Raw genomic sequence first — 144,179 nt, 5'->3', positions numbered from 1 at the left:
ATTTATTAATCCTTATCAGTATTTTCACATGATTTATTAATGACCTCCTAAAAAGCCTTGATGATACTGTCCAGATCTTTATTCCCTTCTATGGGTGAGGGGGAACACAAGCACTGTCATCAGCAGTTGGCTCTCATTCAATCCCAAACAGCACTATATAAAATTAATTTGAAAGGCCAAGAGCTACATATAAATATAACTTGTGAGGCAAGATGTATGTTTTAACTGATTGGTTTTACTTTATTATCTAATCTGCCTTCTGTTTTGCAATACAGGGACGGAAGAGTGAGGTCCCCAATCTTGCAAAGCCACCTGACTTCTTTGTCTGCTAATATGCTCTTTGTCTGCTAGCAGAGCAAACCATGAAACATGTTTTCAATGTTAATAAACTGCTCACATGTGGTCTAGACTGCAGTATGAAATGAAGCAAGATAGTGACATAATCCAGTTGGAAACACTTTCTGTGCTTCAGGGGCTCGGTTTCCCTCTGCCTCATGTCTTTGGAAAAAGACAGATTGATTAATTTAAAACTTTATGATTATGATTAACAGTTTGAGCAAGGCCTGGAGAACAAGAAGTGATCATATTATACTGCCTTCCATTGTGCAAATGTAACCCACACACTTGCTGGGTATGGTTCACTGGCCCATGTAGTGGCACTTAGCCCACTTAGAGAGAGAGAATAAGTTTCCTCTCTAGCCTAAGATGAGCATCAGCTGGCTTTTAGCTCAAGCTGCAGAGGCTCATGCATTAAACTCCAATGGTTCCAGGTTTGATTTTGCCTTTTGGTGTTACACAAACACAATTCCACATCTTCCATTATTGTTTGCAGTACTGCAGTTGTGTTTGGTCCCAGGATATTAGAGAGCCAAGAGTGGGTGTGGTAATATTCTTTACTGGATCAGCTTCCATTGGTGAAATGTGAGCTTTTTGTGTTACACATAGCTGCTCTTCAGGTCTGGGAAAGTGTCGGAGCTAACTACAAGGTGGAGTGGATAATTTAGCATAAGTAGTTAATACATATTCTAAAGGACTATTCAACATGAAGTGGCCAGTTAATACCTCTGTCATTAGATGCAAAAGAAGGCTAGTGAATTACATATGCTTGTATAACCGATAGAGTGTTTGTTAAAACCATGATTTTAATGTATAGCTACGTTATGAATTTAAGTTCTTTGGCTTGTCTCTTGAAGATATTATGCAAGTTTCCTTTGAGGATGAGGACTGAGAGATCCAGCTGTGGAATAATAATCTACAGGTGATAAGGTGATTTTTATCTTTTTGTATTGGTTTTTCTAGAGCATAGCGATTTGGGACCATAGTGATTGTCTAGCTTTCCCCTCGCAGTTCTTGGGGCATGAGTGCCTAGGGTGACCTATATATTAACTGCTTAAGCTAACCAGTCCCTTCCACCTTGTGTGTAGCTGTGACACTTTGCATACCTGTTCTACATCTGAAAACAAGCTCCAAGTAGCTGGGAAGCTTGTCTCTCTCACCAATAGGAGTAGATCTAATACAAGATTTTACTTCACTCACCTTGTCTTTCTCAGTCCCATGTTAGTTTTGTATGCAAATGTAATCTAGATGAAGTTACTATATAGTGGGAGCACAAGCAGTAGAAAGACTATACTTAAATAATAGTCATCAGTGGTTCACTGTCAGAATGGGATGGCATACCTAATTGAGTCCTACGGTGATCAGCCCTATGTCTGAAACTATTCACTATTTTCATTAATGATTTGGATAACTGAGTGGAGAGTGTGCTTACCAGCAGTGAAAGTAACTTCAAATTTCTTACAGCTAGTGTCCTATTGCAACTTACATCCCTGCCAGCTTTTTACATAGCTCCCTCCTGGCTTTTGCCACAGCTCAGCTAGCTCTTGCCAGAGTCATGCACCAGAGCACACCCCCTTACTACTTACACAATTTGCAGATGATAACAAGCGGGAAGCTGTGGCAAGCACTTTGGGGGACAGGATTACAATTCAAAACAACCTGGATAAATTGGAGAATTGATCTGAAATCAACAGGATGAAATTCCAAGTAAATGGCTCAGGAAGGAAAAATGAAATATACAGCTGCTAGATGGCAGTACTGCTGAAAAGGATATGGGTGTGATAATGGATCACAAATTAAATATGAGTCAACAATGTGATGCAACTGTGGGGTGGGGGGAAAGCCAATATAATTCTGGAGGGTATTATATGTGACATTCTAGTTAAGATGTGGGAGGTAATTGCCTGCTGTAGTCAGGATTGGTGAGGCCTCAGCTGGTGTAGTTTGTCCAATTTTGGATGCCACACTTTTGAAAAGATTTGGAGAAAGTCCAGAAGAAACAAAAATAATAAAAGGTTTAGAAAACCTGACCTGTGGGGAAAGGCTTAAACCTCCCCAGACATTTTAGTCTTGACAAAAGGAGGTTTGAGGGTGGTAACTACCTTGAAATATGGCAAGGACTGTTATAAAGAGCATGGTGATCAATTGTTCTCCATGTACTCTGAAGGTAGCACAAGAATAATAGGCTTAATCTGCTGCAAGAGATATTTAGGTTAGCTATTAGGAAAAGCACTTTAACTAGAAGGGTAGTTAAGCTCTGTAGTTAAATTAGCAGGCATAGGTGATGCATGGGGGTGGGTGCTCGGGGGGCACATGCACCCCCATGGTGTGGGGCCAAGGCCAGTCAGCAGGGGGTCTAATGGGCCAGAAGGCTGGTGCTGGTGACCATGCTGCGCCTCTCTCCACCATTCACTAGCAGCAGCGATGGGGAAGGTGCAGGCTAGGCAGGTCTGGCTGTGCTGCTCTGGAGGAAGGGCAGGACATCCCCAGCACTTCGTGGAAGCAGTGTGGCCAGAGATGCCTTCCCTGCTGCTGGGGAGTGAGTGGGAAACAGCTTGAACTCCTGCTACCAGTGCAGCCTGCAAGTCCCCCGTGCATCTGCATACGCCCGCACTCAGCAGAAGCAGTGGTGAAGTGCAGGAAGACATCTTTGGCCATGCCACTTCCACTTCCTGAGAGTGCTGGGGCAGCCCTACCCTTCCCCTGGAGCTGTGACTGCCAGCAAGTGTGTGTGTGTGTGTGTGGGGGGGGGGGGGGTGCAGCCTCCTGCTGTTGTTGTGACCCCACAGCCCTGCTAGTCCCTTGAGCTGCCTGGCTGGGGAAGAGGAGGGGCAGAGCAAGGACAGGGTGGGGGCAGGACACAGGTGGAGCAGGAAGAGGTGGAGTCTGGGTTGGAAGGGGGTTGACCCAGCCCTTCCCCAGGTTGGGGACACATGGCTGATGCTCCCTCTCTTTCCCCTGTCACCAGTCACCTCTGTGGGGTCCCCTTTATTGGAAGTTTTTAAAAAGATTGTACAAACACTCATCAGAGATGGTCTAAGTTTGTGGCAACTTATTTAGGTCCCTTCCAGCCCTCTCTTTATTTTATGTTCTACGGCTAGGCATTGTTCACAGCAGGTGATAAGCAAATTTTCCTTCGTCCTTAAACCTGGCAGTTGCCCTTTCTGTCACAGGTTTAGATATGTCTTATTGATTCAAAAATGTTGATTGAGGCATTTCATTTACACCACAATGTTGTGCAAACACAGGACATCTTGCAGAAGGGGAAAACTGAAATACAGTTCAGTTCCTACATACAGCAATTAAATGCACAAATGTCCAATTCTTGTTTTGATGGAATTCATGTGTCCCTAGATCTTTATGCATTGCCACAGGCAATCCACATCATTCTACATATAATGTGATGGCAAACATTTTTATTTTTTGTCTTTTATATAAACATAAAACATATTGAATTGCAAGGTAATAAAAACTAGTTTAAATAAAAGCTATCATAAAATGGAACAGTCCTATCTTAATTTGAGGTTTAGTAGAGTGAGTTCTTATTTTTCACATAAAAAGAAAATCCACACAAATCAAAATCCAAGCTGGATAAAAAAATGTTTTCCTACAAAATGAGAAAATTCAGTTGTGAATTAAATGTCTTTAATGTCTTCTCCAAACTCTTCTACCTTTTTATAAGGTGTTAGTCAGCATGACTTGTAGAACAGCCTTCTTATTCAAGCTTCAAATGGTGAGTCAATGTGGCAGCAAAGTTTTTTTTTAAAGCAATGTAGTTATTCTGAAAGCAGATCAGAAGTATTATTCTATCATTGCTTAAAGTTTTTTTTTAATAGCAATTATTTTGAGTGCATGATAATACTTGCCAGTGATTTGTATGCTTTCAGCTTTCCACTCCTTGATATGTTCTTGAACTGCTGCCATTTTTTAGTAGGCATTGAATCAAAGAGAGACTGGAGTTGTATTCGAGAGAGTGGCATAATAAAAATAGTGTGTTCTGAATCTCTGTCCTAGCCCTACTTTCTTGTAGGCAGGGTCACATTGTGGAGACAGAATCTCATCAACAGACAGTAGAAGAAATATCTACAGGAATCAGAGTGCTGTCTTACCAAGCAGCTGCCAAAAGTCTTATATTTTATATTTCCATCATTAAAGGAAGACTATTATTGTGCCTTAAGATGTAACCTATTCAGCAGGGTCAGGGGCGGGGCCGGGGGAGAAAAAATTATGAATGCACTGAAATACAGCAATGTATACATAGGTTTTACAGTACCCTCCACTGGTAGTTGTAGTAACTATTTATTTGCACTGTACCAACATTTTGCTCTCTGTACAATATGTAATTAATTATCACAGCACTTCCTGGTGTATACTACTTACAATCCTTTTAAAAGAGCTAGATATATTTACTTTTAGAGAGTGAAAAAGCTTAATGAATTGTTAGTATTATCATATGTGTATAGTGCCCACATTATCCTACTGTAAGTACTTCACAGAAAAAAAATATGAAGATGAGAGTCTTGCTAAGAATCTGATTGCAAGCTTTATGGGGAATCATAATATATTTGAGTAGATATATCCTGTAGGTAGCAGCTCACAATTTCAACAGTGAACAAAGGTTACTTTGCATTGCCTCCAGCTTCTGCAGTGACATGTGTCTCAACTACCAAAGCCTTTCTGTAAAGATCCACCACCTTATCCTTGCAGCTACATAGAATCTGTAACATTATTTGGTAAATCCCAATAAGATAACAAGTTAAATGATCCATACAGTCAGTGAAAGTCGGTGTATTCCTTTAGCATGGAAGAGATCTCCTTAGCTCTGCTTTAATTTTACTAGCCAACATTTCATATATTATTTCTATATGTCCATCTTTTTTGCAGAAAGCAGGGCTAAATATTGTATGGCCGAAGCCACAATCATATGCATCTGTAATCCTTCTGCCATATAGATCCAGCAGCATCTAGCACCAGGTTGAATATCTAAGGGGTTCCTCTCCATCCATTCAACACAGAACTGGCTTGAGCCTTTACCAAGTAACTTGGGAAATCCACAGCAACGCCTGAGTCCTTCTGAGAGGTGATGCTTCCCCACTGGCAAGCACAGAGGCTGAGTCTAGAAAAGAAATTTTTAATAAAAGGGAGGAAAGTAATGTGGCATTAACTTGGGAAAACATCATTGAGTTCATAAACAAAATGAGTAAAAATCCCACCCAAGTAGGTTGGGCAATGTCCTTTGCCTTGAGGGTTCTTAAGTTTAGCAACCTAAATGTCCCTTTCATGTGTTTAACCTTTTTCTGCACCCTACTCACAGTTGATGCCCTCAGTCAGGGCAGGCTCAGAGGTAAATCTGCAGAGTTCATCTTCCATCCTGAGTGGGGGAGGGGAAGAAGAATCTTACTCACTCTGTTGCTCATTGGCCATCCGTCTGCTCATTGCTCACTGCTCACTGCTGCTGCCCTGCTGGCTGCTTGTTGTGCCACCATCGCTCTGCTGCTTCCACTGGCTACCCTGCTGGCCACCCGCTGCTCCTGCCATCCGTGTGCTGCTCCGACTGTCTGCTCACTCATTGTTGCTCCTGCTGGGCCACTGGGCTTGCTGCTTCCACTGACTTGTGGTGGATCTGGCTCTGGGCAAAATCAGTGACTTCAATTCTCAGCCCTGTTCTATACTAGTGCTTTATTTCAAAATAACCCCCCTTAGATCAAATTTATAGGCAGAGTGTCCACACTGCTAAGCCTGTTATTAAGAAATAAGGAGCTGCTTTATTTCAAAATCTGTACTCCTGCTTTTTCTCAGGGCATGTCTACACTGCATTCCTCTTTCAAGAGAGGAATGCAAATGCAACTCTCGATCGATCCACATCTTGACTCACATGCTGTGCTGACGACCAGTTGAGCCAGCACAGCGTGGCAGCCATTTTTATTTTAATGAAGCCAGGGATATTTAAATCCCTGCTTCACTGACTATGTCGGGTAGCCTATTTTACATGCCTCTGTCGGCAGAGGCATGTAGTCTAGACACACCGTAGCAGTGGAGCACTGGTTCAGCCATGGTTCTTTATACTATGTGGTCTGATTTTCTGAATTCCCACAATAATTACAAGCATTGATGATCATATTTCACAATCCCTGCATTTTAGTATTAACATTATTTGTGGCCCAGCACCAGCCAAGTTGATTACAATGAGTAAAACATCACTCCATCAGCTGAATATTTAACAAATCTAAACAAAGCTGGAGCAAACTGTATTTACATAGATGAACCCAGGGGCTCTCCCCACTTCCAGATAAATGCAAGAGATACATTCCTTCAGCTCCTGCTTTCACATCTTTTTTAATTTGTGCTTGGCTTAATTCCATAGATATGAGTAGAGCCCTGTGCAGCTGCAGATATAAATCAGTAGTTACAGAGATGCAGGGTCTAGCGAGACCCACAGCAGCTCAAGCATTAATCTGGTGGGCTACTACTTCAATGGGCAGTGCCTCTTTCCAGCAGCTCCTCTGGCCTGGCTGTACTACCATCAGGCTATGTCTACGCTGCTGGCTTCTTGCACAAGAAGCCTTTTGCACAAGAGTTCCTGGATGTAATAGTTTACAATTTTCTTTATTAAATCATCACTGAATCAACAAGAGGCAATTCCATTTTAGATTTGGTTTTAGTAAGTAGTGAGGCCATTGTAGAAGAGCTGGTCATAGGAAACAACTTTGGATGAGTGACAAGCAGTATCAGATCAACTTAAGTAGAGGGATAGTCAAAAGCAGTTAATCAGATATGTTTTTTATTTCAAAGGGGCAGACCTCATGAAATTAAGGGAATTAGTTAAAGAATTCAACTAAATTTAAGAGCTCAAAGCTATCAAAGTGGAGGAGGCATGACATTTCTTTAAATCAGCTATACAAAAATGATCTACAATTTGCTTCCCAAGCCAGGCTCCAGACTCAGCCAGATGAATAACCTCCTTAAAAGGATTATTGGAAATGAGAGTATAGAAATAGAAATCACCAAATCTGAGGTGGAAAAAATACTCCAAGAGCTTTCTGTGATCAAACTGGGAGGACTGGATCATTTGCAGCCCAGAATGGCAAAAGAATTGGCACATAAGATTGCTCCCCCCAACCTCCTCCCAGACAGCCCTGCTTCCCGCCGGCCGGTTCCCCCCCGGCCAGCCCCGCTCCCCCAGACCCCTGCTGGCCGGTCTCCCCACCCTGCCTGAGCTGAGATCAAGTGTGTCTGGTATTTTTTTTAAACTATTTGGTAACCCTAGTGTGTGTGTGTGTGGGGGGGGGGGGCATCTCTATACCCCCAAAAGAGGCGTGGTGTTGGGTGAAAGGGGCGAAGCTGAGGCCAATCAGCCCTTAGTGCCGCCCAGACCACATTTCACCCTCCCCAGTCCTCAAAGCCACACAGAGCTGCATTCTGGCAGCAGTTCAAAAGAGCCCAGGATTCCAGATACCTTTGGATCTCCTGGGTGGCAATTGCCCCCTTTGCCCTGCGCCTGTCAGCAGGCCTGGTATGTAAGATTGTGGAACAAATTATAAAGGAGAGAATAATTAAATTCATGGAGTTCAATGGAAAAGGGATGTGGAATAACACATGAATTTTAAGAGCTAAAGGGTAGAAGGCAGTGAGTTGTGGTGAAGGGTTTTGAGGAAGTGTTGCATTAACAGAAGTGTTGTGAGCAAGACATGAGAAGTCATTCTTCCGCTCTACTCTGTGCTGATTAGGTCTCAGTTGGAGTATTGTGTCCAGTTCTGGGCACCGCACTTCAAGAAAGACGTGGAAAAATTGGAGAAGATCCAGAGAAGAGCAACAAGAATGATTAAAGGTCTGAAGAACATGACTTAGGAAGGAAGACTGAAAGAATTTGGCTTGTTTAGTTTAGAAAAGAGAAGATTGAGAGGGGACATGATAGCAATTTTCAAGTATCTACAAGGGTGTTACAAGGAGGGAGAAAATTGTTCCGGTTGGCCTCTGAGGTTAGAACAAGAAGCAAAGGGCTTAAACTGCAGCAAGGGAGTTTAGGTTGGATATTAGGAAAAACTTCTTAACTGTCAGGGTGGTTAAACACCAGAGTAAATTGCCTAAAGGGGTTGTGGAATCTCCCTCGCTGGAGATATTTAAGAGCAGGTTAGACATCTGTCAGAGATGATCTAGACAGTGCTTGGTCCTTCCATGAAGGCAGGGGACTGGACTCGATGACCTCTTGAGGTCCCTTCCAGTTCTATGATTCTATGATTATATTAAGCAGTGCTTTCAAGCATACAGTAGTGATTCTGGAGTGAAATTCACCGAAATCCACTAAAGTCAATGGGACTTTTGCCATTGGCTTCCACTGGGTCAGGATTTCATCCTTTGTAATTATCACTCAGGCTATGTCTAGACTGCCACTTTCTATTGGAAAAAGGGACAAATGCACTCAAATGTGCGCTCCGCAATTTGAGTACCTTTTTCCAATAGTTTTGTTGGAAGAGACTTTTCCGAAATTTGGCCCGTCTCCATAAGGTCAAATTTCAGAAAAACCTCCTCTTTTGGAAGAGCCCTTTTTCCTTGTGGCATGAGGAAGACAGGGCTTTCGAAAGAGCGCATCTGCTCTTCCGTAAAAAATGTCAGAAGAGCAGACGTGATCCCTGAATGCAGCAGAGTTTTTCCAGGATACTTCTGGTATCTTGGAAAAACTCCATAGTCTAGACATAGCCTCATCTGCTTACTTTACAGGTGAGGTAGTGAGTGGGACTGGGATAGACGGGAGATGGTCAGAAAATATCCTGTCATAATGAAGTAGACAAATGAAGGCAAAGTTCTGCAAATGACTGCTGGATTCAGTAGAAGTAATACTGCCTCTTATTCTTCTGTGTGTCAGTAATACAGATTTTTGTTCTGAATTTAACCAACATCCTATTCTGATTTATGCAACAGTTGAATTTCTTTTTAGAACAGGAGAGAGGCTGGGTTTATTAGTATTTTATTCTACAAGGTGAGTCAACACTGCAATGTTAATAATCAAAACCACACCTAGCAACTCTTTTTTTTTAGTTATTGGCACTTGCTATATAAACAAGGAGACACACCTTCCATTTTTTAAATTTTAATCTGATATTTCTATCTCCTTGGAGGTTAGACTTGAGCCAATTTAATGGAACAATCTGAGGTTGGCATATTTTAGGTATTAAGAGCCATTATTTGGTAATACTGACCGTGAAGGTTCTGACCTCTGGAAATCTGTCTCTACCGTCCTCAGCAGTAGAATATGAATTAATCCATTGAATGCCAATGAGCTCTTCTTGGGACTTTAAAGTAGGAGGGTTAATCTGAAAAATGACTCAGATGAAAGAAAGGAGTTGTGTTCATATCAAGTGCCTTACTTTTATGTACAAAACTATTTCCTAACTGCCAGATTCATACTCAATCTGGACTCTGGCAGTCAGACTAGGTTCTTCCCTTTCTCACATCAGCATTAGTAGCAAACATTGAGTCTACTGGTTAAATGCCTGCAATGAGGAAGGCACTGAGTGGTAATCACTGGCTATGTAACTGGAATGCAGTAAAAATAATGTTGATGCACAAATCCAGCTCTCATACACATAGCTCTGTGTAGCTATGTGACCCACCTAACCGGGGCCAAAAGCACAAGGGCGCCATTTTGGGACGGTAGAGGGGGGAGCAGCTGTGCGCTCCAGGACACATCTTGCTTTTCATTCCATTCCTCAGACACTCAGGGAGTGAGAGGAAAGTACTTGCATTCCATACGTGCCCCTCACACCTGGCTGGTGAAGGGAGCTCACTGCTGCTGCCCTCCTCCCACCCTCCCAAAATGCAGAAGCAGAACCTTTTGTCTGTAGTGCAAGTAGATATGTAACTGAAAACACACAGGACTTGTGTGTCCTAAATGGCTGTGTAATATAACTGTGCCATATTTAATAGATGCTGTGTTCAGGAGTTGATTACATTTGGAGATGGGTAAAATGGTTCCTATTGTATACAACATGGTTAATTTGAGTTAAAGGCTCATGACAGTTGTCCCCTTTTCCTTGGATGACCTTGCAGTGTCAGATAACTTAAAGCAATGTCCTCCAAAATGTGGGAAATGCCCAATAGAAGTGGCTAGCTAGAGGGGGCCCAGACAGACAGATTTCACAATTGTTTTCTAGAGTTCTCATTTTTTGTTTTATTAAAACCTATCTATAGGCATTAGAGCTTGTTCCAAGTGTAACTGAGGCACATCTGTCTTGATTTCCTCAGTCCCCTCCCAGGGTGGAGGTTTTGTTTTATAAGTTGCATATTTGACTTTTATCTTAGAAAACTGAAGCCCTCTCTACACTACCTTTTAGCAAGAACTTTCTTAACAAAAATGTACCCAAACTGTCAATCTCACTTTGGGATTAGCCAAACATCATTTCCCACACCATCTGGAAATTATAATCAAGACCACGATGTTCATCCCATTTATTTGAAACAGCTAGTTCAGATGGTAAAATATTTAACCTGGGTTGGAAACAACACATTCTGTTGCTTACCCTGCTACTAATGGTTTTATATTCCATTGTGATTTTTATTCACATTTCATAACTGTGATTATTTTCTTTGTTATCTGGGCCAATTTACTAATGCCCAAAGGGACCTAGGGTATGCAATGCTGAGCATTGCAACTCCTAACCTTTAGGTGCCTTGAAAAATCACTGGAACAATACTGGGATCCACAAAGTCTGAGTTAGACACTTGGACTCCCTATATGGGGACAGATAGGCACCCATACACAGGATCCACAAAATACAGGGAGCTTTGTAAACTGCCCCCCAATGGGAGATGCCACAGAAAGGAATATGTCGTAAGGCCTGGTCCCCAGGGAGCTAGGCTCCTAAGCTACATCTTGTAAAAATGAGTGAACCTCCGGTCTCACCCCACACAAAATGACTGTAGAAGGGCTCACATTGTTTTTAGCCCAAAGGTTAGAGCACTCATCTGAGAGACCCTAACAGAGAAGGGAACTGAACTAGCATTTCCCACATGCCTAGTGAGTGCACTAACCAATGGCTTAAAGTTACAATGTAGACATTGCAACCACCTCCTCCTCATTTTTTGAATGGGGCCCACTCCAGAAGGTGCATTCAGAATATGCCCACTGTATCAGGCCCCATGGTATGCATTTGCCCATCTATGTTCTCCCACTTCATGGGCTATATTGGGAGTTAGGCCTCAGGATGCGTAGTAAGGCAACAGCATACGTGCCTTGAGGAAGAGACTTGGGTGTCTAAGAAGCGTTTATAGGAGAAATTTAGGTGCTAAGGCAGCAGCCTAGAGGGTGGTCTTGTGGATCTCAGTGGTACCTAATGCTGAGAAAGTGCTTTTGTGGTGATAGGCCTAAGTCACTTAAGAGAGCACAAACTGGCTTCAAAGTGTGGAAACCTGGCACGCCAAACTAATTTCTATTTTCCTAATATGCTGATAGACAAATAAGGAGTTAGAACTTGGGGAAACACACAGGAATGTGACAACACACTGTGCTAATGATTAACAATGTATTAACAAGAATAAAAATAAAGAGAACAATTTGTACTTGGGGCAAAATATTGCAGGAAACCTTTTGGGTCATTATCTGTTGATATGGAGTACCTTGATGGCACCCAATCACCACTGGATCAGTGTCATGTACAGTAGTTAAGACTTGTGTAGAGATGTACTCAGCTGACTTTATGGACTTAATAATGGTCCCATTGCTGGGCTCTACAAGTGATGCAGGGGAAATACAGAGCCAATAAATCTCATCTGAGGATCTGTAAATTTAGGCTATGTCTCTACAAGACACACTTGCACTGTGATTAGACAACTATTTATAAAATTGATGTGGGTGTGGGGAAGTGGGACAATGCCCAGTCTCCACCTGCCCCTGTGATAGGACTGCTGTTATGTGGTTGGTTATGCTGCTTAAGAACATAAGAATGGCCATTCTGGGTCAGACCAAAGGTCCATCCAGCCCAGTATCCTGTCTGCAGACAATGGCCAATGCCAGGTGTCCCAGAGGGAGTGAACTGAACACGTAATGATCAGGTGATCTCTCTCCTGCCATCCATCTCCACCCTCTGACAAACAGAGGCTAGGGACACCATTCCTTACTCATCCTGGCTAATAGCCATTAAAGGACTTAACCTCCATGAATTTATCTAGTTCTCTTTTAAACCCTGTTATGGTCCTAGCCTTCACAACCTCCTCAGGCAAGGAGTTCCACAGGTTGACTATGCTCTGTGTGAAGAACTTCCTTTTATCTGTTTTAAACCTTCTGCCCATTAGTTTCATTTGGTGGCCCTAGTTCTTATATTATGGAACAAGTAAATAACTTTTCCTTATTCATTTTCTCCACACCACTCATGATTTTATATACCTCTGTCATAGCCTCCCTTAGTCTCCTCTTTTCCAAGCTGAAAAGTCCTAGTCTCTTTAATTTCTCCTCATATGGGATCCGTTCCAAACCCTTAATCATTTTGCTGCCAGCATGATGTTGCACCATTTCTGGTTTCTTCTATTGGCTGCTATTGTTGCTGCATTCTGCATATGGTTTTTTTTTTAGCCAAATTATCATAAGCAATAGACTATTTAAAAACAGTTATCATCCAGATGTTGATATCATCCCATTTCCCTTTTGCTCATTAATTATATTTGGAAAATTAGGATAATAATCAAGCTATTTAAAAAATAGTTTTGTGACTAGTGAGTAGTATTAATGCATTTCCTTTCTAGCTCTTTTTTTTGTTATATAATCTTAATGTATTATCACAAGAATAGTTTTTTTTATTTATTCTAGGGGCTGCACCTTCTGCTCACTACGTTTGCCTACCCCTCTGTCTCTGGCTGCTTTCACTTCACTGAAAGAGTCTGTGGACATCAATGACATGATGTCATCATTCTGTCACCCAGCATTCTGTTATCTGTCAGGAAAAACTTTTATTGAAAGAGAGAGAGAGAGAGAGAGAGAGGATTTTATTACTATTACTATTTTCATTGTCAAAATTTATATTTTACAAAGTCTGAGGGGGTAGCCATGTTAGTCTATAATGTTAAAATCAACAAGTAGGCCTTGTGACACCCATGAAAGCTCGTCATGCTATATATTTTTATTAGTCTCTAGGGGCATGTCTATACTAGGAAATTATTTTGAAATAATAACTGCAAAAATATCTATTTTGAAATAAGCTTATTCCCCAAGGAAAGCTGGAGTTATTACTTCAAAATAACTAGCCCCTTATTTCAAAATAATGGCCTTGGTAATGCAGACGAGCCACTTATTTTGAAATAACCCCCTTTATTTCAAAATAATAACTTCCTAGTGTAGACTAGGGCTAAGGTGCCACATAACTATTAATTGTTTTTAAAATTTGTATTTGTTGTAAGCTGTAGCTATCAAGTGGAAAGCCAAAAAGCTGTTCATTTTAACTATAGTGAACAACACTGCAAAATTATAACAATGACAATGAATATTTCAAATACAGATCTTAGTTTCTCATTTTAATGTCTGAGCAGTAACAACTAAAGCTGTGGTGTCCAAACAGTTCTGAAGCAGTACCCACTATAGTGGCTATTGCTATAGCGCACTAACGACCCTCAACCAGCCAAATAGCCACGTTATTCAAGCCAACTAGTCACACTCAACTGGCCAAATAGCAATGTGGCTAGTGGCTAGGGTGTTGGACACCACAGAACTATAAGGGTAAGATGAATACTTTAGCTGCCCAGAATTTATCTCAATATTTAGAGTAAAAAAGGTAAGGAAAGAAGGACAAAAAAAAAAAAAAAGCAAGTTTGAGAGAGGGTCTGGATAGCTTGATCTGCTCAAGAACAGATTATGTAAAAGACCTATTTCATCTGGTTTCAGCTGCCTTTTTCACCTGCTTTTATTTCTAAAGTATAGTCTGAAGCATGTTCCTGCTTCCATTTGCTATGTTGAGGGGATTATGGATTTTTCTTGTGGTGATTTTTTTTTAAAGGAGGGTCTTTTTATTTTTGCTACTCTATTTCCACCTAGTGCTCAAACTGCACATTACACCCTATTATGAGTACCTATAGTCCAAATGCTTGAGCGGGGTAGCGGAGTCAGTCTGTAACAGGAAAAACTTAAAAAACAACCAATAGTCTGGTAGCACTTTAAAGACTAACAAAAGATGGTATCATGTGCTTTTGTAGGTACAGCCCACTTCTTCAGATGACTGGTGTATCTAAATGTGTGTGAATATTTTGAAGTTTTAAGAAACTCTTCCCTACAAATCAGGGAGAACAGTGCTGGAGATATTTCCCATTAGACACAGTAGGCATGTAGTTAGGGGCACCAATGAATCAGCAGCATGGGTAGGAATTTTTTTTATAAAGGGAATCAGAAAAAGCTCATGCCTGCTTGTTGTCTCCTGTCTGCCCTCTTGCCCCTTCCCCACGCTACTCGCTGCTTTTAAAATGCCCGCCAGCTGTGGGCTTCTCTCCTGCCCTTGGGAGATCAACATGACAGGAGCCAGCATGGCACAGTGGGTGCTGGGAGCTGTGTGCACTAGAGAGTGGCATCTCCTCCTAGGGCTGGGTGCACTGAGGGTGCTCCTGGTTAGTTCTTCCATCTGCCCCCACAAGCCAGGATGCTGAGCCCTGCTTGTCCTAAGGAGCTTTGGGCTGTGGCCAGGAGTGGGACTGTGAAGGGACTTTGGAAACAGGAGCTGCTCTAGGTCTGCTGGCCCTGGAGGGAGACTCCTGGGTGCAGTGCAGGGAAGAAGCATTCTCACATGTCTCTTCTGCTTTGCCAGGCTCTGATCTGCTGACTCTTACCACTTGCAGCTCTGGGGAAGGAAAAGGGGTTGGCAGATTCCTGTCCCAGCAGCTGGAGCCAGAGCCAGATTCAGACTCTCCAGAGCCAGCACCATTTGAAGTTTTGCCAGAGATGCTTCCTGAACCAGGCACCAGCTCTGTCTGCTCACAGACTTGCAGAGCATGCGGTGGCGTGGCAAGCAGCGCTTCAAGCAAAGTTAATAGAAAGTTGCCTGGGGACACATGGGGTGGGGTGGGGTCTAGACTACAGGGTTTTGTCGACAAAAGTGGACTTTTGTTGACAAAACTATACCTGCGTCCACACTGCCTTTGAGTTATGTCGACATAACGTCGACAAAACTCAGCAGTTTTGTCGACGTATGTAAACCTCATTCTACGAGGAATAACGCCTTTTGTTGACAGAGTTCTGTCGATAGAAGGCGTTATTGCATCTACACTGTCCTTTGCGTCCACACTGTTATGTCGACAAAGCGGCTTGCTTTGTCGACAGAACTGGCTGTAGTCTAGACGCGCTATGTCAACAGAAGCTTTGTCAACAGTATCTGTCAACAAAACTTCTGTCGACAAAACCCTGTAGTCTAGACACACCCATGGAGCTGGGGGACTCCCTTCCTTGTAACTGGAACTCAGGGTCTTCCCCCCTGGAGCCTGCCTGAAGGTAGCTGCAGATTTCCCTATGGAAACTGCCATGGTGGGTTGGGAACTCAGAGCAGTGGAGGTGGACATTTCCCCCCTCCCTTTCTTTTCCCTTCCCTCCACCTCTTTAGCACCTAACTCCCCAGGAGCCAAGCCACCTGGTACCAGCTCCCACAGAGGTGCCCCCTGCCCCCATTGCTGTCTCTGATTCAAAGGTAGCAGTGCTGGGGTGGAGGGGGGACAGGCAGGAGCCAGTGCGTTCAGGTAGCTGACTCTAGCTGGCTCCACACACGCACTGATCTCCCCCCTCCTCTACCCCGACCCACATGTAACCATGTAAGGGCTGAAATTTTCATGGTTACACAATTACATAATTAAACTGCTGCAGAAAGCCACCTCAAACTCTCTTCAGAAATTAGATAGGCTTTCCCAGGAGTGCTGGAACAATTTGTGTAGTGGGGGTGCTAAGAGTCATTGCAACAAAATATAAACCATGTATATCAGGGGTGGACAAAAGGGCCTCTGTGGGCCGGATCCGGCCTGCCAAGTGAGTTGATCCAGCCTGCGGAGGCCATGTCACTCCCCTCATCCCCAGGCCTATGAGGGCCTGAGGGTGGGGGGAGCACGCAAAGTCTCCTCCCACCCTGCCCCATCCTGCAAGGAGCATGCGCTGCTTAGAAGCGCCACACCCCTTGCAGGGCGGGAGGGAACTTTATGCACTCCTCCTACCCCCAAACTCTGGTTGGCCTGGGGCCGGGGGAGCATGCAAATCCTCCTCCCACCCTGCCCCCATTCTACAAAGAGCTTGCGGTGCTTAGAAGTGCTGTGTGCTCCTGGTAGGGCGGGAGAGACTTCGTGCACTCCCCCTGTCCCCAGCCCCTGATTGGCTTGGGGACAGGAGGGAAGTCAACCGCCAGCTGCTGCTGACTTTAAGCACAGTGCTCCCTTGCAGGGTAGGGGCAAGGAGCGAGAGACTTCACATGTTCCCCCTCCCCAGGCCCTGATTGACTTGGGAGCATGAAAAGTCTGCTCCCACCGCCAATTGCATGAGTACCTAGAGGGAACTGCCAGCTGTTCACAACAGCTTGCAGTTCTTTTGGGGGGGGGGGGCAAAGACTTTGTGGGCTTCCCCGCCCCCAGACCTATCAGGGTCTGTGGGTGAGGAAGCATGGAAATGTCCTGGCCCTGCCCCTTCTCCCTGAGACCCCTCCCCTTCTGGGGTGACCCAGGTCCACTTCAAAAATTTCTGAAGTGGCCCCCAGTCAAACTCAAATCCAAATACCCAAATACCCTTGCCCCCACGTCCTTCCCACCCCTTCACTGAGGCCTCACCTTGCTCACTCCACATCCCATCCTCACTCACTTTCACCAGACTGGGTAGAGGGTTGGGATGCAGGCTCTGGTCTTGGGCCAAAGGGTTTGGAGTGTGTGAGGGGCTCCGGGCTTAGCCCAGTGTCAGGAACTGGGGTCTAGGAGGGGTTTCAGGGTGCAAGCTCTGGGAAGGAGTTTGGGTGCAGGGGGACTCAGGTCTGGGGCAGGAGGTTGGTTGCAGGAGGCAACTCAGGACTGGGACAGGGATTCAGGAAAGAGGCTCTGGCTGGGCACCATGTAACTGAGATGGCTTCCAGGTGGTGGAATAGTGAAGTTAAGGCAGGCTCACGCCTGCTCTGGCCCTGCACCACTCCTGAAAGCAGCTGGCATGTACAGCAGTGGCTCCAGGGCACCATCTACAGGCACTGAGCCGACAGCTTCTGCTAGCCATGGCTCCCCGTTATTGATCAATGGGAGCTGCAGGAATGGTGTCTGCAGGCAAGGACAGCATGATGAGACATCCTCCTCCTCCTCCTGCTCCTTCCCCCCACACTGCCTTTCTCAGGGGCTGCAGGGACGTGCCAGCCAATTCCAGGAGCAGCATTTACCATAGAGATAATTACTCCAGCCATGACAGGTTAAGCATTTTAGAACTAATTACTCAAAGTGTAAGAGAGAAATGAAATTATGAAATGCACAGACCAGTCAAAAACCAAAAATTACACACTTTGCAAGCAGTAAAACAAGTAGCAACAACCCCTCATGTACGTGTTGGGTGAGGGGATGAGAGTGAAGGACAGTGTGTGTGTGTGTTTGTGAGAATGACAGACACACACACACACAGTTTGTGAGCGTGACAGTGTTTTGCATTGCCAAGCTCCCTCCATCCCCTTCTCCCTGTGTGGAGATAGTGTACAGGAGTGGGGAGAGGAAGGACACCCTGACATCAGCACCCCTCTTCTTCTCCCTCCCACACCATGCACAGCAAGCAGGAGTCTCCCGGGGGGGCAGCTCCAAAGCAGAGGGCAGGAGCAGCATGACAGTGGGTGGACGGGCAACTGAAGTGCCAGCACTTGATAACTGCCCGGCCAAACCAGTCAGGATCACCTGTCAGAGGCTCCAAGATCTACCGGTAGATCCCACTGACCACTGACCGAGGATGAGTAGATGTCCTGATATTTGGGCCATTGTCTTATATAGGAGCCTTTTATCTACCACCCATGACTGAATTTTTCACATTTGCTCTATGGTCACCCTAGTAAGACCTGTCCAGGAAAGCAGAAGTGGGACGAGAACCCTCTTTTGACTGTGACATTTATTAAATACCTTCATACCTCTGCACTGTTTCCTGACCTCAAAGTCATGAGTCATACCACCAAAATCATGACACTGGCATAAAAATCATGCCTTTTTTTTAAAGGGGGGATTTTCATCATTCACCTTCTGGTTTTTGAGTTCTTAGGGTGCAATCAATGACATTTTCCAACCTTCCTCTACAATCACAAGGCAGGTGCCAATCCTGGTGTGTCCCAATAACCACTCACATACATAGCAAAGTGAAAGAGTATTTTTCTAGGGTCCTCAGGATAGAATAAGTTTGTGGATACCATAGGTATTAAGCCTTAAACAGTGCACAATTTCAGAGTAATAGCTGTATTATTCTGTAACTTTAAAAACATTGAGCAAGCCTATGGCACTTTGGAAACTAACAAATATATCATGAGCTTTTGTGGTTTTTTGTAAAACCAGTTCAACAGGAGCAATAGTGTCATATTCTTTAAGGCCAGAAGGGAGCACTAGATCATCTGTACTGACCTGTATAACACCAACACCATCCTGCTCTTGCACATTAAACACAACAATGGAAATTAGAGGAAAGTAAATGAGACCCACAGAGACTAGACTATTATGTGCTCTAGGAAGAGTATAGGATAATTGAGGTGAACCACTGCTCAAGGCCTCTGAAATGGCAGGGAACTGATTAAATGAGATATACATATTTAATCCTGGCACGTGCCCTCCAGCTGCATACTACAGCGGAAGGCAAAAAACCCAAAACCAAACCCTTTAGAGATCATTGCCAATCTGACCTGGGGGAAAATTCCTTCCTGACAGCACATATGGTGATCAGCTAGACTCCGAGTGTATGAGCAACAGTCACCTAGCCAAGCATCTGAGAGAATGTTTGATTCCAACATAGAGCCTTAGCCTCCCCCACCCAATGTCCCATTTCTTGTCATGGATATTCCTGATGCTTCAGAAGACTATACTGTGAGAATAGATCCCTTCCTGACTCCTGCCAGTGGCCAGTTAAAACCCTGAGGCATGTGCTTTAGGAACACAAGATATAAACTGGAGGTAAGCCCCAGGGATTTGGAGCCCTGCCCACCAGCATCACAAGCAAACCCATCAATTGGACTTATAATTTTGTGCTCTCTTAAATTTAAAAAAGTTGCTTGCTCCAACAACTCATATTGGGAGGCTGTTCCAGAATCTCACCCCTCTGATTAGAACCCCTCTAATTTCCATCCTGAATTTGTTCATGGCCGATTTATACCTATTTGTTCTTGTGTCAGCATTATCCTTCCACTTTTATAGCTCTTTGTCCTCCCTGCTATTTGCTCTCCAGCTTATTTAGAAAATAGAAGGCTGAGGGGATATAATTACTCTCAATAAATAAGCCAAATTCTTCCAGTCTCCTCTCATGTAATAAGTCTTCTGTTGCACTAATCATCCTTAGAGCTCTTCTTTGTAGCTGTTCCACATTAAATCCTTTCTTGGACATGGGTCACCAGAATAGCACTCAATATACCAAATGCGGTATTATCCATGTCTTGCACAATGGCATTAATATTTCTCTAACTGTGCTGGAAATACCTCACTGAATGCCTGCTAGGATTGCATTTACTTTTTTCATAGCTCCATCATTCTGATCAGTCATCCTGTGACTCTCTCTCTCTCTCTCACACACACACACAAGTCACATCCAACTGATGAGCCCCAGTTTGTAGTATAAATTTGTAATATTAGACCCCAAGTATGGCCTTGCATTTCATAGTAATGAATTTCATTCTGTTTCTGTCCCTCCAGTCTTCAAGGTCATCCACATCTTCTTTTACAATGTTCCAGTTCTGCTATGTACTGATGATACATATCATTAGCAAATGTCATTAGGACACTCTTACTTTTTGTGCCATATTCAGAGGGTGTCTGGAACAAGATTTCTTGCAGCATCACACTAGCAGACAAGTGGCACTCTTAGGATGGGTTGTCCCCATCAGTTATATACTACCATAATGAGTATATATAATGTAGAATGACCATGTATGCAAAGAGAAAGCCCTGAGTTTGTACAGTTACATAAAACTCAATTTGCTGAAAAATAACCACCAGAAAATCAAATGAATAACCATCCAGAAACGGAAGTCTTACATATTATAAAGATCTATGCAATGTACTCCAAGTGACCATTCACACCTTTAACAACACATGATGGGGCTGAAAGAAAGTGTGCACGGGTGGCACGTGAACCACTGGCTGGGAGAAGCTAGCCCCCAGCTCTGTCTCTTCCACCCAAAGCCCTGCCCTTTCTATATGCACCAGAGCCCCGCCCCTTCCGTATGCACCAGAGCCTCCTCTTACCCCCCCCCCCCCCCGCCCCCCGATCATGCTGTCTGGTGCTCACCGCCCCAAAGTGCTGGGAGGAAGAGCATGTGGTGCTGCCAAAGCCCCCCTCAGCCCTGGAGTGCAGGGAGGGAGAGCATGTGGAGATGACGCTTCAGCCTCACCAGCCCCCGTAGCCCAGCATCACAGCCAAAGCAGAGGCCAGGGAATATGCTGTGGGTAGGGTCATGCCTGGCTGTTTGGGCTGGCACTCTCCCAACCTCCACCTATGACAGTGTGATATGTTTCCTTTAGCCCAAGGTGGGGCTCAGCTTTTGAATGTTTGTGAAACGTTGCTTTTGAGAGTCAAATGAACTGAACTCAGGCCTCCCTGTGAACTTGGTGACGTCTGTTTAGCAGTGTTTTCTTCAAGCCCTTTCAGTGAGATTTTATTCTTCATTCTTCTCCCTGCTCTCTTATGTTGCTTCATCACTTAATTAAACACGCAGTGCCATCCACACATTACGAAGATAGCTGGTGGAACTATAAAACTAACAGCTAGGCATCATTGCTCATCTAGTTTTCATGCTGCAACACTACCCACTCCATCCCTTCCATCACTTGTTTGCATTTTGTTTATGTGGACTGTACGATGTTTAGGGCAAGGAAGTGTCCCTCTGTGCATGTGAAGCACTTTTATCATTGCTCTTTTATTTTATGTGTAGGGTAGTTGTGGCTGTCTCACCATCTGTCTGGGAGGCAGGCCACACTCCCTCACTACAAAGCATCTGGAGGGGCACCATTTGGGAGGGAGGGGCAGGAATTAGCACTGGGGTCTTCACCATTTGGCAGGCTAGACCAGTCAGTAATCTTGAAGCTCAGGTCCTCAAACAGAGCTGGTCACCAAACAGAGAACTCTGGCCTGCAGTCAGGTGTGCAGGCCCTCCAAAGAGGTGGGCACTGAACAGTTTAAGGGTTCTTGCCTGCAGTCAAGATAGAGTCATGAAATCTATAGGTCTAGCCCCTCAAAACAGGGAAGCTAACAGGAGGCTGTGGCCTGTATTCAGGAAAGAACAGTGAAGTCTATAAGTCCAGGCTGTCGGCAGTGGAACCGACAGCCTGAGCAGGCTCCTGAGCAAGGGCACTCCCAGAAGGGGCAGAGCTAACAGTGGAAGAAGCAGGGCTGAGGGCAGCCAGCCTTCAGTGCTGCCCAGAATGAGGTGTACCCATCCCCTCCCCTGCCAGTCCTTAGCTCTGCCCAGGCTCCTTTGAATCACCAGGCCCAGGAGCAACTGCTCCCTTTCCCCCCTCATCAGTGGGCCTGGCTCTCAGGTAGGGAGAGGTACCAAAAAGTCTAGACCACCCCTGGCAGGTGTCACTTTCTCAATTCCTCTGGTGCTTAAGGCGGGATACCAAGATGGGAGTGAAACATCAGTGCTAATTAAAGCAGGGTGGAAGCGGCTCACCTCCAACAGGGGATGAGAAAGTGGGAGTTTCTGAAGGGAAATTACTTATTGTAATCAGGGAGCCATTCCATGTCTCTATTCAGACCCATTTTGAGAGGGTCAAATTTGCATATGATTTCCATACACAGTCACTAACGTGCCATTCTGAGGTAAAAAAAATAATTAAAAAACAGACTTCAATTTAAAACCACTCAGCTGGAATTCATAATTTGACATTTGAGCATCTGAGGAAGCATCTGTGGAGTGTTGTCAGCAAGACCTTAGAAGTCATTCTTCCGTTCTACTCTGCACTGATTAGGCCTCAATTGGAGTATTGTGTCCAGTTCTGGGCACCACATTTCAAGAAAGATGTGGAGAAACTGGAGAAGGTCCAGAGAAGAGCAACAAGAATGATTAAAGGTTTAGAGAACATGTCCTATGAGAGAAGACTGAAAGAATTGGGCTTGTTTAGTTTAGAAAAGAGAGGGGACATGATAGCAGTTTTCATGTATCTAAAAGGGTGTCCCAGGGAGGAGCGGGAATAATTGTTCTCCTTGGTCTCTGATGATAAGACAAGAAGCAATGGCTTTAAACTGCAGTGAGGGAGGTTTAGTTGGACACCAGGAAAAATGTCCTAACTGTCAAGGTGGTTAAACACTGGAATAAATTGCCTAGGGAGGTTGTGGAATCTCCATCACTGAAGATATTCAAGAGTAGGTTAAACAGACATCTATCAGGGATGGTCTAGACCTTTCTTGGTCCTGCCATGAGGGCTGGGGACTGGACTTGATGATCTCTTGAGGTCCCTTCCAGTTCTAGTTTTCTATGAATACACTAGGAAATTATTTCACAATAACTAAATTCAAAATAACAACTCCCAATTTAACAAAATCAAAATAGTGTGTCCACGCTACAGGGGAGCCTTGAAATTAGTTGGAGGCAGGCTCTGTTACAGACGTACTACTTCAACTTAGAGCCCAGGAAGTACTGGGGAGTAATTACCCCAAAGTACTCTGTGGAGTAGTTATTTTGAAATAGCCGCAGTAGAGCATCCACATTAACGCTATTTTGAAATAAGCATTATTTCCCGAGGAAAGCAGGAGTACAGATTTTGAATAACCAGCCCATTATTTTGAAATAATGGGCTTGGTATTGTGGATGCTCTGCTTATTATTTCAAAATAAGGGGGGTTATTTAGAAATAACTCCCTAGTGTAGACCATGGCTAAGGTGCTACAGGACTACTAGATGTGATATGTTAGTCTGAATTTTGCTATATGTCACTTAATTAAGGAGTTAGTATGCATTCCAGTTTATTTACTGTTTTGGGGACAGAAAATGTTTTTAACTGAAGAGGAAATTAATCAAATCTGGTATGTTTTAAATTTGACAGCATATCTTAAAAATGTACTTGAACCTGTTTTACCCATCCCTAGGTTTTACCACTCCCTGGGAACATGCACCACTAACTATCTTGTAAATCAAGAAAAACCAAACTCAGCAATTTATCATCCAGTTTACTGTAGGCATTTTAATACACACCCAAGTCAATCGTGTAATTAAGGTGCAATGCAGTGTGTCAACTCAGTTTTCTTATTCAGCTTAAAATAGTAAAACTTCAGAAAATTCAAGGGCCTCGAGCATTTCAGGCAGTACTTAACATGTAATGAAAAAGATGCCAGAGCTCAAGCAATTAAATGTAATTTGAATTAGAGTGAATTTAAGAACAACTTAATGAATTAGATTTTTGTGCGTGTTAGGGAGGTGCTGGTCACAGTTCCATAGCTAAGGTAAAGTCCATTTACATTGTTTTGTCCACAGCTGACCAATCCAAACTACAGGCAGTCCCCGACTTACGCGGATCCGACTTACGTCGGATCCGCACTTACGAACGGAGCTTTCTCGCCCCGGAAGTCGGGGTGAGAAAGCCCCGTTCATAAGCTGCTCCGGTGCCCCTGGTCTGCTGGAGACCGTCTCCAGCAGACCAGGGGCACCGGGCGGGTTCCCGCGCTTCTGAGGCTTTGCCAGAGCAAAGCCTCGGAAGCGCGGGAACCGCTGCTGCTGCCACTTGGGTGCCGGTGCCTGTGGTCCCCAGCAGACCACAGGCACCGGGACCCAAGCGGCAGCAGCGGGCGGGTTCCTGCGCTTCTGAGGCTTTGCCAGAGCACCCTGACTGAAGGCACCCTGACTGAAGCCGCAGCCGCGGGGGGTCCCGCGCCTCAGAGGCTTTGCCAGAGCAAAGCCTCAGAGGCGCGGCACCTCGCTGCCGCTGCGGCTCTGCTCCCCGTGTCCCTGGTCTGCTGGGGGGGGGGGGGGCGCAGCTAGTGTGCTCCCCCCCCCCCCCAGCAGACCAGGCTTTTGTTTTGGACTCTGGGGCAGAGCAGCTGGGGCGCTGCCGATTGGTCCTGCAGCGCCCGTGGGCACTACTGGACCAACCCGGCAGCACCCCAGCTGCTCTGCCCCATGTCCTGATTCAGCCACTGCTGGTCAGTTTCAGCAGCGGCTGAATCAGGACGTCTGGGGCAGAGCAGATGGGGTGCTGCTGGGTTGGTCCAGTAGCACCCCAGCTGCTCTGCCCCAGGCGTCCCCAAGTCAGCTTCTGCTGAAACTGACCAGCGCTGACTACAGGAAGCCCCAGGCAGAGTTGCTCTGCCCCGGGCTTCCTGGAATGAGCTGCTGATCAGTTTCAGCAGCAGCTGACTTGGGGACGCCTGGGGTTCTTAAGTTGATTCTGTATGTAAGTCAGAACTGGCGGTCAGTTTCAGCAGTGTCTGAATCTGGACGCCAGTTCCGACTTACATACAGATTCAACTTAAGAACAAACCTACAGTCCCTATCTTGTACGTAACCCGGGGACTGCCTGTACTTCCCTTTGTTTAGCTGAAAGCAAGACCTACACATCACCCAGCAATCACTGCTGGAAAACCTAAAGCTTCCATTTATATGGACAGAATTCAAATCCCTAGAGAATTATTAGATTTATAGTAGAACTTTATCCAGAGATAGAAGGACTGGTTCTTGTGACTTCTCCAGTGGAGGGGACAATGGGATACAAGGTCTGCCTTTTCTTGAGGGTCAGATTCCACAAAGTAGCTGTTTCCTAATCACTTTCTGCTTTTTCCAGACTGTTCTCCTTTCTTCAGGTTAGTTATTCAAGTAATTTGCTTAGAAGGGCAGCTGGTAGCTAATCAGGAGAGGGTGAGCTTATTTTATAACGACACTTCCTCTTCATATTCCTGTGCCAACTATCCTCCAGGACTTCCATTTTCCACTGAAATATGTGAGCGCAGGGGCATACTGAAAAAAAATATAAACAAACAATAATATAAAATCCCCAATTCTTCCATGGCCTGTGTATGGCCTATGACTTCCCTTTGCTTTTGGGTGCTTGATACCTCTGAGAATTCAGAACACACATTTCTGAATTTAGGTACCTAAATCTAGATTTGGGTGCTTCACACTTGGTTCACAAGTCTGGAAAGGTTAGAGGGGAAGTGAAGGCTGTTACATATTATTTTTATAACAAATGAAAGAGAAAGGAAGTTGAGAGTAAGGAATATAAAACACAAGCTAGAAATTCTAGAAAGCTGATGAGGATGCAAAAATAAATTTATGACCAGCAGAATTAAGGACAATAATAAGGAGTCTTTAAGTATATTATGAACAGAAAAAAATCTAGATGATAGTATTGGTCCATTACAAGACAGAAATAGTAAAACTTTAACTAATAAGGCAGAAATGTCTAGCACTCTTTCCATTTCACTAGTAACTCAGAAGGATGTTTAACAGCAGATATTAAAGTTAGATATTTTAAAATCAACAGGGCCAGATAACTTGCAGTGAAGAATTTTAAAAGAGTGGACTGAGAAACTCACTGGACCATTAATACTAATTTTCAATAAATCTTAGGATACTGAGGGAATTTCAGAAGATTGGAAGAAAGCTAATGTTGTGCCAATATTAAAAAAGGGTGAGTGGGATGAACCAGTTAATTATAGGCCTGTCATTCTGATATCAATCCCAGGCAAGATAATGGAGCAGCTGATCTGGAACTCCATTCTCAAGAATTAAAGCAGGATAATATAATTAATGCCAATCAAAAGGGGTTTATGCAGGAGAGGGCAATAAGCAGCTCACAGACGTGATTCACCAAGGTTTGCCCTGGTGGAATGCCTGATGCTTTATTTACTTGAGTGTCCACATGTGTAGCTGCTCACAACTCCCTTTGGCTGGTTGTTCATTGGAATCTCCATCTGTGGAGATATTTAAGAGTAGGTTAGATAAATGTCTATCAGGGATGGTCTAGACAGTATTTGGTCCTGCCAAGAGGGCAGGGGACTGGACTCGATGACCTCTCGAGTTCCCTTCCAGTCCTAGTATTCTATGAGTCTATGGGAGCTGTGGAAAGTGGTGGTCCAACCTGTGCCACTTCCTGCAGCTCCAATTGGCTATGAACAGTGGACAAAGGGAGCTGCAAGCAGCAGTGATGGAAGATGCTCAGATAAATAAAGTGTCTGGAAGCCTGCCAGGGTTAACTCTGATGATCCACGTCTAGCCTGTGAGCTGCTAGATCCTGTAAATCAGGGGTGAGGAACCTCCAGCCCGTGGGCTGGATTCAGCCTCCTGCTGAATTTGATGTGGCCTGTGGCAAGTTTCCATGCCATAGGCTGGAAACCCTGAGCCTTGGTGCCCCTGCTGGAGCATGAACACCAGCAGAGCCCATTTCCACTACAGGCAGGGCAGTATTAAGAATGGGGCTTAAGAGACTACACCCCAGAGCAAAGGGGGACCCCACTAAATCTCCAGTTCACTAAAAATCTAGAACTTTTTGCAAGGCTGCCCTTAACCTGGGGCCCTGAGCTGCAGGCACTAAAGCCCCTGCACATTATCTGGCCCTGCCTGGAGATGGGGGGGAGTCAGCTCCGTGCACTGCTGTACCCCACTGGATTGGACCTGCATCAATGTAAGTGCTGGGGGAAGCTCTGTCTCTGTTCTGTCCCATCCATTCATGGCCAATGGAAGCTGTGGGTGATAGTGCTTGCAGGTGAGGGCAGTGTAGCATCACTCATGCTGAGCCATCTGCTTCCCCTTCACCACCACCAAAGGAGAGCATCCCCAGGTAAGCACCCTTCAGCACCACACTAGGGCACGTACCCCCAGTCGGAGTCCTACTCTCCCTTGTACCCACCCTCCTGCTTCAACCTGCAGCCCCTTCCTGCACTCTGAACCCCTTAGTTTTGGGCCCATCGTGGAGCCTAGAGGGCCCACAGAATCGAATAGTCCTGGGCCCCTGCAAGATTCAATCTGTTCCCGATTACAAGAGTCGAGTGAGGTTTCTTTTTTGCTTGTGTGTGGTCCCCAACTGATTTTTCTGTGGGTCACTGGCCTCTGGCAGAAAAAGGTTCTCCAACCCTGCTGTAAAACTAAGCTGATTTCTTTTTTATGGGATTACAAATATGATTGATAAAGGTAATAGTGGAGAGTAATATACTTAGGCTTCTGTGAAATGTTTGACTTGGTGCCCCATGATATTTTGATTTAAAAAACTAAATGTTATAAAAGTAACATGGCACATTAAATGGACTAAACACTGGCTAACTGATTAATAGTTCTCACTATGTAATTGTAAATAGGAAATCATCATTGAATGAAGGTATTTTTAGGTAGTCCTTCAGGGATCTGTTTTTGGCCCTCTTCTATTTTAAAAATAATCTAGGGAAAAATATATATAATCAACATTAATAAAGTTTGCAAATGACACAAAAAATGGGAGAGTGGAAAATAATGATGACTAGTCAATAAATACATTGTTATCTGACTCATTTGGTAAGGTGGGTTTAAGCCAACAATGTATGTTTTAAGATAACTCAAAGTAAATGTGTGCATCTAAAAATGAAGAATGTAGATCATAGTTACAGTATGGGGTATGGAAGCTTCAGGGGATAGTTGAGTTAGTCTGTACAGAAAAAACAACAGATGGTCTGGTAGCACTTTATAGACTAACAAAACGTGTAGATGGTATCATGAGATTTTTGTGGGCATAGTCCACTTCTTCAGATGACTGGAGTTTTGAGTTTAGGATGTGCAGACCCAAAATAAATAGGAGAGAAAGGTGGGGGCAGGGGGCAACAGAGAGCTAGAGGGAATCAGTAAGTATCTGAAAATTGGGTAGTTAAAACGAAGCACATAAGAATAAAAGTCAGTTGATAGTATCCTTCCTGACATAGGAGTCTACACAAAGAGCTGTTTGCACCTTCAACGACTATTAAGTTGATAGCGCCCCAACCATCCTTCATCACGATTGAGTCCATTAGCATGTGAATTGAATTTGTGGATGAACTCTAATTCCAATGTTTCTCTTTGTATCTGGCTAGTAGAACTGGTTTGTGACAAGACAGCTACTTGAAGATCTTTTAAACAGTGATTAGGAAGATTAAAATGTTCCCCAACAGGTTTCTGTATGTCTTCTTTACGTATATCTGATTTGTTGTCCATTGATTCTTTCCTGCAGAGACTGTCCAGTTTGTCCAATATATATAGCAGGGAGGCATTGCTGGCATTTGATGGCATAAATTAAATTACTGGATGTGCAGTCAAATGACCTTTTGATTTGGTGGCTTATGTTGTTGACTCCAGTGATGAATTTGCTAGTATAGATATGTGGGCAGAGTTGGCATCATGTTTGGTTGCAGGGCTGGGTTCCTGGATGCTTATGATGTGGTTGTGTGGCATGGTTACCGGAAAGAATTCGTTTCAGGTTGGGGGGCTGCCTGTAAGCGAGAATAGACTTTTCTCTCTAGGCCTCTGAGAGTGAGGGATCATTTTCCAAGATGGGTTGTAGATTGTGTATAATGCGCTAGAGGGGTCTGAGTTGTAGACTATAGGTAATAACAAGTGGAGTTCTGTTATTTTCTCTTTTGGGTCTGTCTTGAAGTAGTTCATGTCTGGGTACTTTTTTGGCTCTGTCAATTTGTTTTTTCACTTCTCCAGGTGGGTATTTCAGTTTTAGGAATGCTCTGTAAAGATCCTGTATTGTCTCTGTCTGTGGGGTTAGAACAAATCCAGTTTCATTTTAGGGCTTGGCTGTATACAATAGACTGAGAAATGTGTCTGGGATGGAAGCTGGAGGCATGAAGGCAAGTGTAATGGTCGGTGGGTTTCTGGTATAGGGTGGTGAAAATTTGTCCATTATTTAACTGTACTGTAGTGTCCAGGAAGTGGATTTTTCATGTGGACTGGTCCAGGCTGAGGTTGATGGTGGGGTGGAAGTTGTTGAAATTCTTCAGGATATGTTATCCTGGGAAACAGTGACTGAAAAACATTTGGGGGTCATGGTGGATAATCTGCAGTAATGAATTCTCAGGGTGACACTGTGATAAAAAGGACTAGCACAATCTTTGGATGCATAAACAGGAGAATCTCAAGAAGGAATAGAAAAATACCTCTATATTTGGCATTGGTGTGACCACTGCTGGAATACTGTGTTGAGTTATTTCGTCCACAATTCAAGAAAGATGTTGATAAATTAGAGAGGGTTCAGAAAAAACTAATTAAAAGTTTAGAAAACTTGCCTTATAGTATTAGACCCAAGCATCTCAAACTGTTTATCTTAAAAAAGGGAAGGTTAAGAAGTGAGTTCATTACAGTCTATGAATATCTATGTGGGGAACAAATATTTAATACTTAGCTCTTCAGTCTAGCAAATGAAAGTGTAACAACATCAATTGGTTAGACATTGAAGCTGGACAAATTTAGACTGGAAGTAAGGCATGCACTTATAATAGTGAGAGTAATTAAGCACTGGAACAATTTACCAAGTTTCATGGGGGATTGTCCATCACTGATATCTTTTAGATCAAGACTGGATGTTTTTCTAAAAGAGGTGCTTTAAGAATTACTTTGGGGAAGTTCTGTCTTATGCAAGAGGCCAGACAAGATGAAGATCATAATGGTCCTTTTTGGCTGTGGAGTCCCTGAACACTTTGGATCGTGTCCAGAGAAACTAAGCAATTAAGACAACACCATTTATAACCGGCAATGATATGTGCTACTGCTTGATATTTGTGCTGTAAAAATATTAGCTAATTAATTGAGAATACTAATTGTCTGTAGTATAGTACTTCAGTACAACATGTTATTTATCCATGTTTGTGGTTATATCGTGAACAATATAAATTTAACTTTAGTGCTCAAATTAACTGGTATTCAAAGAGATTAGAGTTAGCTGGAAGAATGGGTGAGGGGGAGTGTGTTCCTTTCAGCAAATTTCAATTTTTTGGCAAAAAACTGAAAACCAAAATCTTTTGGCTGAAAACTGATGGCAAATGTTGCTGCCTTAGGGCAGTTGCAGTATGAATGTCTCATCTCTCCTCTGGAGTCTGGGCACCCTGGTGAGTTTATAGTGATGCATCATAATCTCTTTTGTGGCTTGTCATGCTGCAGTTCATGATCAAAGTCCTTGGAAAGATGCATTACTGGAGATGCGGTAGTTGATCTATTTTCATTTGTTGGGTCTTGTGTGTGGGTATTGGATGGCATCCGTAGTCTGTGATAGGAGGTCAGACTAGATGATCTGATGATCCCTTGTGGCATTCAACTCCATGACTCTGGCTACATATTTTCAAGCTCAAAGATACAAAGATAAACTTTCATGCCACTTGTATGGTTCAGTATTTTCATAATGCCTTGGAAATGAAATGAAAACTATGCTTATCACATTTGAGGATGCTATCAAGATGGGAGGGATTGCACGTGCATTGGAGGACAGGATTAGACTTGAAAAGGACCGTGACACATTGAGGAATAGGCTTGAAATTAATAAAATGATTTTGAAAAATAAAACAACATTCAAAGTACTACATTTAGGAAGGAAACAAAAATCAAACGCACAAGTACAATATGTGGAAAAACTGGTTAGATGATAAGACTGCTGAAAGGGATCTCAGGCTCACAGTGGATTACAAACTGAGCATGAGTCAACAATGTGATGCAGTGGAGAAAAGGCTAATATCATTCTGGGGTGAATCAATATGACTGTTGTTGCATGTAAGAAACAGGAGGCAATTGTCCTGCATGACTCAGCACTGGCGAGGCTGGAGTACTGGTTCTAATTCTGGGCACCACACTTTAGGATGATGTGAGCAAATTGGAGAGAATCCAGTTTAACAATAAGGATAATGACGTTTTGGAATAAGTTTCCAAGGGAGGTATGGCATAACACTTGTTAGAGATGGTCTAGGTTTAGTTGGTGCTGCCACAGAGCAAGAGGGTTGGACTTCATGACTTCTTGAGCTCCTTTTCAGCCCTACATTTCTGTGATTCTATAATTGTCTAACTCTAGCATTTTAAATATGATTAATTTCACTCTCTTGTTGGTTTTAGCTCTTTCCAAGGGCTACCCCCTAGCAATTACACATAGTACCAGCAAATGTTAAGTCCTGCTTGCCCTCTATACACTCACCTTATCCAATTGCAGCTCTGTCACACCCTGCTATTATCTGTTTTGGATCCCAGGAAGGCATCTGTTCTGAGATTTTAACCTGTCTAACCTTCCTTTCTTTAGCCACAGTCTTCTCACATGCTTGATGTTCATTAACCCAGATGGCAATAAAACAAATAAATAAGCTGTTTACTTATAAAGTAAGATACAAAATGGGGTCTACCTGTTCAGCTTGGCTATGTCTACACTGTGGTCTTCTTCTGGAAAAACTTATGGAAATGAAGCATGGAGTGGAATATCGCCACACTTCATTTGCATAATTAATTGGCAGCAGCTTTTGCACATGTAGCTTTTGCACAAAAAGGAGCTGTGAAGATGGCTCCTTTTTGTGCAAAAAATCCCTCTTGTGCAAAAGCCGTTCTTCCTCATTTTTTTCAGGAAGAACAGCTCTTGCGTAAGAGGGTTTTTTGCCGTCTACACAGCTCCTTTTTGCACAAAAGCCACTTGTGCAAAAGTGGCTGCCAATTAATTATGCAAATGAAGTGGTGATATTCCACTCTGTGCTTCATTTGCATAAGCTTTTGCAGAAGAAGGATACAGTGTAGATGTAGCTCTAGTGTGTAACAGATGTCTTTTGTTTTTGCCAGTTTTCAGCACATTTTTCCTTAGAGAAATATGATTTTTATCAGAAATATTCTCTGTATTCTTTTTGCTTGAGTAGCAATAATAATGATGCTAGATGTAAACATCCTCTTGAGCTTGGTTGCCTTGCAGATTAGTACCTTACTCATCTGAGCAGTCCTATTGCTTCATGGTGTAAAGTAGTATCCCGTGTAAGTGTGGCAGAAGCTGGACCTAACTTAACCCTTCTGCACTAAAGATCATGTACCTTCATGAAATGTGCTGTTTCTTGTCAGTTGTAGCCTGTGCACCATTACTTTCAATATAAAAAGGGAAACAGGAGTTTGCCCTGCAGTTTTCTGATGAAACTATGAGCAATGAAGGGGTTACCACTTAGAGCCACAACTCCTTGCCATCTCTGGCATATGAACTTCTCCACACCTTTTCTCAGTGACACACCTTCTAGAAAAACAACAACCTACCAGATACTTTTTCATTGTCACTGAAGGATTTCTTGGCATCTAAAAAATGTATTTGCAAAGCGTTGACAGCTTTGGCGGTGCTCTTTCTTGTGCTTAGAAAGGAGTGGCAAAGGTATCATGCTACATACTTTAAAATTAAGAACTGGAATATCTTCCCTGAGTGTGGCTATATACAAAACAGTGGATATACTAGGACTGAAGCAACATATGTTGCAAGAATTAATCCATGAGGCAAGGCACTATCTCTGGTGCATTTCATAGTGCATTTCTTACCAATTTCTGACCCCCTGAAATATATTATTTGTTATAACTACAAACATTGAAAGCAGACTTAACTTGTTTTCCTCTTTATAACCGCTCCTTTCACGTGATATTGCTCCTCTAGCTACCTTGTTAACAGCCCAGAGGTCATACCACTTACAACTGCAATATAGAAAATGAGAGAGAGGAAAACACAGAAGAGTATGGAGTCTCTATATTGTAGGAGATTCCCTTCTTAGAAAAGGGAAGAGGAAAGAGAGGATTTTTGGGAAGAGTTAGTAAAAAGAATGCTCACAGGACAAAACAGTTGTGTGGCTGGAGAAAGGAAGACAACATATTTTTCATTGCACAAAGACACATATGCATAGTCATAACATAATATATAAGAAAAATTGGCTTCCAATTTGATGCTTGCTCAGCACAGCTTCTACTGATTTAGGTCCAGATTTTTAAAGTTATTTGGGAAATGCTACATGAAGTGATGCCTAAATATCTTTAAACATCTGGGTTATAGTCAGAATTAGACAATAATAATTAGATAATAATAATTTCCACATTGGTTCAGACCAGTAATTCATCTAGTCCAGTCTCCTGTCTCTAGAAATGGCAGTAACAGAAACTTCAAGGAGGGAGAAACAATATCAATGGAAATGGCAGAGGTGCTTAATGACTCTTTGTTTCGATCTTCACCCAAGAAGTCTGATGATGAAGGAATGCCTAAGATGCTAGTGGGAAGGGGGTAGGTTTAGAAGGTAAAATTTAAAAAGAACAAGTGAAAAATTACTTAGAAAAGTTTGATGTCTGCAAGTCACCAGAGTCTGATGAAATGCATCCTAGAATACTCAAGGAGCTGATAGAGGAGGTATCTGAGCCTTTAGCTATCATCTTTGGAAAATCATGGGAGACAGGAGAGATTCCAGAAGACTGGAAAAGGGCAAATATAGTGCCCATCTATAAAAAGGGAAACAAGAACAACCCAGGAAACTACAGACCAGTCAGTTTAACTTTTGTGCCAGGAAAGATAATGGAGCAAGTAATTAAGGAATTCATCTGCATACATCTGGAAGAAAATAAGGTGATAGGTAAGCATGTAAATATAGCCAGCATGTATTTGTAAAGAACAAATCACGTCAAACCAATCTGATAGCTTTCTTTGATAGGATAATAAGTCTTGTAGAGAAGTGGTGGATGTGGTATACCTAGACTTTAGTAAGGCATTTGATACAGTCTTGCATGACCTTCTTATCAATAATCTAGGCAAATACAATTTAGATGGGGCTACTATAAGGTGGGTGCATAACTGGCTGGATAACCAGTCTTAGAGTAGTTATTAAAGGTTCACAATCCTGCTGGAATGACATAACAAGTGTGGTTCTGTAGGGGTCTGTTTTGGGACTGGTTCTGTTCAATATCTTCATCCATGATTTAGATAGCAGCATAGAGAGTACGCTTATTAAGTTTGCAGATGATACCAAGCTGGGAGGGGTTGCAACTGCTTTAGAGGATAGGGCCATCATTCAAAATGATCTAGACAAACTGGAGAAATGGTTCAAGGTAAATAGGATGAAGTTTAATAAGGACAAATACAAAGTACTCCACTTAGGAAGGAACAATCAGTTTCACACATACAGAATGGGAAGTGACTGTCTAGGAAGGAGTACTGCAGAAAGAGATCTAGGGGTCTAGACAGTGTTCGGTCCTGATGTGAGGGTAGGGGACTGGACTCAATGATTTCTTGAGGTCCCTTCCAGTTCTAGTGTTCTATAATTCTAAATCAGTTGTCAATGCATGCCTTGAAGCATGAAGATTTATAGCCATTGTTAAGGTTAAGATTTTGGCATGCAGGCAATAAACCAGAAATCATGGAAGCTAGACCTGGCCCCTGTGGGGGTCTGAAATGCATGTCACAGAGATCTGCTTAAGTGACATAATCCTTAACCTTTGTGATCAAATTGTATTATTTACCATTGTATATTTCCTTTCTTCTCCAGTGTAACTGGTGGATATTCCTATTATCCATATAAATGTCCAATCCTTTTCTGAGTTATATTTAGCCCTTAGCCTCTCTGATGATTTGTAGAAATGAGTTGCCAAAGTTAATTAGGCATTGTGGGTGGAATCCAGCTCTGTACTGAGGGCTTAAGTGAGACTTAAGTGGAGCATAGATCACATTTTTTAGTAGTGTTGTATTTGTTGTTTTTCAATTTCACTGAATACCTCCATTTGACTCACCTGATAAAGCGGCTGCCTACAGACCTTATAGGTTCAAGATCAGGATTCAGTTAGAAAAATGTGCTACATGCATAAACACGGAGTCCGGCACCTAGATAAGGATTGCACTAATTCATTAACTTTATTCTAGTGCCTGGCCATTAACTAACACACACAACAGAGATCCTATCTGTATTGCTCAAGATTTGAAGTTTGATTAGCCCACTCCAGCAACAGTTATAGCAGCACTTCTGAAAAATCAGGCCCACAGCATCTTAAACTGAGGCACCACAAACTAGTTATACTTCTGAAAATTTTGGCCATAGTAATTATATGTCCTGGAGAAAATTATGTACAAATCCAACCAGCAGGACTCTGAATAGTAAAAGAAGGAAAACATTATATCAGACGATTAGGTGAATGGGTTCTGTCTGCATATTCTCTATTTTGAGATTGTCACAAATGATGCTCCTCTCGACTATTCCTACCTACAGGATATACTGGCTGAATCAGTTGTCACACACACACACGACTCTCTTGCTAAACCCTTAGCTAGAATATGGGGTCAGAACATGGACTCTTACTATGTTTTTATTCTTAAGAAAATAACAGAGTAAATCAAAGACAGACAATACAGCTTGCTGAATATCACTATACTGTGACCTCACAGAAAAACACAGGTTAAAAGTCAACATCCATTGCTGGCAATTTTTGAGAGCAAAGTGCATGACTCTCAGTTAAATAAGCAGGCTCTGAGAATGAAACATGATCTCATGCCCTAAGCTAGTGATTTAAGTAAGAGGTGAATCAGAAATTATGTCCTTTGGGGGAAAAAAGCTATTGGTGAGTCATATTTAGGTATGCTTCCCTCTGCATTTATTGCACTGCTCTGAAAGTGGTTCCTATAGCTTTATTAAGAACAAGTCTCTGTCTACAAGGCTACCTTACTCTGCAGCAATTTTGAATGGTTCTTGTCTTTTTGTGTGTGTGGTGATGGTGTGGCTACCTGTGTGGGGAGGATGCACTGTGACTGTTGTGTGGATGGGCTTTCTTTTCCATTCTAAAATGACTTATGCTGGGCATGCCTTCAAGGAGACTTTGGGTTAGCATTCTCCTGGTAGGCGGATTTTGGCAGATAAAGAGGAGGGAAGCTGTGTGAGCCACCACCTTGCCCCAGTGGCATAACCAGACCTACTCCTTCCTCCCACACATAGAATCGTGCCTTGGCAGGCCCCTTACCATGTCTGCTACCAAATTGTGTGAGTCTAGGTGTTTCCTTGAGAACTCTGTTGTGTACCTGCTGTATAGTGGCTGATTTAAAGCATAACTTTGGCCTTGCACAGAACACATCTCCATTGTCTTTAGAGAGGCCTTCACTATATAATAACATATTAGATTTTAGGCTCCACAGTGTCTCTCCTGTAATGTGTGTCCTTGTAACTTTTTGTTATAGTGGGAACAGCAGGGAGCTTGCTGTGTACCCCGGCTCCAGCCGCTGTCCGGCTCACAGAAATCCACAAGCAAAAATGGACAATGGAAGACATGTTTATGGAGCAAATGGAGTGGAGGAATATGCTACTTGATGAGATGGGAGCAGAGTGGCAGGAGAGGACAATATAATGACAGAAAAGGACAGTAGAGCAGTACGAGAGGAGAGCATGCATAGGACTGCAAGTGAAGCACCAGGAGAATGGCTTTTAGTCTCTGACAGCTATGATGGAGTGCATGGTGGTGTGCCTGGAGAGGGTCCCCATCCACCCCTAAATAAAAATGCATGATTTCTGAACATCAGTCTTTGTATTGCCTGTATTGCAGGGGTAGGGCATTACACACTTAATGCAGGAGCACTTTGTTGAGAGCAAAGTGCATGACTCTCAAAACTGGCCATTCGTAACATTTTCTTTGTCCCATATCTGCAGTACTATGCTTGTCTGGAAGCACCAGAGCCAACAGTGGGGGAAGGATAGCTCAGTGGTTTGAGCATTGGACTGCTAAACCCAGGGTGGTGAGCTCAATCCTTGTGGAGGCCATTTGGAGCAAAAATTTGTCAGGGATGGTACTTGGTCCTGCTATGAAGGCAGGGGATTGGACTTGATGATCTTTCAAGGTCCCTTCTGGTTCTAGAAGATAGGCAATCTCTACTAATTTTTTATTCATAAGCACTGAGCCTACCTTTTTTACATGAATTAGTCTTTAACAAGAAAAGAGGTTACAAATATTTGCTCTAAAGGCACATTTACTATGTTAATACATCTAGGCTACATCTAGACTACACGCCTTTTTTGAAAGTATCTTTCAAAAAAACCTCTTTTGACAAAGAGCGTCTAGATTGCATTACGTGGATCAAAAAATCAATCCGCTTTTTCAAAAAAGAGCATCCAGACTATTGGATGCTCTTTCAAAAAAAAAAAGGCACCCGGAACCGCTTCTGGCAGAGCATGGGGGCAGCATTTACAGCCCGATGCTGGTCCATGCCCTTTGCAGAGGCACGTGCTTAAAAGATTCCCCAGGACAGCCGTTGTTCTGCTTCTGCTTCTGGCTTGCCTACCTCCTAGAGGGAAAGCAAAGCTACTACAGTGCTTGCTCTGGTTGCCCTGCTTTCTTGGACACCACAGCAATTTCTTTTCTGGCTGGTTTTCCTGCTTTTCATTGTGTTTTTGGCCATGGAGCCAGAGCTGGCCCTGGGCAGGCGATGGCCCCACGCTGCCATGCTGCAGCTTCATGACTTTGTCATGAAACTCCTGCCCCATATGGACCCGGACTAGAGCTATGAAACCTTTGTCCGGGATGCAGGAGCTATGCCCTTGCTTCCAAACTTTTTTGGGGACAGGCGGATTTGGAGGCATGAGACGAATTTGGACTGGTGGGGCTTGTCATGGAGCTCTGGGATGACGACCACTGGCTCCGCAACTTCCGGATGCGGAAGGCCATGTTCCAGGAGGTGTGTGCCTAGCTCACCCCTGCTCTGGAACACCAGGACACTCACCTGCAGCCTGCCATTCCCCTGCAGAAGCGGGTCGCATTCGCCCTGTGGAAGCTGGCGACCCCTGACAGCTACCTCTCCGTGAGACATCAGTTTGGCGTGGGGAGGTCTATCATCAGGGCCGTTTTGATGGAGGTAAGTCACTTTCGGGGGACAGGCCCTATTGAGTGGGGGGGGGGGGGGGGGGAAGGAAAGGGCTGAAAAAGGGGGACTGCCAGGCAAGGGCAAGGAGGAGTGGGGGATGGAGTGGCACTTGGAGACGGTTCCTCGGCCAACCCTGCACTGATGCGCGGGAGGGGGGCATCCTGACAAGGGGAGGAGTGGGCTGCGGGGGGGGGGAGGGGGAGTTCTCCTCCCAAAGTCTTAGGTAACCTGTCTTACTCCCTAGTTTCTGTCTGTCCATTTGTGTCTTTCTGCAGGTGGTGAGGGCCATCAATGAGGAGCTGCTGAAGAGGCTTGTCCATCTGGGAAACCTGGACACCATCATTGCTAGCTTTGCTGGGCTTAGCTTCCCGAACTGTGGAGGAGCCCTCAATGGGACACACATCCCAATCCGCGTACTGCCCTTTCAAGCAGCCCAATTTATTAATCGCAGGGCCTACTATTCCATGGTGCTGCAGGCCCCGGTTGACCACCAGGGACAGTTTATGGACATGTGTCGGGTGGTCGGGGTGGGCACATGATGCCCACATCTTCCGCAATTCGTACCTGTATCACAGGTTGCGGGCAGGGACATTTTTCCCACATTGGGACCTCACACTTGGGGATGTGCAGATGCCGGTGTGCATAGTGGCCAACGCAGCCTACCCGCTGATGCCGTGGCTCATGAAGCCCTACACCGGCCACCTGGATGCGAGCAAGGAGTTATTTAACATGCATCTTAGCCAGGCTCGCATGCAGATTGAATGCGCATTCGGCCACTTGAAAGGGAGGTTTTGTTGCCTCCTCACACGGCTGGACATGGGCGAATGCAACATCCTCGAGGTGGTGGCCGCATGTTGTGTGCTCCATAAGCTTATGGAGAGGAAAGGGGAGGCCTTCCTGGCGGGGTAGGGGACAGGTGCTAATGGCGAGAGGGGACAATTCAAGCAGTCCTGGACAGCTACCATCCGCCAGGCTCACCAGTCTGGTGTTCGCATCCGAGAGGCCCTGAGGGAAAGATTCTCTGAAGGAGCCCACTGACTCTCCCCAGGGCCTCTCCCATGGGAGATTTGGCTTGGCTCACCCCTACCTTTCCCTCCTCAACCCTCACTCTCACTCTCTTCCCATAAAAAATATATAAAAAACCAATATCTGTTTACAAAGAAAACCGGGTGTTTATTAGAAACAATATCTGTAAGGAAAATGTTCTGTTTAAAACAAAACATTCTTTTTTTACTGTTCTTCTGTTTATATACAAGCTAGATCTTTCACTCCAAAATAAAGATTTTGTTACATCACTGAAATGGTCTTTCTCACTGGGGTAGTAGGGGACCTGGAGGGGAGAGGGGGGCTCAGGAGGGGGCCGCTGCTTCCCTGATCGCAGGGTCCTGCCACCTTGCATTCTGGCACCACCATGGCACTGGGGTTGGGTGGAGCAAGAGCTAGTCCTGGCCTGGGCAGGAGGGGGGGGGGGCAGCTGTTGGGCCTGTGAGAGCTCGGGATCAGGAGGGTCTGGGGCAGAAAGGGGGGCTGGGGAGCAGGAGGTGCTGGGGAAGAAGGGGGTGTTGGGGGAGACAGGGTCCTGACGTGCAGGAGGAGCGGTGCCCGTGACAGGGCCAGGCAAGGCTAGGACCTCCCACACAGTGGCACAGATTGAACTGCGCTGCTGGACCAGCTCATCCAGCATCCTGTTGCGTCATTCGGCCTCTGTCCTCTGTTGAAGAGTCCTGTTGAGGTCCTGCAGGACCGCCCGTTCGCCCTGCCCTATGTCCACCCCTGCCGTGTAGACACACCAGTGCCTTCAGGTGCCATGTGTCTGGGATGGTGGTGGGGCAGGTGTGGTGCTACCCTCTTGGGTGAGGGGTCTGGCTGTGGAGGAAAAGAGGAGGACACAATCATGTATGTGTGCATCAGCTGTCCCCGAGGGCATGCTGTTGCTGTAAGGGGCCCTCCTTCAGACAGGAGATTCTCAGAGGTTTTACACGTGATCCCGTCGTGTGTGAGTTGGGCATCAGCCTGAGCATCACAGGTTCCCCACAGTGGCAATGGGACAAGATGTTCCCCTGCACTGCCAAGCCGCTGTGTGTGATAACCCCTCAAAGCACTCACCTGATGTTCCGTCCGCCATGTCCGAGGACGCCTGGGAGGCCTCTGGGGTTTGGAGGACTGGCTCCAGGGATAGGGTCTCTGCTGTCTCTTCCTCATCCTCCTCCTTCTGGTGCAGCTCTCCTGTCCCTCCTTCCTGATAGTCCTCCCTCAGGGGTTGGTCCACAATATGGTGGGGTAACCCAGACTCCACAACACGCAGCGGGGCCTGGGCTTCCCCACGATCCAGAATCTGCTCCAGGTCCGCATAATATGGGCAGCTCTGTGGGGCTGCTTTGAAGCAGGAGTTCTGGTCTCAGGCCTTTGCATACCCCTGCCACAGTTTCTTCACCTTGGGCCTCACTTGGTCCAGGGTGCAGGGGTGATGCCCTTTCTTGGCCAGTCCCTGGGCCATGTGCCCATATATGTCCACATTCCTGCGGTGCTACTGCATGGCCTGCAGGGATTCTTCCTGAGACCAGAGTTCCAGGAGGTTTTTTATTTCAGGCCCTGACCAGGCTGGTGCCTGCCTTTTGGAGCCCCTGGGTAGGTCCTCTTCACTGTCCCGAGAAGGGCCAGGGGGGCCTTGAGGCTAGGACTGGCTAGCATGGCTGGCATGGGTCCTGAGGCTGGCTTCCCTAAAGCAATGCCTGTCTGGGTGCCTATGCCTTTAAGAGGCTGCAGACAGAAACAGTAGAGCTGCTCAGCATGGTAAGGAAGGACTGTCCACCAGGGCTTCTTCCTGGAGGCCATTTTTTTTCGAAAGAACAGGCTCCCTGCGTCCACACACACCTTTTTTCGACAGATCTCTGTCGAAAAAGGCATTCTTCCTCGTAAAACGAGGTTTACCGCTGTCAACAAAACCGCCATGTTCTTTCAATTTACTTTCAAATGAATGCGGTGTTAGTCTAGATGCAGAGGAAGATTTTTCGAAAAAAGGCTACTGTTCTCAAAAAAGCCGTGTAGTCTACACACACCTCTACAGGCCTGATCTTGTGAGGGACTGAGCAATGTCAGCTTCCTCTGAAGTTAGGATCAGGTCTTGTTAGTATAAAAGAGCCCCCAAATTACAGAACCGGTGAATATTAAACCGGTTTAATATGCACTTGTAGCCCAAGTTCTTGGGTGTGGTGATTTCAGAGCTATGGAGTCCTGTGTTCCTTTGTCTCTTGTTCAGAGAGCCTTTTCTTAACCTTCAGAGCAATGAATTACAACAAGGAAAAATGGAGGCAATCTTTCGTCTTTGCCCTATTAACATCAGCAATAATAAAAGGAAATACAAATTCACCCGGATGGCAGGAATTTGCAACAGATTCTGGTGTGAGTTGTTTTTCTTGGTATGTGTTTTTTTTCTCCTAACATAAAAAATGAGACCAGTATTTAGTGTGTCAGATTCCAGTTTACATTCCTCACATAACATTTCTGAGACCTTTCCTTGATGAAAGATGGTCCTTCCTTGCATATTTCTTGCATGTGAATATGTGCATTGCTTTCATTAAATCCTCTATTTGAGAGAGAGGCCCATTGCCCACAGACCTTTTATTTGTGTGGAGAATCCAAACTAAACCTTGTGTGCTATATAGGTATCAATGGCCTAAGGTGCTAATTTTGGATCCATTAAAGCATTTTTACTTTGTGAAACCCAGCCCTGCTTTATGAAAAGAATACAGCAAGTACTGGAGTACAGCAATCTCAAAGGTATTTTTAATGGAATTAGTATTTGTACTAGGTGACACCCTTTTCCACACCTCCCACCTCCTCCATAAGTGACTCAGCCTCTGAAGGAGAAACCTCGAGCTTTTCAGTCAGATGGAGTGTGATACTGCTCTCCGTAAACTGTAACTACCCCTCAGTTTCCAGGTGACCATCAATCATTGCAGTCGGCCAGCTGCAGAGTACTTATTAATTATATAGAGGTAAGCCTTACTTTTAAAAACTATACTGTATGTTTCAAGTGGAAGATTTTCAAATGTGCAGTGATATTTGAGTGCCCAATTTTTGCGGCTTAAAAGTGCCTCATTTTTCAGAAATGACTGTGAAAGTTAAGCATCTTTATGGTGTCTCAAGCTGGGAACTCAAAATCACCGCAGACCTTTAGAAATCTTGGCCAAAATGTGTGCATTACGTTATACATTATCATTTGTTATCTTGCTTCTCTGACTGAATTTATTTAATTATATTTTTTATTTTTCAAATAACAAACTGGACACACATCTCCTTTTCAATTAGAGGTGTTTTATTGGTATTTTTCCTGTGTTCTGTGGTATCTTTATAATTTCTGTGGCATTTCTTTTTTAAATATCACAAGAAACATGATAAAATAAAAGTCTCATTTACCTGAAGTTGCCTTATGGTGAATGCTGAAAACCCTATCAGTAGTTAGCCTTTTAGGGGTTAAATCACCAGTAAAGTATCTAGAAGATACTAACATAATTTCAAAATATGCATAAAATAGTAAAACATGACTGTTTTGATCCAAGACATTAATTTTAGTACATCATAAAATAAAACATATACTTATGGGACATTAAGGCTGTAGAAACTAGAGGTTGCAATAAAAGTTTTTTAACTGAAAACAAATCCGCTCTGTACTCTGTATGAGAGAATTATTTTAAAATTAATCTTTCATATACTTGTAAGGGAAAACAAGGTGCATAAAAATCAGAGTTCTGATTTTGTAGGTGATTTTTGTAGTACTGACAATTTCAAAGCTTAACTACTTTCAAAACAGAATCTTCTCCACCCATGTCCTGAAAAACCAGTTTTGGTAGCTCTCTGTGCTGTGAATTGACAATTTATTTCCGTCTTGCATTTGTATGCTCATTGGCTAAACTTTTTTCCCTTTTAACTTGTAATTTTTCCTGTAATTCAGAGATATGGATATTAATAACCTTTCTTATGTGCAACTCTTCAGCCCAGTGCAAATGTTAAAATAGCATGTAAAGTACATGGACCATTTTTTAAAAACTGGATCCAGCCCCCAAGGCTCAGGGCCCCCCACCTAGCATTGAGGAGATGGTGCTGGTACCCCCACCCCCCCGCCGAGTCTGGATCACAAAAAATCTAGTAGGCTGGCTCCACCTAGACTTCAGTGTGCAAGGGGAATATGGGGAGTGAGTGACCCCCACATCACTGAGGGTTTTTTGATTTTTTCTCACTTGTGTGCAGCCCCCAACTAATTTTTCTGTGGGTCAGTGGCCTCCATCTCAAAAATGTTCCCCATCCCTGCTATAGCCCATGAAACTTGAGAAGAAATGTTCAGCCTGGGAGCAATTTTCTTTTTAACTTTGTGTAAAGTGTGTGTGGTTACTTGAAAATGTGTCTCCCAATAAAGGATACTTAAAACAGTCAGCTCTTGCTAAATAAACTTCAATTTGGGATTAAAAAACTGAGTCAGTTTCTCAACTCAAGAGTTTCGAGAGGGTAAATGAGAATTTGGTTGGGTTTGTTTATTTGTCAAGCAACTGAATTACCCTACAGGTTGGACCTTGCTGGTCTGGCACCCTTGGGACCTGACTAGTTCCAAACGAGGGGATTTACTGGACCATGGAAGGTTCCTTCCCTTCTGGCCCATGCTGCTACAAGGCTAGGGCTCCTGCCTGCCCCTGCTACTGCCCCAGCCCCCCAGGGCTCTCCCCAGCCCCACTACTGCTGGGGCCAGAGTGCCACAGCCAGTGCAGCCGGGGCAGAGCTCTGCAGCCACCTAGCTACACAACTGGGGCTGGAGCTCTGCAGCCGGGGCTGGGGCCAGAGCTCCCTAACTTGGGACGGAGGTCCATGGCTATGGCCATGCTAGAGCTTCCCAGCTGCTCGGGCCAGGGAGCTCCGCTGGGGTCAGAACTCCCTGTCATGCCATCTGTCCTCCCCTCTCCCGACTCCACACACTGGGGCTCCTGGCTGAGTCGTCAGTGCCCCTTAAGGCACTCTACACCACTGCTAGACCTCCCTCTTCCTTGGCTCTGTGGTCCAGGAACATCTGTGCTCCATGCCAAACCACGGATGTTGCCGGACGAGGGAGTCCCGATCATGGGAGGTACAACCTGTACTTCTACTCCTTTTGCTTTCACTTCAGAATTTAAAGCAGGGTGTTGATTTGGTAATAGATTGGGGAAAATGCATTCGCTTTTCTTGTGTAGGATCCCAGCTGAAAAGCTAGTAGTCTGCCTAAGGTAAGGAGAAATGTTTCCATTCTTATTGCCAAAAGAACTAGCTTTAGAACGAGACAGAGGTGGCACCACTGTTGCTGTGTTGGATAAAGCTGGCATGAGGGAAGGAGGGAGGAAGGAAGAGGCCCATCCTTCAATCGGGAAGGGAAACAAAGGACTGAAAACATAATTACACATTTGACTTGAGGCTTCATTAGTAAGGACCACTAGCACAAGGGATGCCACTCTTGATGGGGTATCAGACCACCATCACAATAGAAATAACAAATAAGAATATACTGCTGGGTAGTACAGATTTTGTGTCTAGGCAAGGGGTGAAATTCTGGACTCATGGAAGTCAGTGGCAAGTTATCAGTATGACTTCAAATGTTAGACTGAAATTTCCAAATGACAATTATTTGTCCATAATGCTTACTTCATAGAGCCTGAAAATCTCAAACAAGAGATATATATGTTAGCAGGGGAAGAAATACAGTTTAGGTTGAAATGAGCTTCTAGTAGAGCTGATGGTTACTACTCACTAACACATACTCATAAACCATGTTATTTTCATGGGAAAGGAGGGAGAACATAATCTGACCTGATCTGACTGACTAGGTCAACAAATGATGGGAAAATGTTAATGAAATACTGTAGTTGTTTTTTTTTAAAAATTGGAATTAATTAGGGCTACATGTGTTTTTCATTTAAAATGTCAGCTTCAACTGGTCATATTTTACAAGTAAACAATAAGCCTTGCAGTACAGAATTCATAGCTTTTTCCAGAGAACAAAACATCTACCAAAGGAGATTTTTACAACTAAAATGTCTCTTGAACTTAAGCAAAAAAACCAGTGTGATAAGTTAAAATAGGGAAAACATAGACCAGGGCTACTCAACTTTGGAAGCCCCGGGGGCCACAGTGATACTCAAGCACATGCTGAGGGCCATAACTTAATAGAGGCTGCATATACATGCAAATATATGCAAATAGCTTCTTTCACATTGACGGGCACTAATACAAAGCACTTCTCACAATGCCCTGGTGTTTCCAGCACCTCCTCCCTGAGAGCTAGAAACGGTGACACCCTGTACCCATCTGTTCCAGCCAGCCCACCCGCTTGCATTTTTTAGTGTTCATCCTGTCTGGGAGGCACCTCACCGTTGTGGAGCGTGTTCCCAGTGGAGGCCATGTTCAAAGGATCCCACTCGCAGGCCTCATGTTGAGCCCCACATAAACCCAAATCACACCATGGGCCGCATGCAGCCCATGGACTGTGTGTTGAGTAGCCCTGGCATAGACCATAAATTAGGAAGAACTTCCTAATGTTGAGATGAATTAGACTGGTGTAGGTTATTAAGGGAAGTAGTGAAATCCCCATTGCTGGATGCATTTAAATGTAGGCTGGATAAAGCACCAGAAAATGTGCAACTCATCCTGTCCTCTCCATTCCACTTGCTTAGATACTGTCGTGCGATATAATAACCTGGACAGATCCCTGTTTCTAAACGTCTTAATAACATTTCTTTGCATGCAGAATAATATATCACAACCAGGACCAGATGGAAAACTATTTCACTTTATGAAAAACTTTCTGGCTTCACTCTCCACCCTACAACAGTCTGGCAGCTAGGAATGGGAGACTGGAGACCCAGATTCTGCTCCACTTGGAACAGGGACTTGATCCTAGGTTCACCTCATAGCCACCCTGCTTCTTGCTATGGTGGGATATGGCTTGCTTGCATTCTCATCTGTTTTTTGACCAGAAATTCCATCTGGGTCCGAGAAACTTTCCTGAAAAAAATTTCATCAGAACCAATCAATTGCTGCAAAACAGTTTGGCTTCAATAGAAAAAGTTTGTTAAAAAAATTTAGAAAAATTCTAATCATAGCTTCCTTCCTACCTCTTGTAGTGTAAACTTCCTGTCTGTTCAGCATGCAGTTGTGAAAATAAGCTTCCTCTCCAATAGAGATGTAGTTGGTTAAACAATGAATTGATAAGTGAAAGCTTATTGGTTAATGCTACCAACTATACACATCCCTCGTCCCCTTCCCCCGCAGCTCAGCCAGTAGATTTTTTTAGAGGGTTGGCCAGTAGCCTGGCTCAGTACCGGCTTGCGCCAGGTCCCGGGAGTTATCTCCTGCTGCAGCTCTGTATTAAAATTAATCTAAGAGCCGGAGGCAGGCAGCCCGGTTCAGTCTTGGCTTGCGCCAGTCCTGGGATCTACCCTTGCTGCGGCTCTGTAAGGAAAGTATTATTGCAGAGCCGCAGCAAGAGGCCTCCCAAGGTTCCTTCCAGTTGTAGTATTCTATGATTGTATGTCAGGGGTTTATTAGGTGCCACTGTGGTCTGACAGAGTTTGATTTAAAAAAAATGCAAAAATAAATATAAATAAAATAAAAATAAAATACTCATGGTGTAACAGAATCTGAAGAAAACCTCCTGCTTTATCAGGAAAAGCAAACTGAAGGTATTTTCATTCTGCTGGAGCCCATGAATATGGCTGCAGTTAAGGACCTGAATAGTTCTAGATATACCTGATAACAAATAATATTCGAATGTGACCTACTTTAGAAACAGTAAATATGGAAAGGAAAAGAGGGGAAAAAGAGCAAACCAAATCCTTACATCACAGGGCAAGAACAGGATTGCTTGGATTTCTAATGGAATAAATGTCCAGTTTCCTCCTCTGGTCACAAGGTATGGGAAAGTCATATTAGTCTAGAGCTGAATATTGCCACTGGGGAATACCACATTTTGGACAAAGCAGAGAATAATTACCTGTCTCCTTTATTACTTTAAGAGCAAAGTTTTAAAGCTCTTGAGAAAGCTGGAATATTAGAAGTACAATAGTTCCCGGAAGACAGATTGCTGGGCACACCCAAATAGAGAAAGAGCTCCTGGCTGTGGTATTTGGAGCAATTATATTAGTACTTTTGTATTAGTACCTAGTAATAACGGAATCAAAGTACAAATTCCTGGAGACAATCATAGCAAAACTCTTTCTTGGTGAGATTGCAGCACATGTTGATGCACCTTTAATGTCAGGTACAGTTATTAGTCTTAGCTGACAGCTTGAATAGGGCATATATACTCATCATGAGTGAGTTGGAGGAAGGGGAACAGGGCACTGAATTCATTAACATGCCAGCTCCCACTAACTCTCAGTTTCAACACAAAGCTGGTAGAAATAAAAGAGGCTCTGGAAAAGGACATCCAACTACAGGCAGTCAAGAAAATGATAGTATGAGTAGAACTGTCCCGTCCATAGTATGGTTCAGGGTAGCTGCCCCAGACACAATGTTTTTGGAAGCCCAATGACAGCTGCCTCACTAGTCCTATGAACCAGGCCTGCAGGTAGGCCTGGGGAATTACCTTCAGGGCCTGGTGTGGGGTAGGACCAGGGGTCAGGTCCCTTATATTCACCATGGAGCCACAAAAAGCAGAACATCCCAGCAGCTGCTTTGCTCTGCCACCTGTCTCCTAGCCTGCTGCGCTCCACTTCACTGCGATGGTGGCAAGCAGAGAGACCTGGACCCCACCCTGGCTGCAGTCCGCTCTGCTCCCTGGAGTGATGCATGGCTCAGGGGAGCAGAAGGGAGGAGCAGGTGGCTGCTTCGCTTCAGCTCACACTGCCATGGTGAGTGTCGATGGTCCAATCCCTGCTGCCACCCACTGCCATGCCCCCCCCAGGTAGTCCCCCGGGTCACTTAATTCAGGGGAGGGGTTGGGAGAAGAGATGCATTGGGAATGGAATGGGGTGGTGCAGGGGCAGGAAGAAGCAGGGGCCGTTTACAAAGGTGGCCAGAAGACAAAAGCCAAGTTCCGGTAGGACCAACACCATACTTTCAAACTAAACATGAGCTGAGTTTGAGAATGGAATCATATTTGAAGGGCGGAGAGTTGTTTGTCTTGCCTCATTACATAAGGGTGTCATGGAAAAGATACATGCCTCCCATTTGAGGATTAACATCTGTTTTAGGTGGGCTTGAAAGAGTGTTTACTGGTAATGAATGAAAACACAAATGGGCTTGTTAGACAGGTGTGACACCTGCCAGTTATGCGATAACCACTAGTAGAAAGAGACTATAGCATCAGGTGAGTTGCCCACTCAGGCACGGGAAAAGGTGGGAGCAGGCTTCTTTACCTTTAAGGAAAACTAGTGCTTGATTACAGTGGAGTCTACTTAAACTTCTGGGAGGTCAATACCCTGCCTGATTAACAGAAGCAAGACAGTGACTGGCCAACTGAAAGCCCACTTGGCAAGATATGGCATTCTGGACACTTCTGTCACTGACAACAGGCCCTAATTTTCCTTTGAAGAATTCAGGGCATTTGAATTCTTATGGGATTTTGGCCACTATAACTCCTCTCTAGCATGCCGAAAGAGTAATGGTAAAATGGAATCAGGTAAAAGATTGTTACACCAGGATATTTCTTCTGTATTTATACTCCTTCTTTGTGTTTTTGGCCCTCAATAGCATGCCATCACAGGGGGGCAAAACAGTCTCCTTGATTGGATGAAGGACCAAAACCCTGCTATCTATTGCAGCTAGGACAGGGATACTTCACAGAGGAGATGGAAAATAATCAAAGAAAGCAGGCAGTACAGCAGTGATCTCTAGCCTTTTTATGACCAGTGTGGTGGTCTGTTGAGGAGATCAAGCTATCTCAAAGATTCTGTAACTACCTGAGCCTGTGGTAAATGCAAGACTCCAACATGGCTATGGGCTAGCAACTTCTCACTACAGGGACATGGGGTAGGATGTGGCCATCAACTTTTTTTGTTTTTAGTGTTTATGTTAAAACATTTGTGAAGTTGTGAAGTCAGAAACAGCTGTGAAGTCATGAAGTCAGAAATTGCTGGGCTATCCTAGATAAAGCATCACCATGGTTGACTGACATTTTGACAAGTTTTACAAGCAAACCTACTCTTATTATTCAGGGAGGAGATGCAATGAAAAGCAATAGATTGTCAAATATTGCCTTTGCAATTTTTTTTAAATCAGGTCCTATCTTGTGTTCTTGCTTCTCATGTGATTATAGCAAGTTAGGTACCCTAACTTATGTGACAAAACTCATTGCTAACCAGAGGCACTTGCATGGTAACTTACACAGACGTTCCTAGGAAAAATTCAGATATCTTTGATTAAAATTTGTCAGCAGAATTTGTAAAGGATATTTTTATAAGATGTTACAGTATCAGACAGGTTTACTATAGCCTTGAACATATTTTTATGAGGTGGGTACCAAATAATGCAATCACATATTTTGTAGATTACACAGTACCACTGAGTGCTTTGAACCAACATAGTAGTCAAAAGAGGAAAGTGCTTTTAGTGAAATTTAATTCTTTATTAAATTGTGAGCTAGTATAAGACTGTTTTGAAGATTTTTTTTAGCTCATATCTGATTTTTGTCTTTACAACGACCTTGTTAAATATTTCTATTTGCTTTAATCAGGGTATTGGCTGTTCTGATTATTATTGAGGAGTGCCAGGAATCTTAAGAATTTTCACAGAATGACTTGGAAAAACTCAGCTTAAAAAGTAAAAATGCAGTTCTCCTTGTCAGGACTAGTTTTCATGAGTTTTAAATAATATACTGTCAGGGCTGTTCTAAGTATTTTGTTTAGGCAAGCTTGCAGAACTTTTTGTCATTTACCACCTATATCCCCATCCCCAAGTCTCTTCCTGTCTCTCATCCCAACGCTTGCCTGACATTCTCACATCCCTCTCTGCATTGTGTTGTTGTTCATCACGGCTGGCTTTGGGGTGGGCTCTGAGGGCCCCTGCCAATGGTGGCTTGCCAAAGGGAGCGCCATGAGCAAAATTTGAATTCCTGTCTGACCTGCAAGAGAGATGGGGGGCTGACAGAGTAGCAAGCAGGCAGAGGAGCAGCAGCGCTGGGGGTGCAGAGAGACCCAGCGCTGCAGGAGACAAATGGATGACCAACTGTAGAAGCGAGAGCACCTCCACCCTGCTCCACATGTGCCGCCACTGCTGTTCCTGCTCCCCCCTCTTTCTCCTCAGAGCCACCTTAATCACTCTGGACTGGCACCATCCTGTGGGGGGGGTCTGATGTGCTGCTTCCTCTCTGGAGGCCTGGGCTGGAACCACTCTCAGTAGCCTGAGTCTGAACACAAGACTATAAGCTCCCGACCCTGACTGCTCTCTTAAAGAGACAGCACGCTCATATACTCAGGCGTGCACACTCTGTCCCTCTCTTTCTCTCACTCTCCCTTGCCAACACACAACACCAGGGCTCCCTGCATTCAGGTCACTTCCCCACCTGGATGGTGCTGAGGCTTCAGAGCTGTGCTCTGTCCCTTTCCTGGTGCATCCCTGGGCTGCTTGGGGTGAAGGAGCAGTCCAGTATGGGAGCAAGTAGCAATGCCAAGCTGCTATGTGTATCCTGGTGGGCCAGTTTCCCCATGAGGCACAGTGCAGGGGTGGGTGCAGGAGGGGGTCTTGGGGCTGGGGCACTGGAAGGAGTTGCAGGCATTAGGAGCAAAGGGGGCACAGTGCAGGGGTTAGGGCACAGGAGGGAGGTGCAGGGTCTGGGGGGAAGGGAGGGTGGGAGGCCTTGGGAGCTTAAGGTGGACCCGGAGTAATGGGGGGGAGGCCACCGTGGCTATGGGGCCAGAGGCACCAATATGCAAATTCACCCAGAGTGCCATCGTCATGGTTGTCCAATCACATCAAACTCAGGTTGTATAAATAAATATGGTAACTGTATATCAATCACTGTTTTCAGGGAAATTCTGTGTCATTCTTACAGACGACCACTTTGTCCTGGTTCTTGTAAGCTCTAGCAAACTGGACACTTGAAGTAACTGCAGGGCAGTGGATGGCACCAGACAGTGCTTTTTTTTTTGTAAGAAAAAAGGTGCGGGTACTCCAGGCTCAAACATGTTGAGGAAGGGGGAAAAAAGAGGAAAAGAGTTGTTGAGCAAAAAAATGCGATCGCATCCCCTTTAAGAGCCAAAATGCCATGCCGGGAAAAAAACCTGCCTTGTTTCCTGAGCAGGCTTCTGTCAGGAGACAAGCAGCACCAGGAAAACAGGTGCCAGTAAGTGCAGGTAGAAATACCATTCCTTTACTATGTGTTGGGAAAACAGGTGACAGTACGCATTCCGAGCTGCATTGTCACAAAAAAAGCACTGGCACAAGAGGGTATGTGCGCACAGCTATTGGGAGCATGTTTTGCAGTCTGGGCAGAGAGACTCAGGCTACTGGGCTGCAAATAACAATGTGAACAGTCTGGCTTGGGCTGGAGCTAGGAGTGGGGTGAACTTTAGAGCCTGAGCTTCAGTCCAAGTCATAATGTCAGTGCAATGTCTTAACAGCTATTTTTACTGAGAGCCCCACTAGTGCGTTGGGGTTGACCTGAGCTATGAGACATGCTCCCAACAGCTGTGAAGACCTACCCTTAGGGATTATCCTAGATCTGTCCTAATATGTTGCCACCCAGCCCTCTAATATAAAGTCTTTCAGGAAACAGCCTCTCTGCATATAGGTCCTGATTCACTGTCCGCTTACATCTGTGTAAAACTAGCATAAGAAAGTGATGGATCAGGTACACAGAATGGAAGGAATCCAGGGGAAGACAAAGGACTGAGGGTACGTCTACACTACAACATTAATTCGAACTAACTTAGTTCGAATTAGTTAATTCGAACTAAGCTAATTCGAACTAACGGATCCAGACTAAAAAACTAGTTCGAATTAGCGTTTTGCTAATTCGAACTAGCATGTCCACATTAAGTGGACTCTGAACCAGGGTTAAGGATGGCCGGAAGCAGTGCCGGCAGGGCATCAGAGGAGGACTTAGAGCCACCTCTTGCGGTCCCGGGTAAGCTGGAGATGCTGTCTCAGGCTAGCTGAGGGCTGTGCTTAAAGGGTCCCGACCCCCACCCCGGACAGACAGTTCTCAGGGGTGCCCCGCTTACAAAGCAGTCCTGGCTTGGAGTGCCCGGACTACCCACACTGGGCACATCACAGCACTCGGCCATCAGACTGGCTGCATTTGCCGCAGGCTGCCATCTGGGGAGAGGGGACAATTGGGGGGCTGTAGGAGAGCTTCCACCCCCAGAAGCCCGCAGAGCCAGACCAGTCCTCCCCATCGGGGGCTCGTGCCCCATTCCTCCCTCATCTCCTTCCACTTACCCTTCCCTAGCCCCTCTTCTTGATGTACAAAATAAAGATAACGTGTCTTCCAAAATGGAATCTGTCTTTATTGAACAAAACTGGGGGAGACTGGGAAAAGGAGGTGGGAGAGGGGAGGGCAACTAAAATGATCAGGGGTTGGGAACAGGTCCCATATGAAGAGAGGCTAACGAGACTGGGACTTTTCAGCTTAGAAAAGAGGAGATGGAGGGGGGACAGGATAGAGGTCTCTAAAAGCAGGAGTTGGGTGGAGACGGTGCATCAAGAAAAGTTCTTCATTAGTTCCCATAAAGAAGGACTAGAGGACACCAAAGGAAAGGAATGGGTAGCAGGCTTCAAACTAGTAACAGAAAGTTCTTCTTCACAAAGCAAAGAGTCAACCTGTGGAACTCCTTGCTGCAGGAGGCTGTGAAGGCTAGAACTGGAACAGAGTTTAAAGGGAAGTGAGATCAAGTCATGGAGGTTGGGTCCATGGAGTGGTATTAGCCAGGGGGTAGGAGTGGTGTCCCTGCCCAAGGTTTGTGGAAGGCTGGAGAGGGATGGCATGAGACAAATGGCTTGGTCACTGTCTTCAGTCCATCCCCTCCAGAGTTCCTAGGGTTGGCCGCTGTCGGCAGACAGGCTACTGGGCTAGATGGACCTTTGGTCTGACCCAGGACGGCCATTGTAAGCTCAGGGCTCAGGGTCGGGGGTCTCAGTGGACCCCCTTGATTCTCTTGCACACCTGCTCCTGGGTGGCCAGGCTGGCAGCTCTCCTGCCCTAGCCGGCCACTTTCCTGTGCCTAGTGCGGAGATCATGGACGAGGTCCACGATGTCCGCACTAGCCCAGGCGGGTGCCTGCCTCTTGCCGTCCCGGGTAAGCTCCCAGGAGCCGCCAGCCTGGTCCCGGGAAGAGGGGGAGGGCTGGGGGGCATCGGGTGGGTGGCTCGATCCGTGCCAGGTGCAGGGTCTGCTGGCTGGGTGCTGGCAGGATTGCACCTGGCACGGGCACCGTAGCCAGCCCGTGCCCCTTTAAGGGGTCCGGGGCCGGGAGGGGGGCAGACGAGTTTCCCTGGTGTTGGCCAGAGTGGCCACCAGGGAAACCTGGGGAGGGCTAGCCTCCCACTAGTTTGAATTAAGGGGCTACACACCCCTTAATTCGAACTAGCTAGTTCGAACTAGGCTTAATCCTCGTGGAATGAGGATTACCTAGTTCGAACTAAGCGCTCCGTTAGTTCGAATTAAATTCGAACTAACGAAGCGCTAGTGTAGCACCTATGAAAGTTAGTTCGAACTAACGTCCGTTAGTTTGAACTAACTTTGTAGTATAGACATACCCTGAGAGAGTAAAGGAATGTGATATGCAGAGAGAGAATGAGGAAAGGATCATAAATATGAGAGTGGGAGAGGAGAGAGGAAAATAGTAAAGGCTACATCAAAAACAGAGGAGGAAGAAAAACAATCCAAAACCTCAAAATATAGAACATGTAGTAACAGATGGGAATGACAGTTTTCCTCTCTCCTCCAGCATCCAAATCCTCCTGCATATACTACCCTGACCCCCACTAACACCATACTAATACCCAGTATATCCAAATATGCTATGAACCCTTCTCCTTTGAGACACGCATCCTATTTTTCGCTCTACAGCTGGTTGAGCTAGAAAACGAGTTAATTTTAAGTATTTGCAGAAGCCCATTTCAGATTTGATTTCTGTTTGTTTGTATGAATTCATGTATTAAGGTTTGAACAGTTCAAATTCTACTGATGTAACTGACTATGAAAGGCTTTCTTGTCTCCTAGAAGATCTCAAGTATTTCTTGATTAGGTTCTGATTTATAGTGATTCTTTATTAAGATGCATCTAAATTTTAGCGACTAATACTGCAATGCACTAAAGCTCTTGAAGTCACAGCAAAGTTTCATCATTCAAAACATTTCTAAATTTTCCTCAACATTTATTTGATAAGGAGTTTTACCTCAATCATGGGCAAAAGCCTCTTAGCAGGCTGGATCCAGCCTGCCTAGGGCTTTGATTCAGCCTGTGAGGCAGTTCCAGGCCCTGCCCTCAACTCACTGTCTGGGAGCTAGAGACATGAGAGCCTTTTTATTTGCTTCTATTTAAGGGGCTCACGCCTACTGGATGGCTGCGTTGCCTGGCAGCCACCCAGCAGGCACAAGCCCTTTAAACAGAAGCAATTGAAAGGGCTCGCAGCTCTCGATCCCACTGGCCCAGTGCCTGGGAGCTGCCCGGGAGGTGTGAACCCTTTCAACTGCTTCTTTTCAAAGGGCATGTGCTTGCCAGGTGGCTGCAGGGCAAGTAGTTAGAGCAGGGGACAGGAGCTGCCAGCCACGTTATGGGAATTCTAAACCTCCACCCCAGACACCTCTGGGAGGAGGCTAGTCCCCAGCACCCTCTCATGTGCTCTAGGTCCCTTCCATTGGCCAGAAGTCAGGGGGGAGGGACCACAAGTCAAGCAAAGCTCCTGATAGGGTAGCTCCCAACCAAACCACTGCCGCCCAAGGCCCCGCCCCTTCCGGGTCGGTCTGGGGCCACTTCCGAAATTTATGAAGTGGCCACCCTTCAGAAATAATTGCCCACCCCTGCTTTAGGGCCTCGTCCTACTTTCACTTGAGCTAAACTAACACCTTTCCACTGATTTTTGAGTGACAGTTGGATCAGGCCCTTTGTGAATCAAGTTGCGTCAGACTCTTCTGAAATCTGTTGTGCTCTGTTATATATTTCCAAACCTAAGCAGATCCCGTGTTGATGAAGATGACAAACTGTCATTGTCACTAATTCTTAAGAACACTATGGTGAGATTGTTCAATGTTTTTTTTTCTTTTAGATCCCAAAGGAGGATACATAACCTCAATAAAATGTCGACCTTCACCATAGGAAAATCATCCACTAATCAAAGTGGTAATGTTGATGCTGTTACTTTCAGGGGATTTAAAGCATGGGGGGCTGGGGGAGGAAATGAACTCTTTTCATTGCATATGTGCAGTATGTGAACCTAAGCCTAGTGTCACGGTGGATTTACCTCAACATGGTTTCAAATCAGACTGTATACAGGCAGTCCCCGGGTTACGTACAAGATAGAGACTGTAGGTTTGTTCTTAAGTTGAATTTGTATGCAAGTCGGAACTGGTACATATTGTAGGGGAAACTCCAGCCAAACATTTCTCCAGAGCTCAGTTTTATTCTCCCACACCTCACTTCCCTCAGTCCTTTATTCTCAAGCTGAGGTGTCTGCTGAGAAAAGCTGCTCCGCGTCTTCCTGGTCTGCTGGGGGGAAGTAGCTAGTGCGGGGTTGCCTCACCCCGTTTGTAAGTAGGGATCCGATGTAAGTCGGATCCATGTAACCTGGGGACTGCCTGTACTGCACACCCAGGAAGAATGGCAGTCTAGTTATTGGATTAGGCAATACATGCACGGACTGGTTTGAGAGGGGGAGGCAGCAGTGCGGCTTGATCCTTATCAGCACTTTCATTCTAGCTGAAGCTCTGGGAATGGCAGCACCACACAAGGGAAGAATGCGGGAGGGAAACAGCAAGAGTAGAGCTTGGATTTTGCTTGGATTAGTGCCTGTGGTTACCCTGGAGACCAAGGAGCATGCTCAACAACTGCAAAGGGAAGCAGAGAAAACAGGCAGTGTGAGCAGAGAAGCCTTTGCAGAGAGGAGCAGGCTGACTTCCTTGCTACTCTGTCCTTCTCTCCAGTGCAACCTGTAATTTCAGATTTTTGGAGAAGGAGACTTAGCGAAAGAAAACATGGGAAGATAGGGCAGAGGGAAAGGAAATATAATTCACTGGTTGTTATCAAGCAAGATTATTGCTATTGTCAACCCTGTCTGTAATAATGCCTCAGAAAGGAGAAATATGAAAATGGAAGTCAGTGACAATCTTACCACTGACAACATTGGAAGCAGGATCAGGAACCAGCCCTGGAAAGACTTATAGCTGAACATTTCAGAAGCCCTGAAAAGGTTTTGTTCAACCAGCTCCAAGACAAGCAAAGACTAAACAAGCTTCTTACTTGATCTGATCTATTAAAATTAGGACTGTCAAACAATTTTAAAAAATTGATGATGATTAATTGTGGGATTTTTAAAGAAATCTTCATGAATTGCAGTTTTAAACACCATATATTTAAATATTTGTGCATGTTTTCTCTATTGTAAAATATTTTGATTTCAGTTATAGCACAGAATACAATTTGCACTTTAAAAAAGATACATGGAAGAAACAGTCTTTTCACGTCATACAATTATAGTAATACAATTTATCTATAAATGTAGATTTTTTTTGGTACATAACTGTACTCAAAACCAAAACAGTGTAACCATGTATACTTTGTATTCAGTGTTTAATTTAAATTAATATATTTGAAAATATAGAAAAATATCCAAAACTATTTACAATAAATTTCAATCATATATTCTATTTTTGGCGAACAGTCTGATTAAAACTGTGATTAATCGTGATTATTTTTAATCAAGTTAATGTATTTTGATTTGTTTTGTTTATTTAATCAATTTAATCTGTAAATACTTAAGTTAATTTTAATTCGCAACCCTAATTAAAATGTTTACCTTGACTTGAAGCACACATCTTTATACTGCCATTTTTAATAATTGAAATATAAGGTTCTGTTAGTTGCTGCATCATCACAAAGCAGCCATAAGGATTAGTATAGAACAGGGGTGGGCAATAATTTTTGAAGTGGCCCTTGGCCGCACAGGAAGGCATGGGGCCAAGATACTTACAGGTCTGGGGGATTGGTCTGGGGGGCAGGGAGTGACTTTGCCCCCTCCCATGTTCCTCCGAGGTGCCCATGCCCCTGGCGTGGAAGGAGACTTCTCATGCTCCCCCGCCTCTAGGCCAAATAGGACCTGGGGCGGGGAAGCGCGCATAGCTTCTTCTGCTCTGTCCCCACCCTGTGAGCAGCGCGTGGCGCTTCAAAGCACCAAGTGCTCCTGGCAGGGTGGGAGGAGGCTTTGCGCGCTCCCCCGCCCCCAGGCCCTAATTGGCCTGGGGATGGGGGAGTGGCAGGGTCTCCATGGGCCAGATTCACCCGTTTGGCAGGATGGATCCGGCCTGTGTAAGTCCTTTTGCCCACCCTGGCATAGAAGCGCACTACACAGAGTTCGAAGAGGAACTCTTGCGGAGCACAGACTGTTACACGCTTGAAATGGGTGCAACATGTGGTTGGCACCGTGTAAAGCTTGCAACTGAGTTTTGCCCATGCCTTAAGGATTGTTTTTTGTCCCAGTTGTACTTGTTCAAGGACTAAGGATAAGCTGAAGAATAAAAATTATATAAGCGTGGTGGGCGCCAGCAGTGGCAGCCCCAAGTGCAGGAGGGCTGTTAGCAGAAGCTGCCTTGCTCAGGATCCCGATTAATTACTATGCTTAATACAGATAGATAGATCTATCTGTATTAAGCACATTAATAATTTTCATCCTTGGCTTGATCAGTATAGTTCCAGTTTAATATGGATAGGACCATAAATACTGTAGAAACACACTTTAACAGTAAACTATTTTAACTGAGTATTAAAAGCAAATATTAAATGCGTATTGTTTAGTTGCTGCCTCGAGATGGGGCTTCATTTCAAGTTAATTGGATTACTTAAAGTAAGAAATATGATTTAAAAAATCCTAAATAGACTTTGAGAGTGATTTCACTTTCATTATATGCCACTGGAGAGAAATTAATGTTCCACAAACCAGCTTCGATGTTCTCCTGGGTATACAAGGATGTGCATCTTGAAAATACCACATTAGTGCTTGTGCTTATGCATAGTGGCATATGTGTAATTCTGGATTTTTGAAGACATGTGAGAATATAACTGACTTTAGAGCAGAACCTTAAATATGTTGGAAAGGTTTGCAGGAATCCTTTGCTCAGATTATGCTACCGATATGAAAGGAGTCCTGGAAAAATTTCCTTGCTTCTGGTGACGTCCTTGTTTTGTCTACATCAACGCCCCCGCCTCTTCTCTCCCACGGTGGCCCAACTGAGGGGCGCACCACTCAGCGCCATGGCAGGAGGAGGAAGCGGGGGCCGTGACGTACACGGCCCTGCCCCCTGTCCGTGTACCTCACCACCCCGCCCCCTTTCCTGTCCCACCGGGGCTCAGATGAGCGGTGCAGTGCCAGCGCCACTCAGCTGGGCCGCGGTTGGGGAGCAAGCGGCCATTTGGGGTCTGGCTGCGGCCAGTAGCTGCACCCCCCCCACCAGGTCTGCTTCCCGCCCCCCTCCTCCCGTCCAGTGCCACGGCCCCCGATCTCCCCAGCTCTGCTTCCCGCCCCCTCTTCCTGCCAGCCAGCCCCACGGCCCCCCGGACACCTCCCACCTCCCCCCCACCAGCACTGCTTCCCTCCCCTCTTCCTCCGGGACCCTCCCTCTATGGCATCCTGCGCTGCTCAGCTGAGCGGCGCTCCCGCCGGGGGAGCAAGTGGCGGCAAGCGGCCGTTTGGGGTCCGTGCTGCAACCCCCCCTCGCCAGGTCTGCTTCCCACCCCCTCCTCCCGTCCAGCCCCACAGCCCCTGATTCCCCCCCCAGCTCTGCTTCCCATCCCCTCTTCCTGCCAGCCAGCCACATGGCCCCCCAGATACGCCCTGCCAGCGCTGCTTCCCTCCCCCCTTCCTCCGGGCCTCCCTGTTGTACCAAATAAAAGCAAGCAGGATTTTATGAGGGGGATAAGGCAAAAAGCCACATTTATTGTAAAGATAATAATAAAAAAATAAAGAAAAGATAGAAGCAAACAACGTTGTTTAACTACTTATTCCTAACACTACTTAACCCTTATACACTTGTGTATATATATATATATATATATATAACCATTCATTTATACATTTATTTATTCAAGTTTTGTGTATAGTTACCAGCCTGGAAGTTGCTTGTGACAGGATACTGGCCAGGTACTTTGTACACAAGTGATGGTAGTGGGGAGCGAAGTTCTGATTAGATGCGCATTTGAAGCTCCTGGTGGGCTGGCAGCAGAACCTTGGACTTTGATTTTATAGTTTTTTAGTTCAGTTCTTATAGGAATTTTTTCCTATGCCAGTTTATGGAAATTGCTGTATTATGCTGATGTTTCCAGGGTGGCTGCCAGGTGCTCATCAGTGATCTTATCGGGTGGACCTCCAGTTTCTCCACTTGACACCTTTTGGTTGCACTGGCACCTGACGCCTTCTTCAGCCCTTTGTTGCTGTATTCTTAGGCTGGCACCTCTTAGAACCATTCACTTATCATCCAAGCACTCTCTCTCTCTTACATACATTCCTTAATGTTTCCCATACAATGTTTTTGTATAATAATAACTTTACATATATTAGAGTTGTAGTTACAAAAAGTTTCTGGGTGGTATTGCTTAAAACATTCTCTGAGTGCTGAGTAAAGTTACAATGTTTTAAAGAGAACAGGCGTCAATTAAGTAACAATGCCCTTAGTCAATTACAGGGCTTGGCTCCCATAGCAGAGTTAGTGGTTTGACAATGCATTGTTACAATGTATCTTTGCAATGTTAATTTCAAGCAGCCCCTTGCACAAACTTGAGCATGCCCTGGAGCACAGACGGGGGGCGGGGGGGGGGGGGCTGTTTCTGGTTACATAGGATTATATTTTTAACAGTTCTAAGTTACATGACCTAATACATTATATTTTAAAGGGACAATAATAATAATAAATCTAAACATTTAACAATCTTAACAAATAATAATAATAATAATAAGAATAATTAATAATAAATCTAAACACTTTAAGTTGTGGGGAACAAATTATGGGGGGTCACTTTCATTTGGAGGAATTATTTTCAATACATTAATATGTTATCCCTACATCCCCATCCTCCCCTACAGTGCCACAGCCCCCGATCCCTCCCAGCTCTGCTTCCCACCCCCCTTCCGGTCATCCCCGCCCCCTTTCCCTCCCACCATGGCGCCCCGCCCCCATTCCCTTCCCTCTGTGGTGTGTGGGTTCCGGCGGGGGAGCAAGCAGTGGCAAGCAGACCCCAAATGGCTCAGCTGGGCCCGGCGGGAGTGCCACAGCGCGCCACAGAGGGAGGGGAAGGGGGGTGGGCACCACGCAGAGAGGGGAAAGGGGGGGGAAAGCAGAGCTGGGGGGATTGGGGGCAGTGGGGCTGGAGGGGAGGATGAGGGGGCCCGGAGGAAGGGGGGAGGGAAGCAGCGCTGGCGGGGGAGGAGGGGTGTTCGGGGGGCCGTGGGGCTGGCCGAACCGCCACGGAGGGAGGGAAGGGGGGCGGGGTGCTGATGTACACGGCCAGGGGACGTGGCCATGTATGTCAGCGTTACAGACTCACAGACAATGTGCTACTATATATATGATGAGGTTTGCAGAAGTTGGAATAAGCTGTCTGTTATTTCGAAATTATTTCAAAATGATGGAATTGCTGTGTAGACGCTCGCATAGTTATTTCAGAATAACAGCCGTTATTCCGAAATAACTTTGCTGTGTAGACCCATCCACCGAGTATAACCATATACTTTCAATCTGAATGATTTTTGTTATATCTGCTCAAATCCATTTGAGTGAACCAAGGACTTTTGAAGTTTCTGTGCTGGGGTGGTAGGCACCGTATATACATAACCCAACAGGCTTCCCAATACAATGGATGCAGAACCCATTTTTCCTTAAGCACTCCAATTTATTGAGTAAGTGGGTATCCTTAATGGTGGTTTCAATCTTCCAGTTTGTCTGTGTTACTCTGTACCAAGCATTCCTCTAAGCTGCGTGGTAGCACAGCCATGCAACTGCTTAATGAGCCCCACTCAGGAGCTTAGGGTTCTGCACATGAAGCTGCCTTGCTGGGGGAGGGGCACTTCCCCCTAAACTACAGTGGCAGCTCCCTGCTGAGGACAGAGCAGCGAGTCTCTCCTAGCTGGTAGATAGTTGTGGGAGAAGTGCCCTTCTCCCAGCCAGGCGGCTCCATGCACGGCAGCCCTGGGCAGGGTTCATTTAGCAGCTGTGTGGCTAGGCTTAGAGGGAACCTTACTCTGGACCCTATAATTACCCTCCAGCATATCTACCTCTCTCCCCCCGTATAGTATCATCTGAAAACTTGCTGAGAGTTCAGTCCATCTCATTTTAGATATGTGTGTTTGTCCATCCATCTGTGAGTGCATTTGTTCAAGAACTCCTCTTAAATAGTAAGAGCTAGGACCACCACGTTTGGTATGCAGCTTCTTCTTTTTATAACTAAAAACAAGGTGAGGGTTTGTTTGTGCCAGGACAATGGGATGTGCCTTAGGCCAAAGCCAGTGGGCAATCTGCGATGCCCTCCCTCCACCCCTCCCACTCCAGATAATTAATGAAGATGTTGAATAAAACTTGCCCCAGGACTGATCCCTGTGGCACTCCAGTTGAAACCATCTGCCTAGACATCAAGCTGTTGATCATTATCCACTGACACTGACATAAGAACATAAGAACGGCCATAATGGGTCAGACCAAAGGTCCATCTAGCTCAGTATCCTGTCAGCCAACAGTGGCCAATACCAGATGCTCATGAGGGAGGGAACACAACAGGTAATCCTCATGTGAGTCCTCTCCTGTCACCCATTTCCAGACAAACAGAGGCTAGGGACACCAGTCCTACCCATCCTGGCTAATAGCCATTGATGGACCTAACCTCTATTATATTGTATATGAATCTGTCTAGCTCATTTTTGAACACCGTTAAAGCCCTAGACTTTACCACATCCTCTGGAAAAGAATTCCCCACAGGTCGACTGTGCGCTGAGTGAAGAAAAACTTCCTTTTGTTTGTTTTAAACCTGCTGCTTATTAATTTCATTTGGTGACCCCTAGTTCTTATATTGTGTCCTCTTAGTCTACTCTTTTCTAAGCTGAAAAGTCCAAGTATTTTTAATGATCTAGCTAGCTTTCTATCCACCTTTAAGTCCATTCATCTGTGCCATACTTCTTTAACTTGTTGGCAAGAATACTAGTGGAGACTATATCAAAAGCTGTGCTAAAGTTAAGGTATAACTTGTGCACTATAATATGTAGAGATATAGTGCAAACTTTCTCAGAAAAACAAATATTTCTTATGCTCTTAAGTTTTAGAACTGTATTGCACTGTTTTTTTTTTCAATAGGTACATTTAGTGATGTAAAGAGTCCCTCTCCTACAGGGAAAAGCAGGCAACAGGCTATTCAAGATGACAACAGCAAACGAAGGAGCCTGTTGCAGGATAACAGCTGGATAAAGAAAAGACCAGAGGAGAGGTAAAGACAGAATAATTTCAGCTTAGGCAGTAAAGAGCATATACAACATATATATCCTTGACTGCAAGTTAACTTACTCTTCTGGTTTTTATATTGTCTGATTTTTTTGCATGAGTAATGCAAGTGAGTTTGCATTTATTTCACTGTAAAATCTCTATTGGCCCAACTCTGAGAGGAACTGCTGCTAAGTGCGTCCTGCAAGCTGTTAACACCCGCTGCTTCCATTGTTATCTCTGTGGGAGTTTGGGGTGCACAGCATCTTGCCAGATGTTCTCAGCACTTCACTGGATGAACTTTAGATGATATTCCCATATGCTTTTCCATGCCTGGAAACAAGTCATTCATTTAATGTTTGACAGATTTATTTAAGGAATGTAATTGAACCGGGACCAACACTTTTACACAGTGGAGCTCTGTTATTATGATTAGTATTGCAATAATGCCTAGAAGCCCAAATAAGTTCAGGCCACTGTACAAATACATAGTAAGAGTGTCCCTGTTCCAAAGAGCTTACAGACAAGCATTGCTGTCAGTGGAGTTACTGTGGTTTAAAACTGGTGTGAGATCTGAGTCAGGAGATGAATCTTTGTCAAGAACTTGGACTTTATTTAAATAATCTGATTTTCACTAAAGATCTGGCTTTTTCCCCCCCTCCCCCAGCACTAATGAAAACTATGGCAGAGTTGTGCTTAACCAATACAAATCTCAAGAGAGCTTACACAGGTACAGTAAGTTGTATGTCTATACATCTTTCAACTGCTATTGCCAAAGGTAAAGGAAAATAAACACATGAAAATCCTATTTATTCAAAGAACTGGCTTTGTTCAGTTCAAACCTGTCTTGCTCCCATTGTCATTAATTACTTACCTCCTATCAACTTCTTCAACGGAAATAGAATCAGGTCTTTAATTCTGAATATATCTGAGTACTGCATTATGTCTTAAATCAAAATTTGCATATTGTTTAATTCATTTGATCAAATGAATTAAAATGTTAAAATACATGTGTATATATGTTTATTAGAATAAAATGCCATTTTTGCAAACAAATGCAAATTTTAAAATTAGTTTGTTTTTGATTACATGTCTAACTAGTTTTTCTTTGTAACAGTAACTTAAATGAAAAGGAAGATCAGAAAGTGTTACTTGGCCGATACAGGTCTGATACCACTTTAAACAGGTAGCATATTATTACGTTCAGTATTTTGTCATTGTTGTGCAAATGCTGCTTTGTATCTGTTTTGTCTGCAAAAGGAAAAGTATTATGAAGTAAAATGTGTTTGAGCTGAATATTAATTTTTGCATTTATACCACCATAATCTGATTTATTTATATTTTAGAACTTCTGAACATGTTTTTTCCTCTAAGATCTTTTGGCATAGTTCTGTGTCCAGAAAGCATTCAGATAGCAGGATGGTATAGCAGTTTCTGCATCAGTTTTTGTTGATGTTTAGACTTGGATGTACATTTAAAAGGGATTTCCCATTTTTATTACTCTGTGTCTGTAGAACTGGTTAGGGTCTTCTATAAAAATGGATATCCTAGTATTGTAAATGTAATTCCTTCTGATTTACTCCCATGTAAGTGAGCAGAGAATTGGGTCCTCTCTGTGTAATATAAATATATACATTTCTGCCAGCAAATACAGTTGCCGTGTATGTGAATTAGCAATGGCCTAGCCTCAAAATGTTCACATTGAGGAAGCCTCACCCAAGTTTCTGAGACACTATGTTTCCCTCCAAAATGGATCATAAATCCCTCCTTTATTTATGAGAAGTGGGAAGGGTATCTTAGGGTACATCTAGACTACAGGGTTTTGTCGACAGAAGTTTTGTCGACAAAGCTTCTGTCGACAAAGAGCGTCTAGACTACATTCAGTTCTGTCGACAAAGCAAGCTGCTTTGTCGACAAAACCCTGTAGTCTAGACACAACCCTACATGCAATAACACCTTCTGTCGACAGAACTCTGTTGACAGAAGGCGTTATGCCTCGTAAAATGAGGTTTACCGGCGTCGACAAAACTGCTGAGTTCTGTCGACGTTATGTCGACAGAACTCAACGGTAGTCTAGACGCAGGTTTAGTTTTGTCGACAAAAGTCCACTTTTGTCGACAAAACTCTGTAGTCTAGACACACCCTTAGGTTTCCCAGCTTTTTTCTCCCTTCTTATTGAGAATCAATTACATCTGTGGGAAAGAGGTGAAAGACATGCCTTAAGATCAGGTGGTCATCATGATGCACTTTATGCTGTGGCTTCTTTGTACAAAATATTACTGACTCTAAAACTGATGTGCTGAAGAATAAACACTACCAATTTACTTCTGTGATATTTGAGCCTTGAAAAAGGTGACTGAAGTAAATAAAAAGAACACTCATACCCATCTTAATCTTCCAGTGCATTGTTGCCATGAAACTCTGAGTCACTAGCACAGAAATACTAGGGAAATTAAAGATGTAGATATAGTTTCTCCTGCAATGTCCTGTCCTCCATAAAAATTAGAATGCAGGACAAGTGCCTTAGCCTCTTAGTGAATAACAGCTGATTGAGAATTAATTTAAGAAATTTTCATCCCTATGATGCCTGTAATGTTAGAAAGTTTAGTGAGACCTCCAGTGGTCTCCTGAATAACTGCTGGTACATGCGAAACTTAAACTACTTGCATATCTAATGTTAAGAGTTTAAAAAAAAAATCTAGAGAACACATTGCACAAAGTGGGCTGTAGAATGTCTGTGGAAGAATTCCTGTTGAAAGCAATCAGATGTGTATCTGAGAGCAGAATATGTAATTCTTTGTTTGACAGTGACATCTGTTTAGTAGTTCTATGACTGAACATGGCTAATTATTGTTCTGTGTCCATTGCATTGTATGGGTACTCTTTTATTTTAAAAAAGAATAAATAATTGAAATTATTTTCACGTTTGTATTTAAATAAAATGGGTCTCAACTGACAAGCGTTTTTCAGAAAAGGTGAAGTAATATCTTTCATTGGAACAACGTCTGTTCGTGAAAGAAAGAATGTGCCACAGAGCTCTTCTTTGGGTATTTTTCATCTTCAGAGCTCTTCAACTGTTTTCAGTAATTTAAGCCAGTTAAGTGAAGAGCGGTTAAGACAAACATTTCCAATTTACAGTTTATCATGAATCTTAAAGTATGTATTATACACTTGATCTTTGTGCTGAACTCCTATTGGTATTAATGGGCATTCTACACATGGAATAAGGATAGAACTTAGTAAGTGTTACCAGTTCTCCTAGAATACATGTTATACTCAGACTGGAGTGAAAGATTAAAATGCTATCTTATCTTAATTCTGAATTCACTAACAGTTAGGAAAAGTTTTAGGCAATGACTATAGAATTTATAAAAGACATGAAAAATCATGTGCAGCTGTTACCCCTGCAGGTCAAAGCTCAGTTCCATCACTGATTCTGTACCAGAGTATTTTCAGATCACATTGATTTCTAAAAACTATCAGGAAAGAATATTGGGCAGTGGAAGAGTCATTTGATTGTAAATATACAGCATTGCTTCATCAAAAGGCTTTCTAACAGTTTGATCTTCACTAGTGTTCACAGCCAGTTTAAAGGAAAAATCTAATTAGTACATTTGAATGATGACTGTAGTATTTACAGCATATTTAACCATTCAGAATTTGTAATCTTTTTTCAGCAATATGCTGACATTGAAATTATTTTGATTCAGGTTCTATACTTTTCTTATTTATCAAGATCTCATGTGCTGTCTGCCTATTATGTAGCCTCACCAGGTAATAGATGATGTTGCCATGTTATTTTTAGTGTATTTGTAAATATTTTATTCTAATCTAAATGTACTGTGAAAATTTACTTTGTTCTGTATTTCTGTGCAGAATTTCAGACAGTAGCGATGCTGATAAATCAAATAATTCCCCACTCTCAGGAAACAGGACAACCAACAGGTATGAGCCTGAGACCTGCTAACCCTTAAAGAGATTCTTATACATTCTGGGCTGGGGCAAAGTATTAGGGAGCAGGGAGGATGAGGGCTCTGGCTTGGGGCCGGGAATGAGGCAGTTGGGGTGAGGGAGGGGGCTCAGGCCTAGGGAAGAGGGTTGGGCCTGGAGGTGCAGGGGGTGTGGATTCTGGTGGGGGTGCAGGCTCTGGGGTGGAGCCAGGGTGGTCAACAGACTTGTGAAACTCCTGGGTAGGATGTTATTACTGTTATTTCATTAGTGATGCATAAATCAAGGATGAATAGAGAGTTTAAGCAGTAGTGTGTAACATGAGAAAGATTTTAGAGCTGGTCAGAATTTTTTGAAATTTAGATTAAAAACTTTTTCATCAAAATTTTCAGCTGAAAAACAAATGAAAATGGAAAGAATTTTTGCGAGCTGAAAATAATACAAAAAAAGAGTTGGTTTTTTTTGTTTTCTAATGAAAAATACCAAAAAATGTTGAGGAAACCAGACACTTTCTGGTTAACAAACTAAATTTTCCACTGGCAGAAAGAGTAGACCTGCTCCAGGTTTTTTGTTGAGTCAGGAATGACCATATTAAATATGTACTAAAATAACTGAACAATTCTGAAGATATACCTACTAAATTACTGTTGGCACATGAGTAATTTAAATCTCCATTAAGAAGATAAAAGTCCTAAAAGCTCAGCTATAATATTTGTACATGAAATGGGTCACGTTCACCCTCGTCCAACTTCATCAATGTTAGTTATCTTAGTAAAAAATTATGTCCTTTCCAATTGTTATGATAACCAAACAGTACACTGAAGTATAGCCTTATGAAGTGGTGAGATAACTTTAAAGTGAAACTGAGTGACTCTGGCACTTACATTGCAAATGAGATTATGTTTTCAGATTAAGATTTCTTTCAACTTTGATATAAGCAAGTATGAAATATATAAAATGGGTTTTATGTTATCCAATGTTCCCTCTAATTTTTTACAGCTGTGAGCAGGCTGAATGTTTTCTATTTGCACCAATGTAGAGGTGATGTGGGGTGAAGCTGAGAGGTTGACAGTAAGGATGATAGATAGCAGATAATTGAGTAGTCATGTAACCGCATGAAAACTTTGTGGTTACACGACTATTTGATTATCCCCAGGGGCAGAGTCAGCAGCCCAGAGCACTCTGGCCCCATTCCTGGGGAGCCCACTGCCACTGCGTGCTGCTGCCTCTGTATCAGAGGTAGCAGCATGGAGTGGCAGGGGAAGCCGGACCATGAGAGGAACCAGTATAAAAAACAGCTCCCCGCACAGACCAGCTGCCTGCCACCCCGTGCTGCTGCCTCTGATACAGCACGGGGTGTCAACAGCCCTTGTCCATGCGGGGTCTGATCTCCCCAGCAAAAGATTGCTCTGTGGGATGTGGAGCAGCTTGTGTCCATGGGGAGCTGGGAAGGCCTCCCTCCCTCTTCCCATTCCCCCCCCCCCCCATAGGGGCTGCTGTCACAAGGCAGTCTCTGCCCACAGTGGAGCAGCCTCTCTCCGGGGGGCACTTCGTGGCAGCCTCCCCTGCCCCGACAGCAGTGTGGGGCAGGGTGCAGGTGACAACACAGAACCTGTGCTTGGAGGTGGGAACCAGCTTTTAAGGTGCTTTCCTGCAGCAGCTCCTGCTCCCCACCTCCTTGCTGTAACAGCAGTAAAGGGGGAATGCGTGTAGTCAAGAACATTAACCGATAAGCCTAGGCCTACTGGTTAATCATATGGTCAACTATATGTTGACATCCCTAGTTCACAGTGTGGGCAGGGGCTCACGTGTTCCCTAAGCAATGTTCATAACAAGATTTGTGATAGATTCCACACTATATCAATGCTTACTTGTTCAAAAGTTGAGAAGGTTGGACAATAACTTATCAGATGCAAACCTCATATGAGTAAATCACTGCAGGTCTAAATGTCAAATAGTCTTGTGGGCATATACTTAAATGTACTGCATTTATCATCTATCATCAGTATGATGGCAAAGAGATGTAGGTTGCTTGTTAACTGAGTACCACCCAGATCTCTTTCTAGCTGAGTCCACAAGATGGTATGACTGGATGTTCAGTCTGTGGACATCACTGGTGATCTCATTACGACTCCAAACTTTTGGTGACCATGTGATTGCTAACCATGTAGTGGCATTCCTCAGTAAACATGCTTTGTAATTTGTTGATCTTCCATGCTAATAATAAGACTGTACCAAGAAAGCAGCTAAACCAAACTAGTGCTGATGGAGGTGGTTGCTGGCTTTGGTTACAGATAATGTGATGGCTGACCTATGCATATTATGGTACAACTGATGAAGATGAAGGGAATTGAGAATGTACAGCATTGCCCCAATAATAGTATTCTATTAAGAAGCATATCATTCAAAATGTGAAAAAGATCTTTTAATGTTTTGGTAGCTATAAAGTATAGTGTGGTGAAATGGATGAATATAACAGATAAGATATTTACAAGTGGCTAGTGTTTTTGGGTGCCCATTTGAGACACTTTAAGGTGATTTAATTTTTCAATAGAGAGATAGCCGTGTTAATCTGATCTTGCTAAAACAAAAGGACAAACTATGTAGCATTTTAAAGACTAACAAGATGGTTTAAATAGGTGATGAGCTTTCGTGCACCAGACCCACTTCCTCAGATCATATTCTGAAAGAGAATTGGCATGACCATATATACCAAAGGAATACAAAGAAAAAAGTGAACACATTATTAAACTGACAAATTTAGAACATTCTGTTCTAAATCTGATTTTGTCAGTTTAATATGTTCACTTTTTTCTTTGTATTCCTTTGGCATATATGGTCATGCCAATTCTCTTTCAGAATATGATCTGAGGAAGTGGGTCTGGCCCACGAGAGCTCATCACTTATTAAACCATCTTGTTAGTCTTTAAAGTGTTACCTAATTTTTCCTTTAATTTTTCAGAATACCTTCTGAATATCAGGACCCTTCAAAGTATTTTAAATTGGGCATCCAAAATTGAGGCTCCTGAAATCACTAGTTAGTTCTGAAAATCTTAGCCAACATTTGTACCAACTAGTGCTTATAATTCCACCCTTCCAACAGTTCTGATAGCAAAAATCCCATTTCTTAGTTTATTGATTAAAATCATAACTTCACTGAAGAACAATGAGCAATCTCAGGCTCTTTTGTTAACAGACAGTCCTGGACTCCTCCTGATAGATCAACCACCACCACATCTCCTGTGAAGCACAAAAGGTATTCAATGCCACCTTAGTTTTGCTCTTTGAGGATATACACAGTACTGTTGTGCATCATCAATGTATTACGGTTATATTGGAATCACAACTTCCTCTAATGTGTTTGGACTTTATTTTTAAAAGAATTAAGCTCCTGAAAATTATCATGAGCTGGTTGGTCCCCACTAGACAACTGTGGGTTAGGAATTCTCTTTTTATGCTTATTTGTGCTTAGTCTAGCACAATGGGTCCTGATTTTTTACCAAAGCCATAACACACTACTGCAGTACAAATGAACAATAATAGTACTGTCTTCTATAATAGAGGAGACTAAGAGAAACTTTTCTGATTTCAATGGCAATAGCTGGGAGATGGAGAGAATTGGCTATGGAGTACAGGGTTGCCACCTTTAAGATACAGAAGACTGGGACATCTAGCATGATCCTGAGTCTATAAAGCTGGACAACTGGCAGCGTGTAATGAACACTCTTACAGAATTCCCAGGAGCTCTATCTCAAATGAATGACAATCCTGGGAAAAACATGCACAGGAGGCAACCCTAGCAGAGAACTGAATTAGGCTGCAGGCAGATACCCATTTTCTTCTGCATTTCATTCCTGGAAGCAACTCCAAAATTCTGTGCCTTATGGTTTTGTTCCAATTCCTTCTCCATTCCATATACTAAAATGATCAGTAATTAAATTATTGACATTGAAATTAAAGTGTTGTTGTGTTGGAATTAACATCCTAATGTGATTAACGGAGAGTAGACAGTTTACTCCAGTCATTTCCTTAGGCTGTCTGCAGACATGGGAAGACATCATTGCAATAATTACACTTGGTGCACAATTTGGAAGATTTTTCTTTACTGCAGTGATGGTTAGGAACTTATGTGAAAATGAAAACTTAAAATTCTGCACAATCTAAGGGTATGTCTACACTACCCTCCTAGTTCGAACTAGGAGGGTAATGTATGCATACCGCACTTGCTAATGAAGCCCGGGATTTGAATTTCCCGGGCTTCATTAGCATAAGCGGGGAGCCGCCATTTTTAAATCCCCGCTGCTTCGAACCCCGTGCAGCGCGGCTACACGGGGCTCGAACTAGGTAGTTCGGACTAGGGTGCCTATTCCGAACTACCGGTACACCTCGTTTCACGAGGAGTAACGGTAGTTCGGAATAGGAACCTAGTCCGAACTACCTAGTTCGAGCCCGGTGTAGCCGCGCTGCACGGGGTTCGAAGCAGCGGGGATTTAAAAATGGCGGCTCCCCGCTTATGCTAATGAAGCCCGGGAAATTCAAATCCCGGGCTTCATTAGCAAGTGCGGTATGCATACATTACCCCGCTAGTTCGAACTAGCGGGGTAGTGTAGACATACCCTAAGTGTGCTGATAAGGCCACATAAAAATATCAGTTTATCCAAATCTGATTGGCTTGATTGTTTGACTCATCTGGTTGTTCTTTATGAGACCTGTTCTATTTGGCTAAATTCTTACTTCATTTGAGCTGTACCAAAGAAGAACTTGGACCAAAGATTTGATTTTGTACATTGATGGCACTCTTGTAATTAAAGGTTTCGTTTTATAACCAATTACATTACATTTCCATAAAAATGCTCTAACAGAATGAAGAGAATAGTGTGACAAGATTGCAGCATCTATTAAAGCCCAGAAAATAAGTTTTAAAGGAGAATGATAATGTATAAAATGTTATAAACATTTTCTATATCACCTTTGACACTCTAATATTCTAGAATTAAACTGCTGTTCATTCACTAAACACTACATGCTCATGCTCTGTAATTGAATTATTCATTAATACTATAAACAGGCAGTCTTGGATGCCACCACCAGTCTCCAGTTATAAGAACATCACCGTTAGTGTGGAAAACAATGGGTAAGGATTAAGAATAGCATTTAGGTGTTTATTATTATTATTATTTTGGGGCCTGATCCTTATTCCATGAATCAGCTCCCAATAACAAATATTTAGGAAATAGTTCAGAAAAACCTGTGCTAAAATTAGCTGCAGTTATGTAAGAAATGAATGTTTAGTTTTTAATACTACAGCTGCATCTGCTTTCTGTCTGATGAATGAGACTGAATGAAAGTATCTTTTCTCACATCTCAATGTTAAATATGGATGAATTATTGAAAATGTGTACACTCGCCCACCAGATGTGGGTGTTAACTTTATTCTGAATTATTCATACCAGTGAAAATTGCTTTGTGATATCAGTGTTTCTAAGTAAAATTACATTTGCAGAAGTGAAATTATAGGAATTGAACTCGGTGGGACTACTCATGTGTATACGTTTAAGCAGGTGCACACATATTCAGAGAACTGGGATCTAAATGGCAATTATGTTCTCAGCTATATGTGTAAAATTCTCCTTGAAGTATGGGTAGCTGTTCAAATGGGGAGAATTGGGCCCAGAATGTTTGATTGAAAAAGAAAAAAAACCCAATTTAAAAATTATTAGAGGAAAATCCACAAAAGCAAAAAGACTAGGAATCTAGGATAAATTTCAACAGTGCTATTGCATTGTGATACTTTAGGTAGTCTAATAAAGATTGCATTTCCTTCTCCCTTAATCCCTAGTTAAATAACAGTGGGACGGATGTACTAGACAGGAGAATATTGATGACTTTCACTCACTCCATTTTCTGAAGTGCCATAAGGATTGGTTTATTGAAATCTTAGAGCGATTGAAGAGTGAGAATGTGGCACTTAATTTGGGGGCCCCTTCACAGCAGCCACCTGTGAGTGACTAATGACAGATTACACGATCTCCTCCAAAGCTGCACGCTAATCACTAATTCACACTGAGGCCTAAAAGCATTACCCTTTTAGTGACATGGAACATGATTTTGTTAGGAAGAAGGAGTGAATGAGGAAGATGATTAGAAATGTGTTCACAAGCCTAATTTTTAGATGTTCATTTATACGTAGATAATTTAAATATATTGTTGCACATAGATAAATAATGCACTTTTCTTAGTTAAAAGAAAAATGATGCACATACAAATCATGCATAAAAACCTATATAAAATGTATGTACAAAGCTTAATAAATCTTCAACATGTCAAAAAATGTACCCACAAAACTTGAAATGGGATTTATTTACAAATTCAATTATTTTTTTAAAATCTCCAACAAACCAACTCACCATGGTTTGTTGCCATCTGGATAAATTTGAACTGCTTTTGTTTTGTTTTTACCAAGTTGTTGGGAGCTGTGAAGTGGCAGTCTGAAAACTGGCCTTTCATTGAGATGTTCTCTATAGTCTAACTGTGCAGGGGCTATCCATTCTTTTGTAATGAATGTTTTTGTGAAGCAGCACACTAATTTCACCATTTGTTAGCTTATGTTGTATCTCTCAAAGCTCTTTCTAAATGGCAAATTAGCAAATATATATTCTTAAAGAAAAATGCTCAGATACTATTTTTATTACATGTTTTTACACAGGCAGCCCAGCACCCCTCCACATACAACCACCATAACAACAGTTGATACTAAACGGTAAGAAGGAGTATACAGTGATTATATTATGATTCCTTCAGAAACATGCTGAAGAAGTGGGGTTTGTTTTCCTATGCTGCAGTACAGTTCCTTTCAAGTCCCTTAGCTCATTATAGAATAGCAACTCTGTGATAATCCTGAATACAGGCAGTCCCCGGGTTACGTACACGATAGGGACTGTAGGTTTGTTCTTAAGTTGAATTTGTATGTAAGTCGGAACTGGTACATATTGTAGGGGAAACTCTAGCCAAACATTTCTCCAGAGCTCAGTTTTATTCTCCCACCCCTCACTTCCCTCACTCCTTTATTCTCAAGCTGAGGTGTCTGCTGAGAGAAGCCGCTTCGTGTCTCCCTGGTCTGCTGGGGGGGGGGGGGGGGGCACTAGCTTCGCGTCTCCCTGGTCTGCTGGGGGGAAGCAGCTAGTGTGGGGTTTCCTCACCCCGTTTGTAAGTAGGGATCCGATGTAAGTCGGATCCATGTAACCCGGGGACTGCCTGTATTCTGCCCAGGGATAAACTTCCAAACGGCTATGTAAATGCATTTTCTTGGATGCTTGTGCTCTTCTCCCCCCCATCCTCCTTTACACTTCCTTTACTGTGTGAGTATCCATAGAGTTGTTGTAGCTGTGTTTATCTCAAGATATGAAAGAGACAAGGAGCACAGTAGAGCTCAAAAACTTCTTTCACCAACAGAAGGTGGGTCAGTAAAAGATAATACCTCACCCAACATATCTCTGTCCATAGAGTCAGCAGTTGCAGGAAGTAAGAATTCAGCCTGGATATAATTAACATACTTTCAGTAACTATCTATATACACAGGTGTTTGGTTTAGGGCTAGTCTGGAAATTAAATTACAGCCAATGTCATGCACTTCTTTTCTTGCTGGGGTGTACAGTATCTAAGATTTATAACAAATGTTTTGTCATGCTGCTGTTTTTCCAAAAAAAATTCATTTATGTCCACACTGCAATCACGTTCTTTCAGAAAAAAATTGAAAGAACAGAGGGGTTTTCCCTTTTTCTATGAGGAAAAAGCCTTTTTCTGAAAGAGCTCTTTCAGAAAAAGGCGTGTGTGGATGGGGAAGAGGGAGTTATTTTGAAAGAAGAGGAAAAAGCCCTGGTAGTCACTTTGTCCATAGTAATCACAGCTTAAATGTGAGATAGTGTCCACACTGAATGAACACTATCTTTCGAAAAAACAGATCGCTTTTTTGATGCGCTTTGGCAGTATGGACGCTCTCTTTCGGAAGAAATGTTTTCGGAGGATCTCTTCCAGAAAAGCTTCTTCTGAAAGAAGTCTGCAGTCTAGACATAGCCTTTGTTAAAAGCCTTTGGTGAGGGACCTTGTCAAAGGCTTTCTGGAAATTTAAGTACACTATATCCAGTGGATGTCCTTAGCCCACATGCTTGTTGACCTCCTCATAGAATTCTAGTAAATTGATGAGGCGTGATTTCTCTTTACAGAATTCATGTTGACTCTTCCCCAACAAATTATGCTCATCTACATGTCTGGCAATTCTGTTCTTTACTGTAGTTTCAACCAATTTGCCTGGTACTGAAGTTAGACTTACTGGCTTGTAATTGCCAGGATCATCACTAGAGCCCTTTTGATACGGAAACTGATTTAAAGAATAGGTTACAAATCAAAGTTAATAGTCCACAATTTCACATTTGAGTTGTTTCAGAACTCTTGGGTGAATGTCCTCTATTCTGGGTGACTTGTTACTCTTTAGTTTATCTATTTGTTCCAAAACCTCCTGTGATGACAACCCAGTCTGTGACTGTTCCTTAGATTTGTCTCACAAAAAGAATGACTCAGATTTGGGAATTTCCCTCATATCTTCAGCCATGAAGACCAATGCAAAGAATTCTTTTACTTTTTCCGCAATAACCTTATGATCCTTAGGATCTTACTCCTTTAGCATCTTGATCGTCTAGTGTTTTATGTGGTATATATGTAATTTAAAATATCTGTGGAAAGTAGTTGTCCTTTCTCCAAAAACCTAACCCATTACTGTATTATAAACTTAAGAAATACAATTATGTGTACTAGTATAACTTACGTATGTGGAATAAGATTTATAATTCAAGTATGTTACTCATGTATTAAACATATATTTAACATTGTGTTGCAGGACATCAGAACAAACAGAACAAACTACACCTGAGAGATCAAAAACTGCTTTAGATGATCAAACCAGAACAAGGTATTACAAATAAACATAATCAAAAGTATTGATATTGATTTGATATCCATTTACTTCAATAGCTTTATTAGACTTCAGTATCTGATGGGTTACATGTGTTTTCTGTGGATAAGGAGAAGCAGTATGGACCAAGTTTAGGACTAGAAATCTGGAATTCCATGAGTGCTAATCCTGGTTCTGACAGTTATTTTCTGCATTATCTTGGGGAAGTCTGTGCTATGTTCCCTCTGGGGTGCCCCCTAGAACTGGGATACCACTGAGCCTCCAATCCACCAGTTTGAACTATTTTTAACACTGGACTCTATGACAAGCTACAAAGCCTTTCTGCCTGCATTTTCACCAGCATATTCTCTGACCAGCCCCTGCATGGGAACATTCCAGCTAGGGCACCTCCCAACCTTCTAGCTCCTCAGATACACAACTCCTCTGGAGTATGAACCCAAAACTGTACTATCTTGCACTGCACAGGGCATTTATAGTGTAAACTCATGAAATTTGTCCTTCCCTCAATGTGGAGAGGCATATGCAACAGACTTTTGCCAGGAGTTAGGATTCCCACAAACTGGTTTATATGAAGCAAAACCAAGTTTATTAAGTACAAAAGATAGATTTTAAATGATTATAAGTGCTAGCAAACAGATAAAAGGAAATTACCTAGCAAATAAACAAATTTGTGAATTAAACTAAACATACTATACTGATTGGTTCTGAATAGCAGATTCTCCACCTAAGAGATGATACAAGCAGGCAGCATATTCTTAAAGGACAAGCTGCACTTATTTACAGCTTGGAGTTCCTTTAGCCTGGGCCCAGCACTTCCCGTAGGTGTTTCCAGGACTCTTCTTGTGTGGGAACTGAAGAACCACAGCTGATGTCATTCCCTGCCCATACATTCCCATGCAGCTTTTTCTATATGTCAGGAACTCTTTGTTTCAAAGCATAATTCACAGACCAGTTTGTGGAAAAATACTGACATCTCAAGATGAAATCTAGAGATATGGTCACATCACATGTCTTTCTAGAGCAGTGATGGGCAACCTGTGGCCTGTTGGGCCCTCACAACCCCCTTGGGTTTCTCCCCCCATGCCTTTTACCTACTCTTCCCTTTCCCCCACAACATTTCTGGAATGCTGTGACTTGACTCATCCACATCCCCATCCTCATCCTCCCTCTCTCTCCCAGAGCTTGAACGCCATGAATCAGTGAGTCACAGTGCTCCAGAAGTGCTGGGAGGAAGAGGAGGACAAGGGATAGGGCACACTCAGGGGAAGAAGCAAGGAAGAGGCCAGGTGGGCTTCAGGAAAGTGATGGTACTGGAGTACGGCAAAACGAGACGTAACACACATTTAAATTAGGAGCTGCATGCGGTTTACACACAACATTGTCAGAACTGCATGATCCTCTGCTTCTTTGTTACTTTTTCCAGCAATTTCATTTGTTCCTAATAATGGATCACTTTGTGTTGAAAAGGCATGATAAGAAGGAGACCCAAGTGTAATGTATTTAATTTTATTCTTGGGGGTCACAGTTACTGCACATGCCCCATTTCAATCTTGTGGACCACTGAGATGAAGGAGGGCCACTTATATGGTCCAGTTACTAGCTTTGGTTGCCCATTGCTGTGGGACAGTCATAGCAGCCATTACTTGGAGGGTGTAAGTAGCATTCTCAGGAAGGCACCCCAGTGGGATATAAGGTTATCCTAAAGCCTTTTTTTAATGGCTAATTACTCTGACTAAGTCCTTCCCCACCCAGCTATTCAAAATGAAACCATCTTGTCTAGTGGGTGTATCCCAGGTATAACTACAAGTGAAATACAGATACATGGTCAATATTCATAACTTCAGATATGAAAAGACACATACACACAAATAGAATAACCATATTCTGCATATCATAACCTTTCCAATGACATCTCACATGACTTATCTTGCATAAAATACATCATAACGACGTCATAATCATAGTATGGACTACGAACAACATGGGGTGCAGCGTCACAAAGCAATTACACCTTTTGTGCTTCAGATTCCACAGCTGTCAAATTGGAGTAGTGTGGAGTAGAGTAGCATAGAAACACACAGCAGCCAACACGGAAGGGTTAATGTAGAGAGCAATCACTCCCCTAGCTGCTACTAAATGGCTAATTTCCAACAGTGAGATTAAAATTTGGCCCCTTTCCCTCACTCAAATCTGAAATGGCTCCCTTGACAGCTGCTTGTTTTTTTAAAAAATGTTTGGCTACAAGGGGTCACATTAAAGGGCAAGAGGCTGGATGATAGTAGTTTATACGTTGTTACACGATTTTAAGACCATAGGCAGTGGTTTAGTTCAGTGTTTCTCAACCTTTTTTTGCTCCTGGCCCCCTTCTGAGCCTTGTTTACCTCTGTGGCCCCCCTCATAGCCGCTGTTAGCTGGAAAAAAGGTACATAATTTACCTAATGTTCCGTTTTTTCCATGTGGTCCCCTAGAGGTAGGGCGTGGCCTCTGGAGAGCCATATGGCCCACGGTTGAGAACCACTGGCTTAGTTAATGTCTGCATTGTGTTATGTGGATAAAAGGCACATATTCGTGCTAAAGGTTGTTAGTGTTTTAGACAGAAAAATGTAAACACAATATAATGCACAAATATAAACATATCTTTTTAAGAGTAAATGTGATAATATGTATAGAATGATATTAATTAGCTATAAACGTTGTCAAAGAATGTAGAAATGCTGATTATTTAAACTGGGAGGCTTGTCAGAATGGAAATGGTACATATTTCAATGTATTCAATAATAACAGTGCACAAACATAAATGCTGCACTCTTACCTGAAATACAATGGTTCTCAAACTTTTTGGCCCATAGCCCAGCTGGGTCAATACAAACCTTTTCATGGACTATGAGTTGCTAATGGAAACTTGTCGTTAATTACATAATTACGCTCGAGCCATTTTGCTAGTGATGCAGCTAAGGAAAACGGTTTAATTTAACCAGGAAGAAAGGAAATATTAATGTTAATTATTAAACAGAGTAAGCACTTAAACTTTTTTATATTAATTTATCAAACTTCATTTTAAATATTAATTTATGTCCAACAAAAAAAATTGCCTTGTTGTTTACTTTATTAATGGCAGGGGTAGGGAACCTTTTTTGGGTCAGGGGCCATGATCCCACAGAAAAATCAGTTGGGGACCACACAAGTGAGAGGCAAAAGAAAAAAAACCCTCCAAAAATCTCCAGACCTCATTGATGTGGCCACCAACTGAAACACTTCACTTCTCTGGTGCTCCAGCCCTACCTGGGGACAGGGAAGGAGCAAAGAGGACTGAGATTCAGAACTTCCTATAGACCAAATTAACTCTCCTGGGATTCCAGGGTTAGTGGATTTTGTGGGCCCCACCCTAGGCTCTGGGGTTGGGTGAAAAATGGCAAGTTCAGTATGTGGAACATGGCTACCAGCAAGAGGGAAGGAGATGCAGGAGGTGGGCAGGAGGTGAGATGCGGGGGGGGGGGGGGGGTTAGGTGCAAGGTCTGGATGGGAGTTTGGTGTAGAAGCCGGCTGGGAGTAGGGTATGGCCATGGAGAGGGGCAAGAGCAAGGGAAAGTGCAGTGTGTGGCCAGGAAGGAGGGTGCAGGAGCAAGGGGAGCCAAAATGAGCTGGTGTAGGGTGTCTGGTTAGAGGGGAGGCTGCAGAAACAGGGCGAGGTGCAGGGTCTCAGTGGGGGGTGTGCAAGGGAGCTGGCAATACTGGGATCTGGGCATGGGGGGCACTTACATGCCTTTGTGCCCCATACCAGTCCCAGGCACTGTATCCCACTGCTCCTAATGGCCAGATTCTGGCCAATGGGAGCAGCAAGGAAAGCATCCAAGCAGTGCGCCCATGTGCTGCTGTTCCCCAACTGTGGTAGGGAAACTGCTTCTTCCCTGTGAGACAGATCACGCAGTGAGGCTCAGGGCTTTCTCTCCACTGCAGCGGGAAGCTAAGGCTGGAGTGGCAGCACAGGCTTCCTGCCTTAGGGGGCGGAGGGAGTCTGAGGTTAAGCTTGACCATCTGGGAGGTGGCCACGGACCACTAGTGGTCTGCAGACCACAATTTGAGAACCACTGCTGTAATATAGTCCCTGACTATGCAATTTAGCTATTTGATTAAAATTGTGATTTCATTACAGAACAGATATGCACTGAGAATTATAGTAGCAAACAATTTTATATATTTAATTTTAAATAAAAAAGCCACAGATATTAAACTCATCTTAAATTAATTCAGTTACATAGATTTGATTATCAAAGTCACATTTTTGGAGATTTGGAGCCACAGCATGTGTTACCTTGAATTCACCGACAAAATATACAGTGCAAAAATCACAAGGAAAACACCACAAAGATGTCTGGCAGTGTAATTTTCTAGGAAGAAAGCAATGCTTCAGTGAGACAGTTCTGTTGGCAAATCTTGAAGATTCTACAGAATAAAATATACCAGTTCATTAACTAGGGATGTCACAGCCATTCCCCACTATAAAGGGTTCTTAAAGTCTTCCTTAATCCCCATTCTCATGTAGCACATATCCATCCTCCTTTAGTGAGTCTCATTAACATATCAAGCTTTTTATTCCAGTTCCTCCATTGGTGGAGTGCTGTATGAATAATATTTGACTGATCTACTATGTTACTATGGTAACCTTGTTCTGCAGCTATTTGTGTCACTATTGTAAACTATAAGTAGCTTGGAAAACCGAGGGATAAATTATCCCTGATGTAACCAATTGTACGGTTTGGCTATAAATTCTGCTAAATGTATGTATCCAATAGTGGTCAATAGAAACATCATTTTCTGTTAATACTACATTAATGCTATTATTTTGGAGAAAATATTTACTTCACACCAAGGAAAATTAACAGTAAATCTATTTTCTAGTAATGCTTAAATTCACTAAAATAATATTAAGGATATTATTTTAGCTAACGTGTGAAATATTTTACCATTGCGTAATTTTACCTAGCACTGTAACATTTAAATGAATTTTTGAAGATATATATTTACTTGGATTTGTTTTTTCTCTAGAGTGATTTTAGGGGATTAATGAATTAATCCCCATTTAAAATGACGTCTTCTGTAGGGTACTAAAGTGCAGCATTCTATTCATTCTTACGTGATTAAATTAAATATAGGTTCTTATTAACATTTATGAGGACACAATAGTTATCAAGTCTTCTTTATTTTGAGAGGTCTGTATGGGCTAGGAAAAACATATACCTGGAACAGGTATATGCTATTGGATTCTACAGATTACATTTTGAGGTGAATCAGTCCTTGACTTTCTTTGTTAACCTCATAGGATCTAAGTTGTGGCAAATCATTTAAGGAGAAATGCAGCTGATTCCATGTGGAAGCTGTCAATGCTAGTAAGAGCATAATTTGGAGGGAGATTAGCTGAGATGGCTGTAATATACAAAGAATGTTATCTATTAAGCAGGGGCGAGGAGTTATATGGGCCCTTGGTGCCTGAGCTCTAGGAATATTCCTATTTTGGAGGCCTTGCTCCAGCAAAGTTTGGGGATGGGTCTCTCCCACAGTCCTACATACTCCCCCTGCCTGGGGCATCCCCTGGGATGCCTGCTGCCCTCAGGCAATTTAAAATGACCTAGGAGCCTCACCACCACCACTAGCCGCACAGTGGGGCTACAACAGCTTCCTGCCCGTGTACTCCATATGGCTGCCAGCATGACCCTGAGGCTCCTGGGTGGGTTGTGTGTGTCTCCACATGAGGCCCAAGCACTCCTATGGCCAATGAGAGCTGCAGAGGTGATGCCTGCAGGCAGCAGCATGTGAAGACTCCCTCTGCCAAGAGCCACTACCAAACAAGAGTGTCCCAGGTAAGCATCACGCCTTCATCCCTTCCCACTCCCAAACTTCCTTCCTTCCAAAGCCTGTACCTCTACCCCTCCCCCCTAAACTCCCTCCCAGAACCTGATGCCTCACATATTCTGCACCCGAATGCCCTCCCATAGCTTGCATCCTGCACCCTCTTCTGCAACCCAATTCCCTGACCCAGCCTAGAGCCTGTACACGGTACCCAAACTCTATCCCAGAGCCTTTACCTAAGACCCCTTCCCTCACTCAAACTCCCTCCCAGAGCCTTAGGCCAGTGGTTGGGAGAGGGAATTTGCATGGGGGAGGGGTGCAGGCTTTGAGCATTCTGGGTACCACCAAAATTTCTACAAATGAGGGACGTTAAAAATCTAAAAAATTATTAACCATGTAACAGATAGAATTTCTATCTGTTACATGGTTAATATTTTTTTAGATTTTTAACATCACTCATTTGTAGACATTTTGGTGGCCCCCTAAATGCCCAGTGGTGGTACAGTGAACTGCGGCTCCCCATGGGACTGCCATGGCTCTTGGCCCCACAGGGCTTCTAGGGTTCCTGGTCAAGTGTGGCCACTGGAGTTACTGTGGCTCCCACAGCTGCTGGAGATCCAGCGGCTGCCAGAGTTTCCAAGGATCCTGGCCCTGTGTGGCCAGTGGAGCCACCTGAGCTGCCATGGCTACCATTGCTGCTGGAGCTCCCATGGCCGTTGGGGCTGCCGTGGCTTCCAGGGCTCCTGGGGCTGACAATTAACCATACAAAGTCACATCACCTTTTGTACTGTATCCCTTCCCCTGTCTTTATTTGCTCTCAATGTGTCTATAATTTATTTGTGTGTTATGTATAATTTAGACAGTAGGTCCCTCAGGGCAGTGGCCTTACCATCTTATACCCACCTGAAAATATATAAATTATAAAGAAACCTACATAGACACACTTTTTCCTTCAGATCTGTTGAATGGATCCTATTTGTGTTGTGCTAATACCATCCTGGGCCTGTTGTGCGTCTTCCTCTTTCAGTTTTGCACCAAGTGGATTGTTTTGCCTTGCCTTGAGCAATAATTTTATTGTATTAGATAACTGTAGCAATTTGACAACAGTTACTCTTCTATTAGTTGCAAATGTGATGGCTTGAATCAGTGAGGTCCCCTTGAGACTGATGTCTGGTCTGCTGATTATACCATAAGCTCACCTGCCTGCCCTCCCAGGCGCCCCACGATCCTATCTTGCTGGGCCAGAATATTTGTGCCATCTCTCCCAGCTAAGGCATGGAATTGGGTAATAGTTCCCCGGAAGAGTAACACACTACTCAGATCTGGGAGAACTAAGCTAAAGGGACTCATCAGCACCCAGAAATACAATCCTAAAAGGGACTAAAACCCTAAATAAATCCATTTTACTTTTTATAAAAGTTTAACATGGAACAGGCTCATAAAGATGTTCACCCTCTTTATCAGTGAAAGAGAGGTGTGCACAACTGTTGATTCCCTTCCACCCCATAACAGGGTGGATAATAAACAAAAGTATTTTCATTAAGTATCAAAAAGCAGGATTTAAGTGATTGCAAGTGAAAACAGTCAGATCAAAGTAATTTATTAAACAAAAATAAAACAAAATATGCCAGCTAAGCCTAACATCATGAGAAAAGTTGTTACAAAAATCATAGTTCTCACCCTAGTTTTATTTCAGATGCAATTCTTCACAAGCCAGGGCTGATCTTTTCCTCTGACCTGGGCCTAGCAATGCTCCTCCATTCCTCTTGTTACAATTTTTTTTCTTCCATGTGTTCTTGGGTATCCTCTTAGGGTTGGATGGCAGTTTCAGTCCTTATTTGCTCCCTCTCCCTTAAATAGAATTTATCCAGGGTGGAAATCCTTTGTTCAACTCTTCCCCCCCTCTGGAAAAATACCAAATTCAAAATGGATTCCAGTACCAGGTTGCACTGGTCACTCATCTTTCTAGGACCTACCACAATCCAGTCTTACAGAAAAAACAAAATCATTCATAGATCATTGTTTTGAGCACCGGGCTATAATTTCCTTAAGTACTACTAATGGCTTTCATTAGAAGACTTATGAAATGTAAACCTGTTTATTAACCTATTTCTAACTGCACATACAAGAATGATACATGCACACACATAGAATATACAAATTCAGCAGATTACAAGATTATTAATGAGATTATTTGTCCCATTTTGCATAAGGCATATTTGCATATTCATATTCATAAAAACAATGGGCAGAGCAGCACAGCAAATTTTCAAAACCTGCATTGAGTGGTGTACAAAAGGCGATAGTTTGTTCTTTTAAATCATAGTCAAGATTCCAAGTATAATTTTATTCTTCCATCTATTAATGATCTCCTTTAAGAAGGAGGTAATTTATGTGTCTGAAGTTATGTAAAGACTACACATAAGTTCACACACAATAAAACTTATCTAAATGATCTGTGAATGATTTTGTTTTTCCTGTAAACCTGGATTGTAGTTGGTCCTAGAAAGGCAAGTGAACCAGGGCAACTGGGTGCTGGAATCCATCTTGAATTTGGTATTTTTCCAGATGGGGAAGAGTTGAACAAAGGATTCCAACCCTAGAGAAATTCTATTTAAGGGAGAGGGAGCAAATACAGTACTAGGTACACTGGGTGAGATAAAATCTGAATGCAACTCCATTACATCAGGGACTAATTTGTGCCAATGTATTACAAATAATTAATGAAGGGATTGCCACAAAGAGATTAAATAGAATATAATGAATCAATAACAGAATAGCTTCAATTATTAAGAAGTTCTAAAATTCACAACCCTGTGTTGACCTAAGCTATTTTGGGGTATTTGGGAAGATGCTCAGACGCTCTAGTGATGAGGGCCTTATAAAACTTGAATAGAGCTCTTACTCAGCTGCCAAATTGCTTTTACTCATGCTGGCTGCCTCACTGAACTTTAATGACTGTCAAACTGTATAGGTATAGTAAACACTACAGAGTCTTTTTTTCAAGCAGTGTAGTAAATGTGGGTTGAGTAAGATGTTTTAATAGTGTGTATGTGGATGAAGGTGGGTAAAGAGGAGTCTTCCTAAGTAACTGAATAACTTTTGTCTTGGAAGCTGATGGAGAGGCCAGCCTTCAGCTTTCATTGACTATTTTATGCAGATATTTTCATCATCTTTTGTTATTCAAGCTGTCCTACCTGTGGCTTTTCAAAATAAAATGTAATGTCACTATTTGAGAAATCATAGTGTTTGATTCCGTCTAGCTAGCTGTCCCTTATTTCCATAATCATCCCATTTAATGTAAGACTAAAGTTGTAACTTAAAAAGGATCCAGAGAAACAATGAAAAAAAAAGTAAGTGACTTTCTTCTTTTTCATTGATTGCTGCCATTTTCTAGAGTCTTCTGCTGTTTTAAGGAGTGGGTTGAAGCTGCCATGGATAAGGGAATACTGGGTTTGGGCATAGATGAGCAACTACCCAAGACATGTTTGCAAAGGGTGAGGTTCCAATTACATTTACATATGGAGAGGGGGATGCCATTATGACCTATGCCTCTGTGCTTGCAATGCAGAGTGTAGCCTTTCCACTCTGATGTTTGTGTTCTTCCCATTGGCTGTTTATAACTGTTTATCCTAGTGAGATAAATAGAAAAGAACATAAACACTGTCAAATCAAGTGTAAAAAATGTAATAAGAAAAGCAAAAAAAGATTTTGAGGAACAGCTAGCCAAAAACTCAAAAAGAAATAACAAAATGTTTTTAAGTACATTAGAAGCAGGAAGCCTGCTAAAAAACCTGTGGGTCCCCTAGATGATCGAGCTATAAAAGGAGCAATCAAGGACGATAAAGCCATTGCGGAGAAACTAAATGATTTCTTTGCTTCAGTCTTCACGGCTGAGGACGTTGGGGAGATTCCTGAATCTGCACCATCCTTTGTGGGTGATGAATCTGAGGAACTGTTCCGGATTGAAGTGTCATTAGAGGAGGTTTTGGAACAAATAGAAAAACTTAATGTTAATAAATTTCCGGGACTGGATGGCATTCATCCAAGGGTTCTAAAAGAACTCAAATGGGAAATTGCTGAGCTATTATCTGTGGTTTGTAACCTATCCTTTAAATTGGCTTCCATACCTAATGACCGGAAGGTAGCCAATGTGACACCAATATTTAAAAAGGGCTGTAGAGGCGATCCTGGCAATTACAGACTGGTAAGTCTAACCTCAGTACCGGGCAAATTAGTCGAAACAATAGTAAAGAATAAAATTGTGAAGCATGTAGAAGAACATAATTTGTTGGACAAAAGTCAACATGGTTTCTGTAAAGGGAAATCCTGTCTTACTAATCTATTAGAGTTCTTTAAAGGGGTTAACAAACATGCGGACAAGGGGGATCCGGTAGATATAGTATACTTAGATTTTCAGAAAGCCTTTGACAAGGTCCCTCACCAAAGGCTCTTGTGTAAATTACATGGCCATGGGATAAGAGGGAAGGTCCTTTCTTGGATTGAGAACTGGTTAAAAGACAGGAAACAAAGGGTAGGAATAAATGGTAAATTTTCAGATTGGAGAGGGGTAACTAATGGTGTACCCCAAGGGTCAGTCCTGGGTCCAATCCTTTTCAGCATATTCATAAATGATCTGGAGAAAGGGGTAAGCAGTGAGGTAGTAAAGTTTGCAGATGATACAAAACTGTTTAGGATAGTTAAGACAGAAGCCGACTGTGAGGGACTCCAAGAAGATCTCACCAAACTGAGTGATTGGGCAACAAAATGGCAAATGAAATTTAATGTGGATAAGTGTAAAGTAATGCACATCGGGAAAAATAACCCCAACTATACGTACAGTATGATGGGGGCTAATTTGGCTATGCCAAATCAGGAAAGAGATCTCGGAGTTATCGTGGACAGTTCTCTGAAAACTTCCACACAGTGTGCAGCGGCGGTCAAAAAGGTAAATAGGGTGCTAGGAATTATTAGGAAAGGGATAGAAAATAAGACCCAGAATATCTTACTGCCCCTATATAAAACTATGGTACCCCCACATCTTGAATACTGTGTACAGATGTGGTCTCCTCACCTCAAAAAAGATATTTTGGCCTTGGAAAGGGTTCAGAAAAGGGCAACTAAAATGATTAGGGGTTTGGAACGGGTCCCGTATGAGGAGAGGTTAAAGCGACTGGGACTTTTCAGTTTAGAAAAGAGAAGACTGAGGGAGGATATGATAGAGGTTTATAAAATCATGAGTGGTATAGAGAGGGCCGATAAAGAAAAGTTATTTATTAGTTCCCTAAATAGAAGAAGTAGAGGACACCAAATGAAATGAATGGGTAGCAGGTTTAAAACTAATAAAAGAAAGTTCTTCTTCACACAGCGTGTAGTCAACCTGTGGAACTCCTTGCCAGAGGAGTCTGTGAAGGCTAGGACTATAATAGAGTTTAAAGGGAAGCTAGATAATTTCCTGGAGGTTAGGTCCATAAAAGGCTATTAGCCAGGGGATAAAATGGTGTCTTTGGCCTCTGTCTGTCAGAGGCTGGAGAGGGATTGCAGGAGACAAATCGCTTGATCATTGTCTTCGGTCCACCCACTCTGGGGCACCTGGTGCTGGCCACTGTCGGTAGACAGGATACTGGGCTAGATGGACCTTTGGTCTGACCCAGTATGGCCGTTCTTATGTTCTTATGTTCAGATGTACTTATTTACTGACTTATGATTCTCAGCAATGTTTTTGAGTAAGGAGCCTATATTTGCATAGTTCACTTTTACTTGGTAGGATGTGGTGAAAACTCTTTGCCTGATTTAAATGTGGGACTTGGGTAGATGAGATTTGCAATAAGATTCAGCCTATGTTGAAGTGAAAAGCTCAATCTTTGTCCATTAATGCTGTCTGGAAAATTTCTGCTGCTATCGTAGGGAATATTTTCGCTGCAGGCATGAATGTTAGTATTTCTGGAGGGCCATTGAAGCCTCCTTCAGGGAATGCAAGGAAATTATTTCTGTCAGGAAATAACAAATTTAGTTGGTATCTATAGATATCTATACGTTCCACTTTTGTAATATTTTTATTTAGGAATTAAGAAGAATTGCCAACTTTAATTTAAAAATATGAAGGCAATTCAAACAACACATTCATTCCTTGGGAATAAAGTATACAATTCGACGAAATTAAGACAATGGTGTTTGGAGATAAGGAAATAGGAAGGGAGATCAGCGTAGATGGGATCGAACTAGAGAACGTAGAGAAGTTCACGTATCTGGGGAGCAACATGACATATGATCAAGACAGTAAGAAGGAAATAGTGACTAGAATAGTGAAAGCAAGAGTGACTTTGAAGGTGACGGATAAGATCTGGAAAAGTAAAGCGATTGGCTTAGGAATGAAGCTGCGCATCTTGAAAACGTGTGTATTTAGCAGCATGTTGTACAGATGTGTGACATGGCTGATAACAAAAGATTCGAAGAGAAGGATATTGGCGTTCGAGAGGAGCTGTTATAGAAAGATCCTGAGAATAGGATGGATGCAGAAGGTCACCAACGAAAATGGGTAGATGATATAGTAGATTGGTGTGGAGCTAGTCCACAGAAATTAAGCCACTCCGTGCTGGACAGGGAAAGATGGAAGGAAATAGTGAGGGAAGCACTGAACACCAACAGGTGTTGTGCCCATGGTTGTTGTTGATGATGATGAATAACATACCTGCACTGAGATAACTGCAGGGATGTTAAAGATAGTAACACTTTTTTTCTTTGACCAAAAAAACCAAAATAAAAAACAAAACAAAAAAACCCCTCACACACATCACTGATATACCAATACAACTACTAAGCTGACTTTTCTATAGAGGATAGCAGTGTATTTTTTGTGCTTACCTATTTTTTTCTATTATTTTTACTTAATGGCCTGAAGCCATTAACCAACTCTATTAAGATATATATATATATGCCTAAGAATCTTTCAATTGTGTCTAATGTTACATGTCATCCTGCTTATGCACTGCAGTTACATATCACTAAGTTTTCCTTTCTAGCTACTGCACTTTGGTGTCTTCCTAATTTACCTTCCTTTTCTAGAGAGTATACTGGGGCAGACTACTAGAATGAGACATGGGTTGCTTCTCACCCACATGTGTGTTGGACTCGTAGGGTATGTCTTGACTGCACCCCTCTGCCGGCAGAGGGATGCAGATTAGGCAGGTTGAAATTGCTAATGAAGTGGGGATTTAAATATCCCGCGCTTCATTAGCATAAAATGGCCGCTGCTTTTTTTTGGCACGGAGCTTTGTCGGAGAAAAGCGGCAGTCTAGAGGCTGATCTTTCGCTAAAGAAAGCCTTTTCCGATAGATACTGTATACCTTGTTTTACAAGGCATAAGGGATCTATCAGAAAAGGCTTTCTTTAGTGAAAGATCAGCCTCTAGACTGCCGCTTTTCTCCGACAAAGCTCCACGCCAATAAAATGTGGCGGCCATTTTTATGCTAATGAAGCGCGGGATATTTAAATCCCCACTTCATTAGCAATTTCAACCTGTCTAATCTGCATCCCTCTGCCCGCAAAGGGGTACAGTCTAGACATACCCTAGTTACTAAAAAAGTAGGATTAATCCTGGAGCACGTGTAAAGTATATGTTACTAGTAACTGCTGTCACATCTGGGTTTGTCTGAAAAGCCTGTTTGTGATTATAAAAAGTAGCTTTTGACATTCCAGACTGCTTTTTTCTGCAAATGAATATACGCATTTCTGGTGAGAAATTTTGGCACCACTGCAAAAGACAACAAAGCTGCACATTAACTGACTTTATAGTGAGTGGGGGGATTCTGCAGTTCATTTCTAGTACAGATGGCACCTGTTAGAGTTTTATGGTTAGCAGTGTTGGTTTGCATCTCTTCTGTTCAATCATATAAATGATTTTCCACTGCAGAGCTGATGTGAAAAGATCCAAATGCATTATTTCTTGCAGCGTTTACAAGGTCATACTTATCCTCAAAGCAAAACTCAATGAATTGCTGGTTTTTCTCCTGTGATCTTTTCCAATCCACTTCCCCTCAAAACATTCTCTTCAACAACTTTTCCTCTGTATTTAGCTCTGAAATTCTCTATGCTAAGCAGCACGTTGTGGTTTTGGCACAGTATAAATGGTTTTCACAGTCGGCTGCAGACCTCTTCAATTTCCTCAACCTTGGCTACTGCTGGTGCAAGGTGAGGGCTCCTTTGAGGCAGATTGAAAGCAACCTGGCATTGGTTAGTCTGGTTTGCAACAGTGATTAAAACACACCCTAATTCAGAATAAAAGCCATTCCTTTCTTATTTACACACCATAATGTCTGTACTAGGGGCTTTGAAGGGCGTCTGGACAATTGACGATCAACACTCAGAAAGGCCTGTTATGTTAGTCTTAGTACAATGCAAATCCTGAATTACTTACTATGTTTCAGGATGCATTTCCCGTTTGATCCAGAATTTAGACGTTCCAGCTGGCAACTTGTAGTTGTTTTTGTAACCTGAAACTGCCCTTTTCAGTGCTGATGTTATTAGGACAGAGATGTCTTTGAGATTTTAGCTCTGCTTTATTATTGAAATGGTAGTGTTTTCAAAGGTTTTGTCAACCTTTTCTTGGTTGCATAGTGATTGGTTTACAACCCAGCAGTCAGCTGGAAAATAAAGTGAGTATAAATCATTTCAGCTAGACATAAAAAGTAAGGCCAAGATTTTTAAAAGGCCAAATATTTTTTAAATAACTAGTGGTTTTTGGTACCTCATTTGTAGGTGTCCAACTTGAGACATTACAGAGGAGCCTGGTTATCAGAAAGCACCTCCCTATTCCTTTGAAAATCTTGACCTAGAATCTTGGTGCCTTTATAATACATGAAACCCCACTCAAAGCCACCCCATGAAATTGGTTTACTTCCATCATTCACTTAGCCCTTGCAATCACCACTCATCAAGTTACATCTTAAGTCCATCAGTTTATGCACTTTTTTTCTCTGTCTCTCATTGTTACACTCCAGCGTTGCAGCTACACTGGTAGTAGAAATGGCGAGAGCACTAAGGTGCCAGACCTATTCCAAGAGAGCTTAGATGTGCCGTAAATGCTGGCAGATGCTTTACACAAGTTGCTACAATAGGTGTAGGCTAGTCAGGCAACTGTAGGAATTTTAAGAAAAATGTCACTGCAGACAGTCTTTGGATCTGGTTTTGCAAATTCTAATTTATCCAGTTAGCCTTGCGGGTTGTCCTATTGAATTCATTATATTATTTGTGTCTTTCTAAATAACCATTGCATCTTAACTGTAGTTATTAACCCGACAGGTATTTGAACTAGTGACCTTAAGAATCTATATCCTATTCCCAGTTCCTTCAGCCAGCCAGTTGCCCCTAACTTGAGGAATTTGCGAGATGTTAATCTTGATTACTTTAATCCTGCCAAGCAGATGGTGAATAAAAAGAGACTGAGCTAAGGAAGCATTGTGTAAAATGTAATATATCCACCAGGTCATATTTGATGGAAGAAGGAAATGTTTTTTTCCAGGAAACCATACAACATAGCTAAACAGATGAGTCACCTCAGAGTGTAGATCACAGGCTGTATCATTTATCTGGATTCCTCAACTTTATTTTATAAATTAGAATGATTGACAGGATGGAAATATATATACGCACAGTATAGAAGTCATATTTTATTGAAGAAGTACCTTTGTTGTTAATGTCCCTTTAGACAAGAGATGAAATTGCACCCTCTTCCCCAAGCCAATCAATACTGTTCCTCAGTGTATTAAGAATAGCTTATAAGGGGAAAATGAAGTTGGCATAGGCGGTTGTTATTTAAAATATAAACAGAAGAGTAAATTTAAGGTTAATTTAAAACATGGAATTTGTCTGAGAGTTTATTTTGTCATCATTTCCAGATGAAAACTAATTAACTCACCCTGCCAAAGAAACAACATTTTTGTGATCTGTTTCTTTTCTTTGCCTAGACAGCCATTCCACCACAAACATTCTCCTTCTCACCCTGCACCCCGATCTCTCCTACCCTCAATGGGGGCATGTCTACACTAGGAAATAATTTCAAATAAGTAAAATTGAAATAACGCCTGAAATACCAAAATTGAAATAGCGTGTCCCCACTATGGGGAAGCATTGGACTTAAAATTATTTTGAAACAGCGTGTCCACACTGATTGGAACCTGCCTCAGATTTAGAGCCCCCAAATTCCAGGAGGGCACCAGGAAGGCAGACACTTCCTCTGTCTGCTTGGACAGGCAAGCTTCAACACATACTTTCACGAGCTCCTCTCTTTGGCTGCATCTCACATGCCACTTCTCCGCTACCTCCCCAGTCACGGGACAGCAAATGGAAGCAGCGTGCTCTGGTTGCCCTTGTGGGTGCCACAGCACTCACGACAAGGAGCTGGAGCTGCTGCAAAATAGTGCCAGGCTCATGGGCCTCGTGCTGCGCCTCATGGCACAGTTCATCAGATTTTTTGACTATGTATTAATTTAATATTTTAATCTATTTTGTTTTTATTTTAATTCCCTACCTATTATGCAGTATTTCACAGGAAAACACTGGTTCCTTTTTAACATTTGACTCTACTATTTATACAGGATAAGATGTCGTATTCGGAGTGTTCTATTGAACTTCTTTGGAGTGGGTGCTTTTATATATTTGTATAAAACATTATAACTGTATTAATAGTATTTAATTTTTATAGACTAGTATCTCCAACAAAACCTGGCATGACTGTTGCTGAAGGAAGAATTGCAGCAGAAAGAACTATAAGGTAGGGACGACATTCAATTAATTGAAAATTGCTATACTATGTTTAAGTCTGGAGTCCCCAACATTTTTTATATTAAAGACCTTAGTTAAATTTTCAAAAACATATAGGCTCCAAATGGGGTCACATCAAAGCAAAATAGGCACCTTTTTGTTTGTACCAGCAAACTCCAAATGGGGCAGTTAGGGTGTATCTACACAGCAATGTTATTTTGGGATAACGGACATTATTCCAAAATAACTTTGCGAGCATCTACACAGCTAGCCCATTATTTCAAAATAATTTTGAAATAATGGGCAGCTTATTCTGGCTTCTGTAAACCTCATTCCACAAGGATTTTCTGAAACAGTTATTTCAGAATAGCAGTAGAGTGGATGTGCCACTGCTGCTATTTTGAAATAGGTCCTCCACCAGCCATTCAAAGTAATTACTCGTCAGTGCTTCCTGGGGCTCTAAATCGAGGTAGTGTGTCCATATTAAGGGAGCCTGCCTTGGGCTTATTTCGAGGCTTCCCTATAGTGTAGACACGCTATTTCAAAATAAGCTATTTAGGAGTATTTCTTCTGGAATAGGTTATTTCGAAATAAGAGCACAGTGCAGACGTAGCCTTAGAGTGTAACATGTTAGAGTGCTCTGTCGAGCACACTGCAGCATGGTGTAGACAAGCACTCTTTGAAAGTCAGTAGGACTTAGGATCTTAAGTTACTTAGACAATATGGAAAGTATTTTTCATCTTAATAGTGCGACTGTGTCCTAGAACATTCCTGATTTGCTCAGACCAAACTCCCCTCTCACTACAAAAATCAAACCAAACCAAACCAAACAAAAAATACAAAGACTCCTGTGGCACCTTAAAGTCTAACAGATTTGTTTGGGCATAAGCTTTCATGGGTAAAAACCACTTTGTCAGACGCTGCCCCTCTGAGGCTCCTCTCTTAATGATGATCAGATTACATTGTCATGGCAATTAATATAATTAACATAGAAAAGTAATAAAAAGTATTTAATCATGCTTTAGCTAGATTTTTATGTTACTTAGCATTTTGAAACAAGTAGGAGATTTGGAATCATGTGATCCAGCAAGCTGTCCCTGGAGAACAGTTTAAGAATCACTGCTGTATGGAAAATAATAGTCCAACAAATCCTATTCCCTCTTTTCCCCTACACAATATTCTTGAATGCTTTTTTCTTAAACAAACCACCTAATACTCTGTTTTTAAGGGTCAAACTGAGAGTCTTGTTTAATCTCATGACTCCAGAAACACACCAAGAGATGCAGATAAAACCAGGAATTGGCAACCTGGCTAGATGGTGGCACCAACACTGCGAGAATTAAATCAGGATCCCAGTGGTCCAGAGGGCTGACTTGTCTACAACACAAGGGAACATTTTTTTCCCCAGTGATTAATTTCTTCTAGCATATGACTTGTTTCTTTTCAGCAGGGACTCGTTCTTGAACACATCATAGGAATATTCTGTTGATTTTGTGTTTCAGTGGTCTTATGTTTTAAAGTTCATTGCTGGCTAGAGGCATGCAATTTTTTAAAAATTGTAAAGTATTTTTTTATTATGATTGAGTGCTAAGAAGGAACTTACCCCTTTGACTCATGTGTTAGGTGTAGTTGGTTCTATATAAAACATAACTAGGTGTTTTTCAGTTCAAGTGGAAATACCTAAAAGGATATATATTTACTGGTTACATATAATTGAATTAATAAAGCAATGTAGGCTTTCAACTTTGCCATTAATTTAACTCCATCATTCTTGAAAAATGTCTCAATAACCACTTTTAGCTAAAACTAAGGACTTGCTTAAAGTCATGGATGGTTGTATGTCCTGACTGTGACGTGCTCTGTTTTGCTTTATCTTTAAAGGAGCCAAGATCTTGATAATCTCAAAGAAAATCCCACATCTAACACAAATGACAAGGGGTAAGTCTTGTAAGCAGCTCCGTTATTTTTTGTAGTTGAGGGTGTATAAGTATAGACATTTGAAAAAAGGCTAATATTAAAATACATGAAGTTCTTAAGTACAGGGCAACATTAGAATGAAAATAATGCAATGATGAAATAGCATTTACATACTATTAACTAATCAGTCAACACCCAGGTGCTAGAGCAAGAAGTGCAGGGAGTGCTGCCACATCCCTGACTTGAAGTGGTTTCCATTATATACAAGATTAGCAGTTTGCTTCAGTGGCTCTGAACACCCCCCTTTATACAAATTGTTCCAACACCCCAGCCCAGGGTTTTTCTTTGTGAATCCTTGGCACTATCCATGCACATTTATAAATGCTTCGGAGTTCATCACTGTCCTGTAGATCTATCTACAGAACTTCAGATATAATTTTGTAGGGGATTAAATAAAATTGTGAAGAACCCCCAGAATAGCTGTGTTTGCTAGATACATTCTAAAGGGACAGACTCAGTGAGAACTCAGTATCACTAGAGTGCAGTTCAGACCAAGGTTCTTGTGGTCTATGAACAGTTTTATGGACTGAGCTGGCAGGAAACTGCTATGCTACTTTGCTAATAGGAGCTATGCAATGATCTCTACACGCGAGGACCCACATTCTGCTCACAATTACAAGGATGAGGCTGTTTGTAGTTATGATGTAATCCCACTATTTTACTCCTTCCCCCCCCCCCCCACCCAAGCCTTGCAATATGGGCATGATGCTACTATAACCAGCCCAAATATTAATTTAAAGCAAAATTTAGCTTTTATGTTGGATCAAACCCTGAAAGTCACTGAGGCCTGGATCTGCAATGGTACATAAGTGATTATGTAACTGCCACCAGGCAGTTTTGAACTTGGGATCTCTGGAGCCTAATGCAGGAGTTGCTACAGCTTGAACTACAAAGTCAGCTAACTCTCTGCTTATGCTACAGAGCTCACTTGTTCTTATTTCTCACTGTAAGTGGTCTAAGTGCCACTACATGGGACAGTGAACCACGCTATGTGTGTGAGTTACAATTACATTCTAATTTTAAGCTCCATTGTGATCCACAGAACTCCCACTGGACCCTGTAGATGCTTAAACTTGTGCAGTGCCTGTATTTTCAGGGTTGGTAGTTTCAACCTCCCACTTCACGGTTGTTGTTTTTTTTCATATGCATGAATTTCTTTATCTTTTTAAAAGAAATCCTACTTATGTCTAATTTTATAATCAAGCAGAATATTTTAACACCACTCTATTTTTGTTGTTCCACAGAAGAAAAGACCTTGATGATCTCACCGTTGTAAATACTGCTGCAAATAAAAATAAGAGGCAAGACTTATAGTGATGTTCTCTCCGAATTTAAAAAGGGATTGTAGCCGGGTAACTGCAAAGTGTGTCTTGTTACTGAGGATTTATTTCTGTAAATGTGGTTACATGAGCCAAAACTCACAACCATTAATTGACTTTGTCTCGGTTATTAAAGTAAAATCCATGTTTATTGTTTTTAACTTCTCAATAAATAGTAAATAGAAATAATCCAATATAGATATTAAGAGACATTTACAGAGGATTTTATTATCTACTAACAGATCTACCTGGTGTTACCCGGGTTCTTCAGGACAGGTGGCTGGCAGTGTAGGGTGTGTGCAGGACTCAGGGCAGGGCCTTGGGGATATGGGAGGGTGCAGAAGGTAGGGGTGATGAGAGTGAGTATTGGGGGTTGAGGAGGGACAGGGAGAGGGTTCCCATCCAGCGTGGGCCTTTTCTCTTCCTTCTGCTCTCTCTAGCAGCCAGGGCTGGATTACCCAATAGGCAAACTAAGCACGTGCTTAGGGCACCAGCAAAGCAGGGGCACCACAAAAAATGAGATTTTACGGTATAGCATTGTTTTTATTTTGAATTAGATATGGGGGGGCACCATAATCTTTTCAGTGCTTAGAGCCTCTAAAGGTCTTAATCCCGCCCTGCTAGCAGCCAGGGGCCTTTTCTCTCCCTCCAGTCCCCCGCCCCGCCCCGCCCCGTCCCCCACCCCTCAGCTACCAGGGCCTTGTCCCTCCCATTGCTCTCCCTGGTCTACCTCCCTCCCCCGCCACTGCAGCCAAGGGCCAGGAGGGGGGAAAGGGTTTGGGACCGGGGCAGGGACTACTTAACAGTGTGCTGGCAGGCAAGATGGTGCAGCCCCAGCCCTGCTGGACATTTCCTTGATAGGAAGGCTGCCCTCAGTGGACACGTTGCAGGATAGCTTTCCTTCGGGTTTGCTGCCCCCAATGACCACTTTCATATCATGTTCCTCAGAACAGCAGCACCTCCTTTTACATGTTATGGAAAATTGTTCCTTTTCCTGGGGTTTCTGGCACAACCAACCCTGACCTTGCTTTAAGTTATGAGGAGAGGAAGCTGCATCCCACATTTGGTGGATATACAGTAAAACTCCATTGGTCCGGCACCATCAGGAACCCGGAAGTGCTCCGCAGCCGGACCATTGGAGCTGCTCTGCCTCCAGCTTCCCCTATTCAGCCGCTGCTAAAACTGATCAGCGGCTGAATCGGGGAAGCCGGAGGCAGAGCAGCTGGGGCACTGCAGGGTAGGTCCCCTAGCGCTGCCCCTGGGGGCTGCGGGACCAACCTGGCAGCACCCCAGGCGTCCCCGATTCAGCTGCTGTTGAAATTGACCAGCGGCTGATTCTGGGAAGCCCGGGGCAGAGCTGCTCTGCCTCAGGCTTCCTGGAGTCAGCTCTTGGTCAATTTCAGCAGCGGCTGACTTGGGGACGCTTGGGGCAGAGCAGCTGGGGTGCTGCTGGGTTGGTCCCTCACCGCCACTCCTCGGCGCTACTGGATCAACCCGGCAGCACCCCAGCTGCTCTTGGGGACGCCTGGGGCAGAGATGCTGGGGTGCTGCCGGGTTGATCCAGTAGCGCCAAGGAGCGGCACTGCGGGACCAACCCAGCAGCACCCCAGCTGCTCTGCCCCAGGCGTCTCCGATTCAGCCGCTGCTGGTCAGTTTCAGCAGCGGCTGAATCAGGGACGCTTGGGGCAGAGCCGGACTATCGGAAGGGGGGGCTATGAGGAGTCTGGGGTGGCACCCCCACCCCACCCAGACCCCTCATAGGTCCCTCTTCCGATAGTCCGGCATATCTGATAATCCGGCACCCCCTGGGTCCCAAAGGTGCCGGATTATCGGAAGTTTACTGTATATAGAAAATCAAAATGTTCAGCATTCATCTGCCTTAATAAATAGTAAATATATGACTGACATATCATTTAAAGCTATTTTCTGCTATTCTGTGCTACAGCCTCCATTGTGAATTTATCACAATTGATAAAATCCAGTATTTTATTTGTATCATGACTATTATCCTACATCAGTTATTGTTCAGTGGGTACTGAAAATATGAGACCCAGCAATTTTCTATTTTGCCTAATTCTCTTAGTTCAAGTAAAATTGTAATTCTGAAGCATGTCAGTTGCTATGGTAGGCACTATCCCCTGGAACACCCTTTTATATCAAGGCTGATATTTCTCCCTATATGCCCCCTGGCTTGTTCTCTTTAATAGAGCATCTCTCAGGTAGGGTTGTCAGATGGTTTCTGAAAAATTCCGAACCGTCCGCCCCGTCCCCCCAGCATGGCCCTTTTAAGAAACGCTTTTGAGGCTTTTGGGCCCTAACAGGCTGCCAGTGGCTGCCTGCCATCTTGCCTCCCAGCGCGGGTAGGGTTGCCAGATGGTCCTCCCAAAAAACACCAGACACGTGGTCTTTTGGTCAAGCAAAAAAAAAAAAAAAAAAGGAGCACAGGATAATAAGTACTGCCTCTCCCAGCCACTCCCCCCACCCCTTCTGACGTACCCAGACTGGCAAATCGTGGTCCCGCCTCCCAGCTGGGACTCCCAGCCACTCCCCCCGCCCCCGCTAGGCTTCTGATGTGCCAAGAGCGGTGATCGCGGCCCCGCCTCCCAGCCTGGGACTCCCAGCTGGGAGGCGGGGCTGCGATCAGCGCTGGGAGCCTGTGATTGCCCAGAAGCCATGTGGGGGTGGGGGAGTCCCAGCTACTCCCCATGCCCCTGCCAGCCTTCTGTGCAATCACAGGCTCCTAGCGCCGATCGTGGCCCCGCCTTCCAGCCGCTCCCCTCACCCACGCCAGGCTTCCCTCCGGTGCGCCGCAACCCTATGCGCAGGGCCGTAGAGCTCCCCTGCGGAACCCAGTAAGCACTAGGGTTGCCAGGCTGTCTCCATATTGAGTCGGACAGCCCAGGATTTTCGCCTCCTGGCCAGGAAAAAAAAATCAGAAGATACCGGACATTTTAGGTGTCCGGTATTTGTTTATTTTTTATTTTTTTACCAGACAAGAGACAAAAATTCCAAACTGCCTGGTTCAGTACTGGACACCTGGCAACCCTATTCTCAGGCAAACTGAGTTCCTGACTCCCTAAAAGAGCCAGCTACACTGTGACATTAAGAGAGTAGTGAGTTCTATAATACAGAATTCCACACTAATGTAAACTAGTACTGCACCTTTTTATACAAGAAGAAAAAAATGCTAGAAAATGTATCAACATAAAAAAGATATTTTTTTAAGTTGCTTTGTCCATCTTGGTTTTCTCTTACATGGTAGAGAGTGTACAGATTTTTATCTTTTTATCCTATTCTATTTTTATCAATGGCTTGGAAGAAAATAGAAAACAATCACTGAAAGTTTGCAGATGACATATAGATTGGGAGAGTAGTAATTAGTGAAGAGAACAAGTCATTGATACACAGCCAGCTGGATTACTTGGTAAACTGAACACAAGCCAAAAAAATTCATTTCAGTATGGCTGAATGTAACCAAGAATGTAGGCCATATTTACAAGATGGAGGGCTTTATCCTGGGAACTAGTGTTTGTCAGGCAACCAGGACAATGATGCAGTGCAGCATTCTCTTACTTGTAGAAAACAGAATTTTTTGTCCTTTTTAAAGTGCAAGTATTGCTAATTTATAATTGAACTGAATATTATGACTAACACTGAGGTATATTTCATTTTCACAGAGACCAAGGTCTTGATGATCTCATTGAAGTAAAAACTGCAGAACAAAATAAAAATCGGTGAGACTGAACTCATAGCTTTGTTTTACATTCACTGAAAATTAAAATGTTTTGCAGTGGGGCAGCATTTTACTGTGTAGTACTATGCATGAGAATGTTTCTTATCAATGTAACCATGTAAAAATTGCAGATCTTTAGAAAGACATATGAATGTATATATTCACCTAACGTAATTAAGCATGCACCTGTAATTATTTATTTATTTAAAAATTCATATCTGAACTTATTACTTCTCTTATCCCTGGTCTACATAGGGCTTTATTTCGAAATAACCCCCCTTAGGTCAAATTTATAAGCGGAGTGTCCACACTTATTTTGAAATAGCATTAATGTGGACACTCTGGTGCCACTATTTCGAAATAACTACTCCCCAGAGTAATTCAAACTAGTTATCCTCAGTGCTTTCTGGTGCTCTAAGTTGAGGTAGTGCATCCACATTAACGAAGCCTGCCTCAGGCTAATTCTGAGGCTTCCCCAAAGTGAGGACACGCTATTTTGACTTTGTAAAATTGGGAGTTAAGTCGAGTTTAGTTATTTCAAAATAGGTTCCTAGTGTAGACATGACCTAATGTCCTGGAGTCACAAAGTCATATAACCAAGATAATTAAACTATTTGATAGTTCAGTGCATACATCCATGCTTGTAAGGTTCCTGATCACTTGAGCTATTGAAGTCTTGATTCATTTAACGAAATGTACTGTAATTTAGCAGTCAATCTTTCAAGGAAAACCTTATTCGTGGTTCTTTTGTCTTCATTTAGTGGGAGTCCTTCGTTACGCTTTATGCCTAAATGGAAACCCCCACACACCATCTAAGTATTTAAGAAGGGTTAGCCATTTCAGTAAATGAATAATTTCTATCCTTTTCTTAATAGAAAGGGGTTCACATCACAAAAATCCCCATCAGGAGAGGACCCTGGCTAGCAGTCTCCTCAGAGAGGCAAAGGCTGCAAGTTTAGAGAACACAAAATTTTCTCTCAGTTTTCTTAAAGTAGCCCTGCCACTTCAAAGTTGAGGCACAATGGAGAGTACTGGTTCATGCTACATGTTGCGCATGTAAAACACTGATATTGAGGAAGATTCATTTAGCAGAGAAATCCAAACCTTGGCAATTGCACTGCAACAAATCCAACTGCCAGCAAAATAACCAGTGTTCGGGCTCATTGTTATCACTTTCTCCCTGAACGTAACTTTTGGCAGAATTATTGCTTTTGACATACAGTTAGTGGCCATTTGTTTGAGCTTCACTGTAAAAGAAAAATCCTGAATATTGTTAGAATTTATATTCAGTTCATTAGGTTGATGAGTTTATGCTCTGTAGAGCGTCATGTTTATAGCCATGAAAAATGGAAGAAACTGTGATACTTATTTAGAAATCCTGGTGCTGCTTGGTATATCTATCTAGCTAGTCCTTTCTAGTGAACCCATCACTATTACACCAATTACATCATGTTCTTTAGACTATTTTCCACGTGGCCTTTTCTGAACTAGAAAAAAAAACTTTACTTTAAAAAGTGAGTCCTTATATTTTGCTTTCAACTCTTCATGTCTGTTCTGAGCTGGTATTTTAAAGTTGCCATTTAAAATGTAGAACTTACCCAAAAATAGATTGCCAACATTGCAGAAATATAGCCAACATAAAAACCTTAACATCAACACTGCGACTTGACATAGAAATGAGAGCTATTAATGGGAGCCTTACAGAGTTTGGCTTTCACTTAATAAGAAAAAAAATGTTTAAAAGTCTGGATGTGTATCCAAGTCTACAGAGGCTCCCTGCCTTGTTTCCACCACATAATCCCTCTTGCCACAGCAGGTCCTGTGATAAATCCTTCTTTTTCAGTATCTCTATACCAAACTAGCTGGGGTTGTTACCTTGGCATGAGGTTCTGTGGCCTTATGGTGTCTTAAGTGCTCTCTTTTTCAGATTCTGTGTATCCTGCTTGCTGCAAGCACAGCCTCTTTATCTCCCCCTCCCACTCCAGGTCTTGTTCCCCTAACCCTGCTAAATTCACACCCCCTTTTTTTTTAAACAAAGGAAGAGAAAGATAATGTCTTTTGTTCATGGTCTAATGGTAGTAACACTGGTTATATGGTACCTTCAAGGGTATCTGAAGGTGCTCGGAGCATGATTTAAAAATATAGTTGGTGTCATAAATCTTTGTCTTGTCATTTGTTTTTTAGGACAACTGAACAACCTCATGATTCCACTAAAGCTCCAAATAAACCAGCTAACACAAATTCCTCTTATGACAACAGAAGAGCCAGGTACTGTAGTCAACAAAATTACCAAGTTTAATTAAACAATGCCTCAAGCACTCTTCCTTATACAAAAACCAGGCAGAGAAGTTTTATGAATGAAAGTTCCATGGAGAATGGTCTGGAATCCTCCCTCCAGCCTGGGGAATGACAAGGGAAACAAAGGATGAATTTACTGATTGTTCCTTTAAGCTCTCTGCCCCACCCAGAAACTTTCCATGCTGCCATAGATGGAACCTTCAGGTCGCACAACTCCAAGGCACATAGTAGGAAGAGATGCCTTGTGTCATTTCTCACTTTTCATAGCAGAACTCGATTGGGTTTTCTGTCTCTCCGGTGAGGGACATACTGAAGCAAATAGATTTTTAAAAGGTTCTTCCCTTTCAGTGCCGAAGTCTCTTCCTTTATCTAGAATTTGTAACTACAGACACTTATACTGTAAATTTCTTTGAAAACTCACCACATTTATAGACTGGATACTTGGAGAAAGTATCAACTTCCCACTTATTGAAGGGTAGTGAGAAAGCAAGTGAAACAAATAATATGCTTTTTCCACACCAAGTCATAACAGGGTTATCAGAAGATTAAGTCTTTGATGACAAATAAACAATGTGTCATTCTGCCTGAATGAAAGAACACTCTTGAGGAGGAGAATGGAAGAATTCTGCTACTGACCTTGATCAGTAGCAATGCAAGATACTACTCAGTAATGAGGAATGGGAGGTGCATTATTTCAGCTGGGGCCAAGGCTCCACCCACGCCTGTCCTCTCCATACTCTTCCTGCCTCTTGCTTGGAAGTGGGGAGGGGAAGGAAGAACCAGGTGTACAGTCCCTCCTCTTCCTATTTCTGCAACGGGATACTGGGCGTTCTTGCTTATGGTTACACTTGTGCATTACCACATAAGCTCAGATGACAATTTGGCCAAAAGTGAAAGAAAACATAACTTCAGGACTCAGAATAAATATTCAACACACATGTTGATCAGCATTTCGCAGGTGGTGTATAATTGTTGTTATGGCTTTTGTAGCTTTGTGACTAATTTTGAAAAGTGTCATGGATAATAATAAAACAATAACAGCAGATAAAGAATCATGAGCTTTCGTGGGCAAAATCCAATTCTTCAGATGAGCTGGATGCTGAAAAATATTCCATTCCAGCTCATCTGAAGAAGTGGGTTTTGCTCACGAAAACTCATGATACAAAACATGTATATATATTTGTTAGTCTCTAAGGTGCCACGGGACTACTTGTTTTTAAAGTTACAGACAAACATGGCTACTCCTCTGAGACATTTTAACAGGTAAAGAGTGTGATACAGTATGTAGTGTTTCCTTTTAACTTGGCAGGATGTGTACCCTTTACTGCACTGTGAATAGAAAACCACATTTAAGTCATTAAAATATTTAAACAAAGTGAAATGCCCTCGTGTTGTTCTGTCCATTTTCCCATAGTTAATTCTTTCGAAGAGTGCTAATTATGTTGCTATAGGTACTGCAGAACCAGATTGCAACGTGGCAAATTAAGGAACGTGCAGCAGGATTGACAAAAAAAATTCTAAATGTAGAATTTCCAGGAGGGGAGAGGGATTGGATTTCATCCCAATGTTAATTCCTTTTGTACTGCTCTATTATGTGTAGTGAATAGGTTCCTGCTATTGTATGAAACAATATGACTGAGTTGCTGACTGAGGCCCTGGCTTCTGTGGAACTTTGTGAGGGCAAGATTAGACCCTAAAATAACCAGTGAAATTCAGGACTAGGAATTAGCTTTACTATTATTTACAGCCTCTTGTAATTGTTTTGTATATAGTATAATTACTTTTTTAAAGATGCAGTAATACATGTTTGTTTCTCTTTCAGCAATAATACTTCAACCAGTTCCTCAAGTTCAAAGGACACTGTTGTGTACACAAAGACATATAAGGAGAATAGGTACTGGAAAGATACCTCCAAGTGTTTTTCTCTACAGCAATTCTGAATATACCAAGTTATACACAAATGATGTTATTTGTGGCTAAAGAGGCTAAAGAGGCTAAAGAGACTGGGACTTTTCAGCTTAGAAAAGAGGAGACTGAGGGGGGATATGATAGAGGTCTATAAAAGCATGAGTGATGTGGAGAGGGTGCATAAAGAAAATTTCTTCATTAGTTCCCATAATAGAAGGACTACAGGACACCAAATGAAATGAATGGGTAGCAGGCTTCAAACTAATAACAGAAAGTTCTTCTTCACAAAGCAAATAGTCAACCTGTGGAACTCCTTGCTGCAGGAGGCTGTGAAGGCTAGAACTATAACAGAGTTTAAAGAGAAGTTAGATAAATTCATGGAGGTTGGGTCCGTGGAGTGGTATTAGCTAGGGGGTAGAAATGGTGTCCCTGGCCTCTGTTTGTGGAAGGCTGGAGATGGATGGCACAAGACAAATGGCTTGGTCATTGTCTTCGGTCCATCCCCTCCAGGGTACCTAGTGTGGGCCGCTGTCGGCAAACAGGCTACTGGGCTAGATGGACCTTTGGTCTGACCCGGTACAGCCGTTCTTATGTTCTTATGTTCTAAGCTCAGGGCTCAGGGTCAGGGGTCTCACTGGACCACCTTGATTTTCATGCAAACCTGCTCCTGGGTGGCCAGGCTGGCAGCTATCCTGCTCTAGACGGCCACTTTCCTGTGCCTAGTGCGGAGGTCGTGGACGTTGGAGGCTTCCCCCCAAACCTCGATGAGGTCCACGATCTCCGAACTAGACCAGGCGGGCGCCCACCTCTTGCGGCCCCGGGCAGGCTCCTGGGAGCCGCCAGCCTGGTCCCGGGAAGAGGCGGAGGGCTGGGTGGCAGCGGGTGGCTGGCTCGTGCTAGGTGCAGGGTCTGCTGGCTGGGTGCTGGCAGGCTTGCACCTGGCACGGGCACCATAGCCAGACCATCCCCCTTTAAGGGTTCTGGGGCCAGGAGGGGGGCAGACAAATTTCCCTGGTGGTGCCCAGAGTGGCCACCAGGGCAAGCTGGGGAGGGCTAGCCTCCCACTAGTTCGAATTAAGTGGCTACACAGCCCTTAATTCGAACTACTTAATTTGAACTAGGCATTAGTCCTCGTAGAATGAGGTTTACTTAGTTCGAATTAAGCGCTCCGCTAATTCGAATTAAGTTCGAACTAGCGGTTTGTATGTGTAGCGCCTATTAAAGTTAATTCAAACTAACGTCTGTTAGTTCGAATTAACTTTGTAGTGTAGACATACCCTGAGAGAAGGCTTCTAATGCAAATAAGGACTACTGTAAAAAGCAATTTTAACTGCATTATAAAACAATAGTACAAAGTTGTCATCATTATCTTATGATAGTTCCAATGTAATCCTCAAGAAGTAAGATTATTAAGTTCAGAAAAGTTCAAAACCTGTGAATTTGTTTGGCAGGTAGACTTTCTTACTTGCTTCCCGACTGATGATTACTGCTATGTTAAATGGAATTATTCTCAACAGTAAAATAGCCAGAACAAGCTCTGTTAAAAAATACCTGACTGGTTAGCTCCAAAATAGTTAAATTTTCTACAGTATTTCCAGTTATCAGTATATGGAGCTCTACAATTACTGTGGTAACTAGACATACCATTGTGTAATAGACAACTTTATATCTCAATGATGCTCATTGTACTAGGGATATATCACAATTTTAGCAAAAAATGATTGACTAATACTAAAAGGGCAGCACTGGTAGAAAAACATGGCATTTCTCTGATGCTTTTAAAAAAATATATGCTTTAGTTCAAACAGGAATTAAATCATCTGGCTTGGGTACTACAGGAGGTCAGACTAGATGATCCTAGTGCTCTCTTTTGACCTTATAACCGATCAATCCGATAACGTTTAGATGGGGAGATAATCGCAAGCAGTCAAATTTATCATATTGCAGATTTTGCTTAATGGGTTTTTTATTTCAGTTTGAAATGTTTGTAAGGATTGTAAAGCAACACAGCACAAAACATGGTATTTTGTTGAATTTATTAAAATGAGATTTATTTTCTCAATTGAGTGTTAAAACAAAGACAAAATTCATCTCAGCTTATTTTTACAGTTTGGGCTGTGGTTATATGTTAATATTTGTGAACTGCACATTTTCTTTATTGCATTAAAGTTTTGAAAAAATTATTGCTTGCTAACTACTGATCATTTACTGTATTACAGAAAACCACTCAATGATACATATGAAGAAAATGTTACTGGAAAATCTATCAAAACTGTTTATTCTACTTCTGATCGGTATGTATGTCTGAGTACTGCAGAACACAGACACTTTGCAGTATCACCTATAGACAAACGAGTACAGTAAAAGCCACTCCCATTATGATCAGACTGTCTGCTCAGACAGGCCTGCCTTCCAATAGAATTGTGCCATTTCCAGGGTCTTGTGCTCTGCATTACAAGTACCCATTGCTCTAGAGATCCACACCAGACACTTAGTGCACCCAGCAGACTAATGCGAGGTAGATTTTTACCCCAGCTTGCTGTGTTCTAACTTTCATATAGACATGCCCTTATTGTAATTTGGCAGATGTTGGTTTTGGACAATTATCTTTGCTATAGTGGGGACAGAGTCAGTAGTGACCAAATGTTCAGAGCACAGAGATGGATAAATTGGCTGATATGGGGGAAGGTTGCAATTGAAAGTTTTATTTTTAACAATACAGTATTTCCAAGTACAGAGGGAATACCTGCTCAAATCAATAAAACCTCACTTACCAATAACAAGAAGTTTAAACTGTGTCCACGATTTAGGATTCACATAACATTAACCTTCCCATTATTAGGGAATAATTGCATTGAGAAAGACTCTTAGGCCATGTCAACACTATGTGGAAAATTGACACTGCTGTTGTCGATCTTCTGGGGTTCTATTTAGCAGGTCTAGTGAAGACTCCATTGGGCTCCCGCTGTATGGATGGTGCAGAAACTCAATTTAAGGCATTTCAGCTCCGGCTATGTAATTAACATAGCAGGATTTGTGTATCTTAATTCAACCGTCTTCTGTAATATAGACTACACCCTAATGAAAATAGGGCTAATATGTAAGTAAGTATAGCCTAGTAGGGCAAACAACCATGGTAAATGGGAATGGATACAGGAGCATAACAGTGTGTGGGTGTGAGCAAAATTAGTTCAGTTTACACAGCCAGAACAGCAGCAGCAGATGAAAGTGTCAAAAGAAAAGACTGGGAATATGACAAGAAAAGGCAGCGAGCACTGAGATGATCCAAAACTCAGTATATGATTGGGTACTTAACTGAGAGTGTAAATCTAACTATAAGTTGCTTGGATTGCTTCTTTGAAACATTAAAATGTCCTAAGCACTAGCTTCCCTGCCCCCTCCAGTTAAGGAATGTCTGTACAGTAGAGAGACAATGTGCTACAAATAGCAGAGTGTCTATGGTGGCATAGAAGGTGGCTCCCAAGTACAGTCTGCCCAAGTACAATGCCATCTGTGTACCCCCAGGTACATATTCGGGCAGCTAGCCTGACCTAACACCCATGCTGCTGCAGTGTGACTGGAGAAGAGATACCATCCGTCTGTACTAGACAATACGCGCCCAGTTGTGGGTACACTAGAGTGCTTTGTGAACACACCCCGAGGTAGTCAGCAACTTAATACATTTTGACTGCCATTTAGAATCATTTCACTCACCAAATAAAGCTTGTATTCTTGCTATCTGGTAAATGTATCAATTGGTTTTCCCAACCCTGCAGTATATGCATCACTAGTATTAATCACACAACAAAATATCAATGCATCATTAGTTCATTCCTGACGGATGTGCTGTATACTAATGGTCTTCCACTGTAATGTACTAAATTAATCAGTTCTCTCCCTGGATTTTAATGGTATCTGTTTTTCTGACAGCTGATGTTATATTATTTACACATAGGTCTATAATTGAAAAAGATATGTGCACATTCTGCCGGAAACCACTGGGCATAGAGGCCAAAATGATCTTAGATGCCCTACAGATTTGCTGTCACTCAACTTGTTTCAAGGTAAGAAGGGGTTTCACTTTCTTTCCATCTGTATTTTCCAGGGACTAGTAAGAGCTAGTGAGGCGGGGCAGCAAAGCTTAGGTAAAGTTACCCCTTTTGATATGAACAGTTACCCATAAGATCTGACATTTTGGCTCTCTCTGTTAGGGGAGAAATTGATGATGGAGTGAGGTACTTCCTTTGGCTACACAGTTATTTTGGAATAAGCTATTCCAAAATAGTTATTCCAAAACAGCTGATTTTGAAATAGCAGGTATATACTGCAGGGAAGCCTCAAAATTAGTCCAAGGCAGGCTTCCCTTATGTACATGTGCTATCTCAATTTAGAGCCCCAGGAGGAATAACTTAAAATGGCCCTGGTGAGGGGCTATTTCGAAATAGCGGAAGTGGAGCATCTACACACACCTTATTACGAAATAGCTATTTTGGAATAGGTATTATTTTTCATAGAATTAGGTTTACAGAAATCAGAATAAGCCATCCGTTATTTCAAAATTATTTCAAAATAACGGAATTACATAAGAACGGCCATAGTGGGTCAGACCAAAGGTCCATCTAGCCCAGTATCCTGTCAGCCAACAGTGGCCAATACCAGATGCCCCAGAGGGAGGGATCACAGCAAGTAATCCTCACATGATCCCTCCCTTGTCTCCCACTTCCAGAGAAACAGAGATGAAGGACACCATTCCTATCCATCCTGGCTAATAGCCATTGATGGACCTAACCTCCATGAATCTATCTAGCTCTTTTTTCAACCATGTTAAAGTTCTAGCCTTCACCTCATCCTCTGGCTGGGTAGACGCTCGCATAATTATTGTGGAATAATGGCCATTATTCTGGAATAACTTTGCTGTGTAGACACACCCTTTATGTTTTTCTAATGTTTATGTTTAATCATGTTTATTTAACAATGAATTGTAAAGTAATGTTTCCTTCCACACAGTAAGAATCAAGCAGGAGACAGTTTCATGGCTCATAATTCTAAGCTCCTTTCTAGCCAATGCTTTTAGTTTTTTCTCTGTAGCAAATTAACATTGCTTCTGTATCTGGTGCTTCCTTACTGTATTTTTTGTTTCCTTTTGTGGAGTTTCTGCCTGCACTTTCACTCTCACTCTTGCACTCAGAACTGAGTTTCTGACCAGTCTTGTGTTTTGGGCAGTTTTTCCTGTTGTTTCCGCTATCTATTCCATAAAGGTCAAGATTGTTAAACAGTGCACTTATCTGGCCCAAACTATGGAAAAAAGAATTAAGAATGTTGGGGAGGAAAATCTACAGTTTGCAAGGTTAAAAAGTACTGAGCCTTGGGCACTACATGAAAGTAATAATTTGACTGTGCTGATTAGGTTTGCTACTCCTTGGAGAGATTGTGTTCAGTGACACCGAAATACTGCTGGCTACACCTCTGTCCTTGAATGTTTATATGCTGGAGCTTAAATATCAGACAGATTTTTGGATTTCTTTTTTACTTAAAACTGTGCATATAATTATGTGTTAAAGTGTGAAGTGTGCAAAAGATCTTTGGAAGACCTGAAAGCAGGAGACAGCATTTGGATTTACAAAAATACTGTGCATTGTGAACCCTGCTATTCCAAAATTAAAGGTAAGTTGCAAGAAGACTACAATATAGTAAATTGAATTAAATGCTCTATTTTCCCTCTCAAATTTCTAAAATATCTTTCGAAAATGCAATTCAGTTTTTGTTTCAGTGATGATGTGTGGTAAGATCGCTCATGCCAACCTCAGAGCAGACTGTCAAGAAGCAGGGCAGAAACCTCAAACTATTTCTATGTTCTCTAATGAAATTATACCAATACAACAAGTATGAACGTCTAATACATTATAGCAATCTTACCATGGAGTCACAAACAGTCCTCTGGGCATTCCAGTCTATCTTGCCACCCAGGCAAGCTGGACCTAGTGATAGTTGCTTGCCATACAGATTGAACCTCTCTGGTCCGGCAACATCCGTGGTCTGTCATGATTTTAGTTAGCTGGATATCCACTTACCAAGGGTATGGCCAAGTTTCCTTCAATCCAGTAAAGTTTGTTTACAGCCACAAGTCCTGGCTCTCAGGGTGCATCTAGACTGGCAAGATTTTGCGCAAAAACGGCCACTTTTGCGCAAACACTTGCCAACTGTCTACACTGGCCGCTTGAATTTGTGGAAGAACACTGACGTTCTAATGTAAGAATTCAGTACTTCTTGCGCAAATACTTTGATGCTCCCGCTCAGGCATAAGCCCTCTTGCGCAAGAATACTTGCGCAAGAGGGTCAGTGTAGACAGGCACCTTAATTTTTTGCGCAAGAAAGCCCTATGGCTAAAATGGCCATTGGAGCTTTCTTGTGCAAAAGTGCGTCTATACTGGGCACGGATGCTTTTGCGCAAAAGCACTTTTTGCGCAAAAGCATCCATGCCAATCTAGATGCTCTTTTGCAGAAATACTTTTAACGGAAAACCTTTTCCATTAAAAGTATTTCCACAAAATCATGCCAGTCTAGATGCAGCCTCAGTGTTCTGTGCTGTTATTTAGTTCCAATTTTCCCCTGAGTGTCTTCTAAGAGCCCAGTAAACAATGGAAGTGTTGGTAACGCTGCTAGACAATATTGACCTCCTGTGGTTTGGCAAATTCTATGGTTCATCACCAGTCAGGTCCTGAAGGTACTGGACAAGAGAAGTTCAACCTGTAGTGAAAAGACGACAACATTTTCAGGTTGCTCTCAGTCCCCAGAAACTAGACACTTACCTTAGGTCAATTTGTACTCACACCAAATTTTAGGCAGTGGAATAGTAAACAATATAAAGACTTATTAATTATGAGAAGAAATGAGAGATTTATTACAAGGTTAAAGCAGACTACCATATATACACAAATGAGTTACACTATAGAGCAAATACTCTCAAACTTCATGGCACTGCAACCTCCTTCTGACAATAAAAATTACTATATGACCCTCCCAAGAAGGGGGAGTGGAGCCTGAGCCTCATCAAGCCCCACTGCTTGGGGCAGCAGGGGTAAAAGAAAGCCTGAGACCCTGTGCAGGGGGCCCAAAGTTGAAGCCCAAGGGCTTCATACACAGGCAGGGCACCTGTAATCTAAGCCCTGAAACCTACAGCTGACGTCAATACCTCAGCCCTGAGCCGTGGGGCTTCTGCTTGGGTGTTGGTCTCAGAACCCAGCAAGTCAAGTGCAAACACTAGTGACCACATTAAAACAAGGTGGCAACCTACTTCAGGGTCCTCACACAATGTTTGAGAACCACCACCCTACCCCAAGACCTCTATCCACCAAACAATAACCCTAGGTCCCAGTCCTCAATCCATAGGAGCCCTAACCCTAGGATGGGGATGCCTACCCATGAGGACCTTAACACTAGGACAGGGATGCCTATCCATAGGAATCCTGACTCGAGCACTAAGATCTATACCCACAGGAACCCTAATCTTAGGGCAGGAGTGCCCATACGTAGGAACCCTAACCCTAATCCCAAGTCCCCTACCTGTCAGAACCCAAAACCTAGGATGAAGATGCCTAACCATAGGAACCCTAATCCTAGCTGCAAACCCCCTTCCCATCCCTAACCCTAACACCAAGTACTTCACCCATGGGAATCCTAAACTGAGGGTGGAGATGCTTACCCATGGGAACCTTAGCCCTATACACAAATTTTCTAGGGTAGTAGCTCTAATCGTAGGGCAGGGATGTTTACCTATGGGAACCCTAACCTTAGCCCAGCGTTCCCTACTCATAGAGCCCTACCGTATGGTGCGGATCCTTACCCATAGAAACCCAAATTTGAGCCCCAAATCTTCTGCCAGTAGTAAGGTGGGGATACCTACCCATGGGAACCTTAGCCTTACCACCAAATTTCCCGCTAGTAGTAACCCTAACCCACGGGTGGGGATGCCTCCCTGTAGGAGAGATAACTCTAGCCCCAACTCCCCTAGCTGTAGAAACCCTTACCCTGGCCCCAGATTGCCTATGCAGAGCAACCCTAACCCTTGTAAGACGATGCCTACCATTAGGAGCCCTAATCCTAGCCCCAAGTCTGCTACCCAGAGGGAATCTAATTCTAGGATTTCAAAAGGTGACAGTCTGAATAATTGGTCATCTGTGAATATCTTTTAGGGCTAACACTGCGTGGTCACGAATATCTTTGCTTCTGGGTTATAGCTCTCAATCCAAACAAGAAAAAAAATGGGGAAAAAAATCTTTTTAGCTCCTTTTTTGCATTCTTCCAGAATTCAAGCTGATGTGCCAAGTACTTATGCATATAGCCCCTTCAGGGTGAAGGGGCAATTAACAAAGGGTTTGTTTTATTGTGTCCAAAAATGGCCCATTTAGTTTTGATGGGCAGGAGATGACCTCTCCTGACTAGATTCAACAGTTTCACAGCAAACATTTTTTGCCATTATTAAAGTAGAAACTTATATACTGCCTTACAGCAGGTTATAAAGATATTATAAGTGATATAAATGCATGAAGCAACTTATGACAATGTTGTTAGACTTCTTGAATTGTTTGTAAGTTAAAAACCCATCTTGGCCTGGCTAACACCCAGGTGAAACAGACGGTTTTCAGCAATGAATTTGCCAGTGGTTGGCTGAGGCTTAAAGCTTTGGAAGGGGCTGGGGGCTGGTCTGCCAGAGTCACAAATCTATGCACATAAGTCTGTAATTTGCTTTAAAAGAAGTACTGTGTTTGTTGAGATTGGGAGACCAACAGTTACAAACTCTGGATTCTATCATGTTTTGGGAATCAGTGGATGTTAAATTTTAATGTTTTGTGCCATATTAAATGCATGACACAAGAAATCAAGGGCTTCATTCTCCGCTGCTTTCCTCCTTGAGTAGTCATTCACACTTGTGCTAAGTGGGAGTAAAACACCACCATATCAGAAGGGAAATATTTTGCACCTCCATTGTGCATATTTGGCATAGATGTAATTGACTATACAAAAATGCAAGACAGTGGAGAATCATTTGTTTCTTAGGATTAGTCACAAAACATGAGGTTCTCTGTACCTGAAGCAACGCCTTGTGAATGGCATTATTAATATTAATCTGTGTACTGTATAAAGTCAAACTGAAGCCTAGCTAGAGCTTTGTTTAATAAATTATCAGTGAATATATATTTCTTGTATACAACTCTTACATAAATGAGATTATACTCATTAGGATTACTTTACTGAAATATGCAATGTTAATGTATGTCATTGCAAAAATCAGTGGGAAAATCAGTTAAAATCATTAATGTATTGTGTCAGTTATGAACCTTTAGAATTTTTAAAACCAAGGGCCAGATCTTGAGTTTATGTAAGCTAGCAAATCTCTGTGGAGTCCATAGAACTATGCCAGTTTACATCACTAAGTATCTGTCCTCAATAGCTCTTTTGCAGTAATTCAATTACATTCATTTTGGTGTGTTTAGAAAGCATAGATTGTATATTTGCTTTGATGCTTCTAATCAATCTTTTCTTTGTCTTTCAGAAAAATGGATCTACTAGTTTTGGCTCCCAGAAACCAGGATGAAGATATAGTAATATTTAGTTGAATACTTTTTTCCTAATGTTTAAATAACCTATGTAAAAATATTTTTGTTAGGAAATATTCTAAGTATAATATTACTAAATAGTCACTATAGGAACATAGTCAATGAGACTTAAGTTGACTTATATATACTTCCAGAAAGCAACAAAATATATAGTTCAGTAAGTCCATAAGATGTATGAAACAGTTATTTCTACATGTGATTTAGCAAAAGTCGAGTAACCTTGAAAAGTACCGTATTAAAGGCCTGTGAGTTTTGAAAGACCTGTTTTATCAAAATGTCTGGTAACAAATAAAAAACTGTTAGCTTTATATGCTATGTTTTTTAAACTGATACATTTATGTATAATATATTTTTTAAAAGCAGTGGTCTTATGGCTATCCAATACAATTATAAAATCTCTACTCTGCATGACATTACTGTTATACACAGTCTCTTACTTTTGCAAGGTGGTTAGGCCAACATCTTGTGTCTACTAATTGTAAAGGACATAAAAAGCACTTGTCTTGGCACAGAAAATATATTAAAGAAATTAAAAGAATCGGTCATCATTTGTTACCATACTTCTGTTCACGAAGAGTCAGCAATAATCGGCATTATTCACAGAGAGTCATAAGTAGTTCAGTGATGTATTGAACTACTGTAATAGGTTTTGGCTCCTAGCATCCTGTCTTGGGATTTTTGATTCATCTTTTAGAGGTTGGGAACTTTTTTTGGGTCAGGGGATGCTGACCCATAGAAAAATCAGTCAGGGCCCACACACCAGTGAGAAGCAAAAACGAACAAACAAACCCTCACTGATGTGGCCCCCGACTGAGAAGGAGAAAGACACTCCTCACATTCCTGAGCCTAGGGGTACCCAGACTTGTAGATTTTGTGTGCTCCAGCCCTACAGTGTGTGTGTGTGTGGGGGGGGGAGGCTGGAGTGCCAGTGTAGGCTCCCCAATGTTGTGAGGGAGGAGGAAAGCCCTGAGCCTTGGGGGTTGGATCCAGTTAAGCTGGGGGCCTCATCCAGCCCTCAGGCCTTATGTTCCCCACCCCTGTTTTACATCATTAACGTTATTTGACATTATTAACATTATTTTTTCTCCCTTGTGTCTCAGTGGAAAAGCATTGATCGAGTGTGACTATCAAAGAATACTTTTTAAAGAGATACAAAAATAGATATGGAAATCAATTGATTCCCAGACAAAAATGTACTAGTGAGAGGCATATATAGCTGAAAGAAATACCTGGGTACCTTAATTGTCAGTTGCTACTTAAACTACTTGGTAATCCAGATAGAAAAACATGAGGGCTACGTCTACACTGGCCCCTTTTTCGGAAGGGGCATGCTACTTTTGAAAGTGGGAATAGGGAAATCCGCGGGGGATTTAAATATCCCCCGCGGATTTAAATAAACATGTCCACCGCTTTTTTTCCGGCTTGGGGAAGTAGGAATAAGAGATCCTCCAGAATAGGGCTTTATTCCGGAGGATCGGGCCAGTCTAGACGCTTTTTTTCCAGCTTTTCCCCAAGCCGGAAAAAAAGCGGCGGACATCTTTATTTAAATCCGCGGGGGATGTTTAAATCCCCCGCAGATTTCCCTATTCCCACTTTCAAAATTAGCATGCCCCTTCCGAAAAAGGGGCCAGTGTAGACGTAGCCTATATGTAGTGAAAATGGAGTGGGTTCAGAAAGTAAAATAAGAAAAGAACAAGTTAAAAATTACTTAAACAAATTAGATGTTTTCAGGTTACCATGGTTTGATGACATGCATGCTAGCATACTCAAGGGGCTGCTGAGGAGATAACTGACCATTAGCTATTATCTTTGAAATCATGACAGATGGGAGATTCCAGAAGACTGAAAAGAGAAAATATAGTGCCCATATATAAAAAGGGAAATAAGGAAAATCCAGGGAATTGTAGATTAGTCATTTTAACTTCTGTACCAGGAAAGATAATGAAGTAAATAATTAAGGAGTCCATTTGCAAACATTTATAAGATAATAATATTATAAGTAACAGACAGAATAGATTTGTAAAGAACACAGCATGTGAAACTAACCTGATAGCTTTCTTTCACAGGATAAGAAGCCTTGTGGATAAGGGGGAAGTGGTAGACGTGGTTTATTTGGGCTTTAGTAAGGCATTTAATACAGTCTCCTATGACCTTCTCACTAACAAGCTAGGTAGATACAACCTAAAAGGAGTTAGTATACAGTGGGTACATAAGTGGTTGGATAACCATTCCCAGAGAGTAGTTATGGTTCATAGTCTTGCTGGAATGACATAATGAGTGAGGTCCCCCAGGCATCAGTTATGGGAGTGGCTCTGTTCAATATCTTCATCAATTAATTAGATAATGACATAGAGAGTATACTTATAAAGTTTGTAGATGATACCAATCTGGGACAGAGATTGCAAGTGCTGTGCAGGATAGTATTTCAAAATGATCTGGACAGACTGGAGAATGGTCTGAAATAAACAGGATGAAGCTCAAGAAGGACAAATGCAAAGTATTCCACTTAGGAAGGAACACTCAGTTTCACACATACAAAATGGCAAATTACCTAGGAAGGAGTCCTGCGGAAAGGGATCTAGAGGACATAGCGGACCACAAGCTAAATGGGTCAACAATGTGATACTGGTACAAAAAAAGCAAATATCATTCTGGATGTATTAACAAAACTGTTGTAGGCAAGACTCGAGAAGTAATTCTTCCACTCTACTCTGCACTGATTAGGCCTCAATTGGAGTATTGTGCCTGGTTCTGGATGCCTGATTAAAGGAAAGATGTGGACAAATTGGAAAAGATCCAGAGAAGAGCAACAAAAATTATAAAGGTTTAAAAAACATAACCTATGAGGGAAGAGTAAAAAAATGGTTTTGTTTAGTTTGGAAAAGAGAAGACTGAGCGGGTACCTGAAAGGTTGTTACAAGGAGAGAGAAAAAAATTTCTCCTTAACTTCTGGTGGTAGGACAAGAAACAATGGACTTAAATTGCAGCAAGGGAGCTTTAGGTTGTACATTAGGGAAAAACTTCCTAACTGCCAGGGTGGTTAAGCATTGAAATAAATTGCCTAGGAAGGTTGTGGAATCTCCGTCATTGGAGGTTTTTTAAGAGCAGGTTAGAAAAACATCTGTCAAGAATAGCCTAGATCAGTGTTTCTCAACCAGTGGTACGAGTGGTAGGAGTACCCATTAGGGGTACTTGAGAGACGTCTGGGGTGTACATCAACACAACTGAAATTAGGAGAAAACTGAATTTTTGTTTTAAGTTTTACAGTGTTTTATTATTTTTGTACTTTTTACACCCAAAAATTTCATCGCCCACCTGGCTATGATTAAGTTGTTTAAACAAACGTGTTGCAATGGTAAGAAAAAATGTGTGTCTGAAAACTGTAGGTATGGGGGTACTTATAATTTTTTTTAAAAGGGGTGCTTTATAAAAAAAGATTGAGAAACACAGGCTGATGGTGTTTGGTCCTGCCATGAGTGCAGGAAACTCGACCTGATGGCCTTTTGAGTTTTCTTTCAGTTCTATGATTTTATGAAATGTTAAAATTGAATGGACTAGGGTTTGCAATGTGGTCAAGCAGAAAGAAATGCAAGTCATGTGTAGTGTTGTTGTATCATGCAAGCAAGGTAGTAACAAACTTCAACAGGCCTTTATTTACCAAAGATGAAACCTCTTTACAAAGCTGCTGCTGCTCCTCTCTGTAGTTCTCACTCTGGCCTGGCTCATCTCCTCCCCCCTCCTTCCTGTTTCCTGTGCTTCCAGATTCCCAACAGCCAGTGCTCCCAGTTCTAATAATTACAAGCAGCATCTAAAACACCACATTCCCTCCTCTCTTAAGAAGCTCTCCCAATTATAAAATAAACATTGTTCTAACCACAGCAACAAATATGGAACAAGACACTATACTGTTGGCAGAAATATTACACTGAAAACACTGTAAATACTACATAACATAGTCTGTAGTCCAGACAGGTGGTCATCTAGGTCTGACAGACCGTCTCTCAAACCCCAGTTCCAGTGCAATGTCTTGTTGTGTTGGTGCTACGGTGAAGTCATACAACGTGGGCTGGGTGTTGGCATCATCTCCTCTTGGTGCATAGGCAGGTGCAAGATAAGAAGCATTCCATACCCGCCCATCAGAAAGTCGATAGGTGTAAGGTCCTTTCTTCTCTATGATTTTAAGAGGAGATGTGAATTTATGGTCCCCTTTCCGTAAAATTCCAGGTTTTCTTACTCTAACGAAGGAACCACACTCAAACTTAGGTTCCTTAGCACCCCGCTGTTTGTCTGTGAAAGCCTTATACTTTGCTTGCTTCTGTTCAACTGTTTTTCTCAGAGCATCCTCATTTGGTGCATCAGGTCTCGTCTTTAACAATCCAGCAATGTTCAGTTTAGTATTCATCTGTTTTCCATGCAGTAACTCTGCGGGTGATCTTTGCGTTGTAGCATGTCGTGTAGTCTTGTAAGCTTTCAAGAAATCAGTAGGGAAGGTTATCCATGAACGCCCTTCCAGTTTAGCCATTTGCAAACTCTCTTTCAAACTTCTGTTAAACCTTTCAATTTCCCCATTGGCTTGAGGATAATACAGGGGCGATCGTCTATGTAAAATGTTTCTCTCTGCTAGAAAAGTTTCAAATTTCACAGAAGTAAATTGACTACTATTATCCGAAACCAATTCGGGGTTACCTTCCCTGCTAAAAACTGTAGAGAGGAACTTAATTACTGTAGCAGAAGAAATTTGTGATGTAAACACCACTTCAGGCCATTTGCTGAAATAGTCTATTAAAGTGATGGCATAATGACAGTCAATTGGTGCAGTATCAAAGGGTCCTACGATGTCAATCGCAACTTTTTCCCATGCAGAATCTGGAAGAGGAACAGGCTGTAATGGTGGGGTACATGTCAATGCCGTCTTATCATGCATTTGGCAAGTGACACGGGATTTTATGATTGCTTCAGTGTGGGAGTCCATCCCTGGCCACCAATACATATCTCATAGTCGTTGTTTGGTTCTGACATTACCCTGATGAGTATCATGTGCCAGGTGTATGAGTTTTGGCTATAATTCTTCTGGCACAAGTAGCCAGTGTGTACCTCATAGCACACAACCATCAAGCAAAGAAAGTTCATCCCGAATTCTAAAATAAGGCAGCAAAACTGGGTCAAGGTTTTTAGGGTTACTGGGCCATCTCTTTGTCAGAAATTCCTGTAGCTTTTGTTGGATTGGACATGCTGAACAAGCAGCTTGGAATTGCTCTCTTGTAACTGCAGTAAGAGTGCTTGTAATAAGTGCAACTGCTTCATCCTTATCCTCCAGTGGACCATCTGGTGAAGACAAAGGCAGGCGAGAAAGGCAATCAGCTATCACATATTGGTTTCCAGGTTTATATTCCAGGTCATAATTGAAAGAGAGTAGTCTAGCAGACCATCTAGCAATACGATTCCCTGCTCTTCCCAGTCTTTTTGTGGTTAGCAATGTTGTCAAAGGGCTGTGGTCTGTGCGCAACTTGAATGTGCGGCCCCACAGGTAAGTTCTCCATTTTTCAGTAGCCCAGACACAAGCAAGTGCTTCTTTTTCAACTGTAGAATATTTTCTCTCAGCATCACTCAGTGTCCTTGAAGCAAATGCAACAGTCCTCTCTGTGTTGTCCTCATGAAGTTGTGTGAGGACAGCCCCACGTCCATAATCAGAAGCATCAATAGCCACAATTTTGGGCAATGCAGGACTGAATAGTGCAAGTACTGGACTATGTACAATCAAGTCTTTCACAGTTTCCAAACTAGCTTGTGCATCCATTGTCCACACCAACGTTGAACTTCTCCATAGTAATTCTCGTAATGGTTCAATGACAGAAGCATAATTGGGAATGAATTTTGCATACCAGGAGGTTAGACCCAAGAAGGAACGTAAGGTTTACAAATCTGATGGAGGAGGAGCATTTGAAATTACTAGGATATGATCTGGATCAGGTTTTAGTCCAGCCGGCGAAATTGTATGCCCCAGAAAGGAGAGTTCTGTTTGTCTAAATTTGCATTTAGACATATTGAACTTGAGGCCTGCTGTGCTGATGCAGTTTAGTACAGATTGCAGATTATTGTCATGCTCCTCAGAAGTATTTCCAAACACAATAATATCATCTAGATAGCACTGAACTCCATGTAGATTCTTCAGAATCAATTACATAATTTTTTGGAAGGCACTTGGGGCAGATGCAAGACTGTATGGAACCCGTTTAAAATGAAATAGTCCCTCATGTGTAAAAAATGCTGTGAGGTCTCTGCTATCTTCATGCAACATAACCTGGTGGTATGTGCTCTGCAAATCAAGAGTAGAAAACATCTTTGCTCCACGGAGTTCTGCAAATACTTCTTCAATGTGAGGAAGAGGGTGGCTGTCAATCACAATGGCTTTATTTGGCTCCCTTAAGTCCACACAAAGGCAAATGCCTCCATCCTTCTTCTGTGTCACTACCATAGGTGAAACCCATTCCGATGAGTCAATCTCTTCAATAATGTCTTTTTGAACAAGTTTTTTAAGTTCCTCTGAAACAGCTTCCCTGACTGAAAATGGTAAGTGCCGTAACTTCTGTCGTACAGGCATCACATTATGTCTCATTTTAACTTTATGCACAAACCCATAAGCACAGCTAAGTTTCTCCTTAACCTGGTCTTGGGTCCCAGCTGAAACTGGTGTGTCTACTGCAAGAGTGCTTTGCTGAGGAAGATCAATTTGTCCATTAACTACCCTGAGGTTTAAAGCAGCCAATACATCTCTGCCAAGGATAGGAGTGCCTTTGTGGACAATGTAGAACTTTACACAGCAATCATCAAAAGTCACTGTTGCTGACAGGCAGCCATGTACTGGAATTTGGTTTTTCAAATAGCACACCAAGTGAAGTTTGGGTTCAGTAAGAGGCACATCTTTAAAGTAATGCAAATAGATGGAATCAGGTAGTATAGATACTGCTGAACCAGTGTCCAACATTAGGGCTGTGTCTAGACTGGCAAGTTTTTCCGCAAAATCATCTGCTTTTGCGGAAAAACTTGCCCACTGTCTACACTGGCCGCTTGAATTTTTGCAAGAACACTGATGATCTCATGTAAGATAGTCAGTGTTCTTGCGGGAATACTGTGCTGCTCCCGTTCGGGCAAAAGCCCTCTTGCACAAATGATTTGCGCAAGAGGGCCAGTGTAAACAGCACAGTACTGTTTTCCACAAAAAAGCCCCGATCGCAAAAATGGCGATCGGGGCTTTTTTGCGGAAAAGCGTGTCTAGATTGGCCACAGACGCTTTTCCGCAAAACGTGCTTTTGCGGAAAAGCGTCCTGACAATCTAGATGCTCTTTTCCGAAAATGCTTTTAACGGAAAACTTTTCCGTTAAAAGCATTTCCGGAAAATCATGCCCATGTAGACGTAGCCTCGCTGAATAGGATGTGATTTGCCTGAAGGTGTAGCAGAAACATTTACAGTGCACCTTATCTGTTCTAGAATATGTGCAGTAGTGACTTTGTCCACACTCAGCACAGTAACATCTGGTATTGTAACTGCATGCACCTGTTGATTGGACTGGCTACTGCGGCAGACCTTAGCAAAATGCCCAATCTTTTTGCAGTGATTGCACTGAGCTTCTTTTGCAGGACATCTTGTGTAGCTTGCAAGGTGTTGTGGGGATCCACAGTGAAAGCATGCTTTTGCTGTGCTTTGAATGTGCTGATTCTGTGGTTTTTCATTAGTTTTCGCCTTGTGATTGTTTCTCTGCAGCAATAGTGGACTTTTCTGCAAAGGAGTCACAGCCTGGACTGGGCCTCCTGTATCCATGCTCATTATTTTGTCTTCTGCTATAGCTGACTCAATCTCGGTAGCAATGGTTATTGCTTTTTCCAGTGTAAGTTGTGGTTCTAGAAACAAGTGTTCTCTTACATAAAGCATGGTTGTTTTCTCAATGAGCTGGTCTCTAATCATCTCATCTGCCATATTCCCAAAGTCACAAGTAACAATCAGACTCCTCAGAGAAGCAACATGCAACATCTGCCATATTCCCAAAGTCACAAGTAACAATCAGACTCCTCAGAGAAGCAACAAACTCCCCTGGTTTCTGCTCACGCTGGCGAAATCTATAGTGATTAGCTACTACATTCACTTTTGGCACAAAAAAGTTCTTTAATGCAATGACTGCACTCTCATATTTATCATCTGCAAGGGGAAAAGTGTAAAATATACACTGCACTTCTGCTCCAAGGCAGTGGATTAGCAGAGCACTCTTTCTTACTTCAGAAATCTCTGTAGCATTGATTGCAAGCAGATAAGTCTCAAACATATGGATCCAGGCAGTAAAAGCAATTGGAGGCTCACCTGGCCTTTGTAGAAAGGGTGCAGGTGGGTTCAGAGGCAGAAGATCCATCCTCGTTGCCAAAATGTTGTATTATGCAAGCAAGGTAGTAACAAACTTCAACAGGCCTTTATTTACCAAAGGTGAAACCTCTTTACAAAGGTGCTGCTGCTCCCCTCTGTAGCTCTCACTCAGTCTGGCCCATCTCCTCCCCCCTCCTTCCTGTTTCCTGTGCTTCCAGATTCCCAACAGCCAGTGCTCCCAGTTCTAATAATTACAAGCAGAATCTAAAACACCACGTGGGCTGCGTCTAGACTGGCAGCTGCTTTTGCAGAAAAACTTGCCAGCTGTCTACACTGGCTGCTTGAATTTCCGCAAGAACACTGGCAATCTCATGTAAGATTGTCAGTGTTCTTGCGGAAATGCTATGCTGCTCCCGTTCGGGCAAAAGTCCTTTTGCGCAAATGCTTTTGCGCAAGAGGGCCAGTGTAGACAAGACATTTGTTTTGAGCAAAAAAATCCCGATTGCGAAAATGGCGATCGGGGCTTTCTTGCGCAAAACCATGTCTAGATTGGCATGGACGCTTTTCCGCAAAAAAAAAAAAAGTGCTTTTGCGGAAAAGCGTCTGTGCCAATCTAGACGCTCTTTTCCACAAATGCTTTTAACAGAAAAAGTTTTCCGTTAAAAGCATTTGTGGAAAATCATGCCAATCTAGATGTAGCCCGCAAGTGTGTGTAGGGATGGGGCTTAAAGTTCACCTTTGCAATGATCTTGATACTATTCTGTGCCATTCAGTCCCCTTGCACTGTTGAGTGCTGCTTCAAGTTAAGCAGACTTGCAATGATTATAGGGGGCTAAAACCAGATGAAGATTAGTGTAGCGCAGTCCTAGTGTGTTCTATTCATATTCATGCCTATCCTTCCTAGTCAAATCTGTAGAAGTAGAGGTAAGAGTCATGAATAGGGTTGTCAACTTTCTAATTCCAGAAAGCCGAACATCCTTGCCCTGCCCCATCACTTCCCTAAGCCCTGCCCCCATTCACTCCATCTCCCCTCTCTCTGCCACATGCTTATTTTCACTGCCAGTCCCTAACAGGCATGTTTTTTATTTTGAAAGATGTATTATGCTAAGTTCATGTTTTATTTGTTACAGAGTGCTCCAGCTGGCAGCAAAATAGTCAAAAGGGGGATTAAAATAAATGAAATTTCACAAAGGTTTTCATGATTCTTTCCCTTCCCTCTTCCCAATTTTCATAATCAGCTCCATGATTTTTGTTCACTGAAGTTACTGTAATTTTATGTGTGGAATTAGGGCCACACATTCTGAAGCCCAAATATGAATCCACAGAGAAACAAGACAGAAATGCACACCTGTGCAAATAGCTATACAAATACACCTGTAGAAAGTGGCTCCCACATGCAGATACACACAGGTATTGACGTATACTCATCTAGCATGCACTAATCCATACACTTCCACATTATTTAATACTAGAAGATTTACCCAGGGTTGCTCGGGTCCTTAACTCAATTTTTGTTTTTCTTCATTGAAATCATTGTTCTGTGGCAGCAGTGGGGATGAGGGGTTCAGTATGCAGTCTGCCCTGGGGAGAGAGAACAACCCCAGCTCTCTTTTACTGTAGGGCTGTGTCTACACTGCACCCCTTTTCCAGAAAAGGGATGCAGATGAGACAAGTCGGAATTGCAAATGAAGCGGGGATTTAAATTTTCCCCGCTTCATTTGTATAAACATGGCTGCCGCTTTTTTCCGGCTCGGGCTTTGACAGAAAAAAGCGCCAGTCTAGACGGGGATCTTTTGGAAAATAAAGCCTTTTCCGAAAGATCCCTTATTCGTCTTAAAATCAGGAATAAGGGACCTTTCGGAAAAGGCTTTATTTTCCGAAAGATCCCCGTTTAGACTGGCGCTTTTTTCTGGCAAAGCCCCGAGCCGGAAAAAAGCGGCAGCCATGTTTATACAAATGAAGCGGGGAAAATTTAAATCCCCGCTTCATTTGCAATTCCGACTTGTCTCATCTGCATCCCTTTTCCGGAAAAGGGGTGCAGTGTAGACACAGCCTAGCAGCTTGGGGCCAGGTGAGAAGCACCTGTCCATGGCTGCTGCAGTTCCAGCAGGCACACCATGTCCCCCAGCTGGGGCAGGTCTAGGTTAGTCTGTTCCTGCACTCCCCAGCCAGAGTGAGGAATGCAACAAACTGTACACTTGCCTCTTGCTCCTTGACAAAGGGGAACAACAAGAAGGTTACAATGGGTATGGAGGGGGGCCGCAGGAGTGTATGGAGACATAATGGGAGTGCAGCAGTGTATGAAGATGAATGGGGTGTGGGCTGAGTGGGAGGGGAGTGGGATATGGGTGTGGCAGCTCTCGGACGTGAAGAGAATGGGTGTGAGAACACTGTAAGGGGTAGGGGCTGGGATGGTGTGGGGAGCAGGACAGAGTGGGACAGAGAGGGATACAGTGAAGAGGAAGAGGGGTGGGACGGGGAGGAATGCAGTGAGGGGGATGGAAGTGCAGGGAGTTAGAGTGAGGAAGGATGTAGTGAAGGTGATGGGGGTGCAGCCCCATTCCCAGGACTCAGAAATGGGGATACACATGCCTCAGACTCCTTGGCACCAGTGATGGGACAGCAGACAGACGGCGGTTCATCACAAAGCATGCACCACAGCTCGAACCCAGCCGCAGGAGGAATGTGAGGTGAAGAGGGCTGGACATCAGCAGGGGAGGTGCGTGCCACGTGACCCCTCAATGGCTGCCTGCTGAGTGCTTGTGAATTGCAATAGTTCCTCCCTTGCCCTGCCTCTGCCAATGGGGGCTGCACCTGCATGTGGGGGGCAGGGCAGGGCAGCATGCACACACACACCCTCTGCCCACCCCTGGGTATGCCTTCTTAGGTATGCCTAGGTGTGACTGCACAGTGCAGCGTAGTGGTGCTGGCCACCAGATAATCAATAGTGCAGTCAGCAGTGCTGACCGGAGCTGCCAGGGTCCCTTTTAGACTGGGTGTTCGGGTCCGCAACCAGACACCTGGTACCCTAGGCATAAAAGTCCCTCAGCTCTATCTTCTCCCATGACCTAGTTAAGATGGCTTCACAGCCAGATTATGTGGGGCAAGGCAGCTATCAGCCGACTGTCAGGGCAGTGAGTGGTATGTGTGTGTATACTATACACCCGAGACTTCAACTGCTGAGACCGGGGTCCCTTGCAGTGGGCAACCTGGAAGAGGTTGATGGGCGCCCCAATAAGTGTACAGGAAGAGCTTATTACACTTCAGATTTTAGCTGCTAGAATTCATAATTCCTTCACAGCGGGCAGCCTCGGGGGGCTGAGAAGTGCCCCAACGGATTTTGCCACCTGGGTTTGACACAAATCCAAACGCCCAAGCTTTTCCTATACTGTGTGTGTACTATACACCCGAGACTTTAACTGCTGAGACTAGGGTCCCTTGCAGCAGGCAGCCTGGAGGAGGCTGACGGACGCCCAATAAGTGTACAGAGAGAGAGCTTATTACACTTCAGATTTCAGCTGCTAGAATTCATAATTCCTTCGCAGCGGGCAGCCTTGGGGAAGACTGAGAAATGCCCCAGTGGACCCTGTCACCTGGGAGTGACACAGATCCAAACGCCCAAGCTCTCCCTATATCTGTCCCTTTAGACCGGCTGAAGTTCTTTTAAATTGTGCTTGGTTCTGTTACAGCAACTGAAGGAGTCAGGTTAAAGCTTAAACAGTTACAGGTTTATTGAGGAAGCTTATAAATCATATGGTTGCAATGGCTATTGTTCTATTTCTTAACTGCTAGCAAAATATAGATCTTAAAAATGGTTACAAAGAAGATAAAGATAGAAAAATAGAAATAATGGTACCAAGTAACAGCTTACTCTTTCTATGTGTACACTTAAGACAGAGGACCACATCCAGGTACAATTTTTACCCTCTTCTGTGCCTCTCGACTCCAGCATGTCAGGCCAGGGCCGGTCCCTCAATTCCTAGGAAAGACGAAAATACGAGGTGGGCGTCCCCATAGAACCTCGGGAGGTCAAACACCTAACCCGACCAGCAGGTAGAGGGTAGAATGACACTCAAAAGAGAGTGTGCTGCCGTACCACCTTTATACTCATGGGGTCACGTATTTCTCTTTCTTATCTGTCATGCCAAATGGGGCTGGTCTGTCTTTTGTGAGACCAGTTCTTACAAGGGAGTTGTGAACTTAATTTACACTTGTAAGAGCGATAACTAAATTGGAATTACTGGGGATTCTTTTCTCAGTGGGAAATTCCTCTCCCAGGGACTGTGTGTGTGTTCGAATCAACATGGATGCCAGCCGGGGCAGTTCTCGCAGCCTCGAGGCCAGCTTATTGACTTAATCGCTCTCTCTCCACATTTCTGTTTTTTCAGCTTCTCAGGATCAGATGAGCCAGCATAGACTATGCTGATTTTACTGCTCCTTCTCTGCCCTGTATGCTTCAGAGAGGCAAATAAGATGGAGGATTTGGGGGGTTGGTCTGTCTGGCTACAGCAGCCCTTATACAAGAGATGATTTAGGCCAAAGTGTTTTTATGAAACCTTCTTGTGAATTGATGAAAACAATTTTAATAAACACATTATTGTAGCTGCAAGCAGAGTCTAAAGGAATGTTTTGCTGACAGCTAGCTGGAAGGGGAGAGAGACCCTGAGTGTGACTATGTAAATCCATTTTGTTCCTTTTTTGCTTTGATTTTGCTAGATAGTCAGCAAATGGAGTGGTTGTTTGCCCATTGGAAACAACATAATTTTGTGATCCAATCCCAGCTATGTTAACTACAGGGATAGTGAACTATGGTTAACAATGTTTATAATTGTTGTGGGAATACCGAAAGCACCTGTTCCAAAGGAGAAAGCTCACATTTAGCAGAAAGGACTTTGCTAAGCACGGGCTTGAATGTCACAACTCTGTGAGAATGAGAAGGGTGGGTTTAACTATTTTGGTCAAGAGGCTGCAGACCCTTACTGCCTGGACTGGTTTGACTTGTTTTCCTCCAAGATCCAAAGAATAGAGCTAAATAGGCTTCTGTAGGAACCTCTTTCTTATTTTAATTGGGGTAGAGGTGTGTTTCTGCCCTGCCTGCTGGGAGTTAAAATCACTGGCAGCTGAAATCAGCTGAGATGGGACAATGTTTCTGTCTAACTTGCAAAAGAACTAGAAATTGCTAAGAGACTGATGTAGAGAGGTCATGGCGGAGCAGAGTGGTCAGCATGATGGTGACAGAGAGGTGTGATGAGCGGCCTGTAGGGTGGCGGCACAGAACATGGAAAAGGCAGATGGCATCCAACCAACGGGGCGACTAAGATGCCTCTTTCCTTTCCTCCACCCGGGATGGGAGGTGAACTCTGCAGATGAACCTCTGATCAAGAACAACAACTGTTAGTGGGGTGCAGAGAAGGACTGGGTGTGTGAAGGAGATTTTGGAGTATCTGTACGTAAGAACCTGATAAGAAAAGGATATTGCCCAACCAACTGGAATGAGACTTTTACTCCTGGTTTATGTTTATGAGCTTTGTTTGAGATTGTTTTCCCAAATTAATGCCAAGTTATTTCCCTCTTTTTATTAAAATCTTCTTTTCTACATTCAGACTCTGCACCTGTGAGTGGGGAGGCATTGACTTTCAGAGGCACTTAGGGGTGGTGTGTGAATTTCCCAGGTTACTAGGTGGGGACTCGAGCTAGTTCTGTGATGGATTGAAGGAAGGATACCCCTAGATAGTAAACTAGTCCCGGGCTGCTGCTGGTTCCACCTAGCAGAAGAATTACATAAATATGATTCCTGGTTTGCAACAACTGCTGTTGAATACATTCCAGTTAAACACTGTTATGTCTCTGCTTCTTAAGGGACAATGCCTGCACAGATTTGGACAGAGTTAGTCCAGAATATTTAACACTAGAGGGTACGTATTCAGTCCTGGTGGCTGTGTGTGGTTACAGAAGAAGGCATAAGCTATAAAGAAGGTGCCCACATTTTATACTTTGTTTTAGCCAGTTGCAAAGGTGAGATGCCAGCAGCAAAACTAAACAAATATGGGGACATGTAGATCTGAAGATCTGATTCCGGCCCCGCCATAATAGAAATGTGTAATGGCAGGGAAGCAGCAATGCAAAAATAAATGACGCTGTGCTCATTAATTCATACTTGATAAGCAGTCACAGTAATTGTGCCATGTGTTTTATTGTTGTTTTTATTATATGTTGTATATGTCCTGAAAAGTAGTAACAGTTTTTTGGTGCTTGAAATTTAGCACATAAAAGGACTGGACAGCAGTATCTATTTAAAAATATCATATTAACATCTCAATGCTCATGTAGTGAAACTAAATCTCTTTTGCATCCTTTTTGCATATCATTAGTGTATAGTGTTTAATTTTTCTTTGACTAGTGCTTCACAGAAACATCCAAAGGAACAGTTTTGCAGGCAGCTGTTAATTAATCTTTTATCTTCAATAATGCCTTAAATTAGACTGAAAAGCTGCATTGAGGGATGCTATAGTAAATTATGTGGGTTTGGGGGATTCATCAAGCCCATTTTCTCGACATGGAATGGATATGTCTTTATTTTACAAAGCAGGGGCACAGCTCCAAAGGAGGCGAAATCAAGCAATAAGGAAAAAAATGGATGCTAGTCTACAGAGGGGAAATAATGCATATAAAATGGGAAAATAGCTATTGATTTGTTTTGAACATGTAGTTTACTTGAGGATTATACACTTATTCAATAACACAAGTGTGACAATCAGGGTCCAAACACCCCCAGGAAAGAGAAAAAAGGGTCTGAAACCCCGAGGAACAAAAAACTGAATCACCAGCTTGTATACAATGTTATTATGTAGGCGTATGTCAAATAAAGTCTCTGATGAAATGTTGTAATGTTCTGAACTTGATAGTCATTAGGAGATATGTATACAGGTTATGGTTATGAATGTATGCATGTATATATGAGTGTAGAAAATAGCATTTGTAATTGGGGATTAAGCAATCAGGCCCCAAAGCTTTTCCAGGCTAGTTGTTTACACAAAACTAATTCCAAGAACCTAGCATGTTATAACCCTTGGGAAAAGCAATAATAGAGCATTAAACCTAATGGAAAGACATCAACACTGAAAAGGAAACACCCATTGGCTGCATTGAGCTATAGTGTATGTACTTAGGGCACGTCTACACAGCAGGAAGTTGAAGGAAGAACACTCTTCCTTCGACTTCCCTTACTCCTCGTTAAATGAGGGTTTCAGGAGTCAGAGTAAGAAGTCCTTCAGCTTGACATTATTTCAAAATAAAGGCTTGCTGTGTAGATGCCCATTTTGTTATTTTCAAATAGCGACAGTTATTCCAAAATAATGCTGCTGTGTAGACATACCCTTACAGGGCTAGGTCTACATAAGACTGCATTTTAGTGTAGACCTGTCCTTAGAAAACCACGGAGGAGAACCCTGCTCTGCATAACCATGAATTACTGCAGTATGAAAGAGGAAAACAACCTTCAAACCATGTTAAAAATGAAGGGAGGGCTTTGAAGGGAAATCTATTCAAAAATGGAGTGTCACCATGAGTGTTTCCTCTAATTTTTCCCACCCCTGAGTGGAATGAATTTATTATGGGTACCAATAGGGAGGTGATATGTGATACATTGTCTTCATATCAGGGCACATAACAAAATTAATTTGGTGAAGGGAGGGAGGCACAAGGCTCTGAGTGTGGGAAGGGACTCAGGCTTGGGGCACAGGCTTGGGGTACAGGAATGTGAGGGCTCTGTCCGGGGTGTAAGTGTAACCCACACACCTAGGCTATGTCTACACTCGTGGCTTCTTGTGCAAGTAATGTGCAAATGAGGCTAAGAGTGGAATATCGCTGAGCCTCATTTGCATTCCTAATGAGCCACCATTTTTTTCAGAAGAGGCTCTTGTGCAAGAAGGAGCGTCTACACTGCCCCTTCTTGCGCAAGAAAACCCTCTTGCGCAATGCTGTTACACCTCTTACTTTTCAGGAAGAACGGCATGGATGCTCTTGCGCAAAAGCACATCTCTTGCGCAAAGGCACATGACAGTGTAGACGCTCTCTTCTGGAAGAGTTTTTGCACAAGAGCTCTTCCGCAAAAGAGTTCTTGCGCAAAATCATGACAGTGTAGATGTAGCCTTAAGGTTTGCATGGGGAGAGGTGACACATGTACACCTCTCTCACTGGGGGGATAGTGGTGGCTGGCTGATTGACCTGACCTAATCCGCCATGCCTAGTGCTCTCCATGCTCCACGCCTGGCTGGGGCCCTGGGCTAGACCTGCCTCTCCTGGTACCTGGCGCCGTGAGTTCTTAAGGGAACATGTGGGGACACACAGGTTTACGAGAGGGTTCACACCAGCACATGGCCACAGCAGCCTTTCGGCACAGTGTAAGAAGGAAGGGACAGGAGCGGCTTCCAGTTGGGGATGGCTTGGACCATGTGTTTGCAGAAATTATCTCTTCTCTCCTCACCCCACTCCAGAAGAAGCTGCTTGTCCCTTTTTGCAAAGGGAAAGGCAGCTAACACTTCCAGGTTGCACTGGCCACTGACATAGCCCAGCCACCTTCTGTCCTCTTGCTACAGCATGGGCAGGAAGGGGTTAATCACTAAGGATGTCTTGTGCACCAGGGACCAAGGTTCCCTGTAAGCTGTGTGCCTGTGCAACTGAGCCCCGCACAGAATTTCAGAGCTCCCCGCTCAGGCAGGGAGCTCAGGTGATCGGCTGGAGAAGCGGGGGACAGGTACTTGCTCCCTCACAGTGGAGGAGCAGAAGCAGTAGCAGTAGCAGCTGTCTGCTGTACCTGCTCCGGCCTCTACTCTGGTCTTCCCCGCTCCCTTCCCCACCCACCTGAAGCATCTGTACTCACTGGGGTGAGTGAGTTCTCCAGTCAGGGAGGCAGGAAGTAGTTGGGGGATCATGTGACCCAGATCATGCTGAAGCTGGCAGGTGAAGGGGAAGAGGGATCTGTGCTTCCTTACCTGCCACCAACCATGTGGAAGAAGCTGGGTAAGTTACAGAAGCTACCAGATAGGATCAACTTCTCTGTCTCTTTCCCAAATCCTCCCCTGCCCTATGAACCGCTGACAGAGCAGCAGTCTCCCCCGTTCCTGCTTCTCCCCTAGTCCTCCCATTGAAGAATTGGCTGGGCTAGGATCCCCTGTGTTATACTCCCCTGATATGTGTGTGTGTGTGCGCGCGCGTGCATGCGCGACACATTTGCATGATTACATTTTAAGCAAAGTTTACATAAGTGTTAATAGCTTAAGGTAAGAAAGAAAGATTCTTTTAACAGAATTTTTTTGAGTGTTGCCAATATTTAAATCTCTGATCTTCATGATTTTTAAAAAATCCTGTGTTACTAATTAATACATGGTGAATTGTATTGCATTAAGGCCAGATCTTGCTATGTGGTAATTTCTGGCTCTTATGAGTCGGAAGTAGCAAGTACTAGGTATGTTGCTAGTTGTTTGTAGAATGACACCTTATTTGCAAGATCTTTGAAACATGCATCTCTCTGTTAGAAATGATCATGATACATGTACTCTAAGGTCTCAGAGGGGTAGTCGTGTTAGTCTGTAACTAAAAATACTTAAGAAAACAACAGTGGTCCTGTAGCACTTAGACTAACAAAAATATATAAATAGTATCATGAGCTTTCTTGAGCACAATCCACTTCTTCAGCCAAGGGTAGTGTCAATTTTCTTTTTATTTGATTTCACATTAAATAATCATAAGCATTGCTCCTTGTTAATTATTCCTTTTTTTAATATATTTTCTTCCACACCTATGAGCTATTAATATATTTATCTATGGTTTTTGTTTATACTGGTGAGTGAACATCCACATATGACCTCAATGTTAGTGTTGCACATAAGAAATTTCAACCTGCACCCCAAAAAATTCAGCCTGCCCAAGAGAGGAAAATCTTAAGGTACATCTAGACTACAGGGTTTTGTCGACAGAAGTTTTGTCGACAGATAGTGTCGACAAAGCTTCTGTCGACAAAGAGCGTCTACACTACATTCAGTTCTGTTGACAAAGCAAGCTGCTTTGTCGACATGGCAGTGTAGATGCAAGAACAGTTTACATGCAATAACGCTTTCTGTCGACAGAAGGCGTTATGCCTCGTGAAATGAGGTTTACCAGCGTCGACAAAACTGCTGAATTCTGTCGACGTTATGTCGACAGAACTCAGTGGTAGTGTGGACGCAGGTATAGTTTTGTCGACAAAAGTCCACTTTTGTCGACAAAACCTTGTAGTCTAGACACACCCTTAGAGGGACCACTACCAGGGACCATGGAACCTGACTGCAGGGGCTTCTGCCAACCTGGCCAAAGAGGTGGCTCAGCATTGGACTGGGAGCTCTTGGTCAGTGATTATTCACTCAGGATATGTCTACACTACCACCCTAGTTCGAACTAGGGTGGTAATGTAGGCAACCGGAGTTGCAAATGAAGCCCGGGATTTGAATTGCCCGGGCTTCATTTGCATAAAGCCGGGCGCTGCCATTTTTAAATGTCCGCTAGTGCGGACTCCGTGCCGCGCGGCTACACGCGGCACGGACTAGGTAGTTCGGACTAGGCTTCCTAGTCCGAACTACTGTTACTCCTCATTTCACGAATAGTTTCACAAGGAGTAACGGTAGTTCGGACTAGGAAGCCTAGTCCGAACTACCTAGTCCGTGCCGCGTGTAGCTGCGCGGCACGGAGTCCGCACTAGCGGACATTTAAAAATGGCGGCGCCCGGCTTTATGCAAATGAAGCCCGGGAAATTCAAATCCCGGGCTTCATTTGAAACTCCGGTTGCCTACATTACCACCCTAGTTCGAACTAGGGTGGTAATGTAGACATACCCTCTCACCTCTGTATTATTACTGCTTTGTCCCTAGATGTAGTTACTTACATATAGCCACATTGAAGTCCATATCATTTGCTTGTGCCCACCTTACCAAGTAATGCAGATCACTTTGTATCAATGATTTTTACTTTTCATTATTTACCAGTCCTCCAATATTTGTGTTGTCTGAAACGTTATCACATTCACGTTCTTCACATCATTGATAAAGATCTTAAATAGTATAGGACCAGAGAATGGATCCCTGCCTGTTACCATTGGAGACACATACACATTGATGAGTTCTCAGTTACAGTTGCATTATGAAACTTATCAGGTAGCCAACTTTTAAGCCATGTATTGTGTGCCATATTAATTTTATATCTGTGGTGTCAATTAAAATGCTTTGCAGAAATCTAACTACTGTATACTGTATCTATGCAATTGCTTTTACCAACCAAACTTGTAGTCTCATAAAAAATTCAATTAGTTTGACAGATTCCATTTTCCATAAACCCGTGTAGATTGGCATTCTATATTACTCTCCTTTAGTTCGTTATTAAATAAGTCCCATATCAGTCATTCAGTTATCTAGTCCAGGCTTGATATAAGATTGACTATAATTATTAGGTTAATTCCTTTTACATTATTGGCACAAATTAACTTTCTCCCAGCCTTCTTGAACTTTCCCAGTGTTCCAAGACTTACTGAAATTCAACATTTATATTCAGTGAGCTCCTCAGTCATCTTTTTTAAACCTCTTGGACACAAATTATCTGAACCTGCTGATTTTAAAATGTCTAACTTTAGTTGCTTCTGATTAACATCCTCCAGAGATACTAGTGGAATAGAAAGAGTGTTGTCACCATCATATGAATATCTACATCATCTCTTTCTTTCACAAATTAGAATTCATTTACTGAACACTTCTGAATTCTTTTCTGAATTCTTATGAATAATTCTTCATTTCCAGCTAGTAATGGAGCAATACTATTGTCAGGATTCTTTGTGTTCCTAATATTCTTGAAAATGTCATCTTATTGCCCATAACCATGCCGGCCATAGATTTTTCGTTGTGTCCCCTTGCTTTCATTATCAATTTTTCTACAATTTCCAACTTCCAATTACTACCAGCTTCTGCTTTCTTCCACTTTTCAGAGGGGTAGCCTTATTAGTCTGTATCTTCAAAAACAATGAAGAGTCCACACAGCAGCATTAGTCTCTAAGGGCACGTCCATACAGCAGCATTATTTTGAAATAACTTGTGTTATTTCAAAATAACAAAGGCTGTGTCCAGACTCGGGGGGGGGGTTTCGGGAAAAGTAGCCTTTTTCCGAAAAAACTTCACCTGCGTCTAGACTGCAGCCGCGTTCTTTCGAAATTAAATCAAAAGAACGCGGCTTTTCTTTCGACGGCGGTAAACCTCATTTCACGAGGAAGAACGCCTTCTTTAGAAAGTGCTTCTTTCGAAAGAAGGCGTTCTTGAATGTAAATAGGGCTTCTTCGAAACAGAGCATCCAGACTCACTGGGTGCTTTCTTTCGAAAAAGCGGCTTGCTCTTTTGAAAGTTCCGCGTGCAGTCTAGACGCTCTCTTTCGAAAGAGGCTCTTTCGAAAGTATCTTTAGAAAGAGCCTCTTTCGAAAGAGGCTTGCAGTCTAGACATAGCCAAAGTGAGCATCTATACAGCAAGCCCATTAGTTTGAAATTATTTCAAAATAATGGGTGTCTTATTTTGAATTCTGTAACCCTCACTTTATGAGAAATAACGCCTATTTCGAAATAGCTATTTCAAAATAGGGTGTGTGTAGATGGGGCAGCTGTGGTTATTTCAAAATAAGTGGCCTCCAGTTCTTCCCACAGGTGCCACTCTGTCCACATTCATCAAAACTCTATAGTTTCCCTTCCCCTTCAGCCCTTAAAGCTGCAGCCCCAGTGGAAAGTGCTTGTGGCACACAGCAGGCTCTGCGAGCCCTGTGCTACACTGCAGCACCCAGATCTGCCTTCCCTCCTACCATGGCAGAACACAGCATGCCTTCAGAACCCTCCACTGCTACCGGCACTGCTGCAGACAGCTCCCAAGCCCCTTTCTGGGGGTGGAGGAGGTGGGCACCATCCTGGACTGGTGCAGAGATCTTAGATCTCACTGAGATCTGGAGAGAAGAGACAATCCTCCAGGCTCGCCGCACTAGGTGCAGGAACGCTGAGATCTACGGCCAGATGGCCGACAGCCCGGGCCAGAGGGGCCACATACGCACCCAGGAGCAGATGCGCATTAAAGTCAAGGAGCTTAGGTCAGCCTACACAAAGGCCAGAGAGCACAGCTCCCACTCAGAGGCAGCACCCCAGATCTGCCCCTTCTTTGACCAGCACCACAGCATCCTGGGAGAGTGGTCATTCCCTTCCTCTCCACTTGTTGTAGACTCTGGACTGAAGACATCCATTGTTACCCTCCCAGAGGGCATGGTTGGGGCTGAGGAGGAAGAGCAGGACCAGGCCACTGATACCACCATGTCCACCAACAAGGAGCTCATCCAGTCCCTGGAGCTGGTACCACCCTGTCCATGGGGGCAGCCTGCAGTAACTGTACCAGGAAGTGCACCATGAGGTCCAGGAGCTGGTGACTGCTTGGCAGCAGGTCCAGTTCCATGGCTGGAGTGCTATAGTGTCCACAAGGGCAACCAGAGCAGGCAGTGAAAAGGCTTTGCTGTGCCTCAAGTATGTAGTAGGGAGTTTTGAGAGGGAGTTCTCCAGGTGAAGGAGAAGCAGATACAGGACTCTTGAGGGAAGTGTGTTTTGTTATTGGGGCTTTCTCAGTGTGTGCAGAGCTTGTGTTTGTTTGGTGTGTGGTGGTTTGTGTTTTTTTTTTTCCTTTCCCTCCTCCCCCCCTGTTTGAGTGAGGCTTTAGAGGGGGAGTTCTCCAGGGAGAGGAGAAGTAGATACAGGAGTCTTGGGAGAAGTGGGTGTTGTGCTTGGGGCTTTCTTGCTGTATGCTGAGCTTGTGTTTGTGAGTGAGGGTTGTGTGTGTTCTTTTTTGTTTGTTTGTTATTTATTTATTTTCCCCTGTGTTTGAGAGTGAGGTTTTTTTTTTCCCTTCCCCCCTCCCCTTGATAGAGTTTGTGCTGTGATTGGTAGGGGCTGTGATTGGCAGGTGGAAACTGTTGGCTTCTAATTAAAGTTGAATTCTAGAAGCCTCTGCTGATTGGCTGAGCCTAGGTAGGGGGAGGGGCTTTATAAGGCAGTGGGCAAGCGACCAAGGAGCTTGCAAACAGGTGATTGCTAACAGGGAGTTTTGAGAGGGAGTTTGGAAGGGGAGAGGGAAGGGCGGGAGGTTCTCTTGTCTGTCTTTTTAAATCCCTTCTCCAGGACAGCAGCGATGGTTGATGATGCGTCTGCTGCTGTTGTTACCTGCACGGCATGTGCCATGTTTGTCTTCCTCCCGGAAGAAAGAACGGATTTCATCTGCACCAAGTGCAAGCTGGTCGAGATTTTGGAAGAAAAAATTAGAGGACTGGAGGCCCAAGTGTCGACCTTACGCTTGATCAGAGAGGATGAAGACTTCCTCGATAGAAGGCAGCAATTGATCCTTCAAGCACGGCAGGCAGAGGAGCCAGTGAGGGCAGTACGCGACCAAGAAGAGAACTGGCAGCATGTAACTTCTAGAAGGAGAAAAAGGCCAGCACGGGATTCCCCCGATGCTATAGAGGTAAGCAATCGCTTTCAAGATCTCTCCACAGGCTCTGCAGTGCTGAAAGCTCTGGAAGGGACCTCACAAGGTAGAAACCAGAAGGGAGCACCATCTACTGAAAGGCATGGGATGCGTAGTCCTAGGGATGGGGGTTCCACGGCCACCCCCCCCAAAAGGAAACGATGGGTGGTGGTGGTCGGGGACTCCCTCCTAAGAGGGACTGAGCCATCCCTCTGCCGTCCGGACCTGGAATCTCGAGAGGTGTGCTGCTTACCGGGAGCTCGCATTCGGGATGTCACTGAGAGGCTTAGCAAGCTGATCAAACCTTCAGATCGCTACCCCTTCCTGCTTCTCCATGTAGGAACGAATGATACGGCCAAGAATGACCTTGAGCGGGTTGCTGCGGATTATGTAGCACTGGGAAGAAGGATCCAAGACATTGGAGCACAAGTGGTGTTCTCGTCCATCCTCCCTGTTGAAGGGAAAGGACTGGGCAGGGATCGTCGAATTGAGGACGTAAATGCATGGTTGCGCAGGTGGTGTCGCAGAGAGGGCTTTGGTTTCTTCGACCATGGGACTCTGTTCCGGGCGCAAGGATTGTTAGGAAGAGATGGGATCCACCTAACGAAGAGAGGAAGGAGCATCTTCGCGGGCAGGCTTGCGAACCTAGTGAGGAGGGCTTTAAACTAGGTTCGTCGGGGGACGGTGACCAAAACCCTGAGGGGAGTGGGAAAGTCAGATACCGGGAAGAAATGCATAGAGCAAGGAGCGAGAAAGGAGGACCCCAGTTTCGAATGGAGAAGATAGTGCAATCAACTGGTTACCTGAAGTGTTTGTACACTAATGCGAGAAGCCTGGGCAACAAGCAGGAAGAACTGGGGGCCCTGGCCCAGGCCAAGAAATATGATTTAATTGGGATAACAGAGACTTGGTGGGATGACTCGCATGACTGGAGCGCTGTCATGGAAGGGTATAGATTGTTCAGGAAGAATAGGCAGGGGAGAAAAGGAGGAGGAGTTGCACTATATGTAAGAGAGCACTATGATTGCTCTGAACTCCAGTATAAAGAGGGAGAAAAACTTGTTGAAAGTCTATGGGTCAGGTTTAAAGGAGCAAACAGCAGTGATGTTGTGGTTGGTGTCTGCTACAGGCCACCGAACCAGGTGGATGAGGTAGATGAGGCTTTCTTCGAACAACTGAGCGAAGCTTCCAGATCGCAGGCCCTGGTTCTCATGGGGGACTTTAATCACCCTGACATCTGTTGGGAAACCAATACGGCAGTACACAGGCAATCCAGGAAGTTTTTGGAGAATGTTGGGGATAACTTCTTGGTACAAGTGCTGAAGGATCCGACCAGGGGCCGTGCACAGCTTGACCTTCTCCTCACAAACAGGGAGGAACTAATAGGGGACGTAGAGGTGGGTGACAACCTGGGAAGCAGTGATCATGAGATGGTAGATTTCAGGATCCTGACCAAAGGAAGGAAAGAGAGTAGTAAAATACACACCTTGGACTTCAAAAAAGCAGATTTTGACTCCCTCAGAGATCTGATGGAAAGAATCCCCTGGGATGTTAACATGAAGGGGAAAGGAGTCCAGGACAGCTGGCAGTATTTTAAAGAAGCCTTATTGAAGGCACAGAAAGAAACCATCCCGACGCGTAGCAAGAGAGGCAAATCTGGTAGGAGACCGGATTGGCTTACAGGGGAAATCCTTGGTGTACTTAAGCACAAAAAGGAAGCTTACAGAAAGTGGAAACTTGGACAAATGACTAGGGAGGAGTTTAAATGTATAGTTCGAGAATGCCGGGGGGTTATCAGGAAGCGCAAATGGAGTTGCGACTGGCTAAGGATGTGAAGGATAACAAGAAAGGTTTCTACAGGCATGTCAACAAGAAGAAGGTGATCAGAGAGGGTGTGCAGTCCCTAATGGATGAAGGAGGTAACCTAGTGACAGAGGATGTGGGGAAAGCTGAAGTACTCAATGCTTTCTTTGCCTCTGTATTCACGGACAAGGTCGGCTCCTGGACTTCTGTGCTAAGCGACGCAAGATGGGAAGAAGATGGACAGCCCTTGGTGGGTAAAGAACAGGTTAGGAACTATTTAGAAAAACTAAATGTACACAAATCCATGGGTCCAGACTTAATGCACCCAAGGGTACTGAAGGAGTTGGCAAATGTCATTGAGAAGCCTTTGGCCATTATCTTTGAAAAGTCGTGGAGATCGGGCGAAATCCCGGATGACTGGAAAAAGGCAAATGTAGTGCCCATCTTCAAAAAAGGGAAGAAGGACGATCCAGGGAACTATAGGCTGGTCAGTCTTACCTCGGTTCCTGGAAAAATCATGGAAGGGATCCTAAAGGAATCCATTTTGAGACACTTGAATGAGAGGAAAGTGATCAGGAATAGTCAGCATGGATTCACAAAGGGCAAGTCGTGCTTGACCAATCTGATTAGCTTCTATGATGAGGTAACTGGCTCAATGGACATGGGAAAGTCAGTGGATGTTATATACCTTGACTTTAGCAAGGCTTTTGATACGGTCTCCCACAATATTCTTGCCAGCAAGTTAAGGGAATGCGGATTGGATAAATGGACGGTAAGATGGATAGAAAGATGGCTAGAAGGCCGGGCCCAGCGGGTAGTGATCAACGGTTCAATGTCAGGATGGCGGTTGGTTTCTAGTGGAGTGCCCCAAGGTTCGGTTCTAGGACCGGTTTTGTTCAATATCTTTATTAATGACCTGGATGAGGGGATGGATTGCACCCTCAGCAAGTTTGCAGATGACACTAAGCTAGGGGGAGAGGTAGATACGCTTAAGGGCAGAGATAGGGTCCAGAGTGACTTAGACAAATTGGAGGATTGGGCCACTAGAAATCTCATGAGATTCAACAAAGACAAGTGTAGAGTCCTGCACTTGGGACGGAAGAATCCCAAGCATAGTTACAGGCTGGGGACCAACCAGTTAAGTAGTAGTTCTGCAGAAAAGGACCTGGGGGTTACAGTGGATGAGAAGCTAGATATGAGTCAACAGTGTGCCCTTGTAGCCAAGAAGGCTAATGGCATATTAGGATGCATTAAGAGGAGCATTGCCAGCAGATCCAGAGATGTCATTATTCCCCTTTATTCGGCTTTGGTGAGGCCACATCTGGAGTACTGTGTCCAGTTCTGGGCCCCCCACTACAAAAAGGATGCGGACGCATTGCAGAGGGTCCAGCGGAGGGCAACCAAAATGATTAGGGGTCTGGAGCATATGACCTACGAGGAGAGGCTGAGGGACTTGGGTCTGTTTAGTCTGCAGAAGCGGAGAGTGAGGGGGGACTTGATAGCAGCCTTCAACTTCCTGAAGGGAGGTTCCAAAGAGGATGGAGAGAGGCTGTTCTCAGTAGTGACAGATGGCAGAACAAGGAGCAATGGTCTCAAGTTGTGGTGGGAGAGGTCCAGATTGGATATTAGGAAAAACTATTTTACTAGGAGAGTAGTGAAGCATTGGAATGGGTTACCTAGGGAAGTAGTGGAGTCTCCATCCCTAGAGGTGTTTAAGTCTCGGCTTGACAAAGCCCTGGCCGGGTTGATTTAGATGGGATTGGTCCTGCCTAGAGCGGAGGGCTGGACTTGACGACCTTCTGAGGTCTCTTCCAGTTCTATGATTCTATGATAAGGGGATGGTTGGATGAAATAACATGATCTTGGTAACTAATTGACCATTCATTACCAGTTGGAAATAGGTCAATGGAGGGATGATAGGAGTTGCTATAGGGAACTTTCTGGGTGTCTGGCTGGTGAGTCTTGCCCACATGCTCAGGGTTTAGCTGATCGCCATATTTGGGGTCAGGAAGGAATTTTCCTCCAGGGTAGATTGGCAGAGGCCCTGGAGGTTTTTCGCCTTCCTCTGTAGCATTGGGCACAGATCACAGCTGAAGGACTCTCTGCATGTTGGGGCCTTCAAAGTATTTGAAGGCTTCAATATCTGAGACATAAGTGAGAGGATTATTCTAAGAGGGGTGGGCGAGATTCTGTGGCCTGCACTGTGCAGGGGGTCAGACTAGATGATCATAATGGTCCCTTCTGACCTATGAGTCTATGAGTCTATGAGTAGTAGGCAAAGAAGAAGAGGCTGAGTCACTACTGTACCTGAGGGTGTCATGAGGCTACAGGAAGTGACTGCTGTCCTGCCCGAAGTGCTTCCGGGGCTGAGGGGAGAGCTTTAAATGCGATTGAGGCTTCAATCCGTGTCGATGTTCTATTTTGAAATAAACTATTTCAGAGTTTTAATTCTGAAATAGCTTGTTTCAAAATACCACTACTGTGTAGACATACCCTAAGGTGCCACAGAACTCTTCATTGTTTCTTTGACTTGTTATATATATTTTTTTATTTGTATAGCTACTTTCACTCCCATTTAAATCAGATCATTTTAAGAATTGTAGATTTTTGGGCATCTAGTAAAGTAGTCTTAAACAATTCCTAGTAATATGCTTATACTGTTTTAGATCAAGGTTGGGTGGCCTTTTCTAATATACTACGGTGTTTGGGGTTAGTCAATCACAGTATCCTGTTTTTCACATTATCCCTCAATCTTTTCCTTCTCAGGAAACAAATCTACTATAGACACGGATATTGTATACATTTAGATGTTCCTTGATGTACCATGTGGCCAGTGTTAAATATAAGGTTCTTTTTCACAGTCTTGGTCTTAATTTATAAATACACTAAGGTTAGTTAACATTCAACTCTACTACCCTAAATTCATAGGAAAACTGCAAATTGTAAAGCCAGGCATGTTTATCTGAATGGAGGAAGTGCTAACATAGTTTCCATCAAAAATGTTTTCAGCTTAATAACAATGATTTTATTAAATCAGTTTCCCTAAAAAGAAAGACAGAAAATGAGAAAACAGAGGGGAAACGATCACAGTAAATTGTATGTGGTGGTATTTTACATTATAATGAAGCAAGGAGCACCTCGTTTTGTTAAGAAGATACTGTGGTGTAGGGTCAAGTCAGGCTGAAATCTGGTCTAAAGGCAAAATGTATGGGCTGTCATAGTCTTTCTCCAAAGATAGGCTGTATGTGTTAGGTCAGTGTCATAACAGATCATGCATGATCTTAAACATTGATACTCTAAATGTCTACACTATGCGCCTTGCCGGAAGAGGCAATGCAAATGAAGCATGCATGGATTAACATTTTCTCATGCTTCATTTGCATAATCTTTTCAGATCCGTTTTTGCACAAGAGGTTTTTGTGCGAAAACAAGCAGTATGGATGTTTCCATTTTGCGCAAAAACTCCTGCGCAAGATCCTTATGCCTCCTTTGTGCAAAAAGGAAACATCAACACTGCTTGTTTTTGTGCAAAAACCTCTTGTTCAAAAACGGATTGGAAAAGATTATGCTAATGAAGCATGAGAAAATGCTAATCTGCGCTTCATTTTCATTGCCTCTTCCGGCAAAGCGCATAGTGTAGACATAAGAGTATCCGCTCATTAATGATAGGATGCAACTCCATGGGGAGGAATATGTGTTCTTTATTTTCATGCATGAATGATTCTGTGGGTCAAATTATGCCCTCGGATAATTTATTGATGTACATTTAAAAAAATGCAGCTGCACAGGTGCCTGTAAGAGCATAATTGGTTGGTACAGTCTAATTTATTGATGACGATGCATGAGAAGGAAACCCTCCATGAATTTAGAACTGAGGTTAGGTTTTCAGCTGTAGTGTTTGGGGGAGGAGAGGAGTAGAGTGTAAAGAAATTATTTTAAAATTTGGTATGGATTTTATGAAACAAACTGGAACTCCTCAGAATCCATTCTTGCAATCACTTTTCAGAGTGGAACTGTACTTTAAGAATATCAGCATACCTTGGTCTGATCTGTGTTCTGTTTTTAATGCAACTCATCCCTTTGTGTAATTAAGACTGGATTACTGCAGTGCATTCTATCTTGGGTTGCCTAAGAAGCAGCTTCAGCCTGCAGCTATTACAGAAGAGAGCAACATGCTTATTATCACGGGTGGGCAGATGGGATTTGGTCTCCCTGCTGCTTTGTTCTTTGTAGTGGGTGTCTATTGGCATGTGTTTTGGTTTAAAGATTTGTACCATACTACATGAAGAGCTACGTAATTTAACTCTACGATTGTTTTGACACCCTTCTGGCTATCTTACTCTTTCAGGGCTGGGAATAGCAGGTGGAAGGCAAACATTATAATATTGTAAGTTTGAGTCAGACAGATTGATCAATAAATAAAAAGGGAGGAAATATTAAACAAATGGACTTTGTTATAGTATATAAATAGCTGGTAATTTTTTTCTGTTGTCCAACTTTGTTGGCAAATGTTGGGTTCAGAACTGAAGCTGTTGATCCCTAATAAGAATTAGTCACATCATGAACTCTGGAAAAATGTGCCAGGGTAGAACAAGATGGTAAATATGATTTTGTCATGAGCAAAGACAAAGGCATGAGTAGCCAAGAACTAAAGCCCCCAAATCCCTACCAAATGTATTTATTTCTGTTTATAAAAATGTGCTCAGTTAGAGCTCTGAGTGCATGTACAATATTATTAAAAATATATTCACATTTAACAGATTAGAGAATTTAAAAAAGAGCAGAATATCTGATTTCCTCAAGCCAACCCTGAAAGGAATTCAGGAGAAAATAAATAGGCTGGCTCTGTAATATTTTTAATGGTGAACAAATTCAATGAGAAAGGTAGGACAATTAATTCCAAACTTCTGGAAAAGAATCTGCCACAACACTCCTTCTTTTTGAATTTGGGGGGCTTTTAGCTTCATTGCCTCTTGCTGTGATGTCACATGAGAAGGCTTCTTCAAGATTGCATCTGCAATGGTTCAAGCATTAGACCAGGCCAAGGGGGACCATTGGTATCATGTCCACACTAGTAAGTCTCCTTGTTGCTACTCTGCTGGTGCTGAACTAGTGGTAACGAAAGAACATTTAGAAAATGTTTAGTGCAGAAAAGAGCTAAGGTCATCAGTTATTCAGTTCCCTACTGTCACTAGATGACTAAATTGCTTTGATTGTCTGGTTCAAGGAGAAAAATTCATTTTCTATTTCAGCATCTCTTCTCCACACACACTCTCCTTGCTGTGTATGCACTGCTGACATTAACACTGACTTTTTGTTGTTTAGTGTTTGCCATTGATTCCCATATACTTCTAGTTAAATTGTGATAGGATTTTAAAATCCTACTGAGTTAACACATGCATAATTCTGAATGTTAGTGATTAGTGCTTTTGTTAGTGGTTAAATACCTCTTGGCAATTGGTGCATTCCTTTGTCCTTGTATACATTTCCATTTCTGCTTCTCATAGAGAGTACATGTGTAACTGAACAATTTCATATTATTTTTTGAGTTAGTGTAGAACAAAGAATAATAGCAACTATTATAAACAAAGAGGTGCTTTCTTTGGTTCTTATACTAAAAATAGTTAGCACTTTTAGCACATTATAACAATTTTAATAATTTCTTAGCAATTTAGTAAATTACCTTGACATTCTTCAAGTCATTTGGCATTAGTAATATTAACACCTGCTTTAGATAGGATTGTCTTTTCACTGATGTTCGTTTTAAGATTTGGACTGTAAATGCTTTAGAGATTTTATTAAAGCAATTCAGTCTTTGAAGTATTGGTTTAATCTCCCTACCTCTCCAATCTCAAACTTCAAAATGATGGAATTTGTTAACTGTCAGACCAGTTCAAAAGTATCTAAAGTGAGGGGCAATTTTCAGAGAAGAATGAAATGGGTAAGAAAGACCAACACATGAGAGAATTGAGAAAAAATAAGAGTTTGAAACAATATACAATTTGCTTTTTAAAATTAAATAGCAACTGCTGGATAGATTACTTAAAAGATAAATAAGAAAATCAACTATATAATCTATTTCAGTATAATGAGAGATCAGCAGTTTACTTAAGGCTTGCATCTATGCATAGCCAGTTATGTAGGAGTTCATTCTTCTTCACCTAACTGAAGTTATGATTGTACCTCTCAGTAGT

The 144,179-nt window shown here is 43.0% G+C and overlaps 1 protein-coding gene across 2 annotated transcripts; it reads left to right on the top strand.

The window, feature by feature from the left end:
• The first annotated feature begins 41,895 nt into the window (after nt 1-41,895).
• SCEL (sciellin) lies at nt 41,896-113,811 on the top strand. 2 transcript variants are annotated; one of them, XM_006116447.4, is made up of 20 exons: nt 41,899-42,268; nt 55,496-55,569; nt 62,775-62,904; nt 63,565-63,627; nt 64,015-64,083; nt 66,774-66,842; nt 70,042-70,101; nt 71,914-71,979; nt 73,552-73,605; nt 75,739-75,810; nt 92,363-92,431; nt 94,303-94,359; nt 95,643-95,699; nt 99,395-99,451; nt 101,635-101,718; nt 103,571-103,642; nt 105,876-105,950; nt 107,612-107,720; nt 109,218-109,320; nt 113,210-113,811. In XM_006116447.4, exons 2-20 carry the CDS (start codon nt 55,527-55,529, stop codon nt 113,224-113,226), a joined length of 1,326 nt encoding a protein of 441 aa, XP_006116509.1. In that variant the 5' UTR covers nt 41,899-42,268; nt 55,496-55,526; the 3' UTR covers nt 113,227-113,811. The 2 variants fall into 2 exon arrangements, with proteins under 2 accessions (XP_006116510.1, XP_006116509.1); XM_006116448.4 differs by lacking the exon at nt 63,565-63,627 and having other exon boundaries at nt 41,896-42,268.
• The last annotated feature ends 30,368 nt before the right edge of the window (nt 113,812-144,179 follow it).

The sequence above is a fragment of the Pelodiscus sinensis genome, chromosome 1 (genome assembly GCF_049634645.1).
Source record: "Pelodiscus sinensis isolate JC-2024 chromosome 1, ASM4963464v1, whole genome shotgun sequence".
NCBI lineage: Eukaryota > Metazoa > Chordata > Testudines > Trionychidae > Pelodiscus > Pelodiscus sinensis.
Note: the sequence above shows the minus strand (reverse complement) of the source record. Positions and strands in the feature narration are given on the sequence as shown.

Bases quoted from the DNA above. Each gene is read 5' to 3' on its own strand.
- SCEL (XM_006116447.4), top strand. From the start codon at position 55,527: ATGTCGACCTTCACCATAGGAAAATCATCCACTAATCAAAGTG. The intron at 63,628-64,014 runs GTACAGTAAGTT...TCTTTGTAACAG, and splicing joins TCTCAAGAGAGCTTACACAG to TAACTTAAATGAAAAGGAAG. The intron at 75,811-92,362 runs GTATTACAAATA...TAATTTTTATAG, and splicing joins GATGATCAAACCAGAACAAG to ACTAGTATCTCCAACAAAAC.